Raw genomic sequence first — 134477 nt, 5'->3', positions numbered from 1 at the left:
AGGCAGACAACCTTCAGATCAGAGGAGCCACAGCTATTGATACACTATAATGGATTGAAATACATTCATTGAGCGCCTCCAAGTGCTTTACATGAGAATTCAGAGAACTCCAGGATGTAGCCATAGCATTCTACTGGGAATAGTGCCTGTCACATACTGCATCTACTTCACATGATAAGGGAGGGAGCAGTAACATCCGGTTGGGTATAGTACATGTAGGCCCAACTGTATGTATCACAGGTTGGTGGCACCTTAAATGGGGAGGCTCGTGGTATTGACTGGAGCGGAATCAGTGGAATGGTATCAAACATATGGTTTCCATGTATTTGATGCCGTTGCATTTGCTTCGTTCTGGACGTGAGCCGTTCTCCCCTCAGCAGCCTCCACTGGTATGTAGGCTGTGAGAGGAGAGGAGGCTGTACGTGACAGACTACTTGTGTCTAAGACACTCTCCTCTACCTTCTGACCCCATGGAGTGCTTTGTTCCCCCATCTGTGGCTGAAAGCCCTGGAAGAATTAAAGGATGGGACCTCAGACCCCCCCCCCCCCCCCCCCCCATCCACACTGACTTCCTCCGTCCCTCCCTCTCTGAGTGGGTTGGCCACAGTGAGGGCTCCTTCTGCTGGGCAACCTGCTCCAGAAATGTTTCATAAAACACACTTTTGGAAGCAGCAAACAGAGAGAAGACATTGTTTCTGTAGCCATATTTTTCCATCAAGCTTGTGAGCAAATGTTGGGTGTGCATAATTCCTCTCCCCGGGTGCTCTACAGGGTTCCACAGCAGTGTTTCCCAACTCCAGTTCTCCAGTACCCCCAACAGCACACATTTTTGTTGTAGCCTGGGACGTGCATACCTCATTCAACTCATTTAGGGCTTGATGATTTGTTGACAATTTGGGACCAATACATTTACTTGAGGACCATTACATTTTCAAACTACGAGGATCTACCCTACTATTTTGAGTGGCTCTAAAATTGTGGATCTATGCAGTTAGGGAATGTGTTGGATGACAGTTTAGAACAGCATAAACTTGGCAGTAGTCATCGTAAAGCATGTAGTACTGGCGATTTAGAAATGGTTTCCCTTCCAGACAAAATGGAACCGTGCATTTATCCCAAACAGAAGTGGAATATCAGCCGTTCATTGAGTTCTTCATTACACAAAGGTTGAAAAGGACAATGGACTGCATGTGAAGTACAATACCAACCAAAATTTTGGACACACCTACTCATTCAAGGGTTTTTCTTTATGTTTACTATTTTCTACAATGTAGAAGAATAGTGAAGGCATCAAAACTATGAAATAAGACATATAGAATCATGTAGTAACCAAAAAAGGGTTAAACCAATCTAAATATATTTTAGATTCTTCAAAGTAGCCACCCTTTGCCTTGATGACAGCTTTGCACACTCTTGGCATTCTCTCAACCAGCTTCACATGGAATGCTTTTCCAACCATCTTGAAGGATTTCCCACATATGCTGAGGACTTGTTGGCTGATTTTCCTTCACTCTACGGTCCAGCTCATCCCAAACCATCTCAATTGGGTTGATGTTGGGTGATTGTGGAGGCCAGGTCATCTGATGGCCCACTCCATCACTCTCCTTCTTGGTAAAATAGCCCTTACACAACCTGCAGGTGTGTTGGGTCATTGTCCTGTTGAAAAACAAATGATAGTCCCACTAAGCGTAAACCAGATGGGATGGTGTATCGCTGCAGAATGCTGTGGTAGCCATGCTGGTTAAGTGTGCCTTGAATTCTAAATAAATCACTGACAGTGTCATCAGCAAAGCACCACCACACCTTCACCTCCATGCTTAACGGTTGGAACCACACATGCAGAGATCATCTGTTCACCTACTCTGCGTCTCACAAAGACTCAGGGTTTGAACCTAAATTATCATATTTGGACTCATCAGACCAAAGGACCGATTTCCACTGGTCTAGTGTCAATTGCGCGTGTTTCTTGGCCCAAGCAAGTAATCTTCTTATTGGTGTCCTTTAGTAGTGTTTTTTTGTTGTTGCAGCAATTCGACCATAAACACCTGATTTCACGCAGTCTCCTCTGAAGAGTTGATGTTGAGATGTCTGTTACTTGAACTCTGTGAAGCATTTATTTGGGCTGCAATTTCTGAGGCTGGTAACTCTAATGAAATTATCCTCTGCAGCAGAGGAGCTCTGGGTCTTCCTTTCCTGTGGCGGACCTCATGAGAGCCAGTTTCCTCATAGTGCTTGATGGATTTTGTGACTGCACTTGAAGAAACTTTCCAAGTTCTTGACATTTTCCGCATTGACTGACCTTCATGTCTTAAAGTAATGATGGACTGTCATTTCTCTTTCCTTATTTGAGCTGTTCTTGCCATAATATGGACTTGCTATTTTACAAAATAGGGCTATCTTCTGTATACCACCCCTACCTTGTCACAACACAACTGATTGGCTCAAATGCATTTTGGAAGGAAAGAAATTCCACAAATTAACTTTTAGCAAAGCCCACCGGTTAATTGAAATGCATTCCAGGTGACTACCTCATGAAGTTGGTTGAGAGAATGCCAAGAGTGTGCAAAGTTGTCATCAAGGCAACGGTGGCTACTTTAAAGAATCTCAAATATAACATATTTTGATTTGTTTAAACACTTTTTTGGTTACTACATGATTCCATATGTGTTATTTCATAGTTTTGATGTCTTCACTATTATTCTACAATGTAGAAAATAGTAAAAATGAAGAAAAACTTTGAATGAGTAGATGTGTCCAAACTTTTGACTGGTACTGTATGTAGCGACAATTGTAAAGCAAAGGCTTTGGGATAAAACGGAGAACATACAAAACATTTCAGAGTAGGAGGTATACAGACATCGCAAGGAAAAACTGTCTGCATTATATGAAAGTGCAAGATACAATTGTATCAAAATGTAACTAAGGGCATATCACAAAACAACATACAGTAAGTCTGGTTCTGGAAATCTGAATTGAGGAACATTGACTACTATTGACTAATGTTGTCTTCAGACTACAAAATCAAGTCAAGCCAGGAAATAAATGAGTACACGGTGTGGCTTACATTCTCAGGCTCATCTTTCTGATTATTACTTCATAAAGCTTCATAATCATTACTGATTAAAGGAACGTTGATGGATTCCAACTGCCGCTACTTTATTGGGGCACTAGGGGGAGCTAATTGGATTTCTTGGACCCTGCTTCAACACAATGGACAGATAGAGATGTCTACTTAGTGCTCCTGTCCAGACATCTCTCATCAGGAACATCCATCCAACTACAGGGTTAAGGGTAGTGAACACTCATTAGACCATTTCAATCAAGAATGGAAACATCAACAGGTGGCTTCACTATTGGGTAAATAAACAGTGTCTGTCCTTCTGCCTGTCCGTCTATCTGTCTGCAGCTGGGACTGATGTCACTCACGGTACTCTGAGAACCCTGCTGCTGCAGCTGCGCCACCCAGGGAACGGTCAGTCAGAGAGGAGGGAAAAAGAAAGGGGAAATACAGAGAGAATAAGGAAGTGGGGAAAGGAGGCATGCAGACAGGGGATTGTGAAAAGGAATGATGTACTTACCATACATGTAAGGAAAGGAGGAGAGTTACAGATCAAATCAAATCAAATTTATTTGTCACATACACATGGTTAGCAGATGTTAATGTGAGTGTAGCGAAATGCTTGTGCTTCTAGGTCCGACAATGCAGTAATAACCAACGAGTAATCTCCAAAACTACTACCTTATACACACAAGTGTAAAGGGATAAAGAATATGTACATAAAGATATATGAATGAGTGATGGTACAGAGCGGCATAGGCAAGATGCAGTAGATGGTATCGAGTACAGTATATACATATGAGATGAGTAATGTAGGTTATGTAAACAAAGTGGCATAGTTTAAAGTGGCTAGTGATACATGTATTACATAAAGATGCAGTAGATGATATAGAGTACAGTATATACGTATACATATGAGATGAATAATGTAGGGTATGTAAACATTATATTAAGTAGCATTGTTTAAAGTGGCTAGTGATATATTTTACATCAATTCCCATCAATTCCCATTATTAAAGTGGCTGGAGTTGAGTCAGTGTGTTGGCAGCAGCCACTCAATGTTAGTGGTGGCTGTTTAACAGTCTGATGGCCTTGAGATAGAAGCTGTTTTTCAGTCTCTCGGTCCCAGCTTTGATGTACCTGTACTGACCTCGCCTTCTGGATGATAGCGGGGTGAACAGGCAGTGGCTCGGGTGGTTGTTGTCCTTGATGATCTTTATGGCCTTCCTGTGACATCGGGTGGTATAGGTGTCCTGGAGGGCAGGTAGTTTGCCCCCGGTGATGCGTTGTGCAGACCTCACTACCCTCTGGAGAGCCTTACGGTTGTGGGCGGAGCAGTTGCCGCACCAGGCGGTGATACAGCCCGACAGGATGCTCTCGATTGTGCATCTGTAGAAGTTTGTGAGTGCTTTTGGTGACAAGCCGAATTTCTTCAGCCTCCTGAGGTTGAAGAGGCGCTGCTGCGCCTTCTTCACGATGCTGTCTGTGTGGGTGGACCAATTCAGTTTGTCTGTGATGTGTACGCCGAGGAACTTAAAACTTACTACCCTCTCCACTACTGTCCCATCGATGTGGATAGGGGGGTGTTCCCTCTGCTGTTTCCTGAAGTCCACAATCATCTCCTTAGTGTTGTTGACGTTGAGTGTGATACAGCAGAGCGAAGGAGGACAATGTAGCCATGTCCAAGCAGTCAAACCACATGCTGTTAAAAATCATCTGACTTTACAACCACAAACAACCTATGTTAGTCACACTAGAATAGCATACCGTTTATACAATGCACGTGCATAGACTTGAACTGACAAATACAGCAGTTGTGTCTAGGCTATCAGTTCTACAGTGCAATAAAGTGCTGGATTTGAGTAAGAACTGTTATGTGTTACTTACTGAAATTAAGTTATTCTTGGACATGTGCACATTTGTCACAGATTCCCTGCTCTGTACTCAGCCCCTGTAATGTCCATGTATTCTCCCATAGAGAGAGCGAGAGAGAGGGGGAATTGGGAAAGCTGTACGAACGCTATAGGAAAGTTTGGGGGAGGAGGTAGACTCTAGAGGTAACCCCTCTCCCTCCGTCATACACTCCACCCCCCTTCCTACCTTATTTGCTCACTCCCACCATCGCTAACGCTCACTCTCATACTCAGTCGCGGCGGAGCTCAGGTCGGAATAACGGTGCGGGCGAATGATGCTGGGAATGATGCCTGCGGTTGGAGCCGTGGGAGTCGGGCTGTTCTGCGCGCTACTTGTCGCCATCATGCCCGGTGGCATGTCAGACATAGCGACTCTGGTGCAGGATCCGGTCCGAACCGAATCGTCCCTGCTGAAGCCAAAAATCATGATCGCCATTCTGGCTCGCAACGCGGCGCACAGCCTGCCGCACTACCTGGGCTGCATCGACAGGCTAGACTACCCGAAGGAGCGGATCGCTATTTGGTGAGAAACGCAACTAACTTTCTAATAACTTTCTTTTGGCCAAATTGTCTTCAATACAGCACCAAATGACGTATAGATCCGCACACCCGCCACTATTCCGGATTTGCACTTTATTAGGCTACAAAAAGTAGCCCAACATAAAGCTGTTTTTGCTGTAGGGTAATATAATAAGAACCTCATGTCCACGTAAAGAACAGAGATGCCGCTGTCAGCGTGAACGTGACCTGTTGCTGTGTTTTACAACGCGCTCTCCTTGCGTGTCTCCCGGGTTCCTAATTTCATGTTAGGATCAGATGAAAGGGTAGAGGATGTTAATGGTGGTGCTATTTTTCTTTACGCACACACTGCGGAAATCAGGGGTCCTAAAACAGCTTCCGGGGATGGGGGCCCCTACATTTTCCATAGGCAGTTAAAGTTTAAGGATCGTGATTGCAGTAATAAGGCCTGGCCAGCAGGCAGCCGGCCTGGAGATGCGAGAGAGTACGTAGACACCAGACACTGAGCGGCTCTGACAGCGGCACAGAAGGTGGGAGCTCAGCTAGCACACTAAGGAAGTCATGCGTAAAGTGCAGTGGAGAGAATCACGGGAGAAATGGAGCGATCTGGATGACTAGTCTACAGGGACAAAACAAGTCAGTACAGAAGCATGTGGAGACTGCTCAGATACCTCTTCTGTTGCACATGACAACGACACTTTTTGAGAGACTTGATATTGTATTAATGCATTTTCTCTGTTTCTGCCAGAATTGCTGTCATGCCCTGTGGGGTGCTTTTGTATTTTGTGTTCCACTCATCCTTTCAAACACTTGCTGTTGTTTGCAGCTTTATGTCTTTCTGCTTCTCAATGAGACCATACACCTCCCAACACACACACACACACACACACACACTAGGTCTAGACCCACTAGGACCTCTTCCGCAAGAGTAAACGGCCAAATGACTGAGCCAACATGTTTATGTGGAGCCCTTTAACTAACAAAGAAAGGGGCCTAGACCCATCAATCCCACTTGTGGCATCCAGCACACAGCCACACACTGGATAGAGACAGTAGAATCAGACACTATGGAGCCTGTGGTTCTGTTTGGAGCAGGGCTCTGCTCAGTTGAGCCTGAAATGTGGTCTTATGCATCTGCCCCAGATTGAATCCTATAGAGGCATTTTGATTTTCCACAGGAAAGTAAAAGTTCGGATTCAGTACGTTTTACTGATAGTGTACTGTACCTGACTTAAACATTGAACAGTGAAGTTCATCTGACTTTACATCTTCCATGACCTCATAAAGCAGATTCTACCATATTTACCACTGTACACCCTCTTTTCTACCACTCTCTTTATCTCTCTTCTCCACTCCATAGCCTTCCTGAGAGTCAAAACAGTTTGCGTTTGACTGAGCACTAAGCAAAGTAATTTAGGGAGGGACGAAAAGTCCCAGCGTAGCCTGAAGGTTGAACCAGCTGTGGAACATAATGTTCACATAGCACAGCCAGATGTATAGAAGCAGCAGACCCTATAGCAGGGTTCCCCAGCTGGCGGCTCGCAGGCTGAAATTGGCCAGAGAGTGGTTTGATTTGGTCCCCCATGTCTTCTGAGCAAAAATGTTCATTGTTGGACACAAAAGACTGTAAAGACACAAGGAAACCAGCTCCAAGAGATTTTAATTTTGGAAATCTGTTCCCAAGAATTCAAACGCACAGTAGAGAGACTCGTGATCATTTACAAATGTAAGCAAGGTTTGAAATTATTATGTTTTAGTCAAATATTATATCTGTTTGAGCTCCTTGCGGTCAATTTGCAGTCTACAAATTATTTCAAATTATGTTCTGGCCGCCTGACGATCTACTCAAGAAAAATCGTCTCGCGGCTGAATCTAGTTGATGATCCCTGCTGTATAGGATCTGTCTGCTGCTGCACTCTACTGTCTGTCTGGAAGCTTCCTCTGAGTCAGAACCGATAAGGTCTCAGTACAGCTCTGCAAGCTCTGACTGCCAATGAGAAGTGTTTGGCAAAGAGACATTTATTGGGTGGCTGAGCAGCCTAAAGTAGACGTTCAGTGTTGATAATGACTATACCATAAAGAAGAGTTTTGTAAGTATGACAATCTGCCAGAGCTAGACTGGAAAAGGAGTCAAAATGTTTCTCCCAAGCTTGCCTCAAATCTCACTGTTTCTAGGTGGTGTATTTCACTCGGTTCTTATATAAGAGAGGAAAATCTATGCTCACTGTTGCTGTGATCATTTAATTGTTTTGTAAGTGCATGAGCCAACAGCCTCCTCCCATCCTTTTATGAGAGTATTGTAAATGTCATACAACACACAACAAATGTCAAATGTTGTCATTCTGTTTTACAAACTAGTGGAACCAGGTCCCCATGAGAATGTGTTTTCAAATGTTGAAATACATATGCATTGTATAAACAGCTGTAGTTATACAACTTCTATAAAGAGAGAGGTAGTGAAAAGCAACAGAAGTGGTAGAGTTACGGTTTGTGGCCAGCAGATTAAATTCTGCTGGCCACAGACCTGGTGCCAGTGGCTGATTAATGTGTGTGCGTGCTTGCATGTGTGCGTGTGTTTGTTCTGGGGCTGAAGGGTAGAGCTTGGACACTGCTCATCTTTCAATTCCCCCCTGCTCTCCCCTGGGACAAGGAGGCTGTCACTGTTCAAGTGAGAAATAAAATGGGGGAAAGGTGTGTGTTAGTGTGTGTGTGTATATTTAGGGGCACATGCAAGGTTTCTTCTCTGTGATGGCTGGAGGAAGAGCAGTCTGTGTGTATGATAGAGAAAGAGTGGTTGGGATAACGCACTCTCCCCATAGAAGGCTTCAGTAGTCTGAAAATCAAATGGAGGTATCTGAGTCTGAGAGAGACGACTAAGAGAGAGGTGAGAGAGTCTCTCACTGTGCTGCGAAATAATTCAGGGAATTAGGGGGAAAAGGGAGACAGGGGGCGGGGACGCAGGGTGGTCGGTAGGCTTGTGTTGAGAATTACCCTGTGGCACTGAGCAGGTTAGTGAGTGAAGCCACATTCCAGCCATGCTCAAACAGTGTACCCTCCTCTCTCTCCCCCACCTCCTTCCCCTGCCCTCAGGACAACACTAAGCTGGCCGCAGGCCAATGATTGGACAAGGGCCAGAACCCAGGCTCGTGATTGGTTGATAGAATTTTAAGTTTTTTATTTATCCATTATTTTACCAGGTAAGTTGACTGAGAACACATTCTCGTTTACAGCAACGACCTGGGGAATAGTTACAGGGGAGAGGAGGGTGATGAATGAGCCAATTGTAAACTGGGGATTATTAGGTGACCGTGATGGTTTGAGGGCCAGATTGGGAATTTAGCCAGGACACAGGGGTTAACACCCCTACTCTTACGATAAGTGCCATGGGATCTTTAATGACCTCAGAGAGTCAGGACACCCGTTTAACGTCCCATCCGAAAGACGGCAAAGAGAATGTGACTCAGCCCTGTGATTGGTCCCCAGAGGTCATGACTCTGTGTTGTGACTGGAGTAGAAGGTTGAGCTCATCATTGGGGCAGTGTTCAGGAGTAACTCCCTAGCCTGGAGCTGAGTCTGTGGGCTATTTATGGGAAGTGCTTTTCCAGGTGGTGAAAGTGAACTGAAGAGAGATGATTTGTTGCTGTGTTTTGACTGTGACAACAGAATCTGTTCTCTGAACTTTGTGTGAAAAAAACTAATAAATAGATTCCATTGTCGTTTCTATACTCTCCATATTACATCTTTGATGATGATAATGGGATGCACAAACTATGAAGTCTGAACCACAACAGTGTTGTGTCTTTGGCTATGCCAGATTAAGTGATATGACATGCTATTCTATAAAATAATTTCTCCGTAATTACTATTACCTGATTGAGCTAATCATGTAAATGTAATTAACTAGAGAGTCGGGCACCACAAAATAATATTTATAGAGCTGTTATCTTCCGAATAAACTCTTAAAGACCTAGTAATATTTTACATCAATAGCAGTCAATATCAATCGTCACCTTAATTCAGTCTCATCTGAAAGTTGTAAGTTCTTAGTTATCTGCACAAACCCTGGCTAACAATTTGAATCAGCAAATCAAAATTGGGTTTAATTATTTATTTACTAAATACCTAACTAATCACACAGAATTACACATACACATAATTAAATCATAACTTGATTACAAATTCCGTCATAAAGGAAGACATCCCAAGCGGGCGGAACAGATATGACAGCTTGTTACACAAAAAAGAGGGGCTGGGTTAAGTGAAGGAGCGGGAAGACTGAGGAACAAAGGCGAAGCTGTGCTATCGTAAATACAGTATCTTATGCATTCTAAATTACCGCCCATTTGGAAAAGGAAAATGCAATAAATATTTACTCTGAGCTGCGCTTCAGTAGGTTGGTGGTAGATGGAAGGCCGTGTTGCCAAACCAAGTGTCCTTTGTCCTTTGAAGAATGTCTCTGGTGGTCAATTGGATACGTTGTAGTAACGTCGTTGTGTGGTAGACGGAATACTCTGTCTGTTCCTTCCTAACCTGCGTTTGCAGTTGCGGTTGCTAACTAAACGGCTAGGAGGTATCACGTCTGTAGTGAATAAGAGTTCAAAGTTCGTTCTGTAGTTATTATCTGAACCATTCTGACATAGGACCGTCGTCCTACATCCCCGGAACAGGAAGTTCTATTGTCGTCAAGGCTTTATATAGGAAGGGAGAAAAGGGGTGTGTTTCATAGTTTACAACTTCTGTCTCTTCACGTGGGCAGGCCACTGAGTGAGCAGCCCTATCTTATGAAACCCGCGCCTCACATTTTAGAAGCTAAAATCACGTTTCATCCCATCACAAATAATTTCATATGCAAACATTTAAGTTGAACAACAATTCCATGTGAATCCGATAACTCTGAGGTGTAGACTTTCCACTGTATAGTTTATGTAATCTTATCATTGATGAGAATGTCTCAGATGACAACCAAACTGACATCATATTCATTAAGTACCACTGCATATGTTCAATTGTTCGGATTACCAGAATATAGTTCATTTCCCCCCACCTTCTGATGTTCCCAGAATCTCTATGGTAACCAAGGGTTTTGCAAATGTAACCTCAGTAGGGTAGAGAGAGGAAAAGGGGGGGAAGAGGTATTTATGACTGTCATAAACCTCCCCCCAGGCCAACATCATAACAACAGAAAAGTATGAACAACAACCATCATTTTTCAATGATACTGTACATGACTGAGAACACCATCTAAACCATGTGTGCCTCAGCTATTATGACAGACATCGTCAAGGACTCCAGTCACCCGAGCCACGGACTGTTCACTCTGTTACCATCTGGTCCTGGACCAAAAGGCTCTGAGAGAGCTTCTACCACCAGGCCATCAGACTGCTGACAAGCTAAACCTAGCTGTCTCCCTGCACTTTAGAGACTATTTACACCAGATAACCAATACATTATTACCGTAGAAATGATTTGTACTGACTACCCACACATCCAACCCTTACACACGAATGTACACACAAACACCCATAAACACACACACACACGCACACACACTCTAAGAGCTCACATACACTCACACACAAAGTCAACTCTGCTGTTGTAATATATACTATTGATTCCACTGCCCACATTATATTTGTAAATCCAGTTCATTATTGTAATGCACACTACCTCTTCTATTACTTCTAATACTTGCTATAATTGATTTTTGATGAATGTACTGCATTGTTGTGCTAGCTAGCGCATAAGCATTTCATTGCACCTTTTATACCTGCTGTAAACTGTGTGTGACAAATACATTTGATTAGATGTATATAATGTCGCTATCACAGGGAAATTCCAGTGGTTGCCAACAACATTCTAAACTTTAAAGGACATGATGAGAGATGTGTCTGTATCTTATAGCTCCCACTGTCAGTTTTGATGGTGTGTTGTGTTACTGGCTCTGCTGCAGATCTGCTCTTTACGAGGCCGGGATCTCTATCTCTATTCCATATCTCCCAGTCCCATCCTTTGGTTGTGAGATAGGTAGCAGATTCACCTGTTACCAGGTGGATGTTCTTCAGAAGTTTAATGTTTTCAAAGAGTATAATGCCATTATAGTAAAAGATAAACCAGGAGCATTTTGGAGTGCTGCCTACTCAAACACGACCCTTGCTTCCAAAAATCTCCCTTTCTACCGGATAACAATACTGGATCCAGAATTCCAACCACCAACTATTTCCCAATGGATGTCTTTTTAATCATGTCAGGAGGGGAGCCTTTGACATTTTTGGTGGTATTTGTTTTAAAGAAAGTACAAGAGAAGATTTTGTGGGATTTGAAGCAGCCAATTTGGGCTCTGATTTCTCTCTCTCTCTTTCTCATTTTCCTTCTCTTGGTCTCTCTCTTTCTCTTTGTGGATTAGATCATATCGCTGGCACATGGCTGGTATGTGAGTGTGTGTTTGATTATCCTTAGTGCTCTGGCCCAGTTACAGTATGTTGGGGTCTGCATGTGGTGGTGGTGCGGTGTGTATCTGTGTATTTTTACTAGCCTTGGGCCAGACTTGTGCTTAGTGAAGGCAGTAACTCAGTGACACAGGAACTCCATCACTCATACAACAGAGAGAGTACCACCTCCTAACTCACACAACAGAACACACACGTATGATTCATTCAACACATACCATTTTCACATGAGGAGTGTTAATACTCAGCCAGTGGTTTCTTCATAAAACCTGAGAGGAGATGGGACTATCCCCAGACCTGTGTCTGCCAGCAGAGAGAACAGCTCCATGTCCCCCGCCAGGAGTTGTGGCTGTACTCTGAACATCCCTGGCCATGTGTCAGTGAATCCCCAGAGGAGAACTGAAACATATTACACATAGATCCTCACATAGATGGGCCTGTTGGCATGGAAGTGATTGTCTCTTGACCAGTAGTTCCAGAGGTGGTGTTGGATAAAATAGTGAATTCTTCTCCCTGCTGCCCGTCTATTCCAGCACATACTAGCAGGCCAACAATGGATCTGGCTAATGCTGAAACAGAATGGCATCCAGACAGGCAAAGCATTCCATTCTCTTCAGAAAGACAGGAAAAGACTGAGAGAGAAAGAGAGGTGGGGAGGTGTGTTTCAGTTTAAGTGTTTTAAGGGGTGTTTTGTGTGTGTGTGAGAGAGGGAGAGGGAGGTGGGGAAGCTGTGTAAACTGTTTTGAGGGATGTTACAAATTATTTATTCAGCAGTGGCCGGAAGGACTTCATGTTGTCACAGAGGAACTATACTTTTAGCCAAGTCAGTCTGTCTGTGTGTGTCATCACCCTGGCTTAACCACAGAGGCACTCTGTACTACCCCTGTTCACGTTCTCTTACTCTATAGCCCTCCCTTTCTCCCTCTCTCTTTCCCTCCCTAGGAAATATTTGTTTTGCTGTCTGTGTATTTCATGTGAGTGAAAATTACATGTGAATTTGAACATGATTTGGAGGTAGCATAGTGGTTAAGAGCATTGCTGGTTAGAATCACTGAGCCGACGAGTTGAAAAATCTGTCAATGTGCCATTGAGCAAGGCTCCTCCTGTAAGACACTCTGTATAAGAGCGTCTGCTAAATGACCAACATTTTTATTTTTGTGAAGGACGTATGTGAGGTAGGACAGAGGGCAAAAACACATGGATTTTCTGACTGATTATGTTTGGAAGTTGTGTGGCCTGATTGAGAGTGTGTATGGATAAGTCAAGGTAGGTCATGGTGTGGGAGGATGAGGTAAGATGGGGTGGTATATAGGCTCTTGGGGGAGGAGCTACACCTGGCTCATTCTGCCCTGTGTTGACAATGAATGTTCTGAGGAATACGGCTAGGAGGTCTCAATCACCCCCTCACCCTCCCTCCCCGACAGGCCAGCATGTATTTCTGCAGCGACGTCAGCCTGGGGGGAGGGGAGTTACTGCAGAATGCACACACACATACAGTTGAAGTCGGAAGTTTACATACACCTTAGACAAATACATTTAAATTCAGTTTTTCACAATTCCTGACATTTAATCCTAGTAAAAATGTCCTGTTTTAGGTCAGTTAGGATCACCACTTTATTTTAAGAATGTGAAATAATAGTAGGGAGAATGATTTATTTCAGCTTTTATTTCTTTCATCACATTCCCAGTGGGTCAGAAGTTTACATACACTCAATTCGTACTTTGTAGCATTGCCTTTAAATTTTTAACTTGGGTCAAATGTTTTGGGTAGCCTTCCACAAGCTTCCCACAATAAGTTGGTTGAATTTTGGCCCATTCCCCCTGACAGAGCTGGTGTAACTGAGTCAGGTTTGTAGGGCTCCTCCTCACAACATGACGCTGCCATCCCCACAACATGATGCTGCCACCCCCGTGCTTCACAGTTGGGATGGTATTCTTTGGCTTGCAAGCCTCCCCCTTTTTCCTCCAAACATAACAATGGTCGTTATGGCCAAACAGTTCTATTTTTGTTTCATCAGACCATAGGAAATTTCTCCAAGAATTGATGAATTGATCTTTGTCCCCATGTGCAAACCTTAGTCTGGCTTTTTTATGGTGATTTTGGAGCAGTGGCTTCTCCCTTGCTGAGCAGACTTTCATTTTTTTTTCTTAATTTAACTAGGCAAGTCCGTTAAGAACAAATTCTTATTTTCAATGACGGCCTAGGAACAGTGGGTTAACTGCTTTGTTCAGGGGCAGAACGACAGACCTTGTCAGCTCGGGGATTCGATCTTGCAACCTTTCGGTTACTAGTCCAACACTCTAACCACAACACTCTAACCTGCCGCCCCAGGTCATGTTGATATAGGACTTGTTTTACTGTGAATATAGATACTTTTGTACCTGTTTCCTCCAGCGTCTTCACAAGATTCTTTGCTGTTGTTCTGGGTTTGATTTGCACTTTTCGCACCATAGTATGTTCTTCTCTAGGAGACAGAACGCGTCTCCTTCCTGAGCGGTATGAAGGGCTGCATGGTCCCATGGTGTTAATACTTGCATACTATTGCTTGTACATATGAACGTGTTACCTTCAGGCGTTTTGGAAATTGCCCCCAAGGATGAACCAGACTTGTGGAGGTTTATCATTTTTTTCTGAGGTCTTGGCTGATTTCGTTTGATTTTCCCATGATGTCAAGCAAAGAGGCACTGAGTTTGAAGGTAGGCCTTGGAATACATCCACAGGTACACCTCCAATTGACTCAAATTATGTCAATTAGCCTATCAGAAGCTTCTAAAGCCATGACATAATTTTCTGTAATTTTCCAAGCTGTTTAAAGGCACAGACAACTTAGTGTATGTAAACTTCTGACCCACTGGAATTGTGATACAGTGAATTATAAGTGAAATAATCTGTCTGTAAACAATTGTTGGAAAAAGTACTTGTGTCATGCACAAGGTAGATGTCCTAACCGACTTGCCAAAACTATAGTTTGTTAACAAGAAATTTGTGGAGTGGTTGAAAAATAGTTTTAATGACTCCAACCTAAGTGTATGTAAACTTCCGACTTCAACTGTAGGTAAAGTGATTTAAGTCTGCTAACACTAGATACGGTAAAAGGGAATGTCCAATGCCGATACGATGGAAGGATTTTAGGCCTCGTAACTTTCACTTGAGTGTTTGTTCAGTGTTTTTGGGCCAGGTGTAACCCTTCTGTCCCCTGACCCCTCCCATTGATCTTGCTCAATGTCAGCTCATCACACCCCCTCCTCACTGATGAAAGGCATAGCCAGTCCAGGTGGGACTGATAGATCGAGGAGAGAGGGATAGAGAGAGAAAGAGATGGCAAGAGTGTGTAGGTGAAACCTAATAGCATGTGGTGTCCAGATGAGGATCATAAAGAGAGAAAGTAGAGCTGCAGTGCTCCAGGACTGAAAATAATAAGCCATAGAGTTACTGTAAACCTCAAAGAGGGTAGAGCGGATGAACAAAGGGACGGATGAGGGAAAGAGGGAGGGAGGAAGACTGGATAAGTGTCCAGTCTAACCCCCCAGAGCCTGGATTGTCAAACACCTTCAAAATGAGCTGACATTTTAACACGCTCTCTCACACATACAGAACACAAACACACATGAACAGAAGTGCTAAAACACACGTTCTGATGCTATGTACACCTATGAGTGTACAGATTTAAAAAATTAAATTATACAGTATCCCACAAGCATATTTTCCCATTCACACATCATTGGCATTGAATTTCAGGCTTGGCAGCAGTGCCTGTGAGTGTGGTTAGGGGGATGTGGGGGTGACCAGGGACTCAAGCTGCTGCTCTGTACCCTCCTTGGTTGATTCAGCCCTGGGGAGAGGAAATTGAGAAGCCTGGAAAGGATAGATCCTGCCGGAAACAGGAAATGCATGTGTGGAATAGGAGATGGAGAGAGGAGATGGAATGATGAAGAGTCACCTAAATAAATTAAAGAAGAGACACAAAGGTGAAAGATAGAACACCTGGCCTGTGTGCCTGCCTGTCCTCTGCCAGTGCAGGCCCATAGAATCCACACACGTGCACACACACATCATACACCAACTATTATCTTACATAAGGCAAAATGAGATGCTGCTTCCGTAATAGAAAATATCATAGTGTACTTCTAATACAGAGCTGTGTGTTATGGCTGAAAGGGGCTGATCTAGTGAAGAATGACGTACAGTCAGAAACCTTCAACTGCTAAAATGCTTGAATAGGCTCCTTCTGGAATTGTGGGCAGATTTGAAAACGTTAACATTTTAGTGGGGAATGTGGAAACCTAACCATATTGTCACCTGTTTGTTTTGGCTGTGTTCTAATGAGCATGGTGAGACATTTACTAAATATGTTTTTAGTTAGTATGAGATACAATCCATCTAACATATTTGTCTCTGTGACCTCACTGACTTGTAAAAGGATGGCAAGGGAACAAAGGTATGAGATGCAAACGCATGCTCCTGCACGCATACATGCACACACACGCGTCCTCATACAGAACGTATGGAGATTCTTCTGTTTCTGAGCTTCTCACAGATCCACCCTATTCAAATCCTAGCCCAGAGCTAATTTGAAACTGACAGGTACCAACACATTTATTTCCTCCAGCAATATGGAATTTCATGGTTGAAAAAGACATGTCAAAGAGAGTGTGCACATCCATTCATTACCTCCACTAAAGGTGTTTTACCCAGTGACAGAGACCAGTTGTCAGAAGAGGGACTCATCCTTTACAGCACGTGTCAAACTCATTCCACAGAGGGCCGAGTGTCTGCGGGTTTTCGCTCCTCTCTTGTACTTGATTGATGAACTAAGGTCACTGATGAGCAAATAACTCCCCTCACCTGGTTGTCTAAGTCTTAAAGTTTAACACCCCTGCTATACAGTTTACGTCCACATACCCAAACACACACACACACTGTTTTAAACACACACACACACACACACACACACACACACACACACACACACACACACACACACACACACACACACACACACACACACACACACACACACACACACACACACACACACACACACACACACACACAGGGTTGTTATTAACCCCAGGATTACCCCTGTGGTCCTTAAGGCAGTAAGGCCTACATTCTATCTCCAGCTGGACTGACTATGTCTGTCTGGAGATCTGTTAGTGTCTGGGTGTTAATACCAAGTCAACTGTCTGTCTGGAGATCTGTTAGTGTCTGGGTGTTAATACCAAGTCAACTGTCTGTCTGGAGATCTGTTAGTGTCTGGGTGTTAATACCAAGTCAACTGTCTGTCTGGAGATCTGTTAGTGTCTGGGTGTTAATACCAAGTCAACTGTCTGTCTGGAGATCTGTTAGTGTCTGGGTGTTAATACCAAGTCAACTGTCTGTCTGGAGATCTGTTAGTGTCTGGGTGTTAATACCAAGTCAACTGTCTGTCTGGAGGTCTGTTAGTGTCTGGGTGTTAATACCAAGTCAACTGTCTGGAGATCTGTTAGTGTCTGGGTGTTAATACCAAGTCAACTGTCTGTCTGGAGATCTGTTAGTGTCTGGGTGTTAATACCAAGTCAACTGTCTGTCTGGAGGTCTGTTAGTGTCTGGGTGTTAATACCAAGTCAACTGTCTGTCTGGAGGTCTGTTAGTGTCTGGGTGTTAATACCAAGTCAACTGTCTGTCTGGAGGTCTGTTAGTGTCTGGGTGTTAATACCAAGTCAACTGTCTGTTAGTGTCTGGGTGTTAATACCAAGTCAACTGTCTGTCTGGAGATCTGTTAGTGTCTGGGTGTTAATACCAAGTCAACTGTCTGTCTGGAGATCTGTTAGTGTCTGGATGTTAATACCAAGTCAACTGTCTGGAGATCTGTTAGTGTCTGGGTGTTAATACCAAGTCAACTGTCTGTCTGGAGGTCTGTTAGTGTCTGGGTGTTAATACCAAGTCAACTGTCTGTCTGGAGATCTGTTAGTGTCTGGGTGTTAATACCTAGTCAACTGTCTGTCTGGAGATCTGTTAGTGTCTGGGTGTTAATACCAAGTCAACTGTCTGTTAGTGTCTGGGTGTTAATACCAAGTCAACTGTCTGTCTGGAGGTCTGTTAGTGTCTGGGTGTTAATACCAAGTCAACTGTCTGTTAGTGTCTGGGTGTTAATACCAAGTCAACTGTCTGTTAGTGTCTGGGTGTTAATACCAAGTCAACTGTCTGTTAGTGTCTGGGTGTTAATACCTAGTCAACTGTCTGTCTGGAGGTCTGTTAGTGTCTGGGTGTTAATACCAAGTCAACTGTCTGTTAGTGTCTGGGTGTTAATACCAAGTCAACTGTCTGTTAGTGTCTGGGTGTTAATACCTAGTCAACTGTCTGTCTGGAGGTCTGTTAGTGTCTGGGTGTTAATACCAAGTCAACTGTCTGTTAGTGTCTGGGTGTTAATACCAAGTCAACTGTCTGTTAGTGTCTGGGTGTTAATACCAAGTCAACTGTCTGTCTGGAGGTCTGTTAGTGTCTGGGTGTTAATACCAAGTCAACTGTCTGTTAGTGTCTGGGTGTTAATACCAAGTCAACTGTCTGTTAGTGTCTGGGTGTTAATACCAAGTCAACTGTCTGTCTGGAGGTCTGTTAGTGTCTGGGTGTTAATACCAAGTCAACTGTCTGTTAGCGTCTGGGTGTTAATACCAAGTCAACTGTCTGTCTGGAGATCTGTTAGTGTCTGGGTGTTAATACCAAGTCAACTGTCTGTTAGTGTCTGGGTGTTAATACCAAGTCAACTGTCTGTTAGTGTCTGGGTGTTAATACCAAGTCAACTGTCTGTTAGTGTCTGGGTGTTAATACCAAGTCAACTGTCTGTCTGGAGATCTGTTAGTGTCTGGGTGTTAATACCAAGTCAACTGTCTGTTAGTGTCTGGGTGTTAATACCAAGTCAACTGTCTGTCTGGAGGTCTGTTAGTGTCTGGGTGTTAATACCAAGTCAACTGTCTGTCTGTAGGTCTGTTAGTGTCTGGGTGTTAATACCAAGTCAACTGTCTGTCTGGAGGTCTGTTAGTGTCTGGGTGTTAATACCAAGTCAACTGTCTGTTAGTGTCTGGGTGTTAATACCAAGTCAACTGTCTGTCTGGAGATCTGTTAGTGTCTGGGTGTTAATACCAAGTCAACTGTCTGTCTGGAGATCTGTTAGTGTCTGGGTGTTAATACCAAGTCAACTGTCTGTCTGGAGATCTGTTAGTGTCTGGGTGTTAATACCAAGTCAACTGTCTGTCTGGAGATCTGTTAGTGTCTGGGTGTTAATACCAAGTCAACTGTCTGTCTGGAGATCTGTTAGTGTCTGGGTGTTAATACCAAGTCAACTGTCTGTCTGGAGATCTGTTAGTGTCTGGGTGTTAATACCAAGTCAACTGTCTGTCTGGAGATCTGTTAGTGTCTGGGTGTTAATACCAAGTCAACTGTCTGTTAGTGTCTGGGTGTTAATACCAAGTCAACTGTCTGTGCCAAAAGATCTCTCTCTGAACAGGGTTTCTGTGTGTCTTACCGTTGTCAATATTGTTATCTCTGAGCTCAGTGTGTGTGATGAATTGTGTCTACAGTGTTATCTCATGGTGAACAGTGTTAGCAGCGGTTTTGTAAAATGGGTGTTTATACACTGCTATCTCTGGTTTGTCTGCACTCTAACGTAGGGTGAGAGTTTGTCTGGAGAGGTTACAGCCAGGAATATTACAGCAAGCAGTGGAAAACTCCAGTTTGTGTTTGTGTGTGTGTGCTTGCCATAAGTGACACAGCATCCTCTCTACAGACACTGGCCTCTCTCTCTCTCTCTCTCTCTCTCTCTCTCTCTCTCTCTCTCTCTCTCTCTCTCTCTCTCTCTCTCTCTCCCCGTCTCTCTCTCTATTGACCCTTTCCTCCATTAAGCATATGTTAGATGCAGAGAGAGAGTACTGTAGTTATCATCTCAAGGCCTTAGGCTATTACTGTCAGGCTACGACTCTGTAGAAGTGAGAGCGTGATAGCATGGGGTGAGAAAGGAAGGGTGAGTGTGTGACAGAGTTAGGGTGTGTGCGTGTGTGTGTGTGTGTGTGTGTGTGTGTGTGTGTGAGGACAGGGAACACGGTGTGCAGACAGTGGCAGCAGTGTGTGTGAGGACAGGATAGAGTTGTCCTAGCTGCGGTGCTGTACTGTACGCTCTGGCCTGTTTGTTGGTTGCTCCTTTTACTCTCCTGACTCACATAGGACACTGCGTGTCTGTGTGTGTTCATGTTTTGATCCTACACACACAGGATCAGCTGCAGCTATGTTTCCGTCTTGCTGTTGCCGTGTCGACACATTATCTTAATGCGTTATGTAGAAAGTTAGTGCTTAAATCTTTTGTTCCTGTCATGTGCGTTGTGTTGATATAGTGTCCCTTGTCATATTGTGTCTCAGGGCAGCGACAGACCACAGTGTGGACAACAGCACAGCCATGCTGAGGGAGTGGCTGAAGCAGGCCCAGGACCAGTACCACTATGTGGAGTGGAGACCCATGGAGCAGCCCAAGTAAGTCTGAGCACGCCCCCCAGTGTCTGACTCCGCCCCTGCCTCTGACCACGCCCCCCAGTGTCTGACCTCATTAAGGCATGGTGAATATCAGGTACTGATCGTAAAGCTTTTTGTCCTGTCCTCAGGTCCTATACTGATGAGTGGGGGCCCAAGCACTGGCCTCCGTCCCGCTTCAACCATGTGATGAAGCTGAGGCAGGCTGCTCTGAAGGCAGCACGGGAACGCTGGGCAGATTATATACTGGTGAGACAGATAATATTATACCTGTGAGATTACGTGTGACTTCAGTTCATGGTATAATTGTCTGTGAATGATGATACCTGCTTTCTCTCCGTCTCCGGTTGTCTTAGATTGTATGCTTGCAATTTATGTTAACATGTTTGTTAAATTACTTTCTGTGAGATTATACATTATTCTGTTGTCTTTCTCTGTGTGTCTAGTTTGCAGACAGTGATAACCTGCTGACCAACCCCAGGATCCTGAACCTACTCATGGCTGAGAACCTGACTCTGGTGGCTCCCATGCTGGAGTCTCGCTCTCTCTACTCCAACTTCTGGTGTGGCATCACTCCCCAGGTAAATAACCTGCAATAGCCATGTAGCCCCACATAGACCTCACTCCTCTTTATGTGCCCTCTCTCTCCGTCAGCAAGCAAGTGAATGTTATGACCGTTTGGTCTCTGTTCTTCACAAAGCTTCCACACCTCTTAAAGTGATGCTCTAGAACTTTTGTATAATTTCAGCCAGTTGTTTTGAAAGTGCTGCTCATGAGCCAAAACGGGTCCCCGTTTTTTGTGCACTATGTCATTTGTGTACTCCGTCATTCATATCGTGGGATATGTTACGTCCTGCAATTATTGTATTTTTTTTGCAATTCTTATGTTACGAATCTTATTTGTACAATATTTTTTTGTACAATATTTTACGAATTTGTTGTGCTTAAGATCCCGGACTGCATCTTTAAGACCAATTCTATATTTCCCGTCCCCCTCTCTCACCCGCTCTCCTTTCAACCCTGTCTCTCCATCTCTCCATCTCTTTATCTCTGTCTCCCAGGGTTACTATAAGCGTACTCCAGACTACCAGCCAATCAGGGAGTGGAAGCGTCTGGGTTGCTTCGCCGTACCCATGGTGCACTCTACATTCCTGTTAGACCTGAGGCGTGACGCCAGTCGGGAGCTGGCCTTCTACCCCCCTCACCCTGACTACAGCTGGGCCTTCGATGACATCATGGTATTCTCCTTCTCCGCCCGACAGGCAGGTCAGAGTTTAACTCCCTCCCACCCCCCACCATGTGTGGTCACCATGATCCTGTCCAGACACAACACCCTAGTTCATGTTGTTGTAAAAACATAACCCCGAGTACAACACACCCCACCCACTTACCAACTGTGTTCAGGTTCAGAAACAACCCCTAGTCCCAACCACACAGTGAAATCAAAGTCCTTATGGCTCCACCTAGCCTTCCATTCAGGCCCAGGGGGTCATTTATTTAGTCTTTATTTAACTAGGCAAGTCAGTTAAGATCAAATTCTTATTTACAATGACAGCCTACCAGGGAACATTAGGTTAACTGCCTTGTTCAGGGGCAGAACAACAGATTTTTTTCCTTGTCAGTTCGGGGATTTGATCCGGCAACCTTTCGGTTACTGGACCAACACTCTAACCACTAGGCTACCCGCCGTCCCAAATGTAAGAATCTTATGCCATATTATTTTACACCTATCCGATTGCTTCAGATCTGCAAATACTAAAGGGAAAGGGGCTAGGGGAGAGCAAGGGTAGTTCTCTGTGTTTTAATAGTTCTGAGGGTACTTCTGTATCTTGTGTTGAAGACATGTTTTACAACAGAACCCATCGTGTGTTTAATGGAGGGAGACAAGGCAGGCTGGGTAATTGACACCAGATTTGTGACTTTCGGACTTCACTGATTGTGTGGGATTATTTGATGTGGCTTGTGATCGGTAGGGCACAAACAGAACTAGTAAACACATAACTATTAAATACATAACACAAATTCACAAACACTTACATACACACAATAATACACACAATACCTCATAATGACAAAGGAAAACTGGTTTTTAGATTTTTCTTTGCAATGTTATTAAAAATAAAAACAGAAATACCTTATTTACAACGGTATTCAGACCCTTTGCTATGAGACTCGAAATTGAGCTCAGGTGCATCCTGTTTCCATTGATCATACTTGAGATGTTTCTACAACTTGATTGGAGTCCACCTGTGGTAAATTCAATTGATTGGACATGATTTGGAAAGGCACACACCTGTCTATACAAGGTCTCACAATTGACAGTGCATGTCATAGAAAAAACCAAGCCATGAGGTCGAAGGAATTGTCCGTAGAGCTCTGAGACAGGATTGTGTCAAGGCACAGATCTGGGGAAGGGTACCAAAAAATGGAAGAAGTTTGGAACCACCAAGACTCTTCCTAGAGCTGTCCGTCCGGCCAAACTGAGCAATCGGTGGAGAAGGGCCTTGGTCAGGGAGGTGACCAAGAACCCGAAGGTCACTCTGACAGAGCTCCAGAGTTCCTCTGTGGAGAAGGGAGAATCTTCCAGAAGGACAATCATCTCTGCAGCACTCCACCAATCAGGCCTTTATGGTAGAGTGGCCAGACGGAAGCCAGTCCTCAGTAAAAGGCACATGACAGCCTGCTTGCAGTTTGCCAAATGGCACTAAAGACTATCAGACCATGAGAAACAAGGTTTTCTGGTCTGATGAAACCAAGATTGAACTATTTGTTCAGGCGTCACGTCTGGAGGAAACCTGGCACCATCCCTACGGTGAAGCATGGTGGTGGCATCATCATGCTGTGAGGATGTTTATCAGAGGCAGGGACTGAGAGACTAGTCAGGATTGAGGCAAAGATGAATGTAGCAAAGTACAGAGAGATCCTTGATGAAAACCTGCTCCAGAGAGCTCAGGACCTCAGACTGGGGCGAAGGTTCACCTTCCAACAGGACGATCCTAAGCACACAGCCAAGACAATGCAGGAGTGGCTTCTGGACAAGTTTCTGAATGTCCTTGAGTGGCCCAGCCAGATCCCAGACTTGAACCAGATCAAACATCTCTGGAGAGACCTGAAAATAGCTGTGAAGTGACGCTCCCCATCCAACCTGACAGAGCTTGAGAAGATCTGCAGAGAAGAATGGGAGCAACTCCCCAAATACAGGTGTGCCAAGCTTGTAGCGTCATACCCGAGAAGATTCGAGACTGTTATCACTGCCAAAGGTGCTTCAACAAAGCACTTTACTGAGTAAAGGGATTGAATCCTTATGTAAATGGAATTGTTCAGTTTTTTATGTTTAATAAATTAGCAAAAATGTCTAAAAACCTGGTTTCACTTTGTCATTATGGAGTATTGTGTGTAGATTAATGAGGGAAAAAAGTTAGAATAAGGTTGTAATGTAACAAAATGTGGAAAAAGTCAAGGGTTCTGAATACTTTCTGAAGGCACTGTACAATCATGTTACAGGGTTTTTGGGTGTAGTAGTGTTTCTTTCCAGATATCCAGATGTGTCAGTGTGTTTTGGATTTACTCTGTGTTACTGTGTGTTGACAGATGTCCAGATGTATGTGTGTATCAGTGTGTTTTGGATTTACTCTGTGTGAATGTGTGTTGACAGATGTCCAGGTGTATGTGTGTATCAGTGTGTTTTGGATTTACTCTGTGTGAATGTGTGTTGACAGATGTCCAGGTGTATGTGTGTCAGTGTGTTTTGGATTTACTCTGTGTTACTGTGTGTTGACAGATGTCCAGATGTATGTGTGTATCAGTGTGTTTTGGATTTACTCTGTGTTACTGTGTGTTGACAGATGTCCAGATGTATGTGTGTATCAGTGTGTTTTGGATTTACTCTGTGTGAATGTGTGTTGACAGATGTCCAGGTGTATGTGTGTATCAGTGTGTTTTGGATTTACTCTGTGTGAATGTGTGTTGACAGATGTCCAGGTGTATGTGTGTATCAGTGTGTTTTGGATTTACTCTGTGTTACTGTGTGTTGACAGATGTCCAGATGTATGTGTGTATCAGTGTGTTTTGGATTTACTCTGTGTGAATGTGTGTTGACAGATGTCCAGGTATATGTGTGTCAGTGTGTTTTAGATTTACTCTGTGTTACTGTGTGTTGACAGATGTCCAGATGTATGTGTGTATCAGTGTGTTTTGGATTTACTCTGTGTGAATGTGTGTTGACAGATGTCCAGGTATATGTGTGTCAGTGTGTTTTAGATTTACTCTGTGTTACTGTGTGTTGACAGATGTCCAGATGTATGTGTGTATCAGTGTGTTTTGGATTTACTCTGTGTGAATGTGTGTTGACAGATGTCCAGGTATATGTGTGTCAGTGTGTTTTAGATTTACTCTGTGTGAATGTGTGTTGACAGATGTCCAGGTGTATGTGTGTATCAGTGTGTTTTGGATTTACTCTGTGTTACTGTGTGTTGACAGATGTCCAGATGTATGTGTGTATCAGTGTGTTTTGGATTTACTCTGTGTGAATGTGTGTTGACAGATGTCCAGGTATATGTGTGTCAGTGTGTTTTAGATTTACTCTGTGTTACTGTGTGTTGACAGATGTCCAGATGTATGTGTGTATCAGTGTGTTTTGGATTTACTCTGTGTGAATGTGTGTTGACAGATGTCCAGGTATATGTGTGTCAGTGTGTTTTAGATTTACTCTGTGTTACTGTGTGTTGACAGATGTCCAGGTGTATGTGTGTATCAGTGTGTTTTGGATTTACTCTGTGTTACTGTGTGTTGACAGATGTCCAGATGTATGTGTGTATCAGTGTGTTTTGGATTTACTCTGTGTTACTGTGTGTTGACAGATGTCCAGATGTATGTGTGTATCAGTGTGTTTTGGATTTACTCTGTGTTACTGTGTGTTGACAGATGTCCAGGTATATGTGTGTCAGTGTGTTTTAGATTTACTCTGTGTTACTGTGTGTTGACAGATGTCCAGGTGTATGTGTGTCAGTGTGTTTTAGATTTACTCTGTGTGAATGTGTGTTGACAGATGTCCAGATGTATGTGTGTATCAGTGTGTTTTGGATTTACTCTGTGTTACTGTGTGTTGACAGATGTCCAGGTGTATGTGTGTATCAGTGTGTTTTGGATTTACTCTGTGTTACTGTGTGTTGACAGATGTCCAGATGTATGTGTGTATCAGTGTGTTTTGGATTTACTCTGTGTTACTGTGTGTTGACAGATGTCCAGATGTATGTGTGTATCAGTGTGTTTTGGATTTACTCTGTGTTACTGTGTGTTGACAGATGTCCAGGTGTATGTGTGTATCAGTGTGTTTTGGATTTACTCTGTGTTACTGTGTGTTGACAGATGTCCAGATGTATGTGTGTATCAGTGTGTTTTGGATTTACTCTGTGTTACTGTGTGTTGACAGATGTCCAGATGTATGTGTGTATCAGTGTGTTTTGGATTTACTCTGTGTGAATGTGTGTTGACAGATGTCCAGATGTATGTGTGTATCAGTGTGTTTTGGATTTACTCTGTGTTACTGTGTGTTGACAGATGTCCAGATGTATGTGTGTATCAGTGTGTTTTGGATTTACTCTGTGTTACTGTGTGTTGACAGATGTCCAGATGTATGTGTGTATCAGTGTGTTTTGGATTTACTCTGTGTGAATGTGTGTTGACAGATGTCCAGGTGTATGTGTGTATCAGTGTGTTTTGGATTTACTCTGTGTTACTGTGTGTTGACAGATGTCCAGGTATATGTGTGTATCAGTGTGTTTTGGATTTACTCTGTGTGACTGTGTGTTGACAGATGTCCAGGTGTATGTGTGTATCAGTGTGTTTTGGATTTACTCTGTGTGAATGTGTGTTGACAGATGTCCAGGTGTATGTGTGTCAGTGTGTTTTAGATTTACTCTGTGTGACTGTGTGTTGACAGATGTCCAGATGTATGTGTGTAACAGAGAACACTATGGCTTCCTGCCGGTTCCTCTGAAGGCCTCACAGAATGTTGACGAGGAGAAGGAGAGCTTCACACACACTATCGCTGAGGCCATGAGTAAGCACACACACACACACACACACACACACACACACACACACACACACACACACTACTTTCTAAATCAAAATAAACGCCTCTTTTACTTTGTCAGATTTCTAACTCTCCTTCAAAAGGATCCTTCATCTCTGTTTTCTCCCATTTTAATTTAGCCTCTTCTCTGACAACACACAAAACCTATCCTTAAGCCTGAACTTATCCCTTAACCTAAAGCCTGTTGCAGTGCCTTACTAGCTCTCTATTTCTCTCTCTTTTTCCTTCCTCCTCCTCACTCTCCCACAGTTTTCTCTCTGCTTATGGGAATGGGAAATAAGCCAGTGTGACCCTAGAGGAAATACTCTCCCTGATTCCACGCTGCTGTATTAACTCTAGCTCTGGCATCCTCTGTCTGTATTAACTCTGTATTAACTCTAACTCTGACTCCTCTGTCTGTATTAACTCTAACTCTGACACCCTCTGTCTGTATTAACTCCAACTCTGACTCCTCTGTCTGTATTAACTCAGTATTAACCCTGTATTAATTCCAACTCTGACTCCTCTGTCTGTATTAACTCCAACTCTGACTCCCCTGTCTGCATTTACTCCAACTCTGACTCCTCTGTCTGTATTAACTCCAACTTTGACTCCTCTGTCTGCATTTACTCAGTATTAACCCTGTATTAACTCCAACTCTGACTCCTCTGTCTGTATTAACTCCAACTCTGACTCCTCTGTCTGTATTAACTCTGTATTAACACTGTCTGAATTAATTCTGACTGTCTGTATTGACTCTGACTCCTCTGTATGTATTGACTCCAACTCTGATTCCTCTGTCTGTATTAACTCCAACTCTGACTCCTCTGTCTATATTAACTCCAACTCTGACTCCTCTGTCTGTAACTCCAACTCTGACTCCTCTGTCTGTAACTCCAACTCTGACTCCTCTGTCTGTATTAACTCCAACTCTGACTCCTCTGTCTGTATTAACTCCAACTCTGACTCCTCTGTCTTTATTAACTCCAACTCTGACTCCTCTGTCTGCATTTACTCAGTATTAACCCTGTAGACTCCAACTCTGACTCCTCTGTCTGTATTAACTCCAAACCTGACTCCTCTGTCTGCATTTACTCAGTATTAACCCTGTATTAACTCCAACTCTGACTCCTATGTCTGCATTTACTCAGTATTAACCCTGTATTAACTCTAACTCTGACTCCTCTTAATGTGTTAACAGTTGACCACAACATAGCGCCCTCAGAGTACTTGTACAATCCCCAGATTCCGCAGGACAAGATGGGCTTTGATGAGGTACAGTAAGACACTGGCCCAGACTGTTTAGTGGAATTGGTTTATATTGTGAGTTTCTCCGTCTTTCTTTGATGTGACATTCATTTCTTCCCCTCCCTTTCCTGCTCTTCCTTACATCTGTTTCCTTCCTCCACTACCCCATGTCTATCCCCCTACTTCCTACTCTGCCTTCCTACTGATTGCTCCCTCCCTCTCTCTGCCCCCTCCCTCCCTCCGTCTCAGATCTTCCTGATCAATCTGAAACGTCGTCTGGACAGGAGACAGAGAATGTTGAGCACCATGACCTCTCTGGGTCTGCAGGCCACCCTTACTGACGCAGTGGATGGCAAGTAGGTCTCACCCATACACATACACAGGACTGCACAGCTGCATGGGACACTATGGTTTACATTAGTTCTCTGTTCATCGATCCCAATCCCTCACTTCCTCTCTCTCTCTCTCGCTCACTCTCTCGCTCTCTCTCTCTTTTTCCTTCCCTCTCTCTCTCAGGGCTCTGAACACTTCTCAACTGCAGGCGTTGGGTATAGAGATGATTCCAGGTTATCAGGACCCATACTCTGGCCGTGTTCTAACCAGAGGAGAGATAGGCTGCTTCCTCAGCCACCACTCCACCTGGGTACAGGTGCGCTTAACTAACCTCACTAAATCAAATCAAATATTATTACTCATATACACAGTTTATAGCAGGTATAAAAGGTGTGCCAGCTCCCTCAACATTGTAGTACTGTAATCAATATCCATAATAGACATATAAAAATTAACAAATAGTAGTAGCCTGAAATGTACACAAGAGGATCTGCAGTGTAGATAATGAATGTGTCAAGAATGACTCGATTTACAAATAGAATGTGGGTAGTGTGTTGGTCGCGCAGTTGAACAAATTATATATAATAGAACAGCTGCATTGATTGTGTGTGTGGGAGTCTGTGTTATTGTGTGTTTGTTTATGGGTGGTTGTGTGTGTGCTTGTGTGTAAGGGTTGGATGTGTGGAGAGTCAGAGAAATGTGTCTCTAAGGTGCAGGCCTGTGCAGGGAGACAGCTACACTACCGTTCAAAAGTTTTGGGTCACTTAGAAACTTCCTTGTTTCTAAGTGACCACGTGGAATAGCCTTCATTTCTCAGAACAAGAATACACTGACAAGTTGCAGAAGAAAAATCTTTGTTTCTTGACATTTTGAACCTGTAATCCAACCCACAAATGCTGATGCTCCAGATACTCAACTAGTCTAAAGAAGGCCAGTTTTATTGGGTTGTATTGGGCCGTCCGCACCACCCTCTGTAGAGCCTTGCGGTTGAAGGCAGTGCAGTTATCATACCAGGCAGTGATGCAGCCGGTGAAAATGCTCTCGATGGTGCAGCTGTAGAACTTGAGAATTGAGGGCCCATGAGGCGCTGTTGCGCCCTCTTCACCACAGTATCGCTATGATTGGTCCATGTCAGGTCCTCTGTGAAGAGGCACTTGAAGCGTTTGACCCTATCCATTGCAGCCTGTCGATGCCAATAGTGGTTGTGTGCTATTGCATATTTGTGACTCCAGGCCTATTCTCTGTGCTGTTGTCAGTTGGTGGAGCGTGGTCTTTCCAAGGTGCTGGTGTTGGAGGATGATGTGAGGTTTGAGCCCAGATTTAAGAGGCGAATGATGACCATCATGGAGGAAGTAGAGAAGGCCCAGCTGGACTGGGATCTCATGTAAGAACGATATCTACAAGTAGCATTGTTATGATGAGTTATTATTAATTGTGAGCTTATGTATAATGAATTGAATCACCCTCCCTCCCTCCCTCTGTCTCTCTCTCCCTCCCTCTGTTCTCATACAGCTATGTGGGGCGTAAGCGTATGCAAGTGCGTCAGCCGGAGCGTTCAGTGGAAGGGGTTAATAACCTGGTGGAGGCGGACTACTCGTATTGGACGCTGGGCTATGCTCTGTCAGCGCAGGGTGCCAGGAAGCTGCTGGCTGCTCAGGCCTTCAACAAGATGCTACCTGTTGATGAGTTCCTCCCCGTCATGTTCAACAAACACCCCAAGTAAGGGACTGGGCGACAGACGGGGAGGAGAGAGAAATGTGCAGTTTTATTTTACCTTAGGGTGGAGGCAAATGTTTGCAATTTTTAATATGATCAATGGGCCCCACCCCAGTCGGTAAATCAAACACACTTTCTACAAGTTTAGATAGTCTAGCAGCCAGCTAACTGACCAATCTTTTATTTTATTTTTTGCTGACATGGGCTAATTAAGTGACTGCTGACGCATAACCAAATTTAGAAATTGCACCATGTGTATTCTATTATTCTAACTCTCAACAGTAAGTTGAGACCTCGTCTGAGTTTTTAATTTATGTTTTTATTTTTGGTCCGGGGGTCCATCCCTGATATAGACTCTGTGGTATGGTGAGTGGTGTTCCTTATTGGTGTTTCAGAGTTACTTTTTTTAAAGATGTTTTTTTTTATTTATTCTTTATTTAACCAGGTAGGCCAGTTGAGAACAAGTTCTCATTTACAACTGCGACCTGGACAAGATAAAGAAAAGCAGTGCAACAGAAACAACAACACAGAGTTACACATAAACAAACGTACAGTCAATAACACAATAGAAAAAATCTATGTACAGTGTGTGCAAATGTAGAAGATTAGAGAGGTAAGGCAATACATAGACCATAGAGTTTAAATAATTACAATTTAGCATTAACACTGGAGTGATAGATGTGCAGATGATGATGTGCAAGTAGAGATATTGGGGGCAAAAGAGCAAGAAGATAAATAACAATATGGGGAAGAGGTAGTTGGGTGTTGTATTTACAGATTGGCTATGTACAGGTACATTGATCAGTAAGCTGCTCTAACAGCTGATGCTTAAAGTTAGTGAGGAAGTTCTAGGTCTCCATTTTCAGTGATTTTTGCAATTCGTTCCAGTCATTGGCAGCAGAATACTGGAAGGAAAGGCGGCCAAAGAAAGTTTTGGCTTTGGGGATGACCAGTGAAATATACCTGCTGGAATATATTACCAGCAGCAAGAGCGACATCATTGATATATACAGAGAAAAGAGTCGGCCCGAGAATTGAACCCTGTGGCCCTCCGATTTGACACACAACTCTATCTGAGAAGTAGTTGGTGAACCAGGCGAGGCAGTCATTTGAGAAACCAAGGCTGTTGAGTCTGCCGATAAGAATGCAGTGATTGACAGAGTCGACAGCCTTGGCCAGGTCGATGAAGACGGCTGCACAGTACTGTCTTTTATTGATGGCGGTTATGATATCGTTTAGGACCTAGAGCGTGGCTGAGGTGCATCCATGACCAGTTCGGAAACCAGATTGCATAGTGGAGAAGGTACGGTGGGATTCGAAATGGTTGGTGATCTGTTTGTTAACTTGGCTTTCAAAGATTTTAGAAAGGCAGGGCAGGATAGATATAGGTCTATAACAGTTTGGGTCTAGAGTGTCTCCCCCTTTGAAAAGGGGGATGACCGCGGCAGCTTTCCAATCTTTGGGGATCTCAGACGATACGAAAGAGAGGTTGAACAGGCTAGTAATAGGGGTTGCAACAATTTTGGCAGATCATTTTAGAAGGAGAGGGTCCAGATTGTCTAGCCCAGCTCATTTGTAGAGATCCATATTTTGCAGCTCTTTCAGAACATCAGCTGTTTGGATTTGGGTGAAGGAGAAGCGGATGGGGCTTGGGCAAGTTGCTGCAGGGAGTGCAGTACTGTTAGGCAGAGTAGGGGTAGCGACGTGGAGAACATGGCCAGCCGTAGGAAAATGCTTTTCGAAATGATTGATTATCATAGATTTATCGGTGGTGACAGTGTTTCCTAGCCTCAGTGCAATGGACAGCTGGGAGGAGGTGATCTTATTCTCCATGTACTTTACAGTGTCCCAAAACTTTTTGGAATTAGTACTACAGGATGCAAATTTCTGTTTGAAAAAACTAGCCTTAGCTTTCCTAACTGACTGCGTATATTGGTTCCTGACTTCCCTGAAAAGTTCCATATCGCGGGGGCTATTCGATGCTAATGTAGAACGCAACAGGATGTTTTTGTGCTGGTCAAGTGCAGTCACGCCTGGGGTGAACCAAGGGCTATATCTATTCTTAGTTCTACATTTTTGAATGGGGCATGCTTATTTAAGATGGTGAGCGAAGCACTTTTAAAGAGCAACCAGGCATCCTCTCCCTCACGCATTCTCTTCAACCCATTTCCCTCACTCCATCTCACTCTCTGGCACTTTTCTTTTCTCTCCCTCTATTTTTCTCTTCACCTCTGTCTCCCCCTCTCTCTCTCCTGTACAGAGTGAGTCCTTGATACACAGGCCAGGGATTGTTCCCAGGGATAAATGGGTACTCTCTGTCTCTGCACCCTGCCCTCTGCCTCTCCTTGCTCCCCTGCCCATTTTCTCTCCCTCCCTCCCTTGCTTTCCCTCCCTTTCTCTCTCATCTCTCTCCCCTACCCCACTCTGCCCCCCCTCTCTCTCCTTCACTCTCCCCTACCCCTCTTTGCCCTTTCCCCTCTGTCCTCCCCTCTCTCTCTCTCTTTCCCTCGCTCTGCCTCTCGGAGGAATGTGGGTCCGGAATGTCTCTTCCTGCTGCTGGTGAGAGGGACAGGATTCCCATTGATCCAGAGCTCAGTATGAGGGTGGGGTGTAGATGTGTGTGTATTGCTATATAAATACGCAGGAGTGAGTGAGTGTATGTATATGGGTGTGTATCTATGTGTGCGCATGCGTGCTTCTGTGTATTAGTTTGTATGTGTGTGTGCTTCAAAGTGCGTGTGTGCATGTCTGTGTGTGTGAGAGTATAAATCACTACAAAAATACAGATGAGAGAGAGAGAGAGAGAGAGAGAGAGAGAGAGAGAGAGAGAGAGAGAGAGAGAGAGAGAGAGAGAGAGAGAGAGAGAGAGAGAGAGAGAGAGAGAGAGAGAGAGAGAGAGAGAGAGAGAGAGAGAGAGAGAGAGAGAGAGAGAGAGAGAGAGAGAGAGAGAGGAGAGAGAGAGAGAGAGAGAGAGAGAGAGAGAGAGAGAGAGAGAGAGAGAGAGAGAGAGAGAGAGAGAGAGAGAGAGAGAGAGAGAGAGAGAGAGAGAGAGAGAGAGAGAGAGAGAGAGAGAGAGAGAGAGAGAGAGAGAGAGAGAGAGAGAGAGAAGTAGGTTAGGGATGCCCTGCAGTCTCTCCTCTGCCAACTCTGAGAGGATCTAACCCTCAGACTAAGTCCTGCCTCTCAAGGTTCAATTCCCTGGGAAGTAATAAAGGCATCAGGTTACTCTCTTTTTGCTGGCACTGTCTAAACGGCTGCAGGGGGGCTGACCTTTACCAGCTGACCTCTGGCTGACGGGGCCTGACTGATTGAAGCTGATGTGTCTTGCTCCTCTTCCCTCTCTGCACCTCTCTACAACTCTCTGGCTCTGCCATCGTGGCAGGGTAGAGTGCTCTCTGATTGTGTGTTTCTGACCTCTCTGTGATGCAATCTCTCACCATGCTTAACTTTGACCAAGTGGTGCTGATTCTGCAGGGCTGAATTACCATACATTACCCTCTCCTTTCTGTACACCTCTATCATTTTGAATGGTGCACAAAATGCACTTTGTGGGCAGTTTACTATGTCCTCCTCTCTCTCTCCCTTAGTGTGTGATTCTCTTTGATGACGTGTCATATAACCCTCTTCCCCTTCTCTCCATCAGTTCTGACTTCATGTCTCACTTTGAGCCTCGGGATCTGAAGGCCTTCTCCGTGGAACCCCTCCTCCTCTACCCCACCCACTACACGGGCGAGCCAGGCTACGTCAGCGACACAGAGACCTCCACCATCTGGGACGACGAGGCCACCGCCACCGACTGGGACCGCCAGCACCAGCATGCCAGGAAGACAGAACAGCAAGGCCGCATCCACACCGTGGCCCAGAACAGTGTGACGGGAGACTCACCTCCACCCGCTGCCCGCTCCACACGAGACGAACTCTGAGGAAGAAGAGATAGACTTGTTTACACACAGACATACACATAGGTTTACACACACACACCTGGACGGACACACACTGCACAGGCATGTGCACTGCACACACACACTCACACTCAAAGACCCAACCAACTGGATACACACTAAACTGCTCCGCTCTGTGCTCTTTCTCATTGGCTATCTGCTGGCTAATAGCATAACAGCAGGCTGAGATGCGAATCCCATTGGCTGCCTGGTGAGGGGCGGAGTGGTCTGTGCACTGAGGAATAGGAAGTGGGCTTCAGGCCCAGGACCCCAGCTTAATTTATTCCCCATCCACTCTACATGACACATACACACACACACCTTGGATAGATGCAAGGGACTGGGGGGGGGGGGGGGCTGAAAAACCACACCATGCTGGGACTATATGAGAGAGACTGGGACAAACCGGGACTCTGCAACATGTGGAAGACAGATATTGCTGTTGGCAGTGCAGAGATACAATTCACAAATAAATCTTTTTTTATTGTTAAAAAGGATTAATATTGTAATTTAAAAATAACAGATGTGGTTTATGGTCAGGAATAAAGTTATCTTACAGCTGTCTGAAAACGTGTTATGTGTGTGTATGTGTGTGCATGCAGGCTGGAGACTGACATACTGTACCCAGGAGTACTGTCAATTCCAATGATGTCACTGTCACTCGCAGACACATCACATGCATGTGTATGTCTGCAGAATGTGTATGTGGTGCAAAGCGCACACACACACACACACACACACACACACACACACACACACACACACACACACACACACACACACACACACACACACACACACACACACACACACACACACACACACACACACACACACACACACACACACACACACACACACACACACACACACACACAGAGAGAGAGAGTCATAATCATTTGCCATCAGATTCTTTCCAAGAAGCAGGACAGGACAGGCATGATGGAGGACAGTGTTCCTCTGTGGCCTTATAGTAGTAGTTAGCAGGCTGGCCCTGTTACACATGGATCAGACTACACTCGTCTGGCCTTACACTTTGCTGAGCCTGGCCTTTCATCTAACTGGAGAGGTGGTGGGATAAAGTTCTCAGCTAATAAAACGTCTTGACCAAATGTGTGTGTTTTTTTTTCACTCTGCAGTTTGTTTGTGAGTAGGCCACAAACACCTCAGTTATGGCTACAGTGTTTGAATAGACTATATAGACTAGCCTGTTTATTGCTGTTATTTTAATTGTATCACTAATCTAAACTTCTACACTTTTCCCACGACCTCAACCTCCCTCTGTGTAGCACAGACACATCTCCGGTCAATGTTAACATTTCAGTCTATAACACAGTTCATGTACTGTATGTCACATTTAGTGTCACCTGGTCAGAAAGAAATCCTTGTCATAGCCAAGTCAGGTACTGTATGTATGAACAGGTAGAAAAGATACTGAGGCATTCAGCTCACTATTCAGTACAGTACATCATCCCAGGGTGTGCACCATGCTCTGGTTATAGGAACGTATAGGAAATTCCTCTCTGGGTTTTACTGTTCCTGTCTGAAGAGCTATCAGTCAAGAAGGCTCAGGCCTGCAGCGGAAACAGAGCGAGAGAGAGAGAAGACGAGAAACTGTCCAGAACAGAGGATTATACAAGACACATGATTTTCATAAAGAGACAGGCAAGCGGAGATGTGGAGATACGCTTCTGAGCCCTGAAGACCTATGTTGCTGGACGGGAGGAGGAGGACGAGGCCACAGTAGCCTACAGTACAGGACAGCATTACTGCCCAGTCTGACCATTCACAAACAGCAGCTAGCTATTATGAGGGCCCAGTGCGGTGTTTGTTTGCCTTAATGGTCTAACTAACTGCAAAAATACCTGTGAACATGTTGTTATTCTGTCTGTGTTGACAGTGTCTGTCTCATTCAGCAGAAGCAGAAAGAGAGGTCATGCAAAAAGAGAGGCCTTCTGGTCATGAACAGTGGTTGAATTGGGAACTCAGAGGTGGAAGAGCCCTATTGGGGGGAGGGTTAGGATTAGGGTTGAGCCATGGTCACTGTCATCTGCCATGTCTCTCCACACTTTCTTAATTTCCTATGTCCACACCCTGGCTAAACCCTAGCCATAACTCTAACCCTAGCTTCATGTCCACACCCTGGCTCAACCCTAGCCATAACTCTAACCCTAGCTTCATGTCCACACCCTGGCTAAACCCCAACACTGGCCATAACCCGAACACTTAACCTAGCTTCATGTCCACACCCTGGCTCAACCCCAACACTGGCCATAACCCGAACACTTAACCTAGCTTCATGTCCACACCCTGGCTAAACCCTAAACCCTAGCCATAACCCGAACACTTAACCTAGCTTCATGTCCACACCCTGGCTCAACCCCAACACTGGCCATAACCCGAACACTTAACCTAGCTTCATGTCCACACCCTGGCTCAACCCCAACACTGGCCATAACCCGAACACTTAACCTAGCTTCATGTCCACACCCTGGCTCAACCCCAACACTGGCCATAACCCGAACACTTAACCTAGCTTCATGTCCACACCCTGGCTAAACCCTAAACCCTAGCCATAACCCGAACACTTAACCTAGCTTCATGTCCACACCCTGGCTCAACCCCAACACTGGCCATAACCCGAACACTTAACCTAGCTTCATGTCCACACCCTGGCTCAACCCCAACACTGGCCATAACCCGAACACTTAACCTAGCTTCATGTCCACACCCTGGCTCAACCGCAACACTGGCCATAACCCGAACACTTAACCTAGCTTCATGTCCACACCCTGGCTCAACCCCAACACTGGCCATTACCCGAACACTTAACCTAGCTTCATGTCCACACCCTGGCTCAACCCCAACACTGGCCATAACCCGAACGCTTAACCTAGCTTCATGTCCACACCCTGGCTAAACCCTAAACCCTAGCCATAACCCGAACACTTAACCTAGCTTCATGTCCACACCCTGGATCAACCCCAACACTGGCCATAACCCAAACACTTAACCTAGCTTCATGTCCACACCCTGGCTCAACCCCAACACTGGCCATAACCCGAACACTTAACATAGCTTCATGTCCACACCCTGGCTCAACCCCAACACTGGCCATAACCCGAACACTTAACCTAGCTTCATGTCCACACCCTGGCTCAACCCCAACACTGGCCATAACCCGAATACTTAACATAGCTTCATGTCCACACCCTGGCTCAACCCCAACACTGGCCATAACCCGAACACTTAACCTAGCTTCATGTCCACACCCTGGCTCAACCCCAACACTGGCCATAACCCGAATACTTAACCTAGCTTCATGTCCACACCCTGGCTCAACCCCAACACTGGCCATAACCCGAACACTTAACCTAGCTTCATGTCCACACCCTGGCTCAACCCCAACACTGGCCATAAACCGAACACTTAACCTAGCATCATGTCCACACCCTGGCTAAACCTTAAACCCTAGCCATAACCCAAATACTTAACCTAGCTTCATGTCCACACCCTGGCTCAACCCCAACACTGGCCATAACCCGAACACTTAACCTAGCTTCATGTCCACACCCTGGCTCAACCCCAACACTGGCCATAACCCGAACACTTAACCTAGCTTCATGTCCACACCCTGGCTCAACCCCAACACTGGCCATAACCCGAACACTTAACCTAGCATCATGTCCACACCCTGGCTAAACCTTAAACCCTAGCCATAACCCGAACACTTAACCTAGCTTCATGTCCACACCCTGGCTCAACCCCAACACTGGCCATAACCCGAACACTTAACCTAGCTTCATGTCCACACCCTGGCTCAACCCCAACACTGGCCATAACCCGAACGCTTAACCTAGCTTCATGTCCACACCCTGGCTCAACCCCAACACTGGCCATAACCCGAACGCTTAACCTAGCTTCATGTCCACACCCTGGATAAACCCCAACACTGGCCATAACCCGAACACTTAACCTAGCTTCATGTCCACACCCTGGATAAACCCCAACACTGGCCATAACCCAAACACTTAACCTAGCTTCATGTCCACACCCTGGATAAACCCCAACACTGGCCATAGTGCTGGTTTATTGTACCCTTTTCCTACTTTTCATGCCAAGGTGCAGGGGCCTGGCTCCAGGTAGCTCGGGCTCAATTTAAACACCGGTCATGAGTAATACTGCAAGTTATCATTGATTAGAGTTATTGCCTGAATGAGAAGGACAACCAGCCAGGGGATACTGACGGTACTGAAAGTCTGACTAAGGCCTAAATTCCATCAGATCAAGCATTAACCGATGATAGCTGACACCCACATAGCTGATGTTTTGGCAGTGTTGGAGGTGTAATTGCATTGGAGCTGTCAAATCAGTGTGCAGCTGCTCTTCTGATCATTGTCACGAAGCCACACCTGCCCCTCTCACATTAGAAGTTCAGAACAAGAGAGAGAGTGTTGGCTGTATAGAAATAATGATGCTCAAATAAAAAATTATTTAACTCCATAATGACGATTTCTAAGAGCCTAATCAAGGTATAGTATAGATTACATCTCACATCCCCATGTGAAATTTTGTAAACAAGGCTGCATGGGATTTTTCTCACAGCCATATTCGCTTCAAGTATAGGGGAGAATGGGGTAAATTGAGCCAAAGGGGTAATCTGAGCCCCCCTTGTTTCTAGGAAACCATACACACAATGTATCATTTGACCAAATATTTAGGAAGAGGTCACCATTTCCTGAAGTCTGTGAAGGAAGAAACCACATGGATAAAGTCCCAAAAATGTATTTCCACCAAGTCAAATGAATGTATTTTGTTAGAAGGTTTATAATGCTTGTATATAAACCAAAGTATATTATTTTAAGATTGTTTTATTAATCGCTCGGTCTCTATAACCTACAATATGAGGTCCTAAACCTAGCATGAAAGTGCATTATTGTAGCTGTGTGGGCTAACATAGTCAAAATGATTGCCTTGGGGTAAGTTGAGCCAATGGAAATGGGTTAAGTTAAGCTAATTGAAGCACTGGGATATGAGGTAACAACAGGGTCTGGCCTATGTTAAAAGTGTTTTAAAAAACGTGTTTGTTAGGTGTTAAGCTTGTGCTAAAATATGCTTCAAATGATTAAAAGACAAAAAAGCTATTTTGATTGTGTTGAACTGTGTTTGAGAAATAAAGATAGACATGGTTTTAAAAGGAAGTGGTACAAAAGGTGTCAACTTACCTCTCCCCTAATGCTAGGGCCCCTTGGGGATTTGACAGCTCTAATGCAGTTCCACCTAGGACAAAACAAAACAACCTTTATGTGGTAGTCGGCTAACTCGGATCTGATCAAATCTAGCTCTAAATCAACAACGGCTTGGGTCACTTACCCTGAGTTCTCTGTGCATTCAATGACCATATAGTACAAGGTTGCATTCTGTTTATTAAAATACTTTGGTTTCAAACGCAAGCTGTGGTTATAAAGTACTGTCAGGCAAAACACATGAAGATACACACCCAAATAGGCATTTGCAGGCCTACAGAGCCGTGCACAGAGCTTTGGGGGGATATTTATTTTCGTTAACAACACAATCACTGATCACACATTGTAAGAAAGCTAGTGCCAGTGACCTCTAGGCCTACTAACTAGAGATTATTAAAATCAGGGGAAGTGTGGCTATCAGCTGATCATAGCGAATGATGATGTAAATCTTCTAGCTAGCTAGATATCTATGCTATCGAAACAAACTCGTTTTTACTGCTCCTGGCATCTAGTTTTACAAAGCCACCTGATCCCGCGAGCTTGATCGCGAAGCTGGAATCAGTCTGGTATTTACGTTGCTGACTAAACTCCACTCCATGGTGAAGGGAGTTTCTGATGAGCAGAGAGATGTGAATATAATGATGCCCTAATAATTAGATTTGTTGTCCACTCCTGCCTATTCCTCTCTCTTTAGATTGGTGGATACATCTTGTTATTTTTATACTTTTTTGAATATTCGATGAGCGGTGTTGACATCAACCACCTGTATTCAATGGAGATGTTATGCTACTAGCCTCATGCCATAAATATGCATAGCCATCTTGAGAAAACTTTCTCAATGTTTGCCGGGATGCCAAGTGTCCTACTTACATCAGTACACTCTTAACAACCTAAGTAAGTATTACGGAACTTCTATTCAATCAAATAAACCTCATGTAGCAAATAAGCCATAAAATATTTTTGTTAACCAAATTCGACACTCTCATTGACCTCTATACAAAAACTCCTCGCTTGAGGAGCTCTCATTGACCTCCATACAAAAACTCCTCGCTTGGTAAGCTCTCATTGACCTCTATACAAAAACTCCTCACTCAGTGAGCTCTCATTGACCTCCATACAAAAACTCCTCGCTTGAGGAGCTCTCATTGACCTCTATACAAAAACTCCTCACTTGGTGAGCTCTCCTTGACCTCCATACAAAAACTCCTCGCTTGGTGAGCTCTCATTGACCTCTATACAAAAACTCCTCGCTTGAGGAGCTCTCATTGACCTCTATACAAAAACTCCTCACTTGGTGAGCTCTCCTTGACCTCCATACAAAAACTCCTCGCTTGGTGAGCTCTCATTGACCTCTATACAAAAACTCCTCGCTTGGTGAGCTCTCATTGACCTCTATACAAAAACTCATCGCTTGGTGAGCTCTCATTGACCTCCATACAAAAACCCCTCGTTTGGTGAGCTCTCAATGCCACCTGGTGGAGAAGACAGATTTTTGACCGTTATCCCTCCCACTTAGCCTCTTCCTCTCTAGCAGAGACCAGGCTTTGATGAATTCAGCTCAGACATTGATTCGCCCAAGATCAATACAAGAAAATGATAATGATGCAACGCTTACCTTGTACCTACGTTTGTCCTCTAGTTGAGTGCCTTTCTTTGTTTGCTGAAATCCATACTTTTTCCATAAACATTATCAAATACAACCACCTTTCTTGTTGAGATTCAAATGGCACACTCGCATTTGCTCTGAGTTGCCATCTAACAGCAACAGCAATCAGGGGCGGACTGGGGCAAAAAATGTTCTCTGGCATTTTAGCCATACCAGCCCACCTCCCCATTCACGTGACACATAACATAGGCAGTACACTGTACCAGTGACCAGTGAAAAACATAGCCCCCCACCTTTTTTAACCAGCTCATGTAAAAACACAGATACAACTCACCACTATAACGGTGCCTCTGTTACCTCCTTGTTGTGCAGTCTGACTATGTATCTTCTCTGATGTCACTCAGTCTGTCACTCCTAAGTGTAAATTGCTATTACATATAAAGCCAACATATTAAGGAACTGGCAGTATGTCTGCGTCTCTATGTTTTCTTCCTACCTTCACTCAGCACTGAGCTGTCTCTGCTAAGGCTAGTATCCTTGTACGGCACTGGTACAAGAAGGCCATGACACGCCCCCCCTCCCACCTGAAGGGTTAATTACGATTACATATATAGAGCCAAAATATTAAAACTGTCAAATATTAAAACTCTCGCTCTGTTCTCCCGACCTCCAGTGCACTTGACTACTGCAGCAGCAGCAGCTGAGCTGTCTGTGGTGCTAAGCCTAGCATCACTGGGACCAGAAGACCAGGGGGCCACACTGTCTGTGGTGCTAAGCCTAGCATGACTGGGACCAGAAGACCAGGGGGCCACACTGTCTGTGGTGCTAAGCCTAGCATCACTGGGACCAGAAGACCAGGGGGCCACACTCTCTGTGGTGCTAAGCCTAGCATAACTGGGACCAGAAGACCAGGGGGCCACACTGTCTGTGGTGCTAAGCCTAGCATGACTGGGACCAGAAGACCAGGGGGCCACACTGTCTGTGGTGCTAAGCCTAGCATCACTGGGACCAGAAGACCAGGGGTCCACACTGTCTGTGGTGCTAAGCCTAGCATCACTGGGACCAGAGGACCAGGGGTCCACACTGTCTGTGGTGCTAAGCCTAGCATGACTGGGACCAGAAGACCAGGGGTCCACACTGTCTGTGGTGCTAAGCCTAGCATCACTGGGACCAGAAGACCAGGGGGCCACACTGTCTGTGGTGCTAAGCCTAGCATCACTGGGACCAGAAGACCAGGGGGCCACACTGTCTGTGGTGCTAAGCCTAGCATGACTGGGACCAGAAGACCAGGGGGCCACACTGTCTGTGGTGCTAAGCCTAGCATCACTGGGACCAGAGGACCAGGGGTCCACACTGTCTGTGGTGCTAAGCCTAGCATGACTGGGACCAGAAGACCAGGGGGCCACACTGTCTGTGGTGCTAAGCCTAGCATCACTGGGACCAGATGACCAGGGGTCCACACTGTCTGTGGTGCTAAGCCTAGCATCACTGGGACCAGAAGACCAGGGGGCCACACTGTCTGTGGTGCTAAGCCTAGCATCACTGGGACCAGAAGACCAGGGGGCCACACTGTCTGTGGTGCTAAGCCTAGCATCACTGGGACCAGAAGACCAGGGGGCCACACTGTCTGTGGTGCTAAGCCTAGCATCACTGGGACCAGAAGACCAGGGGGCCACACTGTCTGTGGTGCTAAGCCTAGCATCACTGGGACCAGAGGACCAGGGGGCCACACTGTCTGTGGTGCTAAGCCTAGCATCACTGGGACCAGAAGACCAGGGGGCCACACTGTCTGTGGTGCTAAGCCTAGCATCACTGGGACCAGAAGACCAGGGGGCCACACTGTCTGTGGTGCTAAGCCTAGCATCACTGGGACCAGAAGACCAGGGGGCCACACTGTCTGTGGTGCTAAGCCTAGCATCACTGGGACCAGAAGACCAGGGGGCCACACTGTCTGTGGATCTAAGCCTAGCATAACTGGGACCAGAAGACCAGGGGGCCACACTGTCTGTGGTGCTAAGCCTAGCATAACTGGGACCAGAAGACCAGGGGGCCACACTGTCTGTGGTGCTAAGCCTAGCATAACTGGGACCAGAAGACCAGGGGGCCACACTCTCTGTGGTGCTAAGCCTAGCATCACTGGGACCAGAAGACCAGGGGGCCACACTGTCTGTGGTGCTAAGCCTAGCATCACTGGGACCAGAGGACCAGGGGGCCACACTGTCTGTGGATCTAAGCCTAGCATCACTGGGACCAGAAGACCAGGGGGCCACACTGTCTGTGGTGCTAAGCCTAGCATCACTGGGACCAGAAGACCAGGGGGCCACACTGTCTGTGGTGCTAAGCCTAGCATCACTGGGACCAGAAGACCAGGGGGCCACACTGTCTGTGGTGCTAAGCCTAGCATCACTGGGACCAGAAGACCAGGGGGCCACACTGTCTGTGGTGCTAAGCCTAGCATCACTGGGACCAGAAGACCAGGGGGCCACACTGTCTGTGGTGCTAAGCCTAGCATCACTGGGACCAGAAGACCAGGGGGCCACACTGTCTGTGGTGCTAAGCCTAGCATCACTGGGACCAGAAGACCAGGGGGCCACACTGTCTGTGGATCTAAGCCTAGCATCACTGGGACCAGAAGACCAGGGGGCCACACTGTCTGTGGTGCTAAGCCTAGCATCACTGGGACCAGAAGACCAGGGGGCCACACTGTCTGTGGATCTAAGCCTAGCATCACTGGGACCAGAAGACCAGGGGGCCACACTGTCTGTGGTGCTAAGCCTAGCATCACTGGGACCAGAGGACCAGGGGGCCACACTGTCTGTGGTGCTAAGCCTAGCATCACTGGGACCAGAAGACCAGGGGGCCACACTGTCTGTGGTGCTAAGCCTAGCATAACTGGGACCAGAAGACCAGGGGGCCACACTGTCTGTGGTGCTAAGCCTAGCATCACTGGGACCAGAAGACCAGGGGGCCACACTCTCTGTGGTGCTAAGCCTAGCATAACTGGGACCAGAAGACCAGGGGTCCACACTGTCTGTGGTGCTAAGCCTAGCATAACTGGGACCAGAAGACCAGGGGGCCACACTGTCTGTGGTGCTAAGCCTAGCATCACTGGGACCAGAAGACCAGGGGGCCACACTGTCTGTGGTGCTAAGCCTAGCATCACTGGGACCAGAAGACCAGGGGGCCACACTGTCTGTGGATCTAAGCCTAGCATCACTGGGACCAGAAGACCAGGGGGCCACACTGTCTGTGGTGCTAAGCCTAGCATCACTGGGACCAGAAGACCAGGGGGCCACACTGTCTGTGGATCTAAGCCTAGCATCACTGGGACCAGAAGACCAGGGGGCCACACTGTCTGTGGTGCTAAGCCTAGCATCACTGGGACCAGAGGACCAGGGGGCCACACTGTCTGTGGTGCTAAGCCTAGCATCACTGGGACCAGAAGACCAGGGGGCCACACTGTCTGTGGTGCTAAGCCTAGCATAACTGGGACCAGAAGACCAGGGGGCCACACTGTCTGTGGTGCTAAGCCTAGCATCACTGGGACCAGAAGACCAGGGGGCCACACTCTCTGTGGTGCTAAGCGTAGCATAACTGGGACCAGAAGACCAGGGGTCCACACTGTCTGTGGTGATAAGCCTAGCATAACTGGGACCAGAAGACCAGGGGGCCACACTGTCTGTGGTGCTAAGCCTAGCATCACTGGGACCAGAAGACCAGGGGGCCACACTCTCTGTGGTGCTAAGCCTAGCATCACTGGGACCAGAAGACCACACTGTCTGTGGTGCTAAGCCTAGCATCACTGGGACTAGAAGACCAGGGGGCCACACTGTCTGTGCTGGGCCCAGCTATCTCCAAGAGTAACACTTTATTTAAGGATCCGTAATAAACAGGCATTTATAAGGCATTTACAAACCGTTTGCTCATTATTTATTAATCATTACTCCTACATTTGTAAATGTTATTGAGCTGGTTATTCACACATCTATATATATTTCCTTAAGCAACCTGGTTTGTGTGCTTATTCTTTACCAGTTACTGAAGGAATGTCTACCAATGGCATGTCCATCTTTTTGTGCAAAATTTCACTGGTCACTCAAAACGTTTATAAAGTGTTAATAACATGTAAATAGCACTCACTTTAGGGAATGCAAAAATAGTTTACTAATGAGTAGTCAATTATTTGTTAATGTGGGGGTAATGATTACTAAATGGTGAACACACAATTTATAAATGCCTTATAAATGGTTTATTACGGAACCTTAAAATAAAGTGTTACACATCCTAGTTGTGAATGAATAAACACATATGTTAGACAAAGAAGAAAATTCATTAATTCAGTGTTTTGTTGAAAAATATGATGACTTGCATTTAACAAAAAGCAGCCCGAAATGCCAGATGGTCTGGTCCATTTGTAGCCCAGCGGGCCTGTCTAACTTGAGTTTTTTGCTCAAACTGATCATTATCTGGCTAATAATGGAGGCCTCAAGGAAAAGAATGGGCTGGTGTGTTAGAAATGCCAGGGTCGATTTTTCTTCCCAGTCAGACCCTGCTACACCCACATTTGGTGCAATGTGTGAGACATTGAGGAAGGTTGACATTGTTGGTTTATTGCACAAGTGATAGATTTTGTATTAGTTTGTCCTGTGCCATTTAAAAAACTAGACATTAATTGTGAAGACAGTGAAAAGATTTTTGGATCCCCAGGATTTAAAACATTACAGGAAATATTGCATGATGTCTCCCTCTTTCATGCTCCTGGGGCTATGTAAAGATCTGAGTATACATTTGAATCCGACTGAAAGAGTTAGGAGTATGCTTTCCCCCTTCCCAGATGATTTATGATAAAGTTGCAGTGTTCACCCCATCCAGTAGGTGCCGGCATGCACATCTAACGTATGTTTCAGGGACCAACATAATCCCATAGAAGAAGAAATAGAAGATTCAACATCATGGCCGTTGCCGGGGTTATTGATGAGCATGGAAGATTTCAGCCTATGTTGGCTTTGCAGGATTATAGTAATTCTTCATTTGGAGGAACTGATACAGACATCAACATCTCATGCGGGGAAGGCGGCTACAACACGAAGTCCGATTCCACCAATCCAACCCCAAATTCAACACCGACGCCTGTATCCATACTCGCGCGCATATCGCTCATACCAGGTGGTGAGCGACACGAATTATCGCACTCTCCAATTGTTAAAAAGAAACGACATGTTTGTACGTTTGATGGCTGTGTCAGGGCCTACGGAAAATTGTCTCACCTGAAGTCGCATATAAGGACACATACAGGTATGTGCGAAGTTTAGCAGTACGTTTTCATGCTGACCACACCGGCCTGGATGCGTGCGCGAGCTTTGCTAAATAAATGTACACATACATGTTATTCAATCATTTCATCCTAACTGCTCGCACGAGTCAAGGATCGTCTGTGTAGCCAAGCGCTAAAGTAGAACTTGGCTCTATTTTAAACACTTGATGTGCTGCAAGTCCTGTCTCTCCCATCTCATTGTTTTTTTTAGGACATATACTCATGCGGGTGATTGGAAGATGAAGGTCCACACTTAGGGTTGCCAACTTTCTCACTACCAAGTAAGGGACAAAAGGTGGCGTGCCAGTGCACGGTGCCACGGCGGTGTGGATATGGTGTTGTGTGAATGAGTATACAGTGTAAACTCAATTGGAAAGTAAAATCATTTTTATATTCCATTTAGTCTATAACTTTACTCAAACTGTATCGTTATGTAAACGTGTGACTAAATGATCAAAGAAATCACAATTTGGACCTTTTACAGCTATTTCTTCTTTTTTATTCAAATGCAAAAGAGGGAAAGAAGGGGCATGAGTCACAGGTCTTTCCAGTGATATTTTTTTGCTGCTCTTGACTGATTCAAGCAGTCCTTTGTCATTTTGTATAGCCAGAGAGAACCCTTACATGACTAGTCACAGTTCACAGATATTTGAAGTTAATTTTTGATCAGCTCTGTGCTGCATCTGTTTCTTGAGTCTGATCATTTAATGGACATCAGAGAGAAAATCCTCTCTACAAAGACATCTGAGCCTGGCACACTGAGGACAAATGTGACAATCCTGAACATGTTGGTTTTTCCTAGGTTTTGGAAAACTGCCACCTATTTCTCACTGGTGTATTTTGTGGTATCCTGTCTGTATTTCCTCCTGGCACAACACTCTTCATAGAGTTGGTCCATGCTGACTGTCTCATTTGGAGGGCCACCTGCTCCAGGTCAGTGAAGGAGAGCTCCTCATAGAGTTGGTCCATACTGACTGTGTCATTTGGAGGGCCACCTGCTCCAGGTCAGTGAAGGAGAGCTCCTCATAGAGGACAATTGGTTTCAGTTTCACCATGACATTTTCCGGTGAGAAGTCATACCACTCGTCAATGTATGTAATGACAGTGTCATAGAACTTCAAAGTCCTGTTGCTGCTTGGACCTTTGTGCTGACAATTGTTTGTTCATCAGCTGCATGTTCTGGTATCTAAAAAAGCTGTCCTGTTTCCGCTGAAGCATCTTCATTTTGGACTTCCTCGTAAACATCTGTGATGCAGAGTTGTTTCCTCCAGGTTTTTTACGAGTTGGTCAAAGTACTCTTCAGTGCCACAGGACAGGTCTCCCCAAGGGACACAAAGTATGAAGTAAGAGCTGGCCAGCTTTGCAGGAGACGATCGACAGCTGGATGAAGAGGGCCATCGTGTGCAAACATGTCGCAGAATTTCACGCCACTCACAAAAAATGCACGCAGTTCCTCTCTTCGGGAAGCAGATACTGAGAAGTGGCTGTAGATCTTTAAAACAATTTCCTCAATATCCACTGACAGCTGATCGCAGGCATTATGAGCTATGTGAGTTGGGCAATTAGCTTTCAGAATGCGATTGTTGGCACTGCTCAATAACTGGTAAACGGAGTGGTGACATTGGGATTATCTGCTGCATAGACTGGGATGTGTAAACTCCAGTTCATGCTTTTCCAGACACATCAAGCTCTGATGAACTATGTCATTTGCAGTTTCATCACTGTCTTTATAAAAGTTGAGTAACTTGCACTGCACTCCATCAGACACAGAGAAATATCACTCACACTGGAAACACGTTTCTAAACGCACACTGGAAACATGTTTCTAAACGCACACTGGAAACATGTTTCTAAACGCACACTGGAAACATGTTTCTAAACGCACACTGGAAACATGTTTCTATTCCCTTGTTTGAGGCATCACTGGCAACTGAGTCGTGAAACAAAGCACCGTTGAGCTTAACAAGACAGTCGGTGCTGTTGTAGCTGAGTCCATGTTTAACAGTATGGTACACATACAAGGCTGTGATTTTTGTCATTTTCCACAGTAGACGTCACGAAGAATGTGCCAGTACTGCTAGCACGTTTAGCTAGCATGGCCTTGTGCATTTCTGTGGATGCATGCTGAGTTAGGTCATTCCCCACCAGGGCCAATTTGAGAATTCCCGATGGTATAAAGTACAGAAAGCTTTCGTCGAGTCACCACTTAACCCACATCTTTTTTTGCTTCCCATTGTTTGTTGTAGTAACTCCAGTCTTCTTTTTTTCAGGTTTATCCATATGTCCTTGATATGCCAAACTGACCGAACAACAACAAATTACTTTGTAGGAATTGCCGTATTTACACTATACTGTGATTGGATGAATATACAGGACAAGGGAGGTCCTGAATGGGACAAACCAATTTAGCCCAATATAAGGGATTCCCGGCTAATACGGGACCGTTGGCAACCCCATCCACACTCCAGTCCAGTTGGTTGCCAATGGCCTTATAAAATCCACAGAAAACTAGAGGAGAGATTACTAAAAACTGACTAGGCTTCCCTTTTTATCTGTTGATTAATTGTCAAAGTAGAGAACACAATTTTGTTTGACTCAAAGTTGGGCAAAATTCTATATAGATCCAGCAAAAAAGAGGAGATTGTACAAGCTAGCTAAATGTCCATGAACGCTTCATGTATTTTAACCTGTCCCCAAATGAATATAGTTGGTTCAGAGTTAGTTTGCTATTTAAACCTGCATGTCCTGATCACGTCAGGTGTGGATGGACAGAATCAACATGCGCCCAATGGTGGACACGCGCGGGCCTGGTGTAGTCAGCATGTTGGCCTCCATTGGTCATCTATTAGCCTACAGTCCAATGTAATGGATGACCGAGCAATCGAGGCTATGCTTACCATGTGTGTGCATCGCATACAGAGAAGCAAGTATGTTGGTTGTGAATGCTAACTTTCTTCATCCCATCCCAGGTGAGAAGCCCTACAACTGCTCCTGGCCCAACTGTGACAAGAAGTTCTCGCGTTCTGATGAACAAATCCGCCACCTGCGGACTCACACGGGCGAGAAACAGTTCCAGTGCCCACTGTGTGCCATGCGCTTCATGCGAAGCGACCACCTGCTTAAGCATGCCCGCCGCCACCCTGGCTTCGAACCATCCATGATCAGCCACAAGGGTAACCCAATAATGGACTAAAGGAGCCTAACAGTACTCCTTATAGTCCAAGGACATTACAGGCTGTTTAAAGGCAAATTGGCTCTGGAAGCCAAAACAGCCAAATACTCAATCTAAACGTGAATTGATTCTCAATTGCCGTACGGTTCTAGAAACATAAATCCCTTTATTTTCATTTCACATCAAAATAATTTAACATACTCACTGTTTTAACTGAGGGAGGGGGGGGGGGGGGTAGGGCCTGGGGTGTATTTAATAGAAAAACATTTTGCAACAGTTTACTCCAAACAGAAAATGTTTTGAAATTAAAATGAGTTTCTGTTGGACAAATTCAGGTAGGCCCCTCCCTATGTCGTTCTGTTTGGTTCCTAGAGTAAACGGTAACCGTTGTAAAAGATTTTGCAACAGACCAAACGTTTTGCAATTGAATCCGACTAATGGCTAGACCCCTGGTCAGACCAATGGATCTCCACTGGAAGCAGATGTGTGGGATAGGAGTGGAAGAGGTTCTGTACCCATACCCTGGTCCCAGATCTGTCTTAAGACAACTCCTGTGACTATTGTCATAATACCCTACATTCATGTTTGGCTTGACAAGGACCACACGTGGCACAACAGAGTTGGCTAAATCACACATACAGATGGGATCAGGCTACTGTAGCCTACTTCACTCAGCCTGTCTCAGATAACTCATCTTGTATTATTGATGATCAATGCTAACGTTAATGCCAAGATAATAGGTAATATTTAAGGTTTGTACGTTTTATAGCTTTTGGTATAGTGGAGATAATAGTAAGATTACTGTGGATAGCAATTGTTTATGGAACAGTTCTTATATTTGGTCAACTTACTGCTGGTACTGTACTATAGATGTGTTAAACCTTTGTGTTAAACTGAGCTCTGAGATCAATAATGGCACTAAGTGTTTTTATGATTTATTTTATCCCTTTGGTGCAAATTTTCACAACGCTTTGTACCAAACTCAAAACAGATCATCAAAAAGGCAGTTTCACAAAGTCTCAGCACATTATTCAATTGACTAATTACAACGCAATCATACAGTCCGTTTTCAAACGGAATCATCTAGAAATACATGTTCATATGAAGTAATTGCCTTTCACAATGCAATGCTCACATTACTTTTGTTTAGTTTAAATACATATCATTGACTTAATCAGACTGCTCTTAATTGATAATCACTTAACCATTTGGTAAACCTATATAATTGTTTTGAGAATAATGAATGTATGTTATACTGTAATGTAATATTATGAATGATTTTACTTCAGTAAGTTAAAATAAATCTGATATTAAGATCAGATGTATTGTATGTAATGCATCCCCTATACAGTAAACATGTATACAACATGAAGTTGCTGGGGTCTTTGTGTGGTGTTTCAAACTGCTTTCTAATAGCATGTTACAGAAACAAATTATGTCGATGAGAACCTATGGCCAAATGCTCAAGACAGACTTGATTCAAACTAGTGGCTGCTAAAATGTCATGTTTCTTTCATTTGATAATTATATCTGAAACATTGATTTTTAAAATAAATGTATTGATCGTGAAAGATGTCTTCAATGATCACACATGGGATAGAAAGATTCATTTAACATTGATAGTGCGAGTACTGCCAAATGTGAATTGTAATTTACTGCTCTGTAGAAGATTATTCAAAAGGGCAATTTGTACATTTACAGTGTACAAAACATTAGGAACACCTGCTCTTTTTATGACCGGCTGGCCAAGTGAACCCTTATTGATGTCACTTGTTAAATCCACTTCAATCTGAATCCGTGTAGGGGAGGAGACATGTTAAAGAAGGGTTTTTAAGCCTTGAGTCATGAACAGTGTGTGTGTGCCATTCAGGGGGTGAATGGGTAAGACAAGATTTAAGTGCCTTTGAATGTGGTATGGTAGCAGCACCGGTTTGAGTGCATCAAGAACTACAACGCTGCTGGGTTTCACACAACAGTTTCCCGTGTGTATCAAGCAACCCAGTATCAGATTGTGAAACACACAAATTGCTTATTGGAAATGTGGAAAAGTATTTTTTTGTATACAGTGAATTACAATCACAGAGACAGACAGTCGGTTAATTAAGACAGAAACGATAGCAGGGTGGTTGGTTGGGGAGAATGGGTGGGCGTTAAGGTTGTGTGTTCGAATCTCATCATGATGAACTTCACAGGGTGGTGAAAGTGCAAGGTGATAAGCTTGATGTGACTTTCCAAATAAATATTGAGGGTCTTATTCTGGTGACATGATCATCGATGCTGGGCTGCCGTTTGACAAATAAAACTACATCTCACTCTTTTGTCCATAATAATCTCATGTAGGCTATACTGCACCCTGCTGGCTAGAGTGCACATGCCAATACCAGAGTGGTGAGAACCATCAGTGGAGTTGAATGTGATGGAAACCCATTTAACTTGTTTTTAAAAATGTTATTCGGTACATGGGAATTTAACCACAAAAGGTATTTATGTGCAGTACATCACGCACAGCCTTTTATATGAAACAAGTCAATTTGATGGAATCACATCTGGTGGGAAAATGCACATTTTGTTTTTATGCAGATTTTAGAATATTCACATGAAAATCTGTCATCCATTGGATGGAAACCTAGCTACTTTATCATTAATTTATGGTAAAGAAATGACCAAGTAGATGGTAATAACTCATTTATGATACTTGTTTGTACCAGAATAATAACTGGAAGTATTGTTCAACTCCGTAAATCTTATGTTGTTAAAGGGTCAAACAAATAAACAACATCATAGTAATGATAATTTATTTAGGTAGAGAATTTTGGCAGTGAAGACACACAGAAACTGAGTTCATTAGAGAAAATTCACAAGTGTTGCATGAGAATCAACACAGGGAGAATCGACCACAGTACATCTTGCCCAGCATTTAGTACTGAATGACCAATAACAGCCCAGTACACTGCTCAGTGAGATGGCCAGAATGTCAGTATTAGAGAATGAGCGTTATAGTAATAACCAGTGTGATGGAGAGAATAGATGAAACGTAGGAGTGTATATGGTAGGGACCGGTTTCAGTGCGTGGGTTAGACAGGTGAAGGTGTTAATGCTGGTTAGGCAGTGTGGGAGAGCCGGTATCTGTGGGATTCCGTTAAAAGGGGGGTGGGTGTCAGTGTGTAGAGGCCTCGGCACAGGAGGAACTGAATTAGTGTCCTTGTGGGCTAGTGTGAAAATGTAATTCATATCGTCTGTGACAAACTATTGGGGGTGAGTGTTTGGGTGAGGCTCGGTGCACAGGGAGCTGGCTGTTCAGAATGTTGTGGATAGAAAAGTAATGTAAGAACGGACATGCCTATTCTGAATGACAGTCTGTTCTGCACAGTACATTTCTAACTGAACATCCTGTAAGAGGCTCGGCACACATTACAGTTCCTGCAAATGGAGTACAACGCAATACGTGAATGTCGTATTTTGTCACAAAATGGGTGGCTCTGTGTAGTATGTAGGCCTGTCTACGTTGCTTGCTTACGCAGATGTTCTCCACTCAAAGTTTGAAACGGAACGTATTATTTCTTGCGCCACACTGGTTGAAATGAAACCAGAACCCCCCCCCCCCAAACCCTCGCTTAACCCGGACGACGCTGGGCCAATTGTGCGCCGTCCTATGGGACTTCCGGCCCCGGACAGTTGTGGCACAGCCCAGGAATGAACCCAGATCTGTAGTAATGCCTAAAAGCCACTTTTAGACCACTGGGGAGGCCCTAAGCCACTTTTAGACCACTGCGCCACTCGGGAGGCCCTAAGCCACTTTTAGACCACTGCGCCACTCGGGAGGCCCTAAGCCACTTTTAGACCACTGCGCCACTCGGGAGGCCCTAAGCCACTTTTAGACCACTGCGCCACTCGGGAGGCCCTAAGCCACTTTTAGACCACTGCGCCACTCGGGAGGCCCTAAGCCACTTTTAGACCACTGCGCCACTCGGGAGGCCCTAAGCCACTTTTAGACCACTGCGCCACTCGGGAGGCCCTAAGCCACTTTTAGACCACTGCGCCACTCGGGAGGCCCTAAGCCACTTTTAGACCACTGCGCCACTCGGGAGGCCCTAAGCCACTTTTAGACCACTGCGCCACTCGGGAGGCCCTAAGCCACTTTTAAACCACTGCGCCACTCGGGAGGCCCTAAGCCACTTTTAGACCACTGCGCCACTCGGGAGGCCCTAAGCCACTTTTAGACCACTGCGCCACTCGGGAGGCCCTAAGCCACTTTTAGACCACTGCGCCACTCGGGAGGCCCTAAGCCACTTTTAGACCACTGCGCCACTCGGGAGGCCCTAAGCCACTTTTCGATCCAGAAAAAAACCCTCATTATTTAATTACGAATCTGATTATTTCACATGGGGAAGATGTGGGAAGCTAAAAGGCTTGCTTGATGTTTTTAACCAACTAGCAGGCACAAAATGAGGTAATGTAAAGAAGCGAATCTTTCATTACATGTAACTATTTAGCAAATATGCAGTTTTTCTTATTAACTCAGTGGTGATGTTTTCAACGTGATTCTTCTTTGCTTTACTACAAATGGGAAGACGACAAGAAAATATCTGCTATCGCACACTTGTGAATGTTGCTATTCTCGGGTCTAGGAACACATGGACCGGCGAGGGTATCATGTTGGACCGGCGAGGGTATCTTGTTACCAAAAGGTGCGCGTTGCTCCTGAAAATCTGACTCCACCCAAGAGTACACACACAGTAAGTGATAGAGTGATCTATGGATAGACCTTAACGCTGCACCTGAATAAGCCCCAGTACTCATGAATATAGTGTGCAAACACTGAGCATTAAGAGTGGGAGAGTCTGTCCCTCTGTCACCATTCCAAATGCATCACAGAAAATCTGACACTGGCTTTTTTCTGACATCTGAATTCACATATTTAAAAACATTGTCTTGCATTACCATCTTCAAGTTTTCCCCTTAACAAAACACATAGAAGAGAAACAAAACGACACTTCACTTTGTTCAGCGGTGAAAAGGAGAGGAGCAGATGACTGTTCGCCTACTACTCTCACAGCACTCCCCCCTCCAGGTCTGATCACTGCTGTTCCTTTTCCCTCTCCTCCAACCCTACCCACTCATCCCCTACCCAGATGCTAATGTGCAGTCTCAAACTTCGCTCTCTCTCCCACTACTTTCTTCTCTTCTATCCTGTAATTTCTCCCTTCTAATCTTCGACCCTATTCTCCTCACTTTTCACATCCTATGACTTGCGCGGTCCTTTTTTCTCCCGCCCGGCCTTCCTCTCCTGCTCTGTGGCTGAGTGACTTATTGCGAGGTTACAGAACAGGGCTACGGGCAGCCGAGCGAAAATGGAGGAAAACTAAACTTCTGGAGGACCTAACATCCTTTCACTTCCTCCTCTTCCTCTGTATCCGCTGCTAAGGCCACTTTATATCACTCAATAAAGTTTCTGCCTCTAACCCTAGGAAACTCCTTTTCCACCTTCTCCCTCAATACCGTCATATCTGTCATATCCTCACATGGTCTCTCCTATCATTGCTATGCGGATGACACAACCATTTTTCTACTTCCCCCTTCTGACACTCATGTGGCGACACGCATCTCTGCGTGCCTGGCAGATATCTCAGCATGGATGTCAGACCACCACCTCAAGCTTAACAAGACAGAGCTGCTCTTCCTCCCAGAGAAGGCCTGCCTGCTCCAAGACCTCTCTATAACAGTTGACAACTCCACGGTGTCCCCCTCCCAAAGTGCAAAGAACCTTGGCGTGACCCTGGACAACACTCTGTCGTTCTCTGCAAACATCAAAACAGTGACTTGCAGGTTCAGGCTCTACAACATCCGTAGAGTACGACCCTACCTTACACAGGAAATGGTGCAGGTCCTAATCCAGGCACTTGTCATGTCCCGTCAGAAGTACTGCATCTCGCTGTTAGCTGGAATCCCTGCTTGTGCCATAAAACCCTGCAACTTATCCAGAATCCTGCAGCCTGCCTGGTGTTCCACCTTCCCATGTCCGCACGCTCCACTGGCTGCTAGTCAAAGCTCGCATCCACTACAAGACCATGACACTTGCCTACGGCGCAGCAAGAGGAACTACCCCTTCCTACCTTCAGGCTCTGCTCAAAACCTACACCCCAATCCAAGTACTCTGTTCTGCCACCTCTGGTCTCTTGGCCTTCCCACCCCTACGGGAGGGCAGCTCCTGCTCATTCCAGTCCAAGCTCTTCTCTGTAAGGGCACCACCATGTTTGAACCAGCTTCCTCCTGAAGCTAGGACAGCAAAGTCCCTGCCCATACTCCGAAAGCACCTGAAACCCTACCTCTTCAAAGAGTATCTTAAATAATTCCCCTCAATATATTACCTTTCATAAACTAAAATGTACTTACTATGATTGAGATATGTGGTTGTCCCACCTAGCTATCTTAAGATGAATGATAAGAGCGTCTGCTAAATGACTAAAATGTAAATGTCACTCATTCCACCTACTTCCCACCTCCTGACATCACCTAGCCACTAACAAGTGCATCTCTATTAGGACTGCTAATCAATGCGTCAGGCAGCGCAATCCGGGCCTCACATAGAGCCCCATCCTATGTGTCACTACACCCTAAAAGGTGAGATAGGACAGCTAAACAATATCAAAAGGACAAAAACTTAAAAAACCAAGTAGTAACCTATTAAAAACCAAGTAGTAACCTATCAGAATGCCTCTATACTGGCATTCATCACACAGTTAACAATGAGAGGTGCAGTCCCGCGTGGTACACACAGTGCACACTATGAAATAATGGAAACAAAGAAGACATCACACAGCTCCTGTCAATCAATCACACAGATTAACACTGACACAGGAGCCGATCATTCATCACCGTCAATAAAGGCAACAGGACATCTCAGTCTCGCTCTCTGTCCAGGCTCCCATCTCCCTCTAATAGGAAACATACAGGCTCCATAGGAACGAAAAGAGTCGATAAAAAAGCTGAATACTGATGGGGGCTGGAGTCACTCTTCCTACCTGTGCAAAACCTCTTAATGTGGAGAGGGGGGACGACGACTGTCTCGCTCTGCCACAGACATCTATATGGCACCACTGTCCCACTACACATCCATAATAGTCCATAGGGGTTTGGGGGAAGTGCCAGAAAGGGAAGGCCACAGGCTGCTACTGGAAGGGATGCTGGGAGAGGGAGCACTAAGAGATGGGGGTCTGATTAGGGAAAGGGGATGTGGGAACAGAGAATTCAGAGTCTAAACTCATCGACTTCAATTCGTTCCCCCATGTTTGGTCCTTTTCAGTCTCCCACCACCACTCCCAGCCCATCCAGTCGGGTGTCCGAAAATGTCTGCACTCACTACTGTAAGTCACTCTGGATAAGAGTGTCTGCTAAATGACAAAACAAATCAAATGTGTCCCTTCAGGCATAGTGTCCTTGTCCTGGGGGTCACAGGTTGACCTTGCTGAGGCGCAGCGACAGGCTGGAGCGCTGCTGGGCGCGGGGGAATGTGGAGGCGTAGTGACTCCTCAGTTGGACCGACCGCCCAGCAGTGCCTCGCACACGCAGCAGGAAGTCAAAGTTGGCTGAGGTGTTCATGGCGTAAAACACATTGGCGGTGTCTGGAATCACCAGCTCTGCAAAATGAAGGATTTTTCCCACAATATCACAAGTCAGTAATTACAAATGAGAGTATGAAAGACTGAGTGTGTGATATTTGAGTGACAGGGAGAATATTTGTACCTCTTTCGTCAGAGATGACCTGCACCAGCTCGTATCCCTCCCCAGGCTCACTCTCCAGGTTGTGTTTGGCCACGGCTCTAGAGATCACTGCTGGAGTCTTATCCTGACTCGTCAACTGGGGAGGGAACAACACCATGTACCAATCAAAAACCACTAAAAGGGTTCCATACATTTATTCAAAATGTCTTGGCCATCTGAATCAAAGTACTAATCTCCTGCTGAGACGTACCATGATGCTCTTGTAGAGGTTGCCGTTGCCCTGCTCCAGGCTGACTCTGATGATGCAGGCGTCCTGAGCCTGGGTGTTGTAGGCAGGGGGCAGGGGAGAGGAGGGGGACATGGGCGTCAGGGAGTCCAAGCGATGGTGCATGCAGGGTGGGCCAGAGAGGAAGGGTGAGGCCGGGGTCACAGGAACACTGGCTGAGGACAAGGTAGTGTCCATGGAGTGGAGAGAAATGCAATAGCAAGACTCGGACACCTGGACACAAACAGATACATTAGTTAGCACACAATGCTGACATAATTACAACAACTACTTTATACCTAGAATTATTTACACATGATGGGAAAACAAAATGTGACAATACAGAACAAAGTAAATGTAAAATATGGAGTGTGTAAATCCCTCACCAACTTAACTAGTAAAACATACTTGAAGTAAAATAACAATAGGGGAGTGGGTGTTAGTGCTTTACCTTGTTCTGCTGTGCATCTGAAGTGTGTATAGGTGTCATGCCTAGGCCCTCGCTGTCTGAAGGGCTGGAGTCACTGGACGACACACTGACTGAGTCCACGCTCTCCCCTGAGCTGCCAGTAGGGGGCGACCGAGGTGTTTCCCTCACTGGGGAACAGCCTGCTGAGTCTGCTCCTTGGAACAGTCTGGTGACAGAGGGGAAATGGTCAGGTTAAAAAAAAGAGCAAATGGGTCAGATAGATCTAACATCACACTGATATAACTGTTTCCTGTTAAAACATAACAAATATTATGTCAAAGGCGAAGGTTCCAAATCTGATAGTCCTAGGAATTCTACAACAATACCAAGTCTATATTTCAGGGTAGATATCTTGGAAATCTAAATGTAAGGTACAGTATCCTTCATTTTTTAATTCCTTCAGTGTGTACTTACAGGCTGAGTCTCTTAACCATGCTCTTGCGAAGTTTGGGTAAGGTTGGACTGCTGTCTCCGACTCCTTCAATGTCACAAGACATAGCATGGCTACAGGAGATGAACAGAGAATCATTATGACGTCACTGCTACCAGCCTATTTAGCCTCAGCATAATGAATTAAACAATCAGAATGAAAGAGAGCAAAGCACAGAGAAAGAGCAAAACACCAGTCTCAACGTCAACAGTGAGGAGGCAACTCCGGGATGGTGGCCTTCTAGGCAAAGTTCCTCTGTCCAGTGTCTATGTTCTTTTGCCCATCTTAATCTTTTCTTTTTAGCAGCCAGTCTGAGATATTACTTTTTCTTTGAGACTCTGCCTAGAAGGCCAGCATCTGGGAGTCACCTCTTCACTGTTAACGTTGAGACTGGACTGGTGCACTTCACAAAATAGATTGCATCATGAGGCTGGAAAATTGTGGATATATTGAAGTAACATCTCAAGACATCAGTTAAAGCTTGGTCGCAAATGGGTCTTCCAAATGGACAATGACCCCAAGCATACTTCCAAAGTTGTGGCAAAATGGCTTAAGGACAACAAAGTCAAGGTATTGGAGTGACCATCACAAAGCCCTGATCGCAATCCCATAGAAAAATTGTGGGTAGAACTGAAAAAGCGTGTGCGAGCAAGGAGGCCTACAAACCTGACTCAGTTACACCAGCCCGGTCAGGAGGAATGGGCCAAAATTCACCCAACTTATTGTGGGAAGCTTGTGGAAGGCTACCCGAAACGTTTGACCCAAATAAAAAAATGTATAGGCAATGTTACCACATACACTCAATTAGTATGTAAACTTCTGACTCACTGGGAATGTGATGAAAGAAATAAAAGCTGAAATAAATCATTCTCTACTATTATTCTGACATTTCACATTCTTAAAATAAAGTGGTGATCCTAACTGGCCTAAGACAGGGAATTTTTACTAGGATTAAATGTCAGGAATTGTGAAACACACACACACAGTGCCTTCAGAACGTATTCATACCCCTTGAGTAATTCCACACTGCTGTGTTACAGCCTGAATTTTATATATATATATGTTTTAAATACCCCAAAACATGTTTTGTTTTATTATAGCAAATGTATTTAAAATGAAATGCAGAAATATCTAATTCACATAAGTATTCACACCCCTGAGTCAATTATTTGTAGAAGCACCTTTGGCTGTGATTACAGCTGTGAGTCTTTCTGGGTAAGTCTCTAAGAGCTTTCCACACCTGCATTGTGCATTATTAGACTATTATTAGTTTCTAAATTCTTCAAGCTCTGTCAAATTGGTTGTTGAACATTGCTAGACAACCATTGGCAAGGATTTTCAGGTAGATGTAATTGTTTTTGAACTAACTAGGCCACTCAGAAACATCCAGTGTAGATTTGGCCTTTTGTTTCAGGTTATTGTTATTGGATTTGGCCCAAACATGACTTTTTGTCCTGAAAACAAAGTGTTATTTGCGTCGCCAATTTTTTTTTGCAGTATTATTTTAGTGCCTTGTTGGTCTTTGCGGTTGTATCTGTGTTTGACATTCACAGTTTGACTGAGGGACCTTACAGATAATTGTATTTTTGGTGGTACAGACATGAGGTAGTCATTCAAAAATCATGTTAAACTCTACTATTGAACACAGAGTGAGTCCATGCAACTTACTATGTGACTTGTTAAGCAAATCTTAACTGCTGAACTTATTTGGGCTGTCCATAACAAAGGGGTTGAATACTTATTGACTCAAGACACTAAAGGTTTTCATTTTTAATTCATTTCTAAAAACATAATTCTACATTGACATTACAGGGTATTGTGTGTAGGCCAGTGACCAATTTATTTTTTTGCAATTTAATCCAATTTCAAATTCAGGCTGTAACAACAGAATGTAGAAAAAGTTGAGGGTTATTAACACTTTCTGAAGACACTGTGTACATAGAGCGTGAATGATTGATGATGTTGTTTGTACCTCTCCTCCTCGCTGTGTTGGGGCTGGTTCTTGAACCAGCGCAGGAAGGCATCATCAGCACTAAGACAGTAGCTGTTACACGCAGACTGCAGCAGCTTGATCTGAGCGATCACCTCAAACTCCTGAATAAGAGAGTCAGAGAGATCAAGGTCAGTCATATCAATAAAGCTGACTACTAACAATGACTTGTCCCCTGTACCTAATTAGTGGTTTAGAACAGGTTAAAGATGAGACTCACCCTTCGCCTCTTATCAAAGTTGATTAGCCCCCCCTGCAGACAACACAAACGCGACAGTGTGACAGACTGAACGCAGATACACCACAAAAGTATGTGGACACCCATTCAAATTTGTGGATTCGGCTAGTTCAGCCACACCCGTTGCTGACAAGTGTATAAAATCGAGAACACAGCCATGCAATCTCCAAAGACAAAAATTGACAAATTGAATGGCCCGTACTGAAGAGCTCAGTGACTTTCAACGGTCATAGGATGTCACCTTAACAACAAGTCAGTTTGTAAAATGTCTGCCCTGCTAGAGCTGCCCTGGTCAACTGTAGGTGCTGTTATTGTGAAGTGGAAACATCTAGGAGAAACAACGGCTCAACCGCAATGTGGTAGGCCACACAAGCTCACAGAACATGACTGCCGAGTGCTGAAGCGCATAGAGTGTAAAAATCGTCTGTTCTCGGTTGCAACACTCAATAACGAGTTACAAACTGCCTCTGGAAGCAACGTCAGCACAATAACTGTTCGTCGGTTGCTTCATGAAATGGGTTTCCATGGCCAAGCAGCCTCAACATAAGCCGAAGATAACTATGTGCAATGCCAAGCGTCTGCTGGAGTCATGTAAAGCTCGTCGCCATTGGACTCTGGCGCAGCCGAAACACGTTCTCTGGAGTGAGGAATCACACTTCAGCATCTGGCAGTCGACGGACGAATCTGGGTTTGGCCGATGCCAGGAGAACACTACCTGCCCCAATGCATAGTGCCAACTGTAAACTTTGGTGGAGGAAGAATATTGGTCTGAGGCTGTTTTTCATGGTTCGAGCTAGTGAAGGAAAATCTTAACGCTACAGCATACAATGACATTCTAGATGATTCTGTGCTTCCAACTTGGTGGCAACAGTTTGGTGAAAGCTCTTTCCTGTTTCAGCATGACAATGCCCCCGTGCACAAAGTGAGGTCCATAAATAAATTGTTTGTCGAGATCGGTGTGGAAGAACTTGACTGGCCTGCACAGAGCCCTGACCTCAACCCCATCTAACACCTTTTGGCTGAATTGGAACGCTGACTACGAGCCAGGCCTAATCGCCCAACATCAGTGCCCGACCTCACTAATGCTCATGGTTGAATGGAAGCAAGTCCCAACATCTAGTGGAAAGCCTTCCCCGAAGAAATGAGGCTGTTATAGAAGCAAAGGGTGGAACGACACCATATTAATACCCATGATTTTGGAATGAGATGTTCAATGAGCCATGTAGTGTACCACAGTGTGCAGGCTAAACAAACAGTGGCGGTGTACTACTCTAAAAACTGCCAAACAAATACTAAAATGCTAATGGAAACTCATGCTCTAGTTGCAAACAGCAGTACCAACACACCAGGGCATTTGACATATTTTGACCGTTCAAGTACTGAGTTTCTATTTTTATTAAAAATCTATTTTTAGAAGACAAGGGCAAGGTCCGCACTGGAAAAATGTGTGCATTTATGCATATGCGAACAGTGCACAGCAATGCCTAATTTATCATAACCATTAGAGATAACTAATCCAAATTGCCTCATATATAGTGCATTCGGAAAGTATTCAGACCCTTTCACTTTTTCCACATTTTGTTAATCAATTCTCAAATCTATTGTCTGTTTTTTCCTCATCAATCCACACACACACACACACACACACACACACACAATAATGACAAAGCAAAAATAGATATTTAGAAATGTTTGGAAAAAAATTCAAATAACTGAAATCTTACATTTACATAAGAATTCAGACCCTTTACTCATGACTTTGTTGCAGCACCTTTGGCAGCGATTACAGCTTCTAGTCTTCTTGGGCATGACGCTATAAGCTTGGCACACCTGTATTTGGGGAGTTTTTCCCATTCTTCTCTGCAGATCCTCTCAAGCTCTCTCAGGTTGGATGTTGCTGCACAGCTATTTTCAGGTCTCTCCAGAGGTGTTCGATCAGGTTCCGGGCTCTGGCTGGGCAACCTCAAGGACATTCAGACTTGTCCCGATGCTACTCTTGCGTTGTCTTAGCTGTGCTCTTAGGGTCGTTGTCCTGTTGGAAGGTGAACCTTCGCCCCAGTCTGAGGTCCTCAGCGCTCTGGAGCAGGTTTTCATCAAGGATCTCTGTACTTTGCTCCATTTATCTTTCCCTCGATCCTGACTAGTCTCCCAGTCTCTGCCACTGAAAAACATCCCCACAGCATGATGCTGCCACCACCATGCTTTAACATAGGGATGGTGCCAGGTTTCCTCCAGACATGGCACTTGGTATTCAGGCCAAAGAGTTCAATCTTGGTTTCATCAGACCAGAGAATCTTGTTTCTCATGGTCTGAGAGTCCTTTAGGTGCCATTTGGCAAACTCCAAGCAGTCTGTCATGTGCCTTTTACTGAGGAGTGGCATCCGTCTGGCCACTCTTCCATAAAAGGCCTGATTATTGGAGTGCTGCAGAGATGTTTGTCCCTCTGGAAGGTTCTCCCTTCTCCACAGAGTAACTTTGGATCTCTGTCAGAGTGACCATCGGGTTCAAAGCCCTTCTCCCCCGATTGGTCAGTTTGGCCGGATGGCTTGCTCTAGGAAGAGTCTTGGTGGTTCCAAACTTCTTCCATTTAAGAATGATGGAGGCTAATGTGTTCTTGGGGACCTGCAGACATGTTTTGGTACCCTTCCCCAGATCTGTGCATCGACACAATCCTGTCTCGGAGAGACAATTATTTCGACCTCATGGCTTAGTTTTTGCTCTGATAACTTTTTGCTCAGACAGCCTTTCCAAATCATGTCCAATCAATTGAATTTACCACAGATGGACTACAATGAAGTTGTAAACATCTCAAGGATGATCAATGGATGCGTTTTTTAGTTTGAATACATTTGTTAACATTTCTAAAAACCTGTTTTCGCTATGTGTGTAGATTATTTTTTTTTTAATTTGACCCCTTTTTCTCCCCAATTTCGTGGTATCCAATTGTTTTTAGTAGCTACTATCTTGTCTCATCGCTACAACTCCCGTACGGGCTCGGGAGAGACGAAGGTTGAAAGTCATGCGTCCTACCGATACACAACACTACCGGCTACTGACACCAATGTGTCGGAGGAAACACCGTGCACCTGGCAACCTTGGTTAGCGTGCACAGCGCCCGGCCCGCCACAGGAGTCGCTAGTGCTAGTGAGACAAGGACATCCCTACCGGCTAAGCCCTCCCGCTAGGCCAATTGTGCGTCGCCCCACGGACCTCCCGGTCACGGCCGGTTACGACAGAGCCTGGAAAAAGTGGAAAAAGTCAAGGGGCCTGAATACTTTCCGAATGCACTGTATATTCAGAATAAAAAGATATTGCCATTTACGACGAATTTATGTAAAGCCTAATATCAACTGGTTATATTATGGAACACAGTCTTCAAAAAAGGCACTAACCTCAGCAGTGGTGCTAACTTGAAGAAGCCTATGGCTGTGCAATGACAGACTTGTTTTGTTAATTTAGCAGACAAGACTCTTATTTCCAAAGCCCTTATCACAGTAACAGAATAAAATAGAACAGAATATTTTTACAAATGAAAAAAAGTTGCCTGTGCGAAGTGATCTGAAACATTTCTTCTCAAAGAGGGATCATTTGAAACAGGGCTTAGTTTGGGGCAAAATCTGTCTAATTTTCTTCTATATAGGGGAAGCAGGTAGCCTAGTGGTTAGAGAGGGAGTGGCAGGTAGCCTAGTGGTTAGAGAGGGAGTGGCAGGTAGCCTAGTGGTTAGAGAGGGAGTGGCAGGTAGCCTAGTGGTTAGAGAGGGAGTGGCAGGTAGGCTATTGGTTAGAGAGGGGGAGGCAGGTAGCCTAGTGGTTAGAGAGGGAGTGGCAGGTAGGCTATTGGTTTGAGAGGGGGTGGCAGGTAGCCTAGTGGTTAGAGAGGGAGTGGCAGGTAGCCTAGTGGTTAGAGAGGGAGTGGCAGGTAGCCTAGTGGTTTGAGAGGGGGTGGCAGGTAGCCTAGTGGTTAGAAAGGGAATGGCAGGTAGCCTAGTGGTTAGAGAGGGAGTGGCAGGTAGGCTATTGGTTTGAGAGGGAGTGGCAGGTAGCCTATTGGTTTGAGAGGGGGTGGCAGGTAGCCTAGTGGTTAGAGAGGGAATGGCAGGTAGCCTAGTGGTTAGAGAGGGGGTGGCAGGTAGCCTAGGGGTTAGAGCTTTGGGCCAGTTACCGAAAGGTTTCTAGATCGAATCCCCGAGCTGACAAGGTATAAAAATAGGTCGTTCTGCCCCTGAAAAGGGCAGTATACCCACTGTTACTAGGCCGTCATTGTAAATAAGAATTTGTTCTTAACCGACTTGCCTAGTTAAAAAGGTCAAATAAAAATAGGCCGATAGACATATCATTTAGTTTATTCTGACTGTTCTTTGGAATTTTCTAAACGGATGAACAATTCCAAATTGAACTCTGCATGGTGATGAATTACAGCCACAACATCCACTTCGTGAGTCGGCCTAGTTTTAATGATTCTGATGAAAATACGCTCTGTCTTTATCAAACAAATGTTTTTTCCTATTTTCAGTGTGGAACCTATCTATGTTTAGGGAGGTTATAGCGTAGGCTAACCAATTCTAAAATGGCACTAGCAGTTCTCAAAGTAGAGGAAAACAGACGTGACACAATTATTCCAAAACAGCAGCTCATTGTTGTCCATTTTGAATTTGTGATACAACTGTCATCATTTGGCAAGGAATGTAGCTTGTGTATCCCATCTTTTAGAGCCCACCCACCCCCCACCGTCCCACTGTTATTATAGGCATTTATTTCTGTAGGCCTAACAGGAGATTGTGTGGAAACTCAGCATGTGTGTGTATAGGGAGCGGTCTGAATGCAATTGAGGGAGTGAGACACTGAGGGGAATGGGAATTTAGGGAGAATAACTGTGTGATGCTTGCCTTGGTTTCTTTTTTTGTTGTGCCCCACAAATGCACATGTACACATGGACACAAAGCAAATTAAGACAAAATAGCATTTGTTTTTCTGGGACAGGCCAAAGCACATTCCACCAAATAGTTTTACAATATTTGAAGAAGAAAAAAGAAATCTCTAGTTAAAGATCGGGTTTTGACATCCATTTGAGTGCCAATCCCCACAACACACAGGATAATTCTACAACCAAACAGAAGGAGTAGGATGATAGTAAGGCTCACCTCTACTAGGTCTGACCGGGCTGTATCTAACATGGTCAGGTCTGTCAGGAAGGTGCCCAGGTAAGGTATCGTCCCCTGCATGGCACCCTGGGAGGAGAGACAGAGCAATGGTTCAAAATCATACCGATACATCAGCAGGCACAGCCAAGCTTATCTCACTTTGACTCCCCTCCTGAAACGGAAACAAACTGGGCCTCAAACTGCCAGTAGCGCCATCTCTCACCATTTCCTTCTGCAGCTGGAGTCGTTTGTGAGTGCGTTTCTGGTGCTCCTTAGCACAGCCTTCCAGATTGGCAAATTTAGAGGTGCCCTCCTGTAGGGGAAAAAGTAGATTGATTGTAGTAGTGATTCGACATTCACACAATCACTACGCCAAAAACCAAACCCTCTCATATGATGGTATTAACAGAGCAGAGTCTCACCCTCATCAGGAGCTCTCGGCTAGTCAGGTAGTTGTTGTGATCTGAGAAGATGTCTGATAGCTCTTCAAACGTAGACATGCTGTCTCTGGGAGAATTACATAGAGAAAGGTTAGAACTAATTGGGAATATATAGGAATTCTATCACATGAGTTGTGACTAGGGCTGTGGCATGAAATTTTGGTCCGCTGGTTATTGTCATGCAAAAGAGCTCCGGTCTCCAGGTCTCCATGCATACAAGCCGCTAATGCACACCTTTGAAACATCTATGTTTAAAAAAGTAGAATAAATAAATGTTATATACACCATCACAATAAATCAATTTATTTTACGCAGGTCTAAAGAAAGTTTATTTTTTTTCAGAGGAACAGAATATGGAGTTGACCTACTGTATGTAATCTGGCTATGCACCATGATATAGGCTGTAGGCTTGTTCATTTAGGAGATACGATATGCTTATAAGTCCCGTGACATTATTTTATAGGCTATCATATGATTTTGTAGTAAGAAGAAGAATATTGAACGTAGCTGAATAAGAACAGAAAGGATATTTTTCCCACTCCGGCGTGAATGCGCGTATGAAGTGACTATGTTGATGAAGTGATGGATTTGAAACAGGTCGTATATGCTAGATTTAGAGATATTTGGCAACTTTAGTTGTTAATGATACAATCCTCAGAATGTCTTAAAAATCTAAACTTACATGGGCTGCATGAGGTAGGCTATTGATGAAAATAAAAAAAAGCTTGCGCTCTGTTTGTCTCAGGCAGGACATGCGGTTTTGAAATCAAATGTTTAATTTGTCACATGCGCCAAATACAACAACACCTTACCGTGAAATTTTTACTCACAAGCCCTTAACCAACAATGCAGTTCAAGAAATAGAGTTAAAGAAAATATTGATTAAACAAAGTAAAAAAAAAAATTTTAAAAAAGGAACAAGAAAATTACATAACAAAAACGAAGCTATATACAGGGGGTACCGATTCAATGTGCGGGGGGGATACAGGTTAGTCAAGGTCATTTATAAAGTGACTATGCATAGATAATAAACAGCAATCACTCTTATCAAGTGATCATATTTTCTCTATTCTAACTTTAATCTTGTCTTTCCTAATATGCTAAATTAGTTTTGATTTAGAATGGCCTATTATCAAATGGGCAGGAACAGGGACAGGAACAGGGACAGGAACAGGGACAGGAACAGGGACAGGAACAGGGACAGGAACAGGGACAGAAAGACATCCATATGCCCTGAAATAATGAATGGAGGCAGTTTTCCCGCTGGTTTGATTTTCAGGCTCCTCCGGTTATTCCACTCCAGGCATCAACCACTGTTTGAGGAGCATGCAGACTCTTGCTGCGCGACAGGTGATAATTCTGCCCAAACTCTCCAATCCTGTTCCTGCATTTACCCAGTGCTTCATTGGGGAAACCTAGTGAAATCTGTTTAGAAACAGCAATAGTAAAATGTTTTCACAACGAAACACATTTCATTAAACTGTTGACAGTCCCTATCTCTTCGCACTGGAGAAAGGAAGGAAGGAGAGGAGATGGAAACTCCCAATGGTGAGATATTCTGTAGCTAAAGGTAATGTGTCAGCCTATTCATTATGAATGTATAAAATATGCACAATTACTAGGCAATGAATCAACAGCATCGCCTATGCCTATATGCCAGCAGCACACCACCCTGAATCCCACTGCCTCTGAAGCTAAGCAGGGTTGGTTCTGATCAGTCACTTTTTCCTCTGGTCTAAAAAAATTATATATAATATCCCAGGGCAGTGAATGGGGACATTACCCTGTGTAGGGTGTGGGTTTCCAGGTGGGATGTTAAATGGGTGGCCTGACTCGGTGGTCACTAAAGATTCCATGACACTTATTGTAAAAGTAGGGGTGTTAACCCCAGTGTCCTGGCTAAATTCCATGGTCACCTAATCATCCCCAGCTTTGAATTGATTCATTAATCCCCTGTAACAATTCTTTGCTGTAAATTAGATTACTGTGACTCAACGGTCACATGGAATTTTAATGCAGTCATGACTCATGACTGCCAGTAATAAAGTTACTGCAACATAATGACTAATCATTATGCACCCAGGTTGTGAAAGAGACTCACTTGGGCACCCAGGACCAGGCCCTCTTCAGTCTGTAGAGTGGGTTGGACTGCAGTGCAGACACAATGGCACGCAGCGAGGAGAAGTTCTTAAGCACGCGACACTCCTGAGCGATGTCTATCCAGCGCTTGATGACCCGTGCCCTGAGAAGCGGGCGGATCTGTTGTCGGTGCAGTATGGTGCTGACCACACACGCTGCCACAGCGTTGAACTGGGTGATGGTGGCACGGATGGTGGGAGCACTGTGCTTGTTCTGTTTCTTATCCCTCTGGGACCAGATGGAGCCCAGGCAGTGGTGAGGAATCACCTTCTTGAACAACAACTGGAAACAGACAAACAATGAGACGATTAGTATTAAAACACATAACTTATATTTATCCTGCATTGTTCAAATCCAACCTGGCAACCCATACTCCCACAGCCTTTCTCTTACCGCATCCATATAGGTCAGCTGGTCGGCCACCAAGTCTGCATCAAATGACAGGAATCCTTCCTGGACCTCAATCTCTACTCCCTCATCCTCAGCCAAGCAGAAGGAGCTGTTGCCATGGAAACCACCAGAAAAACCTATCAGGAGTAGGAGTAATGATCAGATTAATGAATGAAGGCCAAACAGAGATAAAGGTATTTAGAGAGAGAAAGGAAGGAAAGGAAGAGATGCACAAAGATAAAAAGACTAAAGAATTGAGAGAGGATAGCAGAGGTGGGACCAAGTCATTATTTACATGTCACAAGTAAGTCAAGTCTTAGCACTCAAGTCCCAAGTCAAGACAGACAGGGCCGAGTCAAGTCTCAAGTCAAGACCAACAAGTATCAAGTCAAGTCACAAGTCCTAAACAAGTCATAATGTGCTCTTCACCAAATGTAATACCATTTCATATTTTTAACAAGAGTAGTAGTTAGTATATTACATTTATGCCAATCATGAATGCTTTAAAAAATATATTATTTATTACTTTCCAAATAAACTTTATATTTCCATTGAAATAAAAGGGTAGCCATAAGAAAGACCCCCCTCCCCCCAATAGGGATCGACTATCGCTATGGGGCGCATTCGGGCGACGTAGGCGTGTACACAATCACCCAACCTTAACACACAAACTGTGTGTGTGGTTACAGTAGGCTAACATATGTCAATGGCTTTAGGAACAGCAGTAACATCAGGCAGGATTTAGGCTACCAACTGCCTAGCCAGTTGTAGCTCAATCTTGGGTGCAATGATCACGTTCCCGCACTGACTGACTGTGTGGATGCTCATTGATTTAATGTTACGTTAGCCAACATGCAAACACTGGCAAAGTTATGAATGATATAGCTGTCGGCTATATTAGCCACAACTTACCGTTCTTTGCACAGCTTCAAATGTAGAACAAAGTTGGAAGTTGTTTTGCCTCCGTCTGCCCTTTTCTTTCCGCATGTTTGGCAAGTTGCAATCCGTTTTGTTGTTGATACAGCATAGTCTTTATATCCGAAAATAATAACTTTGGTATCATATTTCCAAGGGCTCCGTCTGAATTCATCCGCCAACGTTCCTCTGCACTGCCACATGCAACCTTTTCTCAGCTGGCACAATTTGATTGGCTGATGTCCGATTCAAACTGTAATCCGTTAAATTAAGAGTTGATGCGCTGCACACAATTTTTTATATTTGGGCTTGGGGAGGGTATCAAGTCAGATCGAGTCAAAAGGCTCAAGTCCAAGTTAAGTCATGAGTCATTGGTGTTAAAGTCAAAGTCGAGTTGCAAGTCATCATATTTGTGACTCGAGTCTGACTCAAGTCCAAGTCATGTGACTCGAGTCCACACCTCTGGAGGATAGAGTTCTAATTAACTAGATATCTTACTGTTCACCCACCCTCTGAGTCTACATCCAGACTGGCCTCAGCCTTCAGCTGCTCCAGTAGACTCTGGGCTTTACGCATGGGCTCCGATCCAGGCAGGGCCCTCTGTAGGTAGGCCATCACCCTGTGGAGGCAGGGGTAGGATGGAGGCTCTTGGAAGTCCTCTGGACACTGGTCCAGCCAGACTCGCAGGATGGAGACCAGGGCACTGAGGGGGATGATGGGGGCAGAGTGTCAGGGAGGGTTGCTGGGAGCAAGCTGCTGCTGCTGACAGAGAGCATGGCAGACTGGGGAGCTACAAAGTAACAATAACTGTGCTTGAATCCATATGGAAAGACAGACAAGACTAAGTAAAAAGCAAGCAGGAGACGTTGAGAAATCTTACGTTCGAACGGCTCCTTTGGTTTCAGAGGTTCTACATTGCTCAGTCTGTTCTTCACTATCCTCTGGAATTCCATACCTGAGAGAAAGACAAAACAAAAAAGAATTCAGCACCACCATCTACCATCAGTCTAAAAGCAGTGAGACCAGTAACAGTATCTTCAGCCTCTTCATATAGAGCAGTAGTGTTCATCAACCATGGTTCTGGAGAGCCACAGTATACACACTTTGTCTCAGCTCAACACTTACACATACGTGACTTCATCAAAATCATGTTGATTATTGAACCAGGTGTTATAGCACTATGACTGGGACAAAAGCCTGCACACACTAGGTCCCACCAGGACCAGCTGTTGTCAGCTCCTGCTATACACTCTAGCCACCATGGGCCCCCAGCCCAGAACCAGACGTACTTGTCTAGCAGCAACTGCAGCACGGTGTGCGTGCTGGCGAAGGCTCGGTATGTGGACAGGAAGATGTTGGTGTAGGTGAGGTCATTGTCCTCAAATGCAGTCAGCAGGGTCTCCACCAGACGCTCCAGCGTTCCCGCCCGGATACTCCGGATCTTACAGGTTTCCAACTGGCTTACAGTGTGGCCGGGAGGCAGCCGGTCCCCCTCCGCCTGCGATGCGACAAGATGGAAAGAACCAGGGATATTAGAACGATGAGAATGGGGGAGAGGGAGATGGAGGGACAGATGGAGAGGCGTTGAGACAAAGGGCACTCTATATTGAATTCCAAAGAAGATGTGTCCGAGTATGGTGTCTGTTGGGAAGAATGAGGGGAGTGAAGAGAGTAAGAGAGAGAAAAAGGGAGAACTTGGTGCTGCTTGCATGCTACAACAGGAAACTCACCAATCTGTGCCCCTCCTCCACCCCGTCCACTGGCTCAAAGAGGGAAGCAAAGAGGACAGCATTTAGTCAAACTCACTAGCTCTTTACTCTGTCAGCACTGCTCTCTGGCAAACATCTAGCCACTGGAAATGTACTGACTGCCGAGTAGCAAAAATATACATGCACATTCACACTATTTGCATTTGTATAACATTTCTTCTGATGGTACCCTATGGGCAATGCCACAACAAACAAAGCACCAGTGTGGCTCACCGTTTACGTTATCTTGCTTTCCCACTAAATAAATGAGGGGATTTTCACTGGCTTTCACTGGCTTACTCATATGACTCATTTCAGAAAACTAGGTGTATGTCTTGTCACTACTTCACAGGAGAGGCACTTGAAAGTCAATATTAATATTTTTAATCAAAATTGCTTTTCTGGGAAAAATGCTCTCTGGAACATGTGAGCTTTAATAACACACTTGTATGCCATCTGTAAATACAAATACAATGATTAAATGATGAGCCTAGTTGGTTTAGCCTTGAAAAAAGACAGGAATCTTCCCACTAGACATGACTGGCTGAGATAATGGATGGGCTGGACATGCCGAGAGGAGTTCAGATTGGTCTGCCATGTAGCATGCTTCGGTCTTTAACGTGAGCTGCTCAGTATGTGTAGGTAATCCTTTATTTTTTTCCTCCCTAATTTCGTGGTATCCAATTGGGAGTTATAGTCTTGTCTCATCGCTGCAACTCTCGCACAGACTCGGGAGAGGCGAAGGCCCGAGAGCCGTGCGTCCTCCAAAACACACCCTAACCAAACCGCGCTGCTTCTTGACACAATGCCCGCTTAACCCAGAAGCCAGCCCCACCAATGTGTTGGAGGAAACCCCCGAGTTTTGAAATCAGTGGAATGCCCGGTGGAAGCAGAGTATAATAGCTAGCTAGCTACAGTGGGGAGAACAAGTATTTGATACACTGCCAATTTTGCAGGTTTTCCTACTCACAAAGCATGTAGAGGTCTGTAATTGTTATCATAGGTACACTTCAACTGTGAGAGATGGAAGCTAAAACAAAATCCAGAAAATGACATTGTATGATTTTTAAGTATTTAATTTGCATTTTATTGCATGACATAAGTATTTGATCACCTACCAACCAGTAAGAATTCCAGCTCTCACAGACATGTTAGTTTTTCTTTAAGAAGCCCTCCTGTTCTCCACTCATTACCTGTATTAACTGCACCTGTTTGAACTCGTTACCTGTATAAAAAGACACCTGTCCACACACTCAATCAAACAGACTCCAACCTCTCCACAATGGCCAAGACCAGAGGGCTGTGTAAGGACATCAGGGATAAAATTGTAGACCTGCACAAGGCTGAGATGGGCTACAGGACAATAGGCAAGCAGCTTGGTGAGAAGGCAACAACTGTTGGCGCAATTATTAGAAAATAATGCAAGATCTCACCTCGTGGGGCATCAATGATCATGAGGAAGGTGAGGGATCAGCCCAGAACTACACGGCAGGACCTGGTCAATGACCTGAAGAGAGCTGGGACCACAGTCTCAAAGACAACCATTAGTAACACACTACGCCGTCATGGATTAAAATCCTGCAGCGCACGCAAGGTCCCCCTGCTCAAGCCAGCGCATATCCAGGCCCGTCTGAAGTTTGTCAATGGGAGAAGGTCATGTGGTCTGATGAGACAAAAATAGAGCCTTTTGGTCTAAACTCCACTCGCCGTGTTTGGGGGAAGAAGAAGGATGAGTACAACCCCAAGAACACCATCCCAACCGTGAAGCATGGAGGTGGAAACATCATTCTTTGGGGATGCTTTTCTGCAAAGGGGACAGGCCGACTGCACCGTATTGAGGGGAGGATGGATGGGGCCACGTATCGCGAGATCTTGGCCAACAACCTCCTTCCCTCAGTAAGAGCATTGAAGATGGGTCGTGGCTGGGTCCTCCAGCATGACAACGACCCGAAACACACAGCCAGGGTAACTAAGGAGTGACTCTGTAAGAAGCATCTCAAGGTCCTGGAGTGGCCTAGCCAGTCTCCAGACTTGAACCCAATAGAAAATCTTTGGAGGGAGCTGAAAGTCCGTATTGCCCAGCGACAGCCCTGAAACCTGAAGGATCTGGAGAAGGTCTGTATGGGGGAGTGGGCCAAAATCCCTGCTGCTGTGTGTGCAAACCTGGTCAAGAACTACAGGAAACTTATGATCTCTGTAATTGCAAACAAAGGTTTCTGTACCAAATATTAAGTTCTGCTTTTCTGATGTATCAAATGTTTTAGATTCCGTCTCTCACAGTTGAAGTCTACCTATGATAAAAATTACAGACATGCTTTGTAAAATAGGCAGTGTATCAAATACTTGTTCTCCCCACTGTACATGTCTAAACAAAATACTCTACTATGCAAGTAACCATTGCACTGTACCATTTACACCTTATGTATCCTGTGCATGTGACAAACTTTGATTTTATTTGATATGGTGTGTGTTTACCAGAGACAGTATTGTGAAGAACAACATGACCTGCACTGAAGACAAATTAGGATATAACGTTAGGCCAACGAGACAGTGTTCAAGTTCTAAAATTCTCTGGCAGAATGCCCTGCTTTGATTTTGTCACACTCACAACCGTAAGCTATTTTCTTTAATTAGTTCACCATTAAATTGTAAATAATGATCTTGATGTGAGTTTATATTCCTGTAAAAATTAATAAACATTTGCTAAAGTTAAGTCGTTGTCAGCTATGATATGGTCATTATTGAGCTGGCTAGACAGCTAACTTAACTTTAGCTAGCTAACAAGCTAGAAACAAACCAAAACATTGTTTAGAAAGTTGCTTTTAGTTGCCTGGTTTTCTAGATTGACACACACTAAATGAATTTATAAACAAAATACTCCAGTTATGTTATTTTGGACCCCAGGCTCCAGATGTCATGCAGCCTATCGTTTTTGTGTTTATAACAAGTTTGATGTTGGACGACAATAGAATGTTCATGATGTCACTGCGACAACTGTCCACAGACATGTGGATAAACGGAGTATAAACCAGCCTTAATCTTGAAATCTTTTGTTTGTTTAGTACACTACCATACTTGACTTTGTTAAACACATGGCCTCACATGTGAATCCTTAAAGAGATGGGTGGGGCTAAGGCTTAAGAGGGTGTGAACGATGGTGAATGGGTGTAGACAAAAAAAAGAGCTCTCCAGAAGGTGTACCAAAACATTCAATAGCCATTTTCTCAGAAGTGGGGTTACAAGTTTATCAACTTTCAAAGCAGAATTACTTTCCCATTGTTCCTCATCTGTAGTGTATGATATACACTTTTCTAGATCTGAGTCTATACTTTTATCCAATGTAAAAAAAAATGTTTTTTAAATGTTGCTACATAAGACTGAATCGAGCTGGTAGGTCACATGTACAGAACACCCACTTACTCCCACTCACGGCCTGGATAATGCTCCAGTACTCAGATATGTACTGTCATGTGTTAATGTAGCATAGTTGTACTCCTCTATATTCCTTGCTTTTACAGGATGCAACATGCAGGGAAAGAAGAATTATGATGGCAGTTGGAACCGGCAAATCAGGAAATCCCATTTAGCTAAACAGTTGAGTAGGCTACTCATGAAACAGTTGTTTTTAGTATGGCCTGCGCAGGATGAGACACCCTGTGATTGCAAATTGGTATTACTGTATATCTTACAATGAAGCTGACAAGCTCTATCCACAAAACTATTGTCATACACTTTGCACAATGAATTAGCCTATAGACTTACAGTTGAAGTCAGAAGTTTACATATACTTAGGTTGGAGTCATTAAAACTAGTTTTTCAACCACTCCACAAATTTCTTGTTAACAAACTATAGTTTTGGCAAGTCGGTTAGGACATCTACTTTGTGCATGACACAAGTACTTTTTCCAACAATTGTTTACAGACAGATTATTTCACTGTATCACAATTCCAGTGGGTCAGAAGTTTACATACACTAAGTTGACTGTGCCTTTAAACAGCTTGAAAAATTATAGAAAATTATGTCATGGCTTTAGAAGCTTCTGATAGGCTAATTGACATAATTTTAGTCAATTGGAGGTGTACCTGTGGATGTATTTCAAGGCCTACCTTCAAACTCAGTGCCTCTTTGCCTGACATCATGGGAAAATCAAAAGAAATCAGCCAAGACCTCAGAAAAACATTGTAGACCTCCACAAGTCTGGTTCATCCTTGGGAGCAATTTCCAAAACGCCTGAAGGTACCACGTTAATCTGTACAAACAATAGTACGCAAGTATAAACACCATGTAACCACGCAGCCGTCATACAGCTCAGGAAGGAGACACGTTCTGTCTCCTAGAGATGAACGTACTTTGGTGCGAAAAGTGCAAATCAATCCCAGAACAACAGCAAAGGACCTTGTGAAGATGCTGGAAGAAAACAGGCACAAAAGCATCTATATCCACAGTAAAACGAGTCCTATATCAACATAACCTGAACGGCTGCTCAGCAAGGAAGAAACCACTGCTCCAAAACCACCATAAAAAAGCCAGACTACAGTTTGCAACTGCAAATTGGGACAAAGATCGTACTTTTTGGAGAAATGTCCTCTGGTCTGATGAAACAAAAATACAACTGTTTAGCCATAATGACCATCATTATGTTTGGAGGATAAAGGGGGAGGCTTGCAAGCCGAAGAACACCAACCCAACAGTGAAGCACGGGGATGGCAGCATCGTGTTGTGTGGGTGCTTTGCTGCAGGAGGGACTGGTGCACTTCACAAAATACATATCATCATGAGGAAAGAAAATTATATGGATATATTGAAGCAACATCTCAAGACATCAGTCAGGAAGTTAAAGCTTGGTCTAAAATGGTTCTTCCAGATGGACAATGACCCCAAGCATACTTCCAAAGTTGTGGCAAAATGGCTTAAGAACAACAAAGTCAAGGAATTGGAGTGGCCATCACAAAGCCCTGACCTCAATCCTATAGAACATTTGTGGGCAAAACTGAAAAAGCACGTGCGAGCAAGGAGGCCTACAAACCTGACCCAATTACACCAGCTCTGTCAGGAGAAATGGGCCAAAATTCACCCAACATATGGGAAGATGGTGGAAGGCTACCTGAAACGTTTGACCCAAGTTAAACAATTTAAAGGCAATGCTACCAAATACTAATTGAGTGTATGTAAACTTCTGACCTACTGGGAATGTGATGAAAGAAATAAAAGCTGAAATAAATCTCTTTACTATTATTCTGACATTTCACATTCTTAAAATAAAGTGGTGATCCTAACTGTCAGGAATTGTGAAAAACTGAGTTTAAATGTATTTGGCTAAGGTGTATGTAAACTTCCGACTTCAACTGTATATAACTCTGCCAATTAATACAATCTGTCCAAGATTAAATCTATCTATGGACATAATGCATTCAGCAGGGTTATTGTTTGAGCCTGACAAGGTCTCTCACAAGTTCAATTGCTTTCAACCAGTGTGTTGTAGTGAAAGAGCAGAGTGGTCCACTCACCCCCAGCCATCTTGCTCCCTTGTTGGCGGCCTGCTGGATCTGGCACCTCTTCAGTGTCACATTGTATATGGCCCCCTCCTCCACTTCCTCCCCCCGGTCCTGCACCGAGCTCTGTGGGAGAGCCATAATGAGCTGTTAACACAAAGACAAACCATCCTCTAGATTAGAACACAGGACCACAAATCAAAGTTTATTGGTCACGTACACAAATGCTATTGCAGGTGCTGTAAAATGCTTGTGTTTATAGCTACAACAGAGCAGTAATACCTAGAAAAACAATACACACATAATCCAAAAAGAAGAAAAAAAATTAAGCTATATAAGTATAAGTACCAGTCAAAAGTTTGGACACACCTACTCATTCAAGGGTTTTTCTTATTTAAAAAAAAATACTTTTCTACATTGTAGAATAATAGTGAAGACAAAAAACGATGAAATAACACATATGGAATTACGTAGTAAGCAAAAAAGTGTTAAACAAAATCAAAATATATTTTATATTTGAGATTCTTCAAAGAAGCCACTCTTTGCCTTGATGAGAGCTTTGCACACTCTTGGCATTCTCTCAACCAGCATCATGAGCTAGACACCTGGAATGCATTTCAATTAAGGTGTGCCATTAAGGTGTGCCATGTTAAATTGCGTTTGAGCCAATCAGTTGTGTTGTGACAAGGTAGAGTTGGTATACAGAAGATAGGGCTATAAGTCCATATTATGACAAGAACAGCTCAAATAAGCAAAGAGAAACGACAGTCCATCATTACTTTAAGACATGAAGGTCAGTCAATCCGGAAAATGTAATGAACTTTGAAAGATCTTGAAGTGCAGTCGCAAAATCCATCAAGCGCTATGAAGCTGGCTCTCATGAGGACTGCCACAAGAAAGGAAGACCCAGAGTTAGCGCTGCTGCAGAGGATAAGTTCATTAGCCTTAAATGCACCTCAGATTGCAGCCCAAATAAATGCTTCAGAGTTCCAGTAACAAACACATGTCAACATCAACTTTTCAGAGGTAACTGTGAAATCAGGCCTTTATGTTCAAATTGCTGTAAAGCAACCACTACTAAAGGACACCAATAATAAGAAGAGACTTGTTTGGTCCAAGAAACTCAAGCAATGGACATTAAATTGGTGGAAATCTGTCCTTTGGTCTGATGAGTCCAAATGTGCGGAGAGAGTTAACCACTGGATTGGTCGAAACTTAAAAATGTGTATTTTTCCATATATAGACATCTTATGTGTTGAAATCAACTATATGCACTTAGCTTGTCTGATGCTTTAAGCGCACTGTTTGATGAAATAATTAGGACACACAAATGACTAGAGGAAATCCAAACGCAATTGATTTGATTGTGCTCAGACTTGCTGCATTGTGTTAAAAAAAATTGACAGCAAGTGACTGTGTGACGAGCACCCGTTGTCTCGCTCCCCTCCATGCTGCAGCAACCACTACAGAACTTCAGTGTTTATCACGATGTCCATGTTGCTGAAGCTGCAACATAACTACAGTCATTTCTGACTGAAAAGTTCTGTTACCAAAATCCCTCATTTGTTTAGGGAAAACATTGCTCTCTTTGTGACACATCTATGCATCGCATGCACGTGACCAATAAGGCCTGACCTTTAGCTTATCATAATCACAGAAATAAAAATGGTGATGAAGTCCAAACACATGTGACAGAAAAATGGATGCAGAGGACATCACAAATCAACTTGAAACGGGGGAATGTTTACTGGTTGCTCATCAAGTTCGAAATCAAGAAAAAGATGGTAAAGAGCAAATGCTGTGAAACCGGTGCTGTTTGATTACAATATCATTTTTATGATCGTTTGGAACAATGTAAACACTAATTAATGAGAAGTGTACCAGAGTCTGTTGTAATGTTTTTTTGTTGTAAAGCCTTCATGACAGCAAACATTAAAAACAGCAGCATTCATTCGTGAATGCAATTTCCGAAATGGAACGGTTTATTTATTGTTTACGCTAATTATTCAAGGGTCGCTTAATTTTATTTTAAAACAGAAATGCTTGATTGCATTTCAAATCATGAATGACTCAGATGGTATGTGATGACATGAATGAATGTAAGTGAAAGTATTGAAATATAGACATAAATGAGTTACTGTATTAAGACTACACAGGATGCTCTCTTTGGCCTACAGCTTGATGGTGGTTATACAAGGCTGCCAGACTAAGCCTACTAATGATAATGAAATTACTTAGAATAATAATAATAAGAGATCAAGAAAAATTTGAGTTATTATTATAAATATAATTTAACAATTTGGAAGCTGTAAACACGAAATAAATAATACCAGACCGGCTGTTCTAACAACAACAAAGTGTAAAGCCTTTATTACATCAAAGCAAAGATGAATAACAGCCGAATTTGTGAAATTGCTTATCCGACATGTGGTTGTGTGAGGCTTGGTGCTCACGGAATCAGTGGGTTATTAAACAAACACTCAAACAGGCAGCAGAACAAGATCTGTCTTATTTCTGTAGATGTATTGATAGTTTATAAAGCCAGGCACATTTAACGGTTAGGCTATTGATTAAAGACCTAATGGAGTTGGGGTTTCCTCTCTCCTCACTTTTCTTAGACAATTAAGACGAGGTCTGTTCCCATCTCCTCATTCTGCTGCTGCCTCCGCGGCATTGTTCTCAACCCCAATATGCTGTTTAACATTGCTATTATGCACATAGCAACATGGTCTAGGAAAAAGCACCAATTCAACAGTGCAGTGATGTTTCAGAAACGCAGACAGCGACCGCTATCCGACTAGGGAGAAAGTGCATTTGTTCTAAAATAAGATCATTTTGATTAGTGTTGCACCATCATTTAAGTAATATAACCATATACAATTTCAGTAGCACCTCTTAGTGGTGATGGACTGTGCCTTGGACACCTGCTAGTCAAACATCTCATTCCAAAATCATGGGCATTAATGTGGAGTTGGTCCCCCTTTGCTGCTACCACAGCCTCCACTCTTCTGGGAGGGCTTTCCACTTGCTTCCATTCAGCCACAAGAGCATTAGTAAGGTCGGGTATTGATGTTGGGCGATCAGGCCTGGCTCGCAGTCGGCGTTCCAATTCATCCCAAAGGTGTTCAATAGGGTGTGTTGATAGTGGAAGGTGACTAGGCATCAGGATATATGATAAACTGAGTAGCAGCAATGTAAATGGTGATTGTTTGTGAGTGTGTTTGCATAGTCAGTACAAATGTGTGCATGTTGTGTGTGTGTTGGAGTGTCAGTGTGCGTGTAGAGTCCTGTGAGTGTGCATAGAGACAGTACAAAAATAAAAGGGTCAACTCAGTCTGTGCAGCCATTCCTTAAGCTATTTAGCAGTATTATGGCTTGAGGATAGAAGCTGTTCAGGAGCCTGTTGGTGTCAGACTTGATACACCGGTGGTACTTGCCGTGCGGAAGTAGAGAGAACAGTCTATGGCTTGGCTGGCTAGAATCTATAATGATTTTCATGGCCATCCTACCACACTGCCTGATATAGAGGTCCTGGATGGCAGGAAGCTCAGCCCCAGTGATGTACTGGGCTGTCCGCACCACCCTCTGTAGCGCCATGCGATCGATGGCGGTGCTGTTGCCATACCAAGCAGTGATGCAGCCAGTCAAGTTGCTCTCAATGGTGCGGCTGTAAAACCTTTAACTTCCTGAGGGAGAAGAGGAGCTGTAGCGCAGTTCTCACGACTGTGCACGTGAGTGGACCATTTTAAGTCCTTAGTGATTTGGACAACGAGGAAGTTAAAGCTCTCAACCTGTACTCCTCACTGTGCAGTCTCTACTCTCTGGCTCTGATTCCGTATTGGCGACACATCAGTTATGCAGAGCACACAGGCACAGAACAGCAGTTTACCCTCTCAAATTCTAAAATATGCCCAGTCAGGGACAAAGGCAGGGAACAGAGCCACATCCAGTGTGATGGCGACCAGGGCTCATTTTAAACCCATAAAGAGGAGCTGTTTAGATGACAGCGCACTCCAGCCAAGTCCACACTCTCACTTTCCACCAGCATCACAACAGCAGGACAAAGTCCACTCTCTCCCCAAACAGAGTGGTGGCAGCTAGAGTTAAAGGTCAGGCTCAATGGCCAGCTCTGAAGGCCAATGGCACTTAGCCCGGGGCGGTTGTGGGTGGCTGTTTGGGTTCTATCAAAAACAAAGCACACAGGGCCAGGCAGGGAACCCACCCCAAACAATCAGCCAGACACTGATAAACAGTGTGTGATGGCAATGGGCTCTGGTGGAAAGAGAAATAGAGAGAGCAAGAAGGCCACAGAGGAGTAATTGAGTGCAGGAGATAAAAATGACCCAGCATGTATGCATTTCCCATTAATTTCCCATACAGTGCTGCCTCTCTGTGAGTTAAATACTTAACTCTGAGTTATGTAGTCTAGTCCACTCCAAAACAATATCAGGAGGTCCTTCTGCTCACTGGCCCAGCCTGCTGAGTCCACAGTATGTGCACAGAGACTGTTTTTTTGTGCCAGGCAGAAATGTTTTTCAGACAGAGGTTTAAAAGTCTACCTGCTTTGTAGACCAAGTTGGGGCACATGGTGTACCAAAGGCCCTGGGCTGAGTTGTAAAAAGAGAGATTAAACAAGTTATGTACAGTGTACATTTTAGCCTCTAAAAAGGACCCATCTAAAAGGCCTATAATACAATTGCAAATCTGAGAAAGATACAGCTGTGAATAAGAATGAGTTTAGATACTACAAGGTATAGTAAATGACCCCAAGATATAAACTCACATTTCAGACTTGCTGGACAGGCTCCAGTTTGGAAGGATGTTGCAATCCAGTGGAGGTGAGATGCAGACTACAGAAGAGACTATTAAACTCGGGCAAATATAGGAGCAGTATGTATTCAACCCTCTACTGACAACATCACATAACACACACTGGTTTAATTAACTATATGTGAAAAGAATACGCTCAAGGTAACAACAACGGTGTCAAGTCTTTGGGCTTATCTGGTGTTGGCTTTGTGCTCAGATTGCTCCAGACGCAACTAGGACCGGTAGAGAGATCGCCTCAGGGACGACTAGGACCGGTAGAGAGATCACCTCAGGCCTCATTTCACTCTCGGCGCAGAGACAAGTGTTTTGTCTTCAGCGAAAAACGAACTGTCATATTAGGCCAGAGTAACATTTCCAGAGCGCGTCTTTACGCAAAACGTTTACGCGCAAGAGATTAATGAAGACTATTTAAAGTACACCACGATGGCGTCGAGGGTGAGAAAAAAATTACAACTAAATGTTCAAATGTATCCCTCTCGCTGTCCCCTCCTCCTTTCCTTTATCCACTACTTCCCCAAGCCTAATACCCTCTCCCTTCCCAGCCTCTCTAAAAGCCGACTCTCAAACCGCAAAATCAACAAAAGTCTGCAGCACGGAAAACGGAGTAACTTTTTACCATTGTATCTTTCCAGGCGAATCTCATTGTCAGCGCTTCTCTCATCAAATGATGCTAACAGTCCATCCAGGCAAGAAATGTTTCCAGTTCCCAGCAACATACGGCGCGGTCCTGCTCTGTAAAATATGCTCTCCTCCACTACACACACAATCAGTCACAGCTCTGTTTGTGTTGCCCCCCCCGCTTTCGAATCCTCCACCTCCTCCCCCTCCTCCTCCTCCTGTCTTTCACACGTCCTCTTCCTTCGTCCCGCTGTTGATTAGCTGAGCTCCGCCTACTGCACTCGCAGTCCTCCCCATAACCCCTCCTCATTCCCCTTTCCCCTTAAAATGTTTCATTTTAGATACAATCTGACAAAATACAGAAAAATCATAAAATAATAATTGACCGACTACTGAGATTTTCATGGAAATTGCGCATGAATGCTTGTGATTAAATGCCCAACGAAGTAAAAACAAATGTGATTGTCTGTGTTTTATATATATTTACACACTGAGGTTGGAATAATACTGTGAAATTGTTCAAATTATGAAAAAGCCCTTTTAGTGTAAGAACTGTTTGAAACGATCAACCTCAAATTTCAGCCTGTTTTTATGGAATGGAGTTTTGGCCTGCCTGGTGACATCCCCAGGAGGTTAATTAGTTGTTATTTAACCTTTCCTTAACTAGGCAAATAAGAAAGGGAGTTCAAAACCAATAACAGCTAGCTTTCAGTTTTTTCCCTACCCCAGACAGTCCTAGCAAAATTCTTGCTTTAGAAATGTATCTTCGCTAAGAATCTATTTTTGTTTCTTTGACCATTTTCATTGAAAACAATCACAATAAGGTTATTAATTGTTACCCAGAAATGATTTGATATTGAGATGAAAATGTCTGCATTGGACCTTTAAGCCAGATAGTCCTAGTTAGACTAGAGAGAGAAAATGCAAGGAAGACTGGCGATGCAGTCACTACTGTGTATTGTTTGTGAATAGTGTATGGGTGGGAGAATAGTGAACAACTGTTACACTGTGTATGTGTTTGCACACGTAGTCAACCACTTGTGTGAGTCAGTGGAGAGATTGAAAGTAGGTGGTCAAATATTTGGATAGTTTTATGAAGCTATTAGGATGATCGATAGTAGTATGTCTCTCGTAATAACTTCAGCCACACAAGGCACTGAGTGAGCCATGTACTGTACTAATAGGACTAGGCTGCTAGAGGACAATGGGAGCCCTGTGAGGGGTTTCTCTCTGTGGGAGAGTAGGCTGGTCATGCCGTGGCCCATGTCTTCTGACTCTCATACACTGGCCCATGCAACACACGTCACAAAGCATCACACACAACGTCACACAAAGTGTCAGTCGGTGCCAGCCATGACGTTACTGGTCCCCAAACAGCCTAGTTCAGGGTGGCTGCAGGTGGGGCCAGGGCCCAAAGGCTGCCTGTCTGGAGGGTCAGGGGTCCAGGGAAGCCCTGTGTACCCTGTCTGGAGGCCAGTTCCCAGGCTGGCCTGACCCACCATCCTCATCAGTCTCCATGGGTTTAGGAAGCATCGACAGGCAGTGGGAAAGGTTGTGATCCCTGGCTCTCCCCTGGGGACAGTTGTGACCCCTGGCTCTCCCCTGGAGACAGTTGTGACCCCTGGCTCTCCCCTGGGGACAGTTGTGACCCCTGGCTCTCCCCTGGGGACAGTTGTGTTGCTCTCAGAGGGGAATGATGTGATCCTTCTGCTCACAACACTCCTTCTGTCAAAGTGACAGACACGGCTCAGATCAACTGGACCAACAAGGACACATCTTCCATTTCACAAGGAGTTCAAATCAAATGTTATTTGTCACATACACATGGTTAGCAGATGTTAATGCGAGTGTAGCGAAATGCTTGTGCTTCTAGTTACGACAGTGGAGTAATATCTAACAAATAATCCAACAACAATTACCTAATACAGACAAATATGGATGAGCGATGACCGAGCGGCATAGGCAAGATGCAATAGATGGTATAAAATACAGTATGATATGAGTAATGTAAGATATGTAAGCATTATTAAAGTGACTAGTGATCCATTTAGTAAAGTGGCCAATGATTGTAAGCCTGTATGTAGGCAGCAGCCTCTCTGTGTTAGTGATGGCTGTTTAACAGTCTGATGGCCTTGAGGTAGAAGCTGTTTTTCAGTCTCTCTGTCCCAGCTTTGATGCACCTGTACTGACCTCGCCTTCTGGATGGTAACAGGGTGAACAGGCAGTGGCTCGGGTGGTTGTTGTCCTTGATGATCTTTTTGGCCTTCCTGTGACATCGGGTGCTGTAGGTGTCGTGGATGGCAGGTAGTTTGCCCCCGGTGACAGACACGGCTCAGATTAACTGGACCGATGAGGACACATCTTCCATTTCACAAGGAGTTGGTTTGGGATGCAGAGAAAGAGGGCTAAGATCTATGGTGCAATGGATGCAGTTTGCTGCTGGGAAATTCCACGATAACGGATTGACACTGAGACTCCATTTTTTTCACTTTAAAATGTATGTCAAGAGAATGTTAACAGAAAAACACAAACCGTCATTCTGTTACCGAACTTTACATCTGTACTGTTCTTCAAGTAAATGTGTTTTTGTACAATTGTCTGTGGAAATTGTTAAAACTATTCCTTGTGCACAGAGTTTTATGGTTTGTTTAAATTTGAAATCAGTGGTTTTAGTTTGACATACATTTTAAAGTCAAAAATCAGTCTCAGTGTCACAGTGGAGTTTCCCAGCTGCACTGTTCAGATTAAATAAGAGACTGTTTGTACTGTGTCAGCTGCATTGGGATGATAAATAATTTTGATTGACAGTACTAAGATCCTACTGCTGCGCCAACAGACATTATAGTCCAGAGCAAATCTGGGAAAAGGAGGTTTGTTTGTCTGAGGGGCCGGAGGAGGGGTGCTGTTCTTCCTGAGATCTGATACGTTAAATACACAGCACAGACTGGGGGACTGGACAGAGGGGTCACCTCTCCCCCTGGCTTGACCCCTGGACACCCGGCCTCCAGCGTTCCCTCTTGGGGACCCACATCACTCTCCCACACCCTCCCCTCTGTCTCTCTGCCACAGAACCAGGACAGGGATCAGCAGCGTGGAGTGGAGCGGGACAAAAACAGGAGAAGCGCAGTGCTGTTATTGCTCCACTGTGGGGGAAAAGGCACATTCCAGGAAATCTCCCACTTCCTGTCTGCAGCCTCTGGACTCCACAGTGCCTGCTGTTCTCGTACCTGACTGGCTGATCTGTCTGGGCTAGAGACATACAACTCAGGGAGGAAAGGACAGGACTGGACAAGAGATGAAAGGAGAGGAACGGAAAGGAGAGGATAGGAAATGAAAGGAGAAGAAAGGAACGGATAGGAAAGGAAATCAGAGGGAGAGGAAAAATCAAACTCTACATCAAGGGGACAGGACTGCAGCAGCACACTCACAGAGAAAATAGAACTTACTATCTATAGACATCGCAGAGCAAAGAGTGTTTTACAGATCAGACATCCCCAAACGTTAAAATTTTTTTTTAGGATACACGTGGAATATTTAAAACGATTCCTTTTTTAATATTTATTTGAAAATAAACATTGAACATCTAATAGTCAAATCATCGTGTAAAAGCAGATGAACTGGTTTTACTCTTTTTGCAATTTTTCTGGTGTTTTGTGGTGAAAAACTGAGCAGGTCGAGCGTGTTACCCATAGATAGACAGACTAGAAATGTTGCACACAACAAGCTTCCATTCCCACTGTCACAAGGAGATGAATTTCCCAGATGTGTATATATATATATATATATATATATATATATATATATATATCACTGCCAAAGTTTTGGCTTGGTGGCCAAAAAAAGGATCTTCCATTGATCAATATCTAAAGAGTAATTTAAGAAGCTGAATTAGGAAGCACTTTGGCCACCCTGTAGACTAGATGTCACAGCCATGCATTTTTGGAATATTGTCAGGCATTACATGCATTTGAGCAAAGATTTAGTTTTATTACCGTATGGGGCCAGACCGTGTGGGATGGTTTGAAGCTGCTCTGTTCAAGTGAAGAGGATCAAGAGGTCACTGTTAGAGAAAGTCTACTGTACTGTTGGAGAATATGCCGTTTAGTGGGTGTTATCAGAGCTCTCTCGCTCTGTCTCTATGTGTGTATGCGTCATAGAGAGTTCACAGCACGGTCAGGAGCTCATAGAGAAGCCCTCTAAGAAGAGAAGAAGCCCAAAACAATGAATCATCAGAAGATTTCTCAGTGCAACTTAGGAAGAATAATTATATTTTGGACTGGATGGAAAGAATAGCACTGAGTGCCTTCCTTAAGCTTGACATGAGCAAACAAAGAAGATTCATCCTCACTATTAAAGCATTGGCACCAGTTAGAGCCAGAGAGCCACCGGGCTGGGGTGGGTGGGTGGGTGGGTCTGTCTGTCTGTCTGTCTGTCTGTCTGAGAGACACAGGGAGTGATCACTTCCCGATGTCTTTACTCCCACTACTACTGACATTAATGTGATTACGTTGGGTCCGGAACACTTTGTGCCTGTGTGTAGGTGGGCCGGGTGTCATGCTGTATCTGTCTGTGTGTGAATTATGTTGTCTGCACATGCAGATTAGTGTGTGTGCATGTTTGTTTGTTTTTACCACACTGTCCAAGGTCCAGTAGGGGGCAGTGTGTATGTAAAATGGTGAATTTCTCCAGAGTCAGCACTGGGTTTTCCAATGTAATGTGCAGATGCCATAATGCCAGAGGAGTTGCTTGTTTGTATGACTTTGGGTTATGATCGGTCATAGCTTCATAAAACCTAAGAGCTGAGAAATCAAAGAGCACAAAGTCAGTGCCTACTAACAGGCGGAATCTCTGTGACTGTTTAATCATGTAGATTACAGCTTCCCCCCTGTCCCTCCATGTTTCTCCCCTGTTCCACTCCTCTCCCCTTTCTTCCTCATGTGTTACTCCCCGCTCCACTTTTTTTGCATTCCCCCTTTCTCCCCCACCTGTTCCTTTCCTCGCTCTTCTTCCTGTACTCTCCCCTTACTGCTACATGCTCTTCCATCTCTCTTTTCTCCCCTCTATCCCCATGGATTGTGTTTCTCCTCACTCTTATCTTCTCCCCTTCCTCCTGTGTTTCTCTCCTCTCTCTTCTTGCCTTGCCCCTTCTCTCTGCCCCTTCCTCTCCTCTCTCCTGTCTCAGCAGCCCGTCTCAGCCTGGTCTCTGATCTACTGTTCCCAGAGCCCTATGTGAGGCTCTACCAGTGGCCTCCTGGCCTCAGCAGCACAGTGATTCATATTGCAGTGATTCATATAGCCGGCCAGGCTCCAGAGGAATAACATCACCCCTGTCAGTAAACCCCACTAAGACACTCAGAGCTCCTCCCCTCTGGGCGACCACCGGGCTGGGGTCGCATTGTCTCACAGTAATCTTGCGGAGCACACAGGCAACGATACACCATGGGTTATACAAACTGATCCTAGAACTGCCTATAAGAGTAGGATGACAAGGTTCTTACATGCGGAGGTCAGTTTTACATTTCCTCTAACATAGCTTCTCCTAGATCTGTGCCTAAAGGGAACTTATATCCAAAGCTTTCAGAGAGGTACAGTGCCATGCGAAAGTATTCGGCCCCCTTGAACTTTGCGACCTTTTGCCACATTTCAAGCTTCAAACATAAAGATATAAAACTGTATTTTTTTGTGAAGAATCAACAACAAGTGGGACACAATCATGAAGTGGAACGACATTTATTGGATATTTCAAACTTTTTTAACAAATCAAAAACTGAAAAATTGGGCGTGCAAAATTATTCAGCCCCCTTAAGTTAATACTTTGTAGCGCCACCTTTTGCTGCGATTACAGCTGTAAGTCGCTTGGGGTATGTCTCTATCAGTTTTGCACATCGAAAGCTGAAATTTTTTCCCATTCCTCCTTGCAAAACAGCTCGAGCTCAGTGAGGTTGGATGGAGAGCGTTTGTGAACAGCAGTTTTCAGTTCTTTCCACAGATTCTCGATTGGATTCAGGTCTGGACTTTGACTTGGCCATTCTAACACCTGGATATGTTTATTTTTGAACCATTCCATTGTAGATGTTGCTTTATGTTTTGGATCATTGTCTTGTTGGAAGACAAATCTCCGTCCCAGTCTCAGGTCTTTTGCAGACTCCATCAGGTTTTCTTCCAGAATGGTCCTGTATTTGGCTCCATCCATCTTCCCATCAATTTTAACCATCTTCCCTGTCCCTGCTGAAGAAAAGCAGGCCCAAACCATGATGCTGCCACCACCATGTTTGACAGTGGGGATGGTGTGTTCAGCTGTGTTGCTTTTATGCCAAACATAACGTTTTGCATTGTTGCCAAAAAGTTCAATTTTGGTTTCATCTGACCAGAGCACCTTCTTCCACATGTTTGGTGTGTCTCCCAGGTGGCTTGTGGCAAATTTTAAACGACACTTTTTATGGTATCTTTAAGAAATGGCTTTCTTCTTGCCACTCTTCCATAAAGGCCAGATTTGTGCAATATACGACTGATTGTTGTCCTATGGACAGAGTCTCCCACCTCAGCTGTAGATCTCTGCAGTTCATCCAGAGTGATCATGGGCCTTTTGGCTGCATCTCTGATCAGTCTTCTCCTTGTATGAGCTGAAAGTTTAGAGGGAGGTCTTGGTAGATTTGCAGTGGTCTGATACTCCTTCCATTTCAATATTATCGCTTGCACAGTGCTCCTTGGGATGTTTAAAGCTTGGGAAATCTTTTTGTTTCCAAATCAGGCTTTAAACTTCTTCACAACAGTATCTCGGACCTGCCTGGTGTGTTCCTTGTTCTTCATGATGCTCTCTGCGCTTTTAACGGACCTCTGAGACTATCACAGTGCAGGTGCATTTATACGGAGACTTGATTACACACAGGTGGATTGTATTTATCATCATTAGTCATTTAGGTCAACATTGGATCATTCAGAGATCCTCACTGAACTTCTGGAGAGAGTTTGCTGCACTGAAAGTAAAGGGGCTGAATAATTTTGCACGACACACTAAATATGCAAACACTTTATGGCTGGAGGGTTCTGACTGCAAGTGGGTGAGATGCTGACATGCCAGATTGCACTAGTGCTGACCATGCATATGAATAACTGTCCTGTACACCCCCCTGCACTGCCCACCTGGACATCAGCCCCGTCACTCCCCTCCCTGTTTGATTTAAAAAGGTTGGCGTAGTAGTCACCATTATTCCGTACTTTTAGGTCAACACAGAAACACATTTCTATGAATGACTATTGAGTGTCAGTTTCCTTCCATGGGTTGTAGCTATGGGAGTTTGTTAAATGACAGTGTTTTGACAGACACACTCAGTTCTCCTTTGTGTCGTAATGACCCGTAATGACACGGCGTACTGACACATGACTGCAGTGCCAAGAAATAAAAAGTGAGCTAGAAAGGAAACATTTTAACCTCACAAGAAAGCGCAAGAATATAAGACAAAATGGGAAGGAGGAGTGCTTGGTCAGCTTTTCTATTTTTCCTTGGAAACCACATCATCGTTGTAGATTTACTCTCTTGATCTGCTATTGCTTCAGATAGTTCAACGACCTACTATCGAAAGGCCCGGTGGGTTTGTTACCAGTCATTGGGCTGTGCTGAACATTGCCTCTATTCTAGGTTATTGACCTATGTGCTTTATAACCAAACTGCTCTGATATCATAGGCAGTAGCGGTGTGTGGGTAAAATCACTGCGGAAGCCAAAAAAAAGCCATATAATAACCTAACCTATTGCGTTGTTTGCTCTATGACCTGTCCACATGCCTTGCGATCGTGATATAATGGCCTAAAGACAGTGCAGAATAAATTCCACCACACCTTTGTTTCTTTACAAAACCAGAGAGCAACCTCTGTCAGGTGAGTCCACAAAGCATATTGTATGTAACATGACCTACAGCATGGTCAAGCCAGTTAATGATTCCCACATTTAAGACAATTGAACAACTATTGATTTAGAACCACGGAGAGTTACCACAAGTCGCAAAAAAAAAACAGGAGCTGCCTCCACTATTCCATTTAAAATTAAACATCTTCAAATCACTTCTGCTTAGTCTAATAAAGTGACAACTAAAATATACCAAAAACAATTTAGTCCAATCAACGTAAGCTAAATATGATGTGGCTGTCCATGGTTCTGATTTGTGTGTGTGTGTGTGTGTGTGCGTGCGCGCGCGTTTGTGCATGAAGAAAAAACATGTTGACTCACCCTACTTGTAGAGAAACACCAATGCCGTCCTCCTCTCTTTCATGTTGATGAAACGGTCTATCACTCTGTCATACAGTACACGCTTTTATTTTTTGTTGTCCAAGACTACCTGGCTAAAATGCTTGCTCGCTAGCCTAACTTCCATTCATGGTTAACGTTAGCTAGTTAAAATTAGCCTTGTACATCTAGCTACATATTGAACTTCAAACCTCTCAGGCCAGGCGCACAAAAATGTATGAATTAACTGTTGGATCAGAATCGCCATTATAATCATTGGCCAGTACGGAAAATTAAGTAAAACTACAAGTCCAAATCTCTATCTCCATCCATGGCTCATTTAGGAAAGGGACAATTTTAGCTAGCTAGCCAGCCACCAGAGGACAACACAACGAGGTGCAACAATTCAAGTTTCTTCTGTCAATGATGTACGCTCTCAATTTGATAGGTGTGATGCCAAATCCAAACTGGCTTCCCTTTTTTTGGTACACCAGCACCATTCACAGTTGAGCTCACTCAGTTTAGCTCAAGGCTGATTGGCTATTATTTTATACTTTTTTAATCAAGGGATGCTTGCTGGTCATGAATACAAGCCACTGAGAGTGGGAGAACAGAGCACAGTATCATATTCCAGGTGCCAAGAAGCAGCTCTATCTGTCTTGATGTGATGTGATTGGTCAAAAGACCAAGTAGTGTGAAAAATATCAGAATTGATCTCCCTGTGTAAACGCAGCCTTAGACCCTCATGACATGGAACAGGGACACCTCAGCCTTACAACTCTCTGTCTGACCTGCACGTTGAACCTGTCGCCCATCACCCATAGCCCATAGGGCTACATAACAGGGCCATTCAAACACAGATCCTAAGGGCTTATTGTCACTGAATAGAGTTATCAGGAATACATTTCTATTTACATAATATGTCCATACACTTTTATGTATGATTACCCCGCTAATACGAATATAAAATTACAGTAGGTCTACCTTACAACAAACCATGCATAATTTCTTTCAGTGTCATGCAAATCATTAGGGTACATGTGGTAAAAGCACATTTCTACTGAAAACGTAGGTATAATGTTAATTCACTGGGGAGTTGAGATGTTGAGCTGTTTTATATGGAACACATTCCCACAACTTAAAAATAAAATACTCATACAGTGCCTTCAAAAACCATTTATACCCCTTGATTTATTCCACATTTTGTTGTGTTACACCCTGATTGAAAATGTGATAAAATAGATTTTTTTTCACCCCATCTACACACAATACTGACGAAGTGAAAATGTGTTTAGAAATTTTAGCAAATTTATTGAAAATGAAATACAGAAATATCTCATTTACATAAATATTCAATACATGTTAGAATCACCTTTGGCAGAGATTACAGCTCAGTCTTTCTGTGTAAGTCTCTAAGATCTTTTGACACCCGGATTGTAAAACATTTGCACATTATTCTTTAAAGAATTCTTAAAGCTCTGTCAAGTTGATTGTTGATCATGGCTAGACCGCCATTTTGAAGTCTTACCATAGATTTTTATTGCCGATTTAAGTCAGAACTGTAACTAGGTCACTCAGGAACATTCAATGTCTTCTTGGTAAGCAACTCCAGTGTATATTCGGCCTTGTGTTTTAGGTTATTGTCCTGCTGAAAGGTGAATTTGTCTCCCAGTGTCTGTTGGAAAGCAGACTGAATCAGGTTTTCCTCTAGGATTTTGCCTGGGCTTAGCTCTATTCTGTTTCTTTTTATCCTAAAAAAACGTCATACTCCTTGTCGATGACAAGCATACCCATAACATGATGCAGCCACCACCATGCTTGAAAATATGAAGAGTGGTATTCAGTGATGTGGATTTGTTGGATTTGTCCCAAATGTAACACTTTGTATTCAGGACATAAAGTTAATTTACTTTGGTGGCCTTATTGCGAACAGGATGCATGTTTTGGAATATTCTGCACAAGCTTCTTTCTTTTCATTGTCAAAAGCGTTGAAAAGAGGAACAAAGTAATGTTTTTATCTTCCAGAGGGGCAGTAGTTTTTCCCAGGAGTTTGTTTTTAAAGCATCTGACCTGATTTAAAAAAAAATCTGGTCCCATCATAGCCCATATCAAACAATTCTTTTACAGCTTATTTACCTGGTTAGATTAGCCTACCAGATCAGGAAAATCTCTGGGCCCCAGGAAGACTATTTCCTCCCCAGAGTGATGGGGAGGTGAAAATCACCACACAATGTTACAAATAGGAAAACAAATACATTATATTCGTATGAGCTACCATCTCAAAATGTTGACTTACAAAACACCAGGCGACTCCGGGATGCTGGCCTTCTTGGCAGAGTTCCTCTGTCCAGTTTCTGTGTTCTTTTGCCCATCTTAATATTTTATTTTTATTGGCCAGTCTGAGATACGGCTTTTTCTTTGCAACTCTGCCTAGAAGGCCAGCATCCCGGAGTTGCCTGTTCACTGTTAACATTGAGACTGGTGTTTTGCAGGTTAATAACGCTGCCATGTGAAAACTGAGTTCAAACACTGCTTTATTTTATGACTCGCCTAGTTTCATAACTGATCTTTAAGAAGGGGAGAGGAGGGTGGGAGAGAGAGAGATAATAGGGCACATTACAACAACACTTCACAAGCCAAGGGAGCAGTACTAGTGGACATAAATGCATAACAGGCATACATGTTATGTAACTGTAGTCTATTAAAATGTTAAACTGGAGCATTTTTTTCTCCTGTAACCAATAACAGGAGGAAGAGCAGTCATAAACAAAAATGCAATAATACATGTACCTGTGTAATTCCAATAGAGAATATAGGTTAAGAGAGTGTGCCATGTCTGATAAACAATAAAACAAACAGGATTCAGAGTGCCTCTAACACAAACAGACACATTGTTTGGTGTGTCAGTGTCAAAACTAGCTTATAATATGCCACAAAAACACACAGTGCTGATGCAAAGTTTGGTAATAGAATCACGGTTTATGCCGTTTGTGCCGTCATTCTGTGAACAAACTTTGCATTTGCACTGTTCTTCAAGTAAATGTGCTTTTGTAAAAATGTAAGTCATCCTTGTGCATAGAGTTGTATGGTTTGTTTAACTTTGCAATCATTGATTTTTGTTTGACATACATTTTAAAGTGAAAAATATGAGTCTCAATATCACTCTGTTATTGTGGAATTGCTCTTTAATACTGAGCCACAGACCTGCTAATAGTTGTGTTGGTCAAACAAACACAGACCATCCAAAGACCTACATTTTCCAACACCATATCAACAATGTTTAGGTAAATTCCATATTAAAAAGATTCAGGGATAAAATAGGTATAGACATCCATGCTTGCATCTCTCATGCAAACCTTAAAAGTGACATGGATAATAAACTGTTATTTGTCTACCTCACTGTAATAAGCACACACTAATAGCACATCACATGTACACACAACCACGGGTCATGTTCCAGCTTCATGGCTGATAAACTGTGAAGCAGTGATGCAGGTTGCCTGAATGCATGGATGGCCACTCAGCAGGTCAGGGGTGGTCAGAGAAAGCAACAGTGTGTTACTAGCGGTCACTGCTAACTACATGTGACTGTGCAGCAGAATTGCTGGTGGGAGCAAGAGATGAGGCTTCGATTTCACGCTCAACAAACCCCTTCCTTATCCTCCTGTTTCCTTAAATCACCACAACCACACAGACTGACATTTGAGGTATAAACAGAGCTCAGCAGAACTACAGGTCACATTTCCTTGTGAAGGTGGATCTCTCTCTCTCTCTGCTTTCCGTCTCTCCTCGACCATCATTACTGTACACAATCACATTGGACTGTTAATCTTAGTATATTTTGGACATTGAATGGTCTGTCACTGTCTTCTTCATGAATCCCTTTGTACAGGGTCTCTCACATCTCAGCCCAACAATGAAACTACCAAAACATACACTCCCCTCTGTATGTATTTGGGGTCATTTCACCTCAAAAATCACAAGAAAGAGGATTACGACACCCACCATAACAGATTGTTCTGAAATAGTTTATGATGTTAGAAACAGATAAGATTAGCATTCCTGCAACATTATTTTGTGGAAATACTGTATACTTTGATCTGAGAAATTAAGCTAATTGATTGCACCCAAATGGTCAATTTTTATTTGTAGGATTCATATAATATAGTACCTAACATTCGATTTGGACAGAGCTTTTTCTAGCAATGAGTTAGATATTAAAAATCAAAAGAAATGGTCTTAAGCTACCTACAGACCCCCCCCCCCCCCCCCCCCCCCCCCCCCACGCCCCACATCCCACGCCCCACGCTCATCCCACCTCAACAACCAGTATATAGTATCAGTTGTCCATGTTTGATAAGTAGTATGGAGCTGCAGCTCTGAGTATTGTTTTGGTCATGTTTTTCCCCCCTGTTCAGAGAAATGTGTAATTTGTTGTTGGACCACCAGATGGTGCTTTTCCTGCTACTAGGTACTTTCTTTTAAAAATCCCCCCACTGTTAAATGGATAATTGTAACAAATCAAAAATGGTGCCTACAGTTAGCCAAATACATTTAAAGTTTGTCACAATTCCTGACATTTAATCCTAGTAAAAATTCCCTGTCTTAGGTCAGTTAAGATCACCACTATTTTAAGAATGTGAAATGTCAGAATAATAGTAGAGAGAAAGATTTATTTCAGCTTTTGTTTTTTTCATTACATTCCCAGTGGGTCAGAATTTAGTATTTGGTAGCATTGCCTTTAAATTGTTTAACTGGTGTAACTGGCACGTTTCAGGTCGCCTTCCACAAGCTTCCCACAATAAGTTGGGTGAATTTTGGCCCATTCCTCCTGACAGAGCTGGTGTAACTGGTGTAACTGGCATGCACACACCTTTTCAGTTCTGCCCACAAATGTTCTATAGGATTGAGGTCAGGGCTTTGCCACTTCATCACAACTTTGTTGTCCTTAAGCCATTTTGCCACAACTTTGGAAGTATGCTTGGGGTCATTGTTCACTTGGAAGACCCATTTGCGACCAAGCTTTAACTTCCTGACTGATGTCTTGAGATGTTGCTTCAATATATCCACATAATTTTCCCTCCTGTCCCTCCTGCAGCTTTGCACCCCCACAACATGATGCTGCCACTCCCGTGCTTCACAGTTGGGATGGTGTTATTTGGCTTGCAAGCCTACCCCTTTTTCCTCCAAACATAACAATGGTCATTATGGCCAAACAGTTCTATTTTTGTTTCATCAGACCAGATGACATTTCTCCAAAAAGTACGATCTTTGTCCCCATGTGCAGCTGCAAACCGTAGTCTGTTTTTTTTATCATGGTGGTTTTGGAGCAGTGGTTTCTTCCTTGCTGAGCGGCCTTTCAGGTGATGTTGGAAAAAAAATACTTGTTTTACTGTGGATATGGTTACTTTTCTACCGGTTTCCTCCAGAGTCTTCACTAGGTCCATTGCTGTTGTTCTGGGATTGATTTGCACTTTTCGCAACAAGGAGACCGAACACGTCTCCTTCCTGAGCGGTATGACAGTTGCATGGACCCATGGTGTTTATATTTGCGGGCTATTGTTTGTACAGATGAACATGGTACCTTCAGGCGTTTGGAAATTGCTCCCAAGGATGAACCAGACTTGCGGAGGTCTATATTTTTTTCGGAGGTTTCGGCCATCCAAAGTCACTATGCTCAAAGGGATATTCAATGTCTGCTTTTTTTTTACCCATCTACTGATGATAGGTGCCCTTCTTTGCAAGGCATTGGTAAACCTCCCTGGTCTTTGTGGTTGAATCTTTGTTTAAAATGTACTGCTCGACAGAGGGACCTTAGAGATACTTGTATATGTGGGGTACAGAGATGAGGTAGTCATTCAAAAATAATGTTAAACACTATTATTGCACACATTATTGAGTCGATTCAACTTATTATGCGATTTGTTGAGCACATTTTTACTCTTGAACGTATTTAGGACGGCTCCTATAGCTTTCTTAGACTCAACAACGCTGAAGCAATTATCTGCAGACTAAAATAATCACTAAAAACAGAGATCACCCCAAAATATATACAGTATTTGATACCATTAAAACATTTGTGCTGTGAAAAGCACCAGGAATGGATGGCTTTCCCATAGAAATCTATTCAACATTTTGGGACAAAGTTGTTCCCGTATTTACAGAAATGACGACACACATTTCACTAAATTCAGTACTTTGTATCAAACAGCATTTTCAGTTATATTAAAACCAGGTAAATCTGGAATCTCCCCTACTGATTATAGACCAGTGGAGGCTCCTCAGAGGAGGAAGGGGAGGACCATCCTCCTTAGTGAATTTCATAAAAAATAACATAGCGACACATTTAAAAAGTTATCCTTTTTAGATAAAACTATACTAAATATATTCACGTCACCAAATAATTGATTAAAATACACAGTTTTGCAATGATGGTCTACAGTAGCCTCAACAGCACTCTGTAGGGCAGCGCCAGGGTGTAGCCAGAGGACAGCTAGCTTCTGTGCTCCTCTAGGTACATTGACTTCAATACAAAACCTAGGAGGCTCTTGGTTCTCACCTCCATCCATAGACTTACACATTAATTATGACAACTTCCGGAGGACGTCCTCCAACCTATCAGAGCTCTTGCAGCATGAACTGACATGTTGTCCACCCAATCAAAGGATCAGAGAATGAATCTAGTACTGAAAGCATAAACTAGTACTGAAAAGCTCAAATATAAAATATATTTGAGGTTCTTCATAGTAGCCACCTTTGATGACTGCTTTGCACACTCTTGGCATTCTCTCAACCAGCTTCACCTGGAATGCTTTTCATGCCAACAGTCTTGAAGGAGTTCCCACATATGTTGATGACTTGTTGGCTGCTTTTCCTTCACTCTGCAGTCCAACTCATCCCATACCATCTCAATTGGATTGAGGTCGGGTGATTGTGGAGGCCAGGTCATCTGATGCAGCACCATTACTCTCCTTATTGGTCAAATAACCCTTACACAGCCTGGTGATGTATTTTGTGTCCTGTGGCAGTCCTCATGAGAGCCAGTTTCATCATGGCACTTGATGGTTATTGTTTGAAGATACCCAGGACTTTGTTCTTGCCAGATAGACCTATGGTGGCTGAACCTTATCCACTGGCTCCTACAGCTCTCTACTCGTGTCCGTTATTTTCTCCCGGATCAGCCCCTAAGTTTTTTAAATCTGATGATTCTGTTATTGTTTTGGGCTTCTTCTCTTCTGCCTTGCTCTTCTCTATGCGCTCCCGACCATGCAGTGAACTCTATGACACACACACACACACACACACAAACACACACACACACACACACACACACACACAGCTCTGATAACACCCACTAAACAACCTGTTCTCCAACAGTACAGTAGACTTTCTGTGACATGGACCTCTTAATCCTCTTCACTTAAACAGAGCAGCTTCAAACCATATCACACAGTCTGACTGTCTGATCTGTAAAACCCTGTTGGCTCTGATAGTTAGATCCCTATAGTGCTGTTCTGAGTGTTTCCTTTCTTATCTTCTTTGTGAGTGAGTGAGCTGCTGCTGTTCTGTCCCCTTGATGTAGGGTTTTATGTTTCCTCTCCGTTCCTCTCCTGTCCTTTCATCTCTTGTCCTGTCCCATCCTCCCTGAGTTTTTATGTCTCTAGCCCAGCCAGTCAGGTATGAGAACAGCAGGTGCTGTGGAGTCCAGAGGCTGCAGACAGGAAGTGGGAGATTTCCTGGAATGTGCCTTTTCCCCCACAGTGGAGCAATAACAGCACTGCGCTTCTCCTGTTTTTGTCCCGCAACACTCCACGCTGCTTATCCCTGTCCTGGTTCTGTGGCAGAGAGACAGAGGGGAGGGTGGGGGAGAGTGATGTGGGTCCCCAAGAGGGAACGCTGGAGGCCAGGTGTCCAGGGGTCAAGCCAGGGGGAGAGGTGACCCCTCTGTCCAGTACCCCAGTCTGTGCTGTGTATTTAACGTATCAGATCTCAGGAAGAACAGTACCCCTCCTCTGGCCCCTCAGATAAACAAACTTCCTTTTCCACAGACTTGCTCTGGACTATAATATCTGTAGGATCTTAGTACCGTCAATCAATCAGATAGGTGGCTTTCTCATCCCCAAGCAGCAGACGCAGTACAAACAGTCTCTTACTTAATCTGAACACTGCAGCGCCAAACTGCATCGATTGGGCCATTGAACAGCCCTCGCTCTCTCTGCATCCCAAACCAACTCTTGTGAAATGGAAGACGTATTCTCATTGGTCCAGTTGATCTGAGCCGTGCCTGTCACTTTGACAGAAGAAGTGTTGTGAGCAGAAGGATGACATTATTCCCCTCTGAGAGCAACACAACTGTCCCCAGGGGATAGCCAGGGGTCACAACTGTCTCCAGGGGAGGGCCAGGGGTCACAACCTTTCCCACTGCCTGTCGATGCTTCCTAAACCCATGGAGACTGATGAGAATGGTGGGTCAGGCCAGCCTGGGAACTGGCCTCCAGACAGGGTACACAGGGCTTCCCTGGACCCCTGACCCTAAAGGCAGGCAGCCTCCGGCCCCACTTGCAGCCACCCTGGACTGAGCTGTTTGGGGGCCAGTGACACCGTGGCTGGCCTGTACGTGTCTGGGTACCGACTGACACTGTGTGACGTTGTGTGTGATGCTGTGTGACGTGTGTTGCATGGGCCAGTGTATGAGAGTCAGAAGACATGGGCCACGGCATGACCAGCCTACTCTCCCACAGAGAGAAACCCCTCACAGGGCTCCCATTGTCCTCTAGCAGCCTAGTCCTATTAGTACAGTACATGGCTCACTCAGTGCCTTGTGTGGCTGAAGTTATTACGAGAGACATACTACTATCGATCATCCTAATAGCTTCATAAAACTATCCAAATATTTGACCACCTACTTTCAATCTCTCCACTGACTCACACAAGTGGTTGACTACATGTGCAAACACATACACAGTGTAACAGTTGTTCACTATTCTCCCACCCATACACTATTCACAAACAATACACAGTAGTGACTGCATCGCCAATCTTCCTTGCATTCACTCACTCTGCTAGGACAATCTGGTTTAAGATTTACACACAAGCATTCAAGCGTAATTTTCACAGAATGCTCGATGGCACTAAACTATTATGTTAAATTTCTCTAAATATATGTCACGTTTACTCCTGCTCCTCCTCTCCGGCACTCGACATCACCAGTTGTCTCATCATTACATACACCTGTCACCATCTTTACGCACACCTGCGCCTCATGACACTCACCTTGACTCCATCACCTTCCTGATTACCTCCCTATATCTGTCACTCCCCTTGGTTCTTTCCTCAGGTGTTATTGACTCTGTTCCATGTCTGTATGCTTGTTGTACTATTTATTTTTACCTTTGCACTCCCTGTACTTGCTTCCCAGCGTACACGTTATAATATATGTCAGATTGTATCTTTCATTTTCTCCCTGAAAAAAGAAAGTGGAAAGAGGAGGTGTTATGGGGAGGACCACGACTGGGCAGAGCTCAGCCTTTCAACAGCAACACATGAAGCGGGAGAAGGGAGCTAAGAGAAGGAGGAAGATTTGAGACTGAGGATAGGTAATGGCAATGCAAGAGAGATGGGGCTGTTTGGGAAGGAGTTCAGCCCCTCTGTGGTTTTTCCTGCTATCCCACATTGGTTCCTCCCTCAGCTAATGACAGACTTAGGGTTGCTTGAGAGGAAGGAGTAGATCAAGTACATTTTGTAAGTGAACAATTAACACGTGTACAATGCTTGCTTGAATATATTCACAGATGGCTCTAAGGACCCTAAAATGGGGACGGCAGTTGCAGCTTTTAGTGTTCCTGAGTTTAAGGTGGCAGTGACAAAAAGAGCAATGGAGTTGCTGGCCATACTCTTGACTGTTGAGTGGATGGAGGAGGTGAGGCCAGACATGGTAGTCATCTGATTCTCACCGAGCAGGCTCTCAAACATCCTAATGTTGAAATGGAATTATTAGTCAAGCAGAAGCCAAAGGGTTGATAAACAGTGGTTAAAAACAAATGGCAAGAGGTGTGGAACAGGGTGGGAAAGGGAAGACGCCTGTATAATATCCAGGAAAAGGTGGGGGCGGGGAAGTCCTCGGTTTAAGAGAGAAGGTAGGAAAGTGTAATCACATGGCTGTTAATGGGCCACACAACACTCAACAGTACATGGAAATTGGTAGGTGGAGACAATGGAACACATTCTATTTCAGTGCCAGCACTATGGGAGGGAAAGGGAGAGATTGTTATTACACTGGAGAAAAAAAACGATAAAACACAACATGTAAAGTGCTGGTCCCGTGTTTCATGAGCTGAAATAAAACCCAGAAATGTTCCATATGCACAAAAAGCTTATTTCTCATTCTGTGCACAATTTTTTTTACATCCTTGTTAGTGAGCATTTATTCTTACCAAGATAATCCATCCACCTGACAGGTGTGCATATCAAGAAGCTGATTAAACAACATGATCATTAAACAGGTGCACCTTGTGCTTGGGACAAAAGGCCACTCTAAAAGGTGCACTTGTATCAGACAACAACGCCACAAATGTCTCAAGTTGGGGGAGCGTGTAATTGGCATGCTGACTGCAGGAATGTCCACCAGACCTGTTGCCAGAGAATTGAAAGTTAATTTCTTTACCATAAGCTGCCTCCAAACGTCATTTTAGAGAATTTGCCAGTACGTCAAACCGGCCTCACAACCACAGACCACGTGTAACCACGCCAGCCCAGGACTTCCACATCTGGCTTCTTCACCTGTGATATCATCGGAGACCAGCCACCTGGACAGTTGATGAAACTGGGTTTGAACAGCCAAAGAATTTGTGCATAAACTGTCAGAAACAGTCTCAGGGAATCTCATCTGCGTAATCTTCGTCCTCACCGGGTCTTGACCCGACTCCAGTTCGGCATCGTAACCGACTTCAGTGGGCAAATGCTCACCTTCGATGGCCACTTTAAATGCACAAAGATGCCGTGACGAGATCCTGAGGCCTATTGTTGTGGCATTCATCCACCGCCATTACGTCACGTTTCAGGATGATAAATTCACTTGCTCATTGTCGCAAGGATCAGTACACAATTCCTAGAAGTTGAACATTTCCCAGTTCTTCCATGGCCTGCATACTCACCAGACATGTCATCCATTGAGCACGTTTGGGATGTTCTGGATCGATGTGTACGACAGCGTATTCCCACCAATATCCAGAAACTTCACACAGCCATTGAAGAGGAATGGACAACATTCCACAGGCCACAATCAACAGCCTGATCAACTTTGCAAAGGAAATTTGTTGCACTGCATGAGATAAATGGTGGTCACACCAGATACTGACTGGTTTCTGATCCATGCCCCCACCTTTTTTTAAGGTATCTGTGACCAACAGATGCATTTCTGTATTCACAGTCATGTGAAATCCATAGACTAGGGCCTAATGAATTTATTTCAATCGACTGATTTCCTGACTGTCTCTGTCAAATTTTGGAAATTGTTGCATGTTGTGTTTACTTTTGCTCAGTGTAGATTTAAGGACTAATGGTGTTGAAGAGAAAAGCTTAAGTGAGATGCTGAGAAAATCTTCAGGTGACCTAGTATTTAATTGTGTAGGGTGAATTCGGAAATAGTGGGACACATTTTGCGTTTCCGTCTTCTGTAACCTATTTCAACATCTATCCAACATAATAGCCCAACACATGATACATTTCTGAAATCCTCAAGATGTTTCCTAACTGCAAAAAAATCATGCCTCATATTCACAGGAGACATGACACACCCATGTGTGTATATTGAGTCAAAACCATATTTTCAGTTCGCAATTGGTAGACTGGGACACCATTATTATTGTACCCCAATGACAATTACATTTTGTGTGATTAGGAAACATCTGAGGATTTCAGAAATGTATTATGTGTTGGGCTAATATGTTGGATAGATGTCTGAAGAGGGTTTACAGAAAACAGAAATGCAAAAAGTGTCCCACTTTTTCTGAATTCACTCAAATTACAGTACTACAGTACCATTAGAACCAGAGCCCTGCCTAACCTAAGTACAGGGGGTCCCTAATATAATCTGGATCCCTTTCCTCCATAGGAAAATCCTATAAATAAGAGTGTCCCACTTTAGCTACTCCTGCTGTCCTACTTTAGCTTGCTATGGTTGGTATAGCAGGACAATAACAAAAAATGACTTAATTACAAAACTGAAAATATTTGGCAACTTTATGTATTTTAATGCAGTACATACTGTATTATGCACATTTACGTCACCATTTGGCACAGTGCATTATTTATGACAGTTCCATAAACTTAACATCAAAACAGAAGCAAAAATAAATGTCACTATTCTTACCGTGTGCTTCAGGAGAGGTTAAATGGCCATGCCTGGTGCCCAAATTGATGATGAATGTCACACAGCTGAGAGTCGAGTCGAGTGGAGACAGTTCAGTTCAGTCAGTCGTCAAAAGCCCTTCCCAGCTAGCTACTAGTTTATGCTGGCTATACAGAAACTTTGAGATGTCCCTAACCCCTACCCAAATGGTACCTTAACCATTTTTGTTTCAACTTCTATAGAGCCCCACAGTGGAGGTGTCATAATACCCATAAAACCTAGAGGTCAAACAGAAATGGTTCCAATCGTTTTTCCACCAAGGTAAGCCTACATGAAACACAGCCCTTATTTTAATTGTTTCTAAAATTACCTATGGGAAAAATGAATGGTGGAAAAAAACGACAAACCATTTCCCTGTTTGACCGCTAGGTTTTATGGGTATTATGACACCAGCACTGTGGGGCTCTATAGATGTTGAAATGTAAAATGGTTAAGGTACCTGTAAGGGTTAAGGTTAGGGATGTCCCAAGGATTCCTTATAGAACTAACTGGCACAACTCGGATAGAAAGTGTTTTTTTATCACAGTTGCTGGGATGTCACTTGTCCTACTTATACATCGGTATACTCATAACAACCTAAGCATTACAAAACGTATATTCGACCAAATAAACCTCGCACAAAAACTTCAAGATTGGTGAGCGAAAAAAAAAATGCCGCCTGCTGGAGAATACATTGTTGGCCGAGATATCCCTCCCGCTCCCCTTCCTCTCTGCCTTCCTTGACAATGTTCCACACTCCAGTACAGTTGGTGGCAGTAATGCGCCTTAACGTTGGTTGCCAACCGCCATAAAAAATCCACAGAAGGAGAACAAGAAGATTTGAAACCAAGTGGGGACAATGCAGACAGATTTGTGACAGATTGTGTGTGTGTGTAGTGGAGGAGAAAATATTTTACAGAGCAGGACCATGTGGCTGGGGACTTGAAATATTTCTGCCCAGGGTAGATTTACCGTATTCTGATGCAGTCCTCGGATCATAAAGCGCTGGTCATGAGATTCACCTGAAAAATTAAGATGGTAAAAAAGTTTTTTTTTTCTTTAGGTGCTGCAGACTATTTTGCGTTTTAAGAGTAATCTTCAGAGGCTGTAGGTTGAGGGGCTATTAGGCTTGGGAATGTAGCAGATAATGGAATAGAGGGGTACATTATAACATTGAGTTAATATATTGTATTATATTGACAAGCTAGTCGAGTTACTGCTCTAAAAATTGAAATAAATAAATAATCAAAAGATGGAAGGGAGGCGAGATCAATTGGGGCCATTCTAGCTAATTAGTGACCACATACTCATGTGAACTGGTACATCTCTGATAGTGTTTTTTCAAAGTTGCCTAAACGTATCGGTGCATTCTTAAAACCTAACCATTATCAAACTTCTATTCGATTAAATAAGCCTGACGTGGGTAGCAAATTAGTAAAATTGTTGATCAAATTCGACACTCGTTAATAAACCCTCTAGACCAGGGAGGGGCAACTTTGATAGCAGTGGGGACCACAAAAAAATCAGAACTCATGAGGGGCCTGCAGTGGTTCGTTTCGTGGGTCTGTGTACCCACAAGTTAATTTCCTACAATTCTAAACATTTTGCCATAGGATAGAGGAAAATGTTTTCGGTTTTTAATATAACTGATTATCAATGGGGCCCTCCCTGGTCGGTTTTTCGACTATACTCACTACAAGTTTAGATAGCTGGCCGCTAGACTAATTTACCAATCTAGAAATGTTTTGCTGACATGGGCTAATTGAGTGACTGCTGTTGCGCAATCAAAATTTGAAAGTACACCTTGTGTATTCTATTCTAATTCTCAACAGTAAATTGAGACCAACTGAGTTCGCCCAAAAAGGTTTTGTTTATTTGCCTTGCTGTGTTATTGTCTTGCAGCTAAATAGTCTATGGATGAGAAAATAAACCAGACTTTTTTTCCCGACATGTAGAGTGTTTGCATAGAACATTGAGGCAACAATTGCCTGCTGCGGGGTGCATTTCCATTGAACTGTAACTGTATATTAACAACAGCTGGAGGTAATGACGTCACAGCTAAAAATATATGTTTTGCAAAGACCTGGAATGTCGAATAAAAATGTAGGTGGTTGAAGTCTTTCCATTACCCATTTAGGCTAATTGTGCATTTAATAAATTGGCAACAGCCATTATCCCCTCTAACCTAGTGGTTTCATGTCTCAGGTAGGCTGGCAGGCATGGCTAGAATGCAATAATGTACTCATATTTGCCATATTCTAATAATTCTTGTGCCAATGTATCACCACAATCTGTGCAATGGTGAAACGTTCACTTCTGTAGCTCTGAAATAATTGGATGATGAAACTTTCATCCAGCCAACCACAAGCAAGGTGAAGCAATTTGTGCTCAGAACATTAGAGCATTATCCAGGTCCTGAGTGGGAGTTATGTATATGAGTAAGCCAGTGAAAGCAAGACTAACCAGGTTTCTGTCCAACCTTTTTTTTTGTATGCGAGTAAAGTAAACGTTGGTTAAAAAATGTCATGACCGGCCTGATGGAAACAACACATTTGTGAACTTTCCAAGAGTCAAGGGATGACGCTGTGTGTGGTCCTCCCACTATGACTCTGGAAAGCATGCAGTTTATTAGGCTACAGATGAAATAAATGATGAACTTCACAGGGTGGTAAGTGCAAGGGGATGAGCTTGTTGCTCCTTTACAATAAATATTGAGTTTCTTATTCTGGTGACATGATGATCAATGCTCGGCTGCCGTTTGACAAATAAAAATGTCCATAATAATCACATGTAGGCTATACCCATTATCTGCAAGCTGTTGGCTAGCGTGTACCTGCCATGACCCGAGTGGGCACATGACCCAACATTGTTTTTGACAAAACCATCAGTAGAGTTGAAAATGCGATTGAAACCCATTTAGCTTGTTATTTTTATGTGCACTACGTCATCGTGCACAGCTTTTAATCTGCAACAAGTACATTTGACGGAAACATGTCTGGTGGGAAAATGTATTTTCAAATATTTTAGAACATTTGCATGAAAGTTGGATGGAAACCTAGCTATTGTCTGTGTGGTGGTTTGTTTACTGTTGACTTGTAATCAAGTTGTTTAGTGGAAAGCAAGATGATGTAAACGGTGAGCCACACTGGTGCTTTGTTTACTGTTGTGGCACTTCTCAGAGTGCCATCCAACTAGAAATTCTATGCAAATATAGTGTGAATGTATATTTTTGCTACTCGGCAGTCAGTACATTTCCAGTGGCTAGATATTTGCCAGAGAGCAGTGCTGACTGAGAGTAAAGAGCTGGTAAGTTGGACAGAGTCTGCTGTCCTCTTTGCCTCCCTCTTTGAGCCAGAGGACAGGGTCAATGAGGGGCGCTCTGTTCCGTGATTACAATCAGATTGGAGTGTTTCTTGTTGTAGCAGCAAGTTCTCACTCCCAAATCGGCTTAGAATTAAATATAGGGTGTCGTTGTCTCAACACCTATCCCTGGTTCTTTACATCTTGTCCCATTGCAGGTGGAGGGTTGTGAAAGAAAGGAAACCAGCTGTAAAGATCCAGGAAGGAACACTGGAGCGGCTGGTGCAGACCCAACTGATGGCATTCAGGGACAATAAGCTTGCCTACACCAGCATCTTCCTGTCCACATACCGCACCTTCGCCAGCACGCACACCGTGCTGCAGCTGCTAGACAAGTACGTCTGGTTCTGGGCTGGGGGCCCATGGTGGCTAGAGTGTATAGCAGGAGCTGATAACAGCTGGTCCTGGTGGGACCTAGTGTGTGCAGGCTTTTGTCCCAGCCATAGTGCTATAACACCTGGTTCAGAAATCATCTAATCAACATGATTTTGATGAAGTCACGTATGTGTAAGTGTTGAGCTGGAACAAAGTGTGTATAGACTGTGGCTCTCCAGAACCATGGTTGAAGAACACTACTGCTCTGCATTGAGAGGCTGAGGAGACTGTTACTGGTGGGATTGGAACAATGCAGGATAAGTATACGTTGTTTTAATACTAATATTCAAATTTAGTCTGTTTCCAGTTGTTGTTCAAGGTGATTCCTCACCACTGCCTGGGCTCCATCTGGTCCCAGAGGGATAAGAAACAGAACAAGCACAGTGCTCCCACCATCCGTGCCACCATCACCCAGTTCAACGCTGTGGCAGCGTGTGTGGTCAGCACCATACGGCACCGACAACAGATCTGCCCGCTTCTCAGGGCACGGGTCATCAAGCGCTGGATAGACGCTGGATCGCTCAGGAGTGTCGCGTGCTTAAGAACTTCTCCTCGCTGCGTGCCATTGTGTCTGCACTGCAGTCCAACCCACTCTACAGACTGAAGAGGGCCTGGTCCTGGGTGCCCAAGTGAGTCTCTTTCACAACCTGAATGCATATGAACTGATTAGTCACAACTAATGTGGAGGAGTTCCAATGCATTCCCAATTAGTTATAGTCTTTCTCTCTGTAATTCCCCAGAGACAGCATGTCTTCATTTGGGGAGCAATCAGACATCTTACATCACAAACTCTACCTGACTAGCGAAGAGCTGCTGATGAGGGTGAGACTCTGCTCTGTTAATACCATCATATGAGAGGGTTTGGTTTTTGGTGTAGTGATTGAATGTAGTAGTGATTTGATAGTTACACATCTACTTTTTCCCCTACAGGAGGGCACCTCTAAGTTTGCCAATCAGGTAGGCTGTGCTAAGGAGCACCAGAAACACACTCACCAACGATTCCAGAGGAAATTAGAAATGGTGAGAGATTGAGCAAGCTACAAGCCACTGGCAGTTTGTGTTCAAGGCCCTGTTTGTTTACATTTTAAGGAGGGGAGTCAAAGTGAGATAAGCTTGGCTGTGCCTGTTGATGTATCGGTATGATTTTGAACCATTGCTCTGTCTCTCCTCCCAGGGTGCCATGCAGGGGACAATACCTTACCTGGGCACCTTCCTGACAGACCTGACCATGTTAGATACAGCCCGGTCAGACCTAGTAGAGGTGAGCCTTACTATCATCCTACTCACTCCTTCTGTTTGGTTGTAGAATTCTCCTGTTTGTTGTGACCGCTGTTTGCATATAGAGCATGAGTATTTGAGGAATGTGTTTGACAGTTTTTAGTCTGCCAGCACAGTGTGGTATCATTGTTCAGTCTTTCACACTCCTCTTTGTGTTCTCTGCAGGGGGGGCTAATCAACTTTGAGAAGATGCGAAGGGTGAGTGTCATTTTTAACCCGTTCTAACCCACTAATTAGGTAAAGGGTGAAAGGTCATTGTTAGTCAGCTTTTTACATTAAGAATTTTTTCTTAACTGACTTGCCTAGTTAAATAAATTGACTGTGACCTTGATCTCTCTCTCTGACTCTGCGGGAGTTTGAGGTGATAGCTCGGATCAAGCTGCTGCAGTCTGCGTGTAACAGCTACTGTCTTATTGCCAACGCTGCCTTCCTGCGCTGGTTCAAGGGCCAGCCTCAACACAGAGAGGAGGAGAGGTACAAGCGTCAGTAATCATTCACACTCTCTCTACATCAGCTCTTACTCCCTCTATCCTCTCTGCTCCATCTCTTTCTGATTGTTTTACTCCTACTCAGGATAAGTGGACTGGTAGTAGTGATATCATGATTATTCTCTGTCTTCTGCAGCCATGCCATGTCTTGTGACATTGAAGGAGTGGGAGACAGAAGTAAGACTTTATGCAAACTTTGCAAGGGCATTGTCAAGAGACTTAGCCAGTAAGTACACACTGGAGGAATTAACATGTAACATGTACGTAACATTGGGATTTAAAATAAATCTAACCTGAAATAATAGACATGATCAAATTCTGTTGACTACAATCAGATTTGGAACCGTAGCCTTATTTGTCTCTATTACCGTCTGACGCTGAGGAGGCTTAAGTGTCAAACTCTTGTTAGTTTGCAATATTGAGACGTTCACTGGAGCACTGGCATTTTCCAGCTCTAATGGCAGTTCTGTCAATTTATCTGTCTAAAATCAGCTCACTTGCGCTGAGTTGGGAGGGGTGGCAATATTTAAGTTGTGTCCTAAAAACAACCCCAAAGGGACAATTTCATGCAGCGCTAATGGGTAGTTTTTAAGTCTCACAAAAAGCAGGTTGTGGGTAACGCAGTTGATAATGGCATTGATTTTGAGTGTAAGTGTAGCCTATCCAGCCATGAAGCACGGTGCCCATGGAAGTGAATTTTATGCCAGTGAATCTCGTATTTAGAAATTTCCAAAAATGATTAGTTCCCCCCTTTTCTGTTTGTTTTTGTTTATTTGCATAAAAAACAAGCAAAGCCTACCCTGCCCCCAATCAAGGCTAGTTTAGCAGAATCGCAAAGCTGTGTCTTTTTAACTTGGACATTTAGTCAAAAGTAGCCTATGAATAAATGGTCTACATAGTGCTTCGAAATATGATGGAGGTTTTTGCCCTCATGCCTTTTCATTATTCACATACCTGCATTTCGCTTGTTTAAGTAGGCTATCCATCCTTATTTTCAAAGAGCACCCCCGATTACCAAAGACACGCAATTCCAATCTCTTCAATCTTCCTGTAATGCCATATCACTATCACATGGGCAGTGATACAATTGACAGGAGCCTAGTATATTGTATAGATAGATGTGCGTCTGGTACGCGTAAAGACATTTAGGCCTACAGTATGTGTGCACAGTGCCATGGAACGAGCAAAGGGATTTTATGATATCGTGCTTCTGACCCGATCTTATTTAGAAATATTGTTGTCATGGGTTTATGGCTCGACTGCAATGCAATTTCATTGTCTATTTCTGGAAAAGTGCAAATATGATGGTAAGATGGTTCCATTATGTTTACAAAACATTACATTTGAAAGCAGTATAATGGTGAGTGGATGTTCACCCTTTCTCTTTATATTGGAGCTTTGCCCAGATAGCACATAATGTTCTGAGAACAGATGTCTCTTAGAGCTTGGTGAGTGTGGTTGTCCTATGGTTATTTTGCATACCACCTTCCCACAACCTTCTGGAAATCAAATCAAATGTATTTGTCACATACACATGGTTAGCAGATGTTAATGCAAGTGTAGCGAAATGCTTGGGCTTCTAGTTCCGACAATGCAGTAATAACCAACGAGTAATCTAACTAACAATTCCAAAACTACTACCTTATACACACAAGTGTAAAGGGATAAAGAATATGTACATAAAGATATATGAATGAGTGATGGTACAGAACGGCATAGGCAAGATGCAGTAGATGGCATCGAGTACAGTATATACATATGAGATGAGTAATGTAGGTTATGTAAACAAAGTGGCATAGTTTAAAGTGGCTAGTGATATATGTATTACATAAAGATGCAGTAGATATAGAGTACAGTATATACATATGAGTAATGTAGGGTATGTAAACAAAGTGGTATAGTTTAAAGTGGCTAGTGATACATGTATTACATAAAGATGCAGTAGATATAGAGTACAGTATATACATATGAGATGAGTAATGTATGTAAACAATATATTAAGTAGCATTGTTTAAAGTGGCTAGTGATATATATATTTTACATACATTTCCATCAATTCCCATTATTAAAGTGGCTGGAGTTGAGTCAGTGTGTTGGCAGCAGTCACTCAATGTTAGTGGTGGCTGTTTAACAGTCTGATGGCCTTGAGATAGAAGCTGTTTTTCAGTCTCTCGGTCCCAGCTTTGATGCACCTGTACTGACCTTCTGGATGATAGCGGGGTGAACAGGCAGTGGCTCGGGTGGTTGGCCTTGATGATCTTCATGGCCTTCCTGTGACATCGGGTGGTGTAGGTGTCCTGGAGGGCACCTACACCATGATTGTTGCTTGCTTTGGAACATTCTCAGTACAGGGGAGTTGCAGCGATGAGACAAGATTGCAATTGGATATCACAAATTTGGGGAGAAAAAAAAGGAGGTAAAATAAACACATTCCATTCTCAGCATCAACAAAACTCTTAAGTGTCTTCAGGCATATTGGCTGCGCCCCCTAATTGGCCACACCTGATCTTACTGAGTGCTTGTTTCCTTTGAAATGGGGTCTGTTTGTGTATGGTTGGAACCAAAATTGGAAAACAATATTTTCTTTCTAAACAGAACAATTTTTTAAAAAATGACTAACGTTCTTTTCTGTTCCTTTTTTAACCTCTGAAATGTTAATATTTTTTTAAACATTTAGTTTGACATTAAATGACTTCACCAATCAGTGCGGATAGAGCAGCTTGCTATGGCTGATTTTTCTAAGCTATATAGGGAAGTTGTTAAGAGCAAATTGTATTTTGCAGTAACGGCATGGTTGAATCATAGTGCTGCCAGTCACAGTGTAGGGCGTGAGATGCAACAGAAATTTTGCAAGAGCGGATGGAGGAAGCTTGCCGCTGGGCATCTTTTTATGACATGCATTATCTTTGTCCCACAGAATTATAACTTTGAAATGTCTTTGAACTTCAGAGTTTGTTTAAAGTTGGACCAGAGCTAGCTAGCTAACAACCTTGTTTGCAGAGCAGCACTAGAATTTAAAAAACATCTTACCTTTTTTGTAGTTAATTCAATGGGAAACTGCATCCTTTAACTAGCATTGGAAAAGTTAATCAAATCAAACTGACTTATATAGCCCTTCTTACATCAGCTGATTTATCAAAGTGCTGTACAGAAACCAAGCCTAAAACCCCAAACAGCAAGCAATGCAGGTGTAGAAGCACGGTGGCTAGGAAAAACTCCCTATAAAGGCAGAAACCTAGAGGAACCAGTCCTCTTCTGGCTGTGCCGGGTGGAGATTATAACAGAACATGGCCAAGATGTTCAAATGTTCATAAATGACCAGCATGGTCAAATAATAATATTCACAGTAGTTGTCGAGGGTGCAACAAGTCAGCACCTCAGGAGTAAATGTCAGCTGGCTTTTCATAGCCGATCATTGAGAGTATCTCTACCGCTCCCGCTGTCTCTAGAGAGCCAATCCAGACAGGAAGACAACGTCAGCGACTCAACCCACTCAAGTGACGCACTCCTCCTAGGGACGGCATGGAAGAGCACCAGTAAGCCAGTGACTCAGCCCCTGTAATAGGGTTAGAGGCAGAGAATCCCAGTGGAAAGAGGGGAACCGGCCAGGCAGAGACAGCAAGGGCAGTTCGTTGCTCCAGAGCCTTTCCGTTCACCTTCACACTCCTGGGCCAGACTACACTCAATCATTTGACCCACTGAAGAGATGATTCTTCAGTAAAGACTTAAGGATCGAGTCTGCGTCTCTCATATGGGTAGGCAGACCATTCCATAAAAATGGAGCTCTATAGGAGAAAGCCTCCCGCTGTTTGCTTAGAAATTCTAGGAGGCCTGCGTCTTGTGACCGTAGCGTACGTGTAGGTATGTACGGCAGGACCAAATCAGAGAGATAGGTAGGAGCAAGCCCATGTAATGCTTTGTAGGTTAGCAGTAAAACCTTGAAATCAGCCCTTGCCTTAACAGGATGCCAGTGTAGGGAGGCTAGCACTGGAGTAATATGAACATATTTTTTGGTTCTAGTCAGGATTCTAGCAGCCGTATTTAGCACTAACTGAAGTTTATTTAGTGCTTTATCTGGGTAGCTGGAAAGTAGCGCATTGCGGTAGTCTAACCTAGAAGTAACAAAAGCATGGATTAATTTTTATGCATAATTTTTGGACAAAGTTTCTGATTTTTGCAATGTTATGGATGGAAAAAAAGCTGTCCTTGAAACATTCTTGATATGTTCGTCAAAAGAGAGATCAGGGTCCAGAGTAACACCGAGGTCCTTCAGTTTTATTTGAGTCGACTGTACAACCATCAAGATGAATTGTCAGATTCAACAGAAGATATTTGTTTCTTGGGACCTAGAACAAGCATCTCTTTTTGTCAGAGTTTAAAAGTAGAAAGTTTGCAGCCATCCACTTCCTTATGTCTGAAACACAGGATTCTAGCGAGGGAAATTTTGGGGCTTCACCATGTTTCATTGAAATGTACAGCTGTGTGTCATCCGCATAGCAGTGAAAGTTAACATTATGTTTTTGAATGACATCCCCAAAAGGTAAAATATATAGTGAAAATAGTGGTCCTAAAACGGAACCTTGAGGAACACCGAAATTTACAGTTGATTTGACAGAGGACAAACCATTCAGAGACAAACTGATATCTTTCCGACAGATAAGATCTAAACCATGCCAGAACTAGTCCGTGTAGACCAATTTGGGTTTCCAATCTCCAAAAGAATGTGGTGATCGATGGTATCAAAAGCAGCACTAAGGTCTAGGAGCACGAGGACAGATGCAGAGCCTTGGTCTGATGCCATTAAAAGGTAATTTACCACCACCACAAGTGCAGTGTCAGTGCTATGAGGGGGTCTAAAACCAGACTGAAGCATTTCGTATACATTGTTTGTCTTCAGGAAGGCAGTGAGTTTCTGCGCAACAGCTTTTTCTAAAATTTGAGAGGAATGTAAGATTCGATATAGGCTGATTTTAGTTTTTTATATTTTCTGGGTCACGGTTTGGCTTTTTCAAGAGGCTTTATTACTGCCACTTTTAGTGAGTTTGGTAAACATCCGGTGGATAGAGAGCCGTTTATTATGTTCAACATAGGAGGGCCAAGCACAGGAAGCAGCTCTTTCAGTAGTTTAGTTGGAATAGGGTCCAGTATGCAGCTTGAAGGTTTAGAGGCCATGATTATTTTCATCATTGTGTCAAGAGATATAGTACTTGAGTGTCTCTTGATCCTAGGTCCTGGCAGAGTTGTGCAGACTCAGGACAACTGAGCTTTGGAAGAATACGCAGATTTAAAGAGGAATCCGTAATTTGCTTTCTAATAATCATGATCTTTTCCTCAAAGAAGTTCATGAATTTATTACTGCTGAAGTGAAAGCCATCCTCACTTGGGGAATGCTGCTTTTTAGTTTGCTTTGCAACAGTATCAAAAATAAATTTTGTCTTGTTCTTATTTCCCTCAATTAAGTTGGTAAAATAGAATGATCGAGCAGCAGTGAGGACTCTTCGATACTGCACGGTACGGTCTTTTCCAAGCTAGTCGGAAGACATCCAGTTTGGTGTGGCGCCATTTCCGTTCCAATTTTCTGGAAGCTTGCTTCAGAGCTCGGGTATTTTCTGTATACCAGGGAGCTAGTTTCTTATGACAAATGTTTTTAGGGGTGCAACTGCATCTAGGGTATTGCGCAAGGTTAAATTGAGTTCCTCAGGTGGTTAACTGATTTTTGTCCTCTGACGTTCTTGGGTAGGCATAGGGAGTCTGGAAGGGCATCAAGGAATCTTTGTTGTCTGAGAATTTATAGCATGACTTTTGATGCTCCTTGGTTGGGGTCTGAGCAGATTATTTGTTGCGATTGCAAACATAATAAAATGGTGGTCCGATAGTCCAGGATTATAAGGAAAAACATTAAGATCCACAACATTTATTCCATGGGACAAAACTAGATCCAGAGTATGACTGTGGCAGTGAGAAGGTCCAGAGACATGTTGGACAAAACCCACTGAGTAGATGATGGCGCCGAAAGCCTTTTGGAAGTGGGTCTGTGGACTTTTCCATGTGAATATTAAAGTCACCAAAAATTAGAATATCTGCTATGACTACAAGGTCCGATAGGAATTCAGGGAACTCAGTGAGGAACGCTGTATACGGCCCAGGAGGCCTGTAAACAGTAGCTATAAAAAGTGATTGAGTAGGCTGCATAGATTTCATGACTAGAAGCTCAAAAGATTTTGTAAATTGAAATTTGCTATCGTAAATGTTAGCAACACCTCCGCCTTTGCGGAATGCACGGGGGATATGGTCACTAGTGTAACCAGGAGGTGAGGCCTCATTTAACACAGTAAATTCATCAGGCTTAAGCCATGTTTCAGTCAGGCCAATCACATCAAGATTATGATCAGTGATTAGTTCATTGACTATAACTGCCTTTGAAGTGATGGATCTAACATTAAGTAGCCCTATTTTGAGATGTGAGGTATCATGATCTCTTTCAATAATGGCAGGAATGGAGGAGGTCTTTATTCTAGTGAGATTGGTAAGGCGAACACCACCATGTTTCGTTTTACCCTACCTAGGTCGAGGCACAGACACGGCCTCAATGGGAATAGCTGAGCTGACTACACTGACTGTGCTAGTGGCAGATGTCCAGACTACAATTTACAGTAGGCCTAGCCCCTATATCAGTGGGAATGCTATAGCCTATGTTTAGCAATGCAATTAGAACAATGTGGACAGCAAACATGTTCAACATATTTAGCAAATATGGGGTGAACTATTTAATGGACTAACAACGCAATACATAGGAGACTGTGAATAGACAACTTGAAGCACATATTTAACCATGGAGCACATTGATAGGCCAGTGAGGGGCCAAGCTTTGACACACCCTTAACTTGTTTATTCATCAAAACCCAGTCCTTTTGTCATTATTCAGGTTGTGAAAATAGCAAAAATATTTTGTAGACACCCTGAACCTATAACTCTACCGCCAGCACTAATATTTACCATTGCTTTACACCTGCATTGCTTGCTGTTTGGGGTTTTAGGCTGGGTTTCTGTACAGCACTTTGAGATATCAGCTGATGTACGAAGGGCTATATAAATAGATTTGATTTGCTTTAGATTAGTTAAAATAGAGCCCAATATATATTAACAAGAATCAGTTATATCAGTGTGTTTTATATTAGATTTATCTGACCCAAATAGATGGTCCTTTTTTTTTATTTTTTTAAACCTGAACATTTTCCCTCTGTCACCAGGCAGTCGCACACAAGACGGTTGCTCTCCCTAACGCCCATGTCCCCCTCCTCTCCCCTGCCCCCTGCCTACAACACCCAGGCCCAGGACGCCTGCATCATCAGAGTCAGCCTGGAGCAGGGCAACGGCAACCTCTACAAGAGCATCATGGTACGTCTCAGCAGGAGATTAGTACTTTGATTCAGATGGCCAAGACATTTTGAATAAATGTATGGAACCCTTTTAGTGGTTTTTGATTGGTACATGGTGTTGTTCCCTCCCCAGTTGACGAGTCAGGATAAGACTCCAGCAGTGATCTCTAGAGCCGTGGCCAAACACAACCTGGAGAGTGAGCCTGGGGAGGGATACGAGCTGGTGCAGGTCATCTCTGACGAAAGAGGTACAAATATTCTCCCTGTCACTCAAATATCACACTCAGTCTTTCATACTCTCATTTGTAATTACCGACTTGTGATAATATTGTCATAAAAAATCCTTTGTTTTCCAGAACTGGTGATTCCTGACAACGCTAATATGTTTTACGCCATGAACACCTCTGTAAACTTTGACTTCCTGCTGCGTGTGCGAGGCACGGCGGGGTGGCCTGTCCAGCTGAGGAGTCGCTATGCCTCCACACTCCCCTGCGCCCAGCAGCGTGCCAGCCTACGCCTCAGCAAGGTCACCTGTTGTAGTTCCCTATTGTAGCGCGCCAGCAGCACAAAGGTTTCTCTCTTCTCCCTTTTCTCTCTCGCCCTCTTCCTTTTCTCTCTCGCCCTCTTCCTTTTCTCTCTCGCCCTCTTCCTTTTCTCTCTCGCCCTCTTCCTTTTCTCTCTCGCCCTCTTCCTTTTCTCTCTCGCCCTCTTCCTTTTCTCTCTCGCCCTCTTCCTTTTCTCTCTCGCCCTCTTCCTTTTCTCTCTCGCCCTCTTCCTTTTCTCTCTCGCCCTCTTCCTTTTCTCTCTCGCCCTCTTCCTTTTCTCTCTCGCCCTCTTCCTTTTTTCTCTCGCCCTCTTCCTTTTTTCTCTCGCCCTCTTCCTTTTTTCTCTCGCCCTCTTCCTTTTTTCTCTCGCCCTCTTCCTTTTTTCTCTCGCCCTCTTCCTTTTTTCTCTCGCCCTCTTCCTTTTTTCTCTCGCCCTCTTCCTTTTTTCTCTCGCCCTCTTCCTTTTTTCTCTCGCCCTCTTCCTTTTTTCTCTCGCCCTCTTCCTTTTCTCTCTCGCCCTCTTCCTTTTTTCTCTCGCCCTCTTCCTTTTTTCTCTCGCCCTCTTCCTTTTTTCTCTCGCCCTCTTCCTTTTTTCTCTCGCTCTCCCCCTTTTCTCTCTCGCTCTCCCCTTTTCCTCTCGCTCTCTCCCTTTTCTCTCTCGCCCTCTCCCTTTTCTCTCTCGCCCTCTCCCTTTTCTCTCTCGCCCTCTCCCTTTTCTCTCTCGCCCTCTCCCTTTTCTCTCTCGCCCTCTCCCTTTTCTCTCTCGCTCTCTCCCTTTTCTCTCTCTCCCTTTTCTCTCTCGCCCTCTTCCTTTTCTCTCTCGCCCTCTCCCTTTTCTCTCTCGCCCTCTTCCTTTTCTCTCTCGCCCTCTTCCTTTTCTCTCTCGCCCTCTTCCTTTTCTCTCTCGCCCTCTCTTCCTTTTCTCTCTCGCCCTCTCTTCCTTTTCTCTCTCGCCCTCTCTTCCTTTTCTCTCTCGCCCTCTCTTCCTTTTCTCTCAGCAGAGACAATACTCTGACACATCTGCCTAAAAATGTAAATATAGGGTGCCTTTGTTTCAACCTCTCTCACCGTTCTCATTGTTCTAATATCCCTGGTTCTTTCCATCTTGTCTCGTCACAGGCAGCGGGGGACCGGCTGCCACCCGGCCACACGGTGAGTCAGCTAGAAACCTGGAAGATCCGTGCTGGAACTCTGGAGCGGCTGGTAGAGACCCTGCTGACGGGGTTCCGGGGCAATGACCTCACCTACACCAGCATCTTCCTGTCTACATACCGCACCTTCGCCAGCACGCACACCGTGCTGCAGTTACTGCTAGACAAGTACGTCTGGTTCTGGGCTGGGGGCCCATGGTGGCTAGAGTGTATAGCAGGAGCTGACAACAGCTGGTCCTGGTGGGACCTAGTGTGTGCAGGCTTTTGTCCCAGTCATAGTGCTATAACACCTGGTTCAATAATCAACATGATTTTGATGAAGTCACGTATGTGTAAGTGTTGAGCTGAGACAAAGTGTGTATACTGTGGCTCTCCAGAACCATGGTTGAAGAACACTACTGCTCTATATGAAGAGGCTGAGGAGACTTACTGGTCTCACTGCATTTAGACTGATGGTAGATAGTGGTGCTGAATTTTTTGTTGTCTTTCTCTCAGGTATGGAATTCCAGAGGATAGTGAAGAACAGACTGAGCAATGTAGAACCTCTGAAACCAAAGGAGCTGTTCGAATGTAAGATTTCTCAACATCTCCTGCTTTATTTAGTCTGTCTTCACTTGATTTCCATATTGATTCAAGTGAAGTTGAGTTGTTACTGTGTAGCTTTCCTGTCTGCTTTGCCCTATGTCAGCAGCAGCTTACTCCCAGCAGCCCTCCCTGACTCTTGCTGACCCTCATCCCCCTTAGTGCCCTTGCCTCCATCTTGAGAGCCTGGATGGGCCAGTATCGAGAGGACTTCCAAGAGCCTCCATCCTACCCCTGCCTCCACAGGGTGATGGCCTACCTACAGAGGGCCCTGCCTGGATCGGAGCCCATGCGTAAAGCCCAGAGTCTACTGGAGCAGCTGAAGGCTGAGGCCAGTCTGGATGTAGACTCAGAGGGTGGGTGGAACAGTAAGATATCTCGTTAATTAGTACTCTATCCTCTCAATTCTTTAGTTTTTATCTTTGTATCTCTCTTTCTCTCTAAAAATACCTTTATTAGATGGCGCCGGAGGAGATGGCCGCCGTTTTACGGTCTCCTAACCAATTGTGCTATTATGTGTTGTTTTCTTTGCGATATTTGTAAATTATTTTGTACACAATGTTTCTGCAATGTTTCTTACTGCAGAAAAGAGCTTCTGGATAACAGGACAGAGATCACTCACCTCGGATTAGACGAAGAGCTTCTGGATATCAGGACAGAGATCACTCACCTCGGATTAGACGAAGAGCTTCTGGATATCAGGACAGAGATCACTCACCTCGGATTAGACGAAGAGCTTCTGGATATCAGGACAGAGATCACTCACCTCGGATTAGACGAAGATTTCTTCAACAACAACAACCGCAGCAACAGGACTCACACGATATTCTCCAAACACCCCACAGGGCAGACATCTCAATTATTCGCAAGAGGAAGCGATGCAGAGGACGAAGAGCCAGATGCCTCGTCCGGACCCGCAGAAGACAACTAGGAAAGCTGCCTTTACCATCAATATTACCCACCAACGTGCAATCATTGGACAATAAACTAGATGAGGTACGATCACGAATATTCTACCAATGCTACATCAAAAACTGTAATATCCTATGCTTCACGGAATCGTGGCTGAATGACGACATGGATATTCAGCTAGCGGGATATACGCTGCACCGTCAGGATGGAACAGCACACACCCTAAGACGAGGGGGGACGGTCTGTGCATATTTGTAAACAACAGCTGGTGCACGAAATCTAAGGAAGTCAATAGATTTTGCTCACCTGAAGTTGAGTATATTGTGATAAACTGCAGGCCACACTACTTGCCTATAGAGTTCTCAGCTATACTTTTCGTGGCTGTTTATTTACCACCACAGACAGATGATGGCACTAAGACTACACTCAGTCAGCTGTATAAGGAAATAAGAAAACAGGAAACCACTCACCCAGAGGCGGCGCTCCAAGTGGCCGGAGACTTTAATGCAGGGGAACTTAAATCCGTTCTACCAAATCTCTATCAACATGTTAAATGTGCAACCAGAGGGAAACAATTCTAGATCACCTGTACTCCACACACAGAGACGCGTACAAAATTCTCCCTCGCCCTCCATTTGGTAAATCCGACCACAACACTATCCTCCTAATTCCTGTTTACAAGCAAAAATTAAAGCAGGAAGCGAAGCACCAGTGACTCGGTCTATTAAAAAAATGGTCAGATGAAGCAGATGCTAAACTACAGGACTGCTTTGCTATCACAGACTGGAACATGTTCCGGGATTCTTCCGATGACATTGAGGAATACACCACATCAGTCACTAGCTTTATCAATAAGTGCATTGAGGACGTCGTCCCCACAGTGACTGTACGTACATACCAGAAGCCATGGATTACAGCCAACATTCACACTGAGCTAAAGGGTAGAGCTGCCGCTTTCAAGGTGCGGAACTCTAACCCGGAAGCTTACAAGAAATCCCGCTATGCCCTGCGATGAACCATCAAACAGGCAAAGCGTAAATACAGGGCTAAGATTGAATCATACTACACTGGCTCCGACGCTCGTCGGATGTAGCAGGGCTTGCAAACTATTACAGACTACAAAGGGAAGCACAGCCGCGAGCTGCCCAGTGACACGAGCCTACCAGATGAGCTAAACCACTTCTATGCTCGCTTCGAGGCAAGCAACACTGAGGCATGCATGAGAGCATCAGCTGTTCCAGACGACCGTGTGATCACGCTCTCCGTAGCCAACGCGAGTAAGACCTTTAAACAGGTCAACATACACAAGGCTGCGGGGCCAGACGGATTACCAGGACATGTGCTCCGGGCATGTGCTGACCAACTGGTAGGTGTCTTCACTGACATTTTCAACATGTCCCTGATTAAGTCTGTAATACCAACATGCTTCAAGCAGACCACCATAGTCCCTGTGCCCAAGAACACAAAGGCAACCTGTCTAAATGATTACAGACCCGTAACACTCACGTCCGTAGCCATGAAGTGCTTTGAAATGCTGGTAATGGCTCACATCAACACCATTATCCCAGAAACCCTAGACCCACTCCAATTTGCATACCGCCCAAACAGATCCACAGATGACGCAATCTTTATTGCACTCCACACTGCCCTTTCCCACCTGGACAAAAGGAACACATATGTGAGAATGCTGTTCATTGACTACAGCTCAGCGTTCAACACTATGGTACCCTCAAAGCTCATCACCAAGCTAAGGATCCTGGGACTAAACGCCTCCCTCTGCAACTGGATCCTGGACTTCCTGACAGGCCACCCCCAGGTGGTGAGGGTAGGTAGCAACACATCTGCCACGCTGATCCTCAACACTGGAGCTCCCCAGGGATGCATGCCTCAGTCCCCTCCTGTACTTCCTGTTCACCCACAACTGCATGGCCAGGCACGACTCCAACACCATTAAGTTTGAAGCGACACAACAGTGGCCTGAACACTGACAACGACTAGACAGCCTATAGGGAGGTGGTCAGAGACCTGGCCGGGTGGTGCCAGAATAACAACCTATCCCTCAATGTAACCAAGACTAAGGAGATGATTGTGGACTAGAGGAAAAGGAGCACCGAGCACGTCCCCATTCTCATCGACGGGGCTGTAGTGGAGCAGGTTGAGAGCTTCAAATTCCTTGGTGTCCACAACAACAAAGTAGTTTGGTCCAAACACACCAAGACAGTCGTGAAGAGGGCACGACAAAGCCTATTCCCCCTCAGGAAACTAATAAGATTTGGCATGGGTCCTGAGAGCCTCAAAATGTTCTACAGCTGCAACATCGAGAGCATCCTGACCGCAAGGCACTACAGAGGGTAGTGCGTACGGCCCGGTACATCACTGGGGCAAAGCTGCCTGCCATCCAGGACCTCTACACCAGGCGGTGTCAGAGGAAGGCCCTAAAAATTGTCAAAGACCCCAGCCACCCCAGTCATAGACTGTTCTCTCTACTACCGCATGGCAAGTGGTACCGGAGTGCCAAGTCTAGGACAAAAAGGCTTCTCAACAGTTTTTACCCCCAAGCCAAAAGACTCCAAACCAAATGCTTACACGGACTTTGAAATGTGTGCCCCCCTTCCCAACCTATCTTTTACGCTGCTGCTACTCTCTGTTTATCTTATATGCTTAGTCACTTTAACTATACATTCATGTACATATTACCTAAATTGGCCCGACCAACCAGTGCTCCCGCACAGTGGCTAACCGGGCTATCTGCATTGTGTCCCACCACCCGCCAACCCCTCTTTTTACGCTTCTGGTACTCTCTGTTCATCATATATGCATAGTCACTTTAACGATACCTACATGTACATACTACCTCAATAAGCCTGACTAACCAGTGTCTGTATATAGATAGCCTTGCTACTCTTTTTTTCAAATGTCTTTCTACTGTTGTTTTATTTCTTTACTTACCTACACACACACACACACGCACACACACACACCTTTTCTGGCACCATTGGTTAGAGCCTATAAGTAAGCATTTCACTGTAAGGTTTACACCTGTTATATTTGGCGCACGTGACAAATAAACTTTGATTTGATCTCCATGTTTGGCCTTCCATCATTAATCTGATCATTACTCCTGGTAGGTTTCTCCAGCCGTTTTGACAGCATACGCTCCTTCGGCCTGTGTGAGGATGAGGAAGTGGAGATTGAGGTCCAGGAAGACTTCATGTCATTTGATACAGATTTGGTGGCAGAGCAACTGACCTATATGGATGTGGTAAGAGAGAGGCTGAGGGAGGGGGTCTGGGTGGGAGTATGGATTCCCAGGTGGGATTTGAACAATGAGTGATAAATATACGTTTAAGGTTTTTAATACTATGCCTGTGTCTAGACAGGAAGTCCAATTCTCTTATTTTCACTGTTTGGTCTTTTGACCAATCAGATCAGCTCTGAAAAGATCTGATGTGAAAATCTAATGTGATTTGTCAAATGACCAATTAGTGGATGAAAGATCAGAGTTGGGCTGCCTGTATGAACGCAACCTAATAGTCTAAAGCCTTATTCACACTGCAGGCCTTAATGCTAAAATCTGTTTTTTTTCAAATCCGTTTTGGACTATGTACTGTCCAAACAGTAAGTTACAAGTGACCAAATCGGATTTGTTTGTTTTCAGACAGCAGCCATTTCCTGACATGGCTACGCTAGTTGTCATAGTAATGATGGGTATGCGCAGTGGTGTAGGCTGATTGGTGGTGGTGCTCGTGCATCCTATTACTCAGAGGTTATGTAGAAAGCTAAGGTGACAACAATGCCTGACATGGAATCTTCCCATTTGCTTTGAATGTTCAAAATGATAGTGTAAGAACACTTTTAAAAGCTCAGGATAAGTTGATTCAACTTTCAAAACAAATTATTTTTGGCTAGCCACAGCAATCAACTAGCTAGCTAGGTAGCTGTTTAGCATTCTAGCACATTCATTTGTTTGTAAACAATTAACAGGCTAGTTAGCTACCACATGTTCTTGTCAAACTGTTAGAGTAGCTAGCAAGCTAGACACAAGTCACATGGACAAGGAATCAGATTTCTACCGGACTTCAAACCACCTACGAAATTAAGCCAATGTGAACACGGCTTAATTAGTTTGTCTGTTTCCAGTTGTTGTTCAATAAGGTGATTCCTCACCACTGCCTGGGCTCCATCTGGTCCCAGAGGGATAAGAAACAGAACAAGCACAGTGCTCCCACCATCCGTGCCACCATTACCCAGTTCAACGCTGTGGCAGCGTGTGTGGTCAGCACCATACTGCACCGACGCCAGATCCACCCGCTTCTCAGGGCACGGGTCATCAAGCGCTGGATAGACATCGCTCAGGAGTGTCGCGTGCTTAAGAACTTCTCCTCGCTCCGTGCCATTGTGTCTGCACTGCAGTCCAACCCACTCTACAGACTGAAGAGGGCCTGGTCCTGGGTGCCCAAGTGAGTCTCTTTCACATCCTGAATGCATATGAACTGATTAGTCACAACTTATGTGGAGGAGTTCCAATGCATTTCCAATTAGTTCTAATCTTTTCTCTGTAATTCCCCCAGAGACAGCATGTCTACGTTTGAGGAGCTATCAGACGTCTTCTCGCATCACAACAACTACCTGACGAGCCGAGAGCTGCTGATGGGGGGTGAGAGACTGCTCTGTTAATTAATACAATTATATGAGAAGGTTTGGCTATTGGTGTAGTGGTTGATTGATTTATGATTTAATTGATTGCAGTAGTGACTTGATATTTACACAATCTACCTTTTCCACTACAGGAGGGCACCTCTAAGTTTGCCAATCAGGTAGGCTGTGCTAAGGAGCACCAGAAACACACTCACAAACGACTCCAGAGGAAAAATGAAATGGTGAGAGACGGAGCAAGCTACAAGCCACTGGCAGTTTGTGTTCAAGGCCCTGTTTGTGTTTACGTTTTTAAGGAGGGAAGTCAGTGAGAAGCTTGGCAGTGGCTGCAGATGTATTGGTATGGTTTATCCTATGCTTTTACTTTTCCCAGGGTGCCATGCAGGGACAATACCTTACCTGGGCACCTTACTGACAGACCTGACCATGCTAGATACAAGGAGTGCGAATTACGGGGGAGCCACAGGGATGATCTATTCCCCTGAATAGGCAAACTGGGGAGCGGGTCTCTAAATATTTATAATTAGACCAAGACAAGAACATAACGCATCAATCTCACTGGAGAAAGCATCCTTGCGAGCGAAATGGCGCCTGTCATAGTATTTTGGGCGAGACAGCACTGGATATATGGGCTACACAGACTGATATGCTGGTTTGCTCGCGCTGAGATTCAGCCACTTGTGTATTGAAGGAAATTTATGAAACATTTCATGTATAAAAAAATTTAAAAAATTAAAAAAAAACATTTTGGGGCGAAACTTGGCATCCACTAGTAGTAGGCCTAATAGCAATCGATGAATGTCATTATGATGTTTGGAACAGATTTCCATTCATCAACTGGATGCTGGAATTATTTTTGAGTAGATGAATGTGCACAGCTGCAGGTAGCTGATTTAAGTGAATTCTTCTTTTTAATTTTTTTTTAACAATAACCAGGTTTCCATCCAACCTTTTCATGTGAGTAATGGACATGCCAGATAAATGTCACGACAGGCCTGATGGAAACACCTAATTTGTTGGCAAACTTTCCAATTTGACTAAACAAAACACTCAACAAGGTGGATCTTGTCGGTAAAATTAATTATGGGAATTTATGATAGAAATTCCGTTATGTGCAAATATTTATATAATAACCATCAAATTGAAGTAAACGTGGAGTTATGCGATGATATGGTGTGGTCTTCCCACTCGGTAAAGCATGCAGTTTATTAGGCTATAGATTAAATGAGTTATGATGAACTTCACAGTGTGGTGATGCTTTATTGGAAAGGCTTGTTACCCCTTTCCAATAAATATCAAGGGTTTTATTCTGGTGACATGATGATCGATGCTAGCTAATCAGATGACCACATCATTACTATTTGTGTGCATGCCACATTAAAATGTAACACATTTTTACTGTTAAATGACATGTCTTTACAATTAGACCCATTAAAAAAAATCTACCGCGTGCACCCCTGACTGTGACTGTTGTAGAGACTTCACCTGTATGTGTTGTGACTAACTGCTTTTTGCATCTAGAGCATGCGTTTCATTAGTATTTTTGGGCAGTTTTTATAGTCCTTCACCTCTGTTTGTCTCACCAGCACAGTGTGTTTTCAGCGTTCAGTTTTTCACACTGTCATTTTTGTTCCCTGCAAGGTGAGCTCTTCAACTTTGAGAATAGGTGACAGGTTAGTCATTTACAACCTGTTCTTAACTTACTAATTAGTTAATCATTAATGATCTTAGTGTCTGCTCGATTGACCTGACTAACACTGATCTCCCCCTATGAGGTATACTGTAATTAACATGTATTTAAAATAAATCTACCCTGAAATAGACATTGTGTTGTAGTCAGAGGAATTCAATCAGATTTGTAAACTTGGTCTTTGACAGGTTTTTAACAGGAATCAGTTATCAGTGTTTATCTTAGATGTATCTGACCCATACAGATGGTCCTTTTTTTTTACCTGACCATTTCCCCTCTGTCACCAGACTGTTCCTGGGAGTTGACTCCTCAGCAGCCAGTTCCCCATTGAGTGAAACAGCCTGGCCCGCCCTGCATGTACTGTCGCTTGGTCTTCCTGTTGGCCATGTCCCTTGCCTAAAACACCCAGGCCTCCTGCATCATCCTAGTAAGCCTGTGTTATGCCATGAACACCTCGGCCAACTTTGACTTCCTGCTGCACTGCTGTACAGTGCTCCAGCCCCCCCCCCCCCCCCAGATATGCTGGGAGACTGAGAAGGACCAAACATGGGGTAATGAGTTCAAGTCAATGAGGTAGACTCTGAATGACCTATTCCCTTGTCCCCAATCGGACCCCCACCGCTGTGCCCCCCTCCCCCACACCAGTAGCAGACTGTGGCCTTCCTGTCCACTGTGTACCACGTGGGGCTGCACCTCATTGTGAGCTGTGTGATAGGTTACTACTTGGTTTTAACAAGTTATTTCCTTTTTATTATTGTCTAGCTGTCCTATCTCACCTCTATGGTGTAGTGACACAAATAGGATGGGTCTCTATGTGAGGCCCGGATTGCGCTGCCTGACGCATTGATTAGCAGTCCTAATAGAAATGCATTTCTTAGTGTTTGGGTGACTTCGGGAGGTGGGAAGTAGATGGAATGAGTGACCTAATCTTAAACTCTTTTTACCTCAGAACAAAATGGAGTATCATTTAGTTTCTCTTTGATTCGTTTTTTTTTTACAGGGCAGAAAACCGTGTCACACACAATGAACAAATCATTAGGAACACCTCTTTCCATGACACTGACCAGGTGAAGGCTATGATCCCTTATTGATGTCACCTGTTAAATCGCACTTCAATCAGTGTCGATGAAGGGGAGGACACAGGTTAAAGATATTTAAGCCTTGCAATAATTGAGAGATGGATTATGTGTTTGCCACTCCGAGGGTGAATGGGCAAGACACAAAAATATTTAAGTGCCTTTTGAATGGGCTATGGTAGTAGGTGCCAGGCACACCGGTTTGAGTGTCAAAAACATCCCTGTGGTACACTTTCAACACCTTATAGACTCCATGCCCCAACAAATTGAGGCTGGTCTGAGGGCAAAATGGGGTGCAACGCAATATTAGGAAAGTGTTCCTAATGTTTTGTACACCAGTGTATGTCAATCAAACTTGTTGAGGGTGACTGAGGACAATGTTTTTAAATTGTATGTTAATTCCGATTCTGTTCAGCCTGTCAACGTGGCTGAATGTGGCTGAATGTGGCTGAATGTGGCTGAATGTGGCTGAATGTGGCTGAATGTGGCTGAATGTGGCTGAACGTGGCTGAATGTGGGTCAGCATTTTACAGCCCTTTTCTTGGTGTCACTTTTTTTTATTTTAAAGTTCATTTCTTACAATTGTAGCTACACATTTTTCCATGGAGCTTTGAGAAAATGTTGCGGTTTGAAAGTTTATAAACGGCGTTTGTACATTCATCACTTTTGTTTTCAAGGATTTATACCAGAACTGGTGCTTGTTAAAAAAAAAGTTGTTGTTGCAATTTATAAGTTGAGGATAATTTTGTGAAGAGAAACAACTTTGTGCCGAAAGAGGAACTATGTTTCTGGTTTCATTTTAACCTAGTGAGTTTGGCGTGATACAGCCTCATTATCTACATGAGAGCCTCCCACCAGGGGGTAAGGAATAGTATGTTTCATTTCAAACTTTGAGCAGTGAAAATCTGCGTAGCAGGCAAAAAAGAAACCGCCCATTTTGACAAATACGACATTCACGTATTGCTTCGTACTCCATTTGCAGGAACTGTAATGTGTGCCGAGCCTCTTACAGGATGTTCAGTTGGAAATGTACTGTGCAGAACAGACTGTCATTCAGAATAGGCATGTCCGTTCTTACATTACTTTTGTATCTACAACATTCTGAACAGCCAGCTCCCTGTGCATCGAGCCTCACCCAAACACTCACCCCCAATAGTTTGTCACAGACGATATGAATTATATTTTCACACTAGCCCACAAGGACACTAATTCAGTTCCTCCTGTGCCGAGGCCTCTACACACTGACACCCACCCCCCTTTTAACGGAATCCCAAGGATACCGGCTCTCCCACACTGCCTAACCAGCATTAACACCTCCACCCCACCTGTCTAACCCACACAGTGAAACCGGTCCCTACCATATACACTCCTACGTTTCATCTATTCTCTCCATCACACTGGTTATTACTATAACGCTCATTCTCTAATACTGACATTCTGGCCATCTCACTGAGCAGTATACTGGGCTGTTATTGGTCATTCAGTACTAAATGCTGGGCAAGATGTACTGTGGTCGATTCTCATGCAACACTTGTGAATTTTCTCTAATGAACTCAGTTTCTGTGTGTCTTCACTGCCAAAATTCTCTACCTAAATAAATGATCATTACTATGATGTTGTTTATTTGTTTGACCCTTTAACAACTTATAAGATTTACGGAGTTGAACGATACTTCCAGTTATTATTCTGGTACAAACAAGTAGTGTAACAAATGGGTTATTACAGTGTAATTACCATTTAATTATCTACTTGGTCATTTCTTTACCATAAAATAAAGTGCTACAATGAGAAGTCCTGTAAAGCACCATAGAATTTGTGGACTTTGAGTTAAAGACATTTCTACTGACTTCAATGTCATGACCTCTCGAAGCTACTGCTCAAGTGCAATTTCGTTTGAATTCAGTATCAAACACTTTTTTTTATTTTAAGGATTTTACTTTAAATCTTTTACAAAAGCATTTTAGGCAAATCATTTTAACCCTGAGAAAATAAACATATTTATTTTTTTATTTCACCTTTTTTGAACCAGATAGGCCAGTTGAGAACACGTTCTCATTTACAACTGCGACCTGGCCAAGATACAGCAAAGCAGTGCGACAAAAACAACGGAGTTACACATGGGATAAACGTACAGTCAATAACACAATAGAAAATCTATATACAGTGTGTGCAAATGCAGTAAGATTAGGGAGGTAAGGCAATATATAAGCCATAGTGGCGAAATAATTACAATTTAGCGTTTAACAGTGCAGTGATAGATGTGCAAGTAGATATTGGGTAGCAAAAAGATGAATAATATTGGGATGAGGGTGTTGTATTTACAGATTGGCTGTGTACAGGTACATTGATCAGTAAGATGCTCTAACAGCTGATGCTTAAAGTTAGCGAGGGAGATAGGTCTCCATCTTCAGTGATTAATTTTTTTCCAATTCCGTGCATTGGCAGCAGAGAACTGGAAGGAAAAGCAGCCGAAGGAAGTGTTGGCTTTGGGGGTAACCAGTGAAATATACCTGCTGGAGCGCATGCTATGGTAACCAGTGAGCTGAGATAAGGTGGGGCTTTACCTAGCGAAGACTTATAGATGACCTGGAGCCAGTGGGTTTGGCGACAAATATGTAGCGAGGGCCAGCCAACGAGAGCATACAGGTCGCAGTGGTGGGTAGTGTATGGGGCTTTGGTGACAAAAGGATGGCACGGTGATAGACTACATCCAGTTTGCTGAGTAGTGTTGGAGGCTGTTATGTAAATGACATCGCTAAAGTCAAGGATCGGTAGGATAGTCAGTTTTATGAGGGTATGTTTGGCAGCATGAGTGAATGAGGCTTTGTTGTGAAATAGGAAGCCGAAATAGGAAGCCGATTCTAGATTGTATTGGAGATGCTTAATGTGAGTCTGGAATGAGAGTTTACGGTCTAACCAGACACCTAGGTATTTGTAGTTGTCCGCATATTCTAAGTCAGAACCGTCTGTAACAGCATAAACTTTACGTCCGTCCCCTCGCCCCGACCTGGGCGCGAACCCAGGGACGCTCTGCACACGAGCAAGTGACGTCACCGATTGAAATGCTAGTAGCGCGCACCACCGCTAAGTAGCTAGCCATTTCACATCCATTACACTCACCCCCCCTTTTGACCACCTCCTTTTCCGCAGCAACCAGTGATCCGGGTCAACAGCATCAATGTAACAGTATAACTTTAGTCCGTCCCTCTCCTAGCCCAACCTGGGCTCGAACCGGGGACCCTCTGCACACATCAACAGTCACCCTCGAAGCATCGTTACCCATAGCTCCACAAAAGCCTCTGCAAGGGGAGCCACTACTTCAAGGTCTCAGAGCAAGTGACGTCACCGATTGAAATGCTAGTAGTGCGCACCACCGCTAACTAGCTAGCCATTTCACATCCGTTACACGTCCAGAGTAGTGATTCTAGTCGGGCAGGCAGGTGCGGGCAGCGATCGCGTTTTAAGAGCGGGTGGATGCCACGGAAGGAGTGTTGTATGGCATTTAAGCTCGTCTGGAGGTTCGTTAACACAGTGTCCAAAGAAGGGACAGAAGTATACAGAATGGTGTCGTCCATGTAGAGGTGGATCAGAGAATCGCCAGAAGCAAGAGCGGCATCATTGATATATACAGAGAAAAGAGTCGGCCCGAGAATTGAACCCTGTGACACCCCCATAGAGACTGCCAGAGGTCCAGACAACAGGCCCTCAGAGTCAAATCGATCAGAGAAGTAGTTGGTGAACCAGGCGAGGCGGTCATTTGAGAAACCAAGGCTATTGAGTCTGCAGATAAGAATGTGCTGATTATCAGAGTCGAAAGCCTTGGCCCGGTCGATGAAGACTGCTGCACAGTACTGTCTTTTATCGATGGTGGTTATGACATCGTTTAGGACCTTGAGTGTGGCTGAGGTGCACCCATGACGAGCTCTGAAACCAGATTGCATAAATTTAAAATGGTCGGTGATTTGTTTAACTTGGCTTTTGCAGATTTTAGAAAGGCGGGGCAGGATGGATATAGGTCTAACAGTTTGGGATAGCCACGGTTTGGGATGACCGTGGCAGCTTTCCAATCTTTGGGGATCTCAGACTATACGAAGGCGGTTGAACAGGCTAGTAATACGGGTTGCATGCAGAGCTGTTGGCCGGGGTAGGGGTAGCCAAGTAGAGAGCATGGCCAGCTGTAGAAAAATGCTTATTGAAATTCTTGATTATTGTAGATTTTTTGTGGTGACCGTGTTTCCTAGCCTCAGTGCAGTGGGCAGCTGGGAGGAGGTGCTCTTATTCTCCATGGACTTTAGTGTCCCAAAACTTTTTGGAATTAGTGCTACAGGATGCAAATTTTTGTTAGGAAAGCTAAGGCTAGCTTTTTCAAACTGACTGTTTTGGTTCCTGACTTCCCTGAAAAGTTGCATATCACGGGGGCTATTCGTTGCTAATGCAGAATGCCACAGGATATTTTTGTGCTGGTTAAGGGCAGTCAAGTCGGGGATGAACCAAGTATTATATCTGTTTTTAGTTCTACATTATTTGTATAGGTCATGCTTATTTAAGATTGCGAGGAAAGCACTTTTTAAAGATCAACCAGAAATCCTCTACTGATGGGATGAGGTTAATATCCTTCCAGGATACCCGGGCCAGGTCGACTAGAAAGGCCTGCTCGCTGAAGTGTTTTAGGGAGCGTTAGACAGTGATGAGGAGCGGTTGTTTGACTGTGGACCCATTATGGACGCAGGCAATGAGGCAGTGATCGCTGAGATCCTGGTTGAAGACAGCAGAGGTGTATGGATGAGTTGGTAAGTTGGTCAGGATGATATCTAATGTGCCCATGGTTATGGATTTAGGGTTGTACCTGGTAGGTTCCTTGATAATTTGTGTGCGATTGAGCGCATCTAGCTTAGATTGTAGGACGGCCGGGGTGTTAAGCATATCCCAGTTTGGGTCACCTAACGGTACGAACTCTGAAGATAGATGGGGGGGCAATCAATTCACATATGGTGTCCAGGGCACAGATGGGGGGTCTATAACAAGCAGCAACAGTGAGAGACTTGTTTCTTGAAAGGTGGATTTTTAAAAGTAGAAGCTCGAAGTGTTTGGGCACAGACCTGGATAGTATGACAGAACTCTACAGGCGATCTCTGCAGTAGATTGCAACTCCGCCCCCTTTGGCAGTTATATCTTGTTGGAAAATGTTGTAGTTGGGGATGGACATTTCAGGATTTTTGGTGGCCTTCCTAAGCCAGGATTCAGACACGGCTAGGACATCAGGGTTGGCGGAGTGTGCGAAAGCAGTGAATAAAACAAAGTTAGGGAGGAGGCTCCTGTTAATGTGCATGAATCCAAGGCTTTTCTGGTTACAGAAGTCAACAAATGAGAGTGCATGGGGAATAGGAATGGTGCTGCAGGGCCGGGGTTAACCTATATCAGCAGAGGAGGAGTAGGGTATGGCTAAAGGCTATAAGAACTGGTCGTCTAGTGCGTTCGGAACAGAGTAAAAGGAGCAGATTTCTTTGGCGTGGTAGAATAGATTCAAGGCATAATGTACAGACAAGGGTATGGTAAGATGTTAGTAAAGTGGAGGTAAACCTAGCCATTGAGTGACGAGAGAGAGAGAGTCTCTGGAGGCACCAGTTAAGCCAGATGAGGTCACTGCATGTGTGGGGGGTGGGACAAAAGAGCTATCTAAGGCATATTGTGCAGGGCTGGGGACTCTACAGTGAAATAAGACAATAACTAACCAAAACAGCAATAGACAAGGCATATTAACATTAGAGAGAGGCGTGTTTAGCCGAGTGATCATAGGGTCCAATGAGTAGCAATAGGTGAGTCAGGGAGCCATTCAGCAGTCGCTACTACGTTAGGCGAGCTTGAGACACAGCGATTCAGACAGCTAGCGGGCCGGGGATAGCAGATGGGCCTTCGGCGACGTCGCAAATTGAAGAGCCTGTTGAAACCACCTTGGACGATTACGTCGGCAGACCAGTCGTGATGGATAGGCGGGGCTCTGTGTCGGCAGTAAAGGGTCCAGGCCAATTGTCAACAAGTTATTGTAACCCAAGAATTAGTTGGTGCACCTCATCGGCTAGCCGGGAGATAGGCCTAGCTCAAAGCTAACTGGTGCTTGCTTTGGGACCAAGCCGTTAGCCAGGAGTAGCCACTTGGATTGCAGATAGCTATCAGCGATGATCCGGTGTAAAGGTTCAGAGCTTGCGGTAGGAATCCGGAGATGTGATAGAGAAAAAGCAGTTCGATATGCTCTGGGTTGATATCGCGCTGTGCAGACTGGCAGGTATTGACCGAGCTGAGGCTGGCAGGTGTCAGAGTTAACAGTGAAGACCGCTAGCAGTGGAAAACTGACTAGTAGCTAGTTAGCTGGCTAGCTGCTGATGGGGGTTCCGGTTCTAAAGTATAAAAACAGCAGATCCGTACCACATTGGGTGAGTCGGGTTGCAGGAGAGTATATTCAGTCCGTAGATAGAAAGTGAGATTAAAATGTATACAAAACAAAACCAGGAATTATATTTACACGGGACAAGACAAAACACACGTCTGACTACTACGTCAGCTTGGATTTTTACATCCCAGACCCAAGACGATAATGAGTATACATAGAAATCTATATAATATACAGTATTTTTGTTCAAGACAAGCTAATAAGACACCTGAGTGAACATGCATGCCCTGCTAACTTGCTCAACGTCCCGCAGAGAGGAGGGCCAGGCTGCTGGGGGAGCTACTCCTGATGGGGGTCCCCTCTTTTCTCCCTCTCTCCTTCCTTTAACATTTAACAAGTGTCTTAATTTGGTCAAGGGCTCCTTGTTCTCCCATCCCTTCCCTCTCGGTTCCACTCGCATCTGGCCCAGACACTTTTTTTTTTCTTCTCCCCCCAGCACAATGGTTCCAGCAGTCTCCCCCTTATCCTCCCTCCTCTCTGTGGTCACACACACCCCCACCCACGTCTTTCAACTTCGTCCTTCAGCTCCAGCTCAATCATCATGGCTCTCCAACTCGATCCCACTGTTCCCCATGCATACAATCACATCTCATAGGACCCACACACAGAGATGACTAGTGTTGGGCACACATCTGGAATTATAGTCATACGTGAAGGATGTTAACCTGACTTGGAATGTAAACATGCAGTGATAAAACGTGTATCACTGCAGGGGCCCCCATGTTGAGGATCAGCATGGCAGATGTATAGCACAATTGGTTGAGAGCCTGTAGAACGGCAGCCATCTCCTCCGGCGTCATTCAAAACATTTGATTGTGCATTAATTTGGTTTGGAGACATTTGTTAGCGCACTACCATTGATCCAAAATAGATGTTTACTATGAAATACCATGAGAACATTGATATAATCGCCAAAACACAACATATCTTCTCACTTTAGGGTTCTTTACAGCGTGATTGGGGGGGGGGGGGGGACAAGGACAAGCTACGGCTGGGAAAATACATTTTGAACTATCATCCAACTTGGAATTGTAAATCGGGATCTCGGGCCTCTTTCTAGTGCTATGAGCTGAAAATCACTGATGTCATCATGATTCAACCCCCCCGGAGTTCCCAGTTGTCTTGAAAGCACCATAAATCCAGAGAATGCCAGACTTTGATGACAAAGTTTGACAAAATTTGCCCACGAAGGACTGCCGTGCCACTTTCCTGTTCAAGTGAGCACAGCACAACGAGCCCAAAACTATCTGCTGAATAAATTATGTAATATGCTAGCGAGATAGTATTACTTTCTTAGCTACAGTATAAATAAGTGCATGTTGTGTAGTAAGCTGTTAGTAGCCCATGTGACTCACCCTAATAATTTGGTATATTTTCACCTCTTAATTCCACCTACTGTTCTGACTTGGTGCACATGTAGTCTATAACCGGTTCTTGAGAAATATAATCATTGAATATTGTAAGAGCTTTCATTGTCTGCTTATTTGCCCCCTTTTATTTATCCTACGGTTCTGACTTGGTGTACAGGGAGAACACTGTAAGAACGGCCCATGTACTGAATTATGTCACTATACATTTCAAAAGTGCTCGACAAATAGTTATATTGACTACGTCCGTCCTAGCTTGCTCATTGTCAATCGAAATGACGGATTGCCTCTTATCCGCTTGTCGTCCCCTTATGCCATAGTTTGTGCATCTCAATTGTCAGTAGAAACCACATTTGTTTGCAAGTCAGCCATACAAAAAAACTAATTATATTTACACGGGACAAGCCAGCTATATTTTATTAAGTCAGTAATTGAGGCTGAATTCTTTCACTGCCAGAGAAGGCTCCGCTGATAGCCAGGTGTAGCAGTGGTATAGTGCAATTCAGGTATTGTTTTGTGTTGTGCAGTGGCTTTGCTGGCATGCATTCCACCTTTTTTTGTTTTGCCCCACCAAGATTTACATGCAAAAATCGCCACTGGTAACAATTAACTCATTAGGATTTGGGGCACCACGAGAACGAGT

At 44.1% G+C, this 134477-nt stretch overlaps 4 protein-coding genes across 18 annotated transcripts; 3 read left to right on the top strand and 1 right to left on the bottom strand.

Moving 5' to 3' along the window:
• Positions 1-5178: 5178 nt before the first annotated feature.
• Positions 5179-34108, top strand: LOC110521489 (procollagen galactosyltransferase 2). The gene is made up of 12 exons (XM_021599073.2): positions 5179-5494; positions 20329-20439; positions 20568-20685; positions 20883-21017; positions 21498-21702; positions 26378-26497; positions 27714-27787; positions 28010-28116; positions 28277-28409; positions 29350-29477; positions 29606-29812; positions 33453-34108. Exons 1-12 carry the CDS (start codon positions 5244-5246, stop codon positions 33730-33732), a joined length of 1869 nt encoding a protein of 622 aa, XP_021454748.2. The 5' UTR covers positions 5179-5243; the 3' UTR covers positions 33733-34108.
• Positions 34109-45519: 11411 nt separating this feature from the next.
• On the top strand, positions 45520-50460 carry LOC110521488 (Krueppel-like factor 9). Its single transcript, XM_021599072.2, has 2 exons — positions 45520-45897; positions 48886-50460. Exons 1-2 carry the CDS (start codon positions 45555-45557, stop codon positions 49107-49109), a joined length of 567 nt encoding a protein of 188 aa, XP_021454747.2. The 5' UTR covers positions 45520-45554; the 3' UTR covers positions 49110-50460.
• A 5777-nt stretch (positions 50461-56237) lies between these two features.
• On the bottom strand, positions 56238-102807 carry LOC110521487 (ral guanine nucleotide dissociation stimulator-like 1). 5 transcript variants are annotated; one of them, XM_036968956.1, is made up of 17 exons: positions 102510-102807; positions 76484-76615; positions 70517-70725; positions 70108-70182; positions 69737-69930; positions 68316-68449; positions 67885-68204; positions 65766-65850; positions 65567-65656; positions 65344-65430; positions 60185-60217; positions 59947-60068; positions 57959-58048; positions 57527-57710; positions 57061-57309; positions 56832-56946; positions 56238-56725 (listed from the first exon to the last, which is right to left on the bottom strand). In XM_036968956.1, exons 2-17 carry the CDS (start codon positions 76607-76609, stop codon positions 56538-56540), a joined length of 2301 nt encoding a protein of 766 aa, XP_036824851.1. In that variant the 5' UTR covers positions 76610-76615; positions 102510-102807; the 3' UTR covers positions 56238-56537. The 5 variants fall into 5 exon arrangements, with proteins under 5 accessions (XP_036824851.1, XP_021454743.2, XP_021454744.2 ...); XM_021599068.2 differs by lacking the exon at positions 102510-102807 and adding an exon at positions 81915-82129; XM_021599069.2 differs by lacking the exon at positions 102510-102807 and adding an exon at positions 81915-82129 and having other exon boundaries at positions 76484-76594.
• A 553-nt stretch (positions 102808-103360) lies between these two features.
• LOC110522757 (ral guanine nucleotide dissociation stimulator-like 1) lies at positions 103361-127630 on the top strand. Of its 11 annotated transcripts, none has more exons than XM_036969094.1 (22): positions 103362-103565; positions 106046-106222; positions 106570-106891; positions 107003-107084; positions 107193-107282; positions 107437-107523; positions 107706-107738; positions 107893-108014; positions 108165-108254; positions 115279-115426; positions 115541-115655; positions 115764-115933; positions 117072-117271; positions 117599-117673; positions 117848-118053; positions 121726-121859; positions 122738-123057; positions 123169-123254; positions 123388-123477; positions 124190-124210; positions 124895-124926; positions 125231-127630. In XM_036969094.1, exons 4-19 carry the CDS (start codon positions 107010-107012, stop codon positions 123399-123401), a joined length of 1965 nt encoding a protein of 654 aa, XP_036824989.1. In that variant the 5' UTR covers positions 103362-103565; positions 106046-106222; positions 106570-106891; positions 107003-107009; the 3' UTR covers positions 123402-123477; positions 124190-124210; positions 124895-124926; positions 125231-127630. The 11 variants fall into 11 exon arrangements, with proteins under 11 accessions (XP_036824992.1, XP_036824989.1, XP_036824988.1 ...); XM_036969093.1 differs by having other exon boundaries at positions 124190-124324; XM_036969097.1 differs by lacking the exon at positions 124190-124210 and having other exon boundaries at positions 103361-103565; positions 107896-108014.
• Positions 127631-134477: the final 6847 nt, after the last annotated feature.

Source organism: Oncorhynchus mykiss, chromosome 30, assembly GCF_013265735.2.
Source record: "Oncorhynchus mykiss isolate Arlee chromosome 30, USDA_OmykA_1.1, whole genome shotgun sequence".
Taxonomy (NCBI): domain Eukaryota; kingdom Metazoa; phylum Chordata; class Actinopteri; order Salmoniformes; family Salmonidae; genus Oncorhynchus; species Oncorhynchus mykiss.
Note: the sequence above shows the minus strand (reverse complement) of the source record. Positions and strands in the feature narration are given on the sequence as shown.

Bases quoted from the DNA above. Each gene is read 5' to 3' on its own strand.
- LOC110521489 (XM_021599073.2), top strand. From the start codon at position 5,244: ATGATGCTGGGAATGATGCCTGCGGTTGGAGCCGTGGGAGTCGGGCTG. The intron at 27,788-28,009 runs GTACAGTAAGAC...CCTCCGTCTCAG, and splicing joins ACAAGATGGGCTTTGATGAG to ATCTTCCTGATCAATCTGAA. The intron at 28,410-29,349 runs GTGCGCTTAACT...TGCTGTTGTCAG, and splicing joins ACCACTCCACCTGGGTACAG to TTGGTGGAGCGTGGTCTTTC.
- LOC110521487 (XM_021599068.2), bottom strand. From the start codon at position 81,959: ATGAGAGAAGCGCTGACAATGAGATTCGCCTGGAAAGATACAATG. The intron at 70,726-76,483 runs GTGAGTGGACCA...GTCGCATCGCAG, and splicing joins AGGGAGCAAGATGGCTGGGG to GCGGAGGGGGACCGGCTGCC. The intron at 70,183-70,516 runs GTACGTCTGGTT...TCTTTCTCTCAG, and splicing joins CTGCAGTTGCTGCTAGACAA to GTATGGAATTCCAGAGGATA.
- LOC110521488 (XM_021599072.2), top strand. From the start codon at position 45,555: ATGGCCGTTGCCGGGGTTATTGATGAGCATGGAAGATTTCAGCCTATG. The intron at 45,898-48,885 runs GTATGTGCGAAG...ATCCCATCCCAG, and splicing joins GCATATAAGGACACATACAG to GTGAGAAGCCCTACAACTGC.
- LOC110522757 (XM_036969095.1), top strand. From the start codon at position 107,010: ATGTCTTCATTTGGGGAGCAATCAGACATCTTACATCACAAACTCTAC. The intron at 108,255-115,278 runs GTAAGTACACAC...CTCTGTCACCAG, and splicing joins ATTGTCAAGAGACTTAGCCA to GCAGTCGCACACAAGACGGT. The intron at 118,054-121,725 runs GTAAGATATCTC...TACTCCTGGTAG, and splicing joins CTCAGAGGGTGGGTGGAACA to GTTTCTCCAGCCGTTTTGAC.